Source organism: Eurosta solidaginis, chromosome 5 (genome assembly GCF_040869045.1).
Source record: "Eurosta solidaginis isolate ZX-2024a chromosome 5, ASM4086904v1, whole genome shotgun sequence".
Classification (NCBI taxonomy): Eukaryota; Metazoa; Arthropoda; class Insecta; order Diptera; family Tephritidae; genus Eurosta; species Eurosta solidaginis.
In genome coordinates this window covers 154913098-155057276 of record NC_090323.1, presented here as the reverse complement: position 1 = coordinate 155057276, position 144179 = coordinate 154913098, and the positions used below count along the sequence as shown (strand labels likewise).

The 144179-nt window shown below is 39.4% G+C and overlaps 1 protein-coding gene and 1 pseudogene across 1 annotated transcript; both read right to left on the bottom strand.

Moving 5' to 3' along the window:
* Window positions 1-1543: 1543 nt before the first annotated feature.
* On the bottom strand, window positions 1544-27682 carry LOC137252609 (L-lactate dehydrogenase). The gene is made up of 3 exons (XM_067788582.1): window positions 27524-27682; window positions 2121-2959; window positions 1544-2049 (listed from the first exon to the last, which is right to left on the bottom strand). The coding sequence occupies exons 2-3, from the start codon at window positions 2952-2954 to the stop codon at window positions 1885-1887; spliced, it is 999 nt and encodes a 332-aa protein (XP_067644683.1). The 5' UTR covers window positions 2955-2959; window positions 27524-27682; the 3' UTR covers window positions 1544-1884.
* Window positions 27683-55450: 27768 nt separating this feature from the next.
* Window positions 55451-105359, bottom strand: LOC137252917 (L-lactate dehydrogenase-like; annotated as a pseudogene).
* Between the last annotated feature and the right edge of the window lie 38820 nt (window positions 105360-144179).

Below are 144179 nucleotides of genomic sequence, written 5' to 3'. Positions count from 1 at the left end.
TTTTTTATTAAATACATTGTGGTTAATTTTCTGTTTTTTTTTTAAGAGAATAAATTTGTGTAGCCATTTCAACTAAAGAGAAACCGTTGATATCAAGTATCAAGTTAACAATATTCTATAAAAATTACGATTTCTTAATCAATCTAGCTGAATTTTTTGTAAGAAGGACTGCTTTCATTTGTCATTTCCACAGCGAACTACTGTAAATATTATGCTAATACATCAAAAAATTTTGAAGAGAAAAACACGCTAATGGCGCTCACTACTTTGTTTTTATGACCATGAAATCTCTCTCATATCAACAGCCGTCGCTGTTATTCTAATTTTGACAAAAATATGTTATTTTAACATTTTTCATTGGTATTATTCGTGTGACAGTAATGTTGAATCGGTGGAAAAAAAGATTTATCAAGAAACAGTCTTGTATATGCACGTTTAATTTTTCGAAGATAGTGCCCTTTTATCAAAATACGTGATGTGGCTTTAAAATTTGGAAGGGCTTTTTCAGGAAGGATTCTTGATAGATCGGTCATTATTGTAATCGCTCACCCGATGTACCTTTGCTGTATTGTTTTTCTTTTTCATCGAAAAAATTTGGTTCGGGCTATGAATTAGAATTTTCTCCATTAAGTGGACATAGTGTTTTCCATCACTCTTTCCAGAACTTCAGGCGACAGCTTATCAAGAGACTGTAGGGATGTCCTGTGAGAGTAAGTGCTGTGATCTGCCCGACCAATACAAATCACCAAAACGAGATACTAAGCTACTGGAGACGTTTCCTTCAGAATATTGCGCTTCTTGGGTTATAAACTGATTCATATCTTGTTGATTTCTTTTCTGTGTCTGTTACCTCAAAAAATTTTAAAATTAACATTGCCGTCTTTGCAATTGGTAAAGCGATTTCCAATAACTTCATTACTCTTGTCCCCTGCAAGTGCAGTAAAAAATAATATATTAGTACAGTTATATTTGCATATTTTAAATAAATCAATTTCGTGATTAGTCAAATAAGCAGACTATTAATCGGAACAGGAAATAAAATTTTATAAATTATTTTCTGAAACAAAGAAAAAAAATTACTCTATTGAATCATCAGCTTAGACAATTTGAAAAACTTCTGAAAATCGTCAAATGGTCTCAGAAGTTAAAGCATTATCTTAAGTTCATAAATTCTGGTTCAAATGAGTGTTTTACCTAACAAATTGAATTTTGAAAAGTTGACTTTCGGCCATATAATCAACTCGCCTGACTCATTATGCATCATTGAGCAGCATAAAAAGCGCGACGTACTCCGTTCGTTGCCCACACTGGCTCATATCCTTTACTGGCCTGTTGCGGGAGCATATGCAAACCATTTTTCGTTTTCATAAAAATTATGCTAATGAGGTAGCTGCGGCTGATTTATAGTATTCAATATTTAACAATGTTAAGAATTGCAAATATTTTTTTTGTACATTTTGTTTAATAATTTTGTGTTTAAGTTTTTGCACTAAAAAAAAACAAGCAAAAAGATATTCATCAAAAAAAAAATTAAAAACTCAAATTTTGTTTTACTAAAATAAAATGCTTATTTAAATTTATTGGCGTGCTTTTGTTTTGTTTTTTCTTCCTTATGCTAGGTACATTCAAATGAACAAATTAAAATAATATAAAAAATAAAATTAAAATAAATAATAAATTAATAACGTACAAATATGTAAGTATAACGTTTGAATAGAATTACATACTTTCACAATAATTTTCTTATTACACATATATATTCATACATTAATTAAATAAATACTTTTGTGTTAGCTCTTCAAGAAAGAGTGTTTAATTTAGAGTTATGCTAATAATTTACTCCAATTTCTTTTTCAAGGTCAACTTCAAAAATTCAAAGTCATCTTAAAACTTAATGTCAGCCTGCACTTGATCCATAATATTTGCGGATTTCTGCAACTGCTCCACTTCGGTGCGTGTTAGTATCTGTTTGACAATCGAAGTGATGCCATTAGCATTCAAAACACATGGCAACGACAAAAATACATCCTTATCAATACCGTGCTGACCCTAATTACACAAAGATTGAAAAAATTGTTATTTTCAAAAATAAATTCCGGATGCGCAATCCACAAACTCACCTGCACTGAAGTTGAGACCGCAACAATGCTGCTTGTATTATTCAAAATAGCAGCAGCTAACGCAGCTGAACTCAAACCAATAGCCCATGAGGTGTAACCCTTCAATTTGATTACTTCATAAGCAGAGTCCACTACCTTCTTGTGTACCTCCTCCCATTTTTCAGGATCTTCGGTTGTGCCAATATTTGGATTTAGCTCACGCAAACGTACACCAGCAATATTAACACCCGACCATACTGGCACCGAACTATCACCATGTTCACCAATAATCCAACCGTGACAAGATGTTGATGCTATACCCAAACGTTGTGACATCAAGAAACGGAAACGTGATGAATCTAAATTAGTACCGCTACCAATGACACGATTCTTTGGTAAACCAGATAGCTTCCACGCAACATAAGTCATAATATCTACAGGATTTGAGACCATTAACAATATAGTATCGGGCGAGTATTGCACCAATTTGGGTACGATATGTCGAAGTATATCAGTGTTGCGTTGCACCAAGGACAAACGTGATTCGCCCTCCTTTTGACGTACGCCAGCTGTTACAATGCAGAGGCGCGAACCAGCTGTGTGTTCATAATCAGTACTGGCAGTAATTTTTGGATTTTTAAGAAAATTTGAACCATGTTGTAGATCCATCATTTCACCTTGCAACTTATCCTTGCATACATCCACTAAGCAAATTTCGTTGGAAACATTTTGTGCGAGTATACTGAATGCACAAGCCATACCAACTTGTCCGATACCGACAATGGTTATCTTGCGTCCACTCGATGGTAACACATCGGCAACTTGTGACAAGAGATTTTCTGATACGGATGTCATTTTAACTGTAAAGAGATCAAGATCGAAAATTGTTGGGTTTTAATGTTTTGTACTGTTTTATAGTGTTAAATAATAAACATATTACTTTATAAACGAGAAAGAAAAAACATCATACTTATTGAAAGACTATCACTTATAGAAACTATGTTACTGTAGATGAAGCATTGAACCAGAGACCTTTACATAATTTTGAAGTAGAATGGATACTGTCTCATCTAACCAAAGCATTTATGGAAATTTGTATCAAAATGTCAATCCATATGTTGTATAAAGTATTTAATTCATATAATTTTAAGTTCGATTATCTAACGCACAACATCCATTAACATAAAAAAAATCTGTATGAGTTAATCGGGAATTGCCCGTATTGCTTTGAAATGTATGAAATCATTTATTTGAAGCAATTTTTAATTTTATAATTTAATTAAAAAATTGGGAAAAATTTAAACAACGTGACATCAGGACGGACAAGGCGACAGCTGTTTCGATTATACCTTGTAAATCTCTTCAAAACCTTTTCTCCCGGGAGTGGGATATGAACCCGCACTCCTACGGTGGTTGACGTGTTACAAACGCATTTAGCCACGTCATGCCTTAGCTGTTGTAAAGTTTTTCCCAATTACCTTCTTTGCATATTTTAATCTTTTATACACTACATACTTCGTATGTAATTATGTATTAAAGTTATGCTTGTTGCACTTGTTGGTAAGGCGGTTTTCAAAGAAACTTAGTACTGTTGCTGTTTTTGTTCTATTTATAGAACTACAACGAATCTATTTGTATGAGTTAATCGGGAATTGCCCGTATTGGTTTTAAATGTATGAAAACATTTATTTGAAGCAATTTTTAATTTTATAGTTTATTTAATAATTTGGAAAAAATTTAAACAACTTTACAACAACTAAGGCATGACGTGGCTGAATGCGTTTATAACACTTCAACCACCGTAGTAGTGCGGGTTCAAATCCCACTCCCGGGAGAAAAGGCTTTGAAAAGATTTAAAAGGTATAATCGAAACACCTGTCGCCTTGTCCGTCCTGATGTCACGTTTAAATTTTCCCAAATTATTAAATAAATTATACAAAAATATCTAATTTGGAATTCAATTGATAAGATCTGTGGCGACTGAGAGCTACATTATTTTAGTAATTTTAAAGCCTATCAAACCTTTTGCCATTGAAAATTTGTGTCGTAATACCACTTTATGAATTTGATTACAAAAGGTTTATCTAGTTCAGAGGTTGAATAAAAGTGGTGCAAAGTGACTGAAGCCAATGATGTTTTAGATGCTTTTCCGTACAACTGAAATTTCCAAAAAAATGCTTAAGTTATATTAATTTTAATGAAAAAATCTAAAGGGCAATATTCTAGGGATAATGTTTAACTAATTCAGAGGTGGAATAAAAGTGGTGTGGTGTTTTTAATACATTGCCAGACAACCAAAGTGTTTGTCATTGGAAAATGATACCTAAATGTCATACACATAGCTTTATGTAAAATTTTTAATTTATATAAATTTTGTCTGTATTTTATTAGCGAGCCATGCTTATATTACTTTATACAATTGTTTTTGTTATTTATATTAGAGAAAAATTGCAAAGTTTACAAACGGCAATGGTTACTAGGATATGTTTCTGAATTTCACTTCTTCATCAGCTAGGTTCTCGGGAGCTGAGTATTGAACTCGAATCTCCAACATTCATCGATTATACTAATGCAGATGCCTTTAACCACTCGGCCATATTTTTTCTCTAATATCAATGTATACATTTTAGATAAAAAAATCTGAAGGAAAATGCTCCAGGAAAGTGAAAAAAACTTATCGGGTAGTTACTGTAGATAAAGCAGCGACCTTGATAAACGGTTCAGAAGTGAAATTGCAGTGATGCAAATTATTCGGGCATTGAACAAAAGTAAATCACGTGTTTGATACATGCAGCACTTAAAACTTATTCGTCTTTAAATTTATTCATACATAATTGGTTAACAGTCCATGTGATGAAACTGTCTTTGTCACAACTCGAGGGGTTGTTGCAGACTGCGCTCTACGCTTTTGATTAAAATAAATAATAAAAGAACACTGTGACCTAAATAATGCGTTTTTTAAGTTTTATTTTATTTTGTTCAGCACATCCACACATATGTAGAGATATCCATTCTTATGCACATACCTATGTACCCTGCAAAAATTAGTGCAACTAATCCTCAAAGAGAGCAGTCCCCGATTAATCTCTTTTGTCTACATTGGGGCATAATTGATCCCCTCTAGTGCTTTTTGGGTACAGTTGGGATTAGTCAGGTTGAAATCTATGTAGCCTATTTTAAGAAACATAAAAAAGCAGCAACAAGTGAGTTAAATAAAAAAACATTGTTGGGGATTGATTCAAACTATTTAAGAAAAATGCGGAGCCCTATACCGAACTTAAATGACTTGGACCATATGTTCTATTATCGTCGACCCGTATCTCGTGGAATGTGTTGGTAACTTAATATTTTTTTATATGATTGAGTTGGGCCAAATTTTTGCTTAGTTATTTAATATGAATTTGGAGCTTTTAGGCCGATTTAATTAAATAAAACAAGTTTATTTTTTTATTTCCGACGCGTTTCGACACATTTTCGTGTCTTCCTCAGGGAATCTATTTATTAAATACGAAAAACATATATGTTACAAATACAATACTTGGTATTAATGTTGAATATTAAATCACTTACATTGTTTAAACCAGTGGTTTTTGTCACATTTCTTTAAAAATATAAGTACACATATTAATAACAAACAAATAAGAACAATAATTAAAAATCACCACCGACATTTACTACATTAAAATACCGTCTTGATAATATTAATAGTGCCTATGCGACGTCAATAACAAACAATGTCTGGAGGTGACAAGTGCAATATTGTTTTTAATGTTAATATACGGTATTTTAATGTAGTAAATGTCGGTGTGATTTTTAATTATTGTTCTTATTTGTTTGTTATTAATATGTGTACTTATATTTTTAAAGAAATGTGACAAAAACCATTGGTTTAAACAATGTAAGTGATTTAATATTCAACATTAATACCAATTATTGTATTTGTAACATATATGTTTTTCGTATTGTAACGAATTTGCTTGCAAATCCTCTTATTTGCAATCCTCTGCTAAGTTCGAATCACTAAACTGTTGAATAAATAACTCCAATTTGTAATAATGCAAAATGGCCTTTATTAAAGTACTTCACAATAACACTCAAACTGTGCAACGAATAGCTTGCTTAATAACCAAACTGATTGATAGCTCAAATCAAACTGAATTCCAGCGCCTCTGCATCTGCGGCCTTTTATACTCTCTGGTTTCCTCGTTCGCATCTTCTAGAATCTACTAGCATTGTCCATGAGCTCTCAAACTTCTCAGCTATAACTAAAATTGCACGATTTTATAGCTTTTCTCATACCCCATGCTTGTATGTGTGAGCGACACTTCCACAATTATAATATATAAGGAGCATCTCAAATAAGATGTCTGCATATGGTTGTGCCTTGCCTCTCAGCTGCGTGTACCTACATATGTGTGGACATAATGATTGAATTATTGATGTGAATGTTTGTAGTTTACAGTCTCTCGCGCACACATAGGCGTATAAGTAAATGCATCTGTGTGTGACATCTCTCGGCTGCCTTATATATGTGTATACATGATTTGATTATTGACGTAAATATCGTTTAGCATCGCCTTAGTGATGGTATAGCTTAGTGATGCTAATATCCGTGACACTGCCCTCCACCTAAGTCTGATCATCCCGATCAGACAAATCTCTCAATCTAAACGCTGCTAATCTCTCCAAATGAACCACTTTCATTTTAGTTCGTGGTTTGGTAGTGGTTTGTATGCGGTACACTACATCGTTGATCCGTTTTACAACTTTGTATGGGCCTTCCTAGTTACACTGCAATTTCGGGGACACACCTTTTTTTGTTGTGGGTTGTATAGCAGCACCAAATCTCCTTCCTGAAACCCTTCTGAATTAATTGCTTTATCGTACCTCGCTTTCATATTGTCACTCATAATCTTTGCTCGTTGCCTTACCAGATCGTGTATCTCTCTCAGTTCTTCTTCCAAGACACCAGTGGATTTCTTGACATTCCTCTCCGCATCGGCATCTATCCCATACTTCAAATCAGCTGGCAGTCGAAGGTCATTGCCAAAAATTACCTTTGCGGGAGTTTGGCCCGTTGTGTCATGTACTGCCGATCGGTAGGCCATCAAGAATAATGATATGTGTGTATCCCAGTCCTTATGGTACTTGTCTACTACTTTCCTTAAATGCTCCTCCAATGTTCTATTGAAACGTTCCACCATACCATCGGACTGAGGATGCAATGCAGTTGTCCGTGTTTTTCGAATGCCCAACTTCTCGCACATTCCTTGGAACACAGCTCATTCAAAATTCCTGCCTTGGTCAGAATGTAACTCCATTGGTACACCATACCTTGCAACCCATTCGTTTTTAACCACTTCTGCTACTGTTTCTACTTCTTGGTTTTTTTTTTACTGAAATAATCCATAACCACCAGTACGTATTTGTTTCCGCGGCTGCTAGTAGGAAATGGACCTGCGACATCCATGGCGATCCTTTCAAATGGTGCACCTGAAATATACTGCTTCATCTGGCCATGACTTCGGGTTTTGGGCCCTTTCGCTCTGTTGCATACCTCGCAATTGGCAATCCACTCGGTGACCGACTGACGGCAACCAACCCAATAGAATCTCTGCTTAATTTTCTCGAGTGTCTTTGTGATTCCAAGATAACCTGAGCACGTCAGGAATCCTCTTTCTGGGAACAACTATCAGTTTCTTCTTGCATTGACCATTCTCACTCTCCCATACTCGATGCAAGCAACCGGATATCAATTCTAAACTATTCCACTGTGCCCAATATGACTTCGCAATAGGACTCTCTGCTGACATCTCCTCTCTGCTTGGTCTTTCATTTCGTTCGAGCCCTTGCATAACATGTGACAGATCTGTATCTTCTAGCTGACACTTTCTTAGTTGTTCCTTGTCCCATTCATCCGTACACGTTATAGTCATGAGCCGGACATCTATAATGTCTTCTTTAGCCTCGGCCTTTGAACAGTGCTTGCATTCCAAACTACATGGCCTTCGTGACATTGCATCGGCATTTCCATGGGTACTACCTTTTCGATGCTCAATGGAAAAATCATAGCTTTGTAATCGCTCGATCCACCGTGCCAATTGTCCTTCCGGATTACGGAACTGCAGAAGCCATTTCAACGCTGCGTGATCTGTCCTGACACGGAATCGCTGGCCGTAGAGGTATTTGTGAAAATGTTTAATGCACTCTACCAATGCCAACAGCTCTCTCCGCGTAACACAGTAGTACCTCTCTGGTTTTCCAATCGAACGGCTGTAATATGCAACTACCTTCTCCTGTCCATCGACCAGTTGTGATAAAACGCCTCCTATAGCATATCCACTCACATCTGTATCTACAATAAATGTTGCTCCTGGAATCGGATATGCTAACATTGGGGCAGTGCACAAACGCTCCTTCAATGCTTGGAAAGCCACTTCTTGCTCCTTCCTCCATTCAAAAGCTTTATTTTTTCTTGTAAGCTCATGGAGGCTATGGGCTACGCTGGAAAAATTTGGTACAAATCGGCGGTAATATGTGCACAGCCCAAGGAAACTTCTTAATTCATGTAGGTTCTGTGGTCTTGGCCAATCCTTTACAGCCGTTATCTTTTCGTTCGCAGTGCAGATTCCCTCTGTCGTTACCTTGTGACCCAAATAATTTACTTCCTTTTTAAACAGCGCACACTGTTAGGGACTTAACTTCAAACCAGCGCCAGCTATTCTTTGGAAAACTTCCTCCAAGTTCCTAAGATGTTCATCAAAATTCTTGCCCAATACGATGATGTCGTCCAGGTACACCAAGCATGTTTTCCAATGTAGTCCTTTCAGTACCTGGTCCATGAGTCTCTCAAAAGTAGCTGGTGCATTACAAAGTCCAAAAGGCATCACTGTAAATTGCCAAAGACCATCACCGACACTGAAGGCTGTTTTCTCTTTATCTTCCTCCTTCACCTCCACTTGCCAGTAGCCGCTTTTCAAGTCCAGCGTGGAAAACCATTTCGTACCAGATAGCGAGTCCATAGTGTCGTCAATTCTTGGCAATGGGTAGCTATCCTTTGTCGTTGCGTCATTTAACTTCCGGTAGTCTACGCAAAACCAAATTTTTCCATCCTTCTTTTTTACAAGTACTACCGGTGAGCTCCATGGACTAGCTGATGGTTCGGTGACGCCGCTGTCGCTCATTTCTTGAATGATTTGACTCACAACTTCCCGTTTCGCCAGTGGAACACTACGTGGAGCTTGACGGATCGGCCTCGCATCCCCAGTGTCAATTTGATGTTTCACAACGTTGGTGCGGCCTGGTTTAGAATCATCCTGGTCAAATATGTTCGCGTACTTTAGGAGCAGTTGTTTTGCCTTACTCTGATATGCTTCTTCTAGCCCCTGCGCCCATGCCGTGATGTCATTTGAAAGATCAGTATTACTAGCTGAAACGTGTTCCTGGAGCTGTTCACAGTTAATAACTACTTCAACCTCTTGGTATCTTCCCAAAATAGCTCCTTTAGTCAGTTTGAGTGGTGACTTGAACTCATTGAGTACTCTTACCGGAATACGTCCATCTTGTTTTGTCATAGCCAGAGTTTTTCCTACAAGTATGTTTAGTGCTGATTTGTTTGCTGCTTCGACAACCCACAATTTGTTTGTCCCACAATCTCCATCAACCTTTGCCCAGATGACTGCTTCGGATTTTGGTGGTATTTGCTGACTCTCTTCCACCAGCAATCGTTTACTGCTGTAGCCTCCCTCGTAGCCGAAATTAAGTGGTACTTCCATGTTTTTATATCGCATCGTCTTGCTTTGCATGTCGATCTTGATGCCCTGGTCGATTAAGAAGTCCACTCCAATTATGATTTCATCAACAATTTCTGCCACTATAAGATTGTGTACTTCCGTGACGTTCCCAATTGGACTTCTCCAATTACTTGAGTGTCCTCTCCCGTGGCTGTACGTAATCTTGCTCCAAGAAATGGTCTTATCTTTTTGTTGACTAAATCTGCTCGAATGATGGAATGAGATGCACCCGTATGTACAGTCAGTAAACATTCCTTTCCGTCCACATGTCCTCCAACAGTAAGATTGCTCGATCTTCTTCCAATCTGCGAGATAGAGATTACGGGGCATTCAATTGCCGGAGCCAGCTGTCGCCCCTTGCTGCTGACTCGATTTAGTTTAACGATTGAGTGGTCTTGGAGATTTGCTCATCACCTTCTGCTCTGCGTTTACGACCACCCACATTGTTCGAGCTATTGGGACCGCTGCTGCAATGTCGTGCAATATGACCTGGGTTGCCGCACTTGAAACATTTAATAACTCCGACATTTTTCTGTTGTGATCCCTTCAGTGCTTCCAAAATTGTGTCTACCCAATCTGGTCTTTCCACTTCCACACGATGAGCTTTGTATGCTGGTTTACTCAATAGTGAGACCGTTTCCTGAGTCAATCCATGTGATACCGTTTCTGCAAATGTTGGCTTTGGGTTTACGTATGTGGCTCGCTTCGTTTCGACGTCCCGTATGCCATTTATAAAGCTCTGAATTTTTACCCTTTCGGTATATTCCACGGGTGCGTCGGCATTCGCCAAATGTGCAAGCCTTTCGACATCTGACGCAAACTCCTGCAAAGTCTCATTATCCTTTTGGTAGCGGTTTTGCAGCTCTATTTGGTGTATCTGCTTCCTGTGTTCGCTTCCGTATCGCCTCTCTAGAGCGCTCATCAATGTTTCGTAGTTGTTCCGCTCTCCCTCGGGAATAGTCTGTAGGATTTCAGCAGCAGATCCTTTCAATGCCACGAATAGTGCAGCAACTTTATCTTCAGCATTCCAGTTGTTCACTGCTGCGAGCTTTTCAAACTCAATCTTAAACACCTGAAAAGGAACAGAACCGTCAAAGTATTGTGTTTTTACCTTTGGATTGCTTGCTGAAACAGCTGGGGGATTTAGTTGTAACTGCTCCATACGACCTTTTAAATCATCTACTTCTGCCTGAAATTGGGCCATTTTTGCATCCTGCGCTTCCAGTTTTGATGATACCTGTTCCAAAATTTCTGCCGACATTTCAGATATACGTGCCTCTTGCGCTTCCAATTGAGATGCCATATATGTCTTTTGGTCTTCCAGTTGAGATGACACTTGCGACGTCATTTCTGAAATACGTACCTCCTGTGATTCCAGTTGGGATGCCATATATGTCTTCTGTTCTTCGAGCTGTGTTTCCATCTTGGATGTTATTCGTGTCTCTTGCGCTTCCATCTTGGATGTTACTGTCGATGTTTGAGCAGCTATTGCAGCCAATATCATGTTCAAGTCTGTGCTGGTAATTGTCTGCGATGTTTCGTTTTTCTCTTAAATTTTTGTTGTTGTCTCGTCCCCATCAGGATAAAAGACATACTCGTCCACCTCAATTCCTTCTGCTTCCATTGCCTCTCGTAGCCGTGCCTGAAGTTCGAGTTTAACGCCGCTTGTATTCAATCTACGGCTCTCCAACTCCTTCTTCAGTTGCTGGATCTTCAATACACTGAACTTTGCCATGTCCTTGTTGTCCTCCGGAATTTATTGAACAATTCCTCTTCTGGCACCAATTGTAACGAATTTGCTTGCAAATCCTCTTATTTGCAATCCTCTGCTAAGTTCGAATCACTAAACTGTTGGATAAATAACTCCAATTTGTAATAATGCAAAATGGCCTTTATTAAAGTACTTCACAATAACACTCAAACTGTGCAACGAATAGCTTGCTTAATAAACAAACTGATTGATAGCTCAAACCAAACTGAATTCCAGCGCCTCTACATCTACGGCCTTTTATACTCTCTGGTTTCCTCGTTCGCATCTTCAAGAATCTACTATCATTGTCCATGAGCTCTCAAACTTCTCAGCTATAACTAAAATTGCACGATTTTATAGCTTCTCTCATACCCCATGCTTGTATGTGTGAGCAACACTTCCACAATTATAATTGCCTACATTTAGGAGCATCTCAAATAAGATGTATGCATATGGTTGTGCCTTGCTTCTCAGCTGCGTGTACCTACATATGTGTGGACATATTGATTGAATTATTGATGTGAATGTTTGTAGTTTACAGTCTCTCGCGCACACATAGGCGTATAAGTAAATGCATCTGTGTGTGACATCTCTCGGCTGCCTTATATATGTGTATACATGATTTGATTATTGACGTAAATATCGCTTAGCATGGCCTTAGCATCGCCTTAGTGATGGTATAGCTTAGTGATGCTAATATCCGTGACAGTATTTAATAAATAGATTCCCTGAGGAAGACACGAAAATGTGTCGAAACGCGTCGGAAATAAAAAAATAAACTTGTTTTATTTAATGAAATCGGCCTAAAAGCTCCAAATTCATATTAAATAATTAATATTTTTTTTACATAGATGTATCTAAGAATTTTTTGCAAGTTTTAATATTGCGTTTAAAATGTACATAACCTCGCACCATACAAAAACTAACACTTTTTGATGAGAAAACAAAATTAGTCTTTATTCGTTCCCATATGGGTACAAATGGGATTGGTCCTATCGTTCCCGTTCGGGTATAAATGGGTACAATTAGTCACTTGATTGGACATGCTCAAACAAAAGGGAATAGTTGAACGCATACAAAGAGACCAAACTGGCATTAGCCGCATACTCCTTTGTGACTCATCCCGGACTCAACCTAAACTAATTGCATTTTTTGCAGGGTATGTATGTATATATATTAATTCATTTTAATGGTAAGAGAAATAAAACAACATTTAGGAATATCAAAATGTCTTTAGTTAATTCAACCTTCGTGACGGTCAATTTATTTATTTCAGATGCTCAGAACAATACGACCGCATCTAAAATTTTCCAAAATAAATATTATAGTATAACGAAATAAATTGCCAAAAACCGAAACCAATAATTTACGATGTCATCAGCTGTAGTATTCGCCTCTTTCATATCATTATTATAAAATTGCTGATGCGTGGCGGATGCCAAATGTGATCTTATTCTGCATTACTTTTGTACTGCAGGATTCACAAAATGGTTCCCATATTATCAAAAAAAAAATCCCGGCATGACCCGAAGATATTATCGAAATGATCCTGATACAACTCCGAAATTATACTAGCAAAAACCGAAACAAAACTCTCATAAATATCAGAAAATTGTAGCGAAAACGTCCTCGAAATGATGCAGAGATAGGCCCTGAAATACCCTGTTTGATGCATGTGCAAAATATCATTGTTCCACGTCCAATAGTCTCAGAGTTATGCCGATTTTGCAAAACTGTTCTCTGGCTAGTATCGAAATGTTGACATTGATTTATATGACTCCTAGACTTAATAGCATTGGTTATGGTTAATAAACATAATGTTATGACTAGGGCAACTGGAAACAAGCTGTAAAAAAGAATTGATTGCCTGTTATCGCGGAATATATTCTTAAACATAGAAAAGGACCTGTCCACATGTATGCTGGTAATAGGCGCGAACTTGAAGGCAGAGATTTCAGTGATGGTATATTTTTCAAGCGGTCGAATCGAATTACCAGATGCAATTTGTCTTACAATACTTTTTAAAACGGCAATCTCCTTGTTCTTGTTAAGAGCCAAATTAAGCTTCTCGCTAAAAGGTGAAAAATTTATCGCCTTGACTGCTTTTTTCATGTACGGTATCTGTTACCAGTAGCAAAACCTTGTTCATGTCGTAATGCACGCCCAAAATCTTTACAGAGTCGTCGAACAGCTTTGCTATAGAACTGTGGTCTGCCTTTTTCAAAAGCGCAATGTTTAGCAAAAAAGGTTTACTAGACAAATGTTCGTTACAATCTAACACTCCTATTATGACATTGGCAATGTACCTGCCTAAAGTATCAGTGGTCCCGTCAATTGACAACCAAATATAATGGTCTTTTACCATATTCTTTATATCATTTATTGTTGATGAAAGTAGGGACTAGTAGGAATAGTATAAGTAAATCCCAGTTCTAACTTAAACTTATTTGTTCCTTGTTAACTTCTAACAGCTGATTTAACTCTCAACCTCGATAGTAGATATTACTGTATAACCTTGCGCAGCGTTGCGCTAATACCGAGAGCGCTTCACTGGTGCTTGTACACTATTTTGCAACAACAGTCACGCCAGTAACCCTCATTAAACAAAAAGTTTCAACAAATTTTATAAATCTCGTAACGGGTTTTTGGCGTCGGCATTGTAGAATAAAGTTGAATTCGTTTTCTGTTGCAGCAGAAAAATTCGGTATGATGCAAATTCTTATACAGCTATATACATTAGACTGGGTCGATTTATTAACCGATATCGCGCCATCGATTTTTCGATAGGATTTGGGCTTAGAAAAAAAAGTTCCACTACGCATACCCAAAAAAATTATTTTCGAGCCTGGGAAAAATAAATGGGGAAAGGGTAAATTGTTCGACCAAAACACTCCCCAAAACCATACAATTTTTTTTTCAAAAAACTGTTATCGCCAACGTTTTTACAACAGTTTTTTGAAAAAAAAATATTTTTTGGGTTTTGGGGAGTGTTTTGGTCGAAAAATTTACCCTTCCGCCATTTTTTTTCGCAGATTCGAAGTTTATTTTTTTTTGGTATGCGTAGTGGAACTTTTTTTCCCTGAGACCAAATCCTATCGAAAAATCGATGGCGCGATATCGGTTAACTTTCGTCCATACAAATCGACCCAGGTTAATATACATGTATGCATGTATACCTACGCTTAAATATACATGTATATACAAATGCATATAAATATGTAAAAGGTGGTAAATTTGATTTTGAGAATTTGTTCATTTTAGTATGGGGGGCCGTATTTTTTTTTTGCCCCCGGGCCCGGATTTTCTCTCGGCGGCCCTGAATGAATTATATTACTTATGCCGCAAATAAGCATTTATTTTTAAAATATGCAAAAAAATGCTTTTATTGCAAAATATGCTGAAATATTATATAACAAATATGGCTTAAACACTTTCTTTTTTTTTTAAATAGCATTCCTACATTATATATTTTGTGATAGAGCATACGAAAATGAACATGCTTGAGCATATTTTTGGTTTCCTGGTTATGATGATTAAGAATAATTAAAAAGTTATTGTTCCTAATGGGTATGGCCTCTTGACTTTCCTCATCCCTATCAGAACTGTGTAAAAGACAAACCAAACGAATTCGAGTGACATAGCAATTTTGATTGAACCATACCCGATTGCAATAATTGCGAGATCTCAAATTATTCCTGGAAATTCCTTCAGAAATTTTGCTTATATCCTTAAAGAAATACAAATTAATTACACGTTTCTAAGAATTTACCAACAATAACCTCAGTGGCTTCATTCTTTTCGATGTTGATATTCTCGGAAACCCATTACCTTATACTTGAAGCTCATAAGCATGGGTCTTTTAGTAAAGAACAGCGTTCTTCGACAATTGTATTTCTTTTTTTATTTTTGATGCCGGTAAAACCAGTTTACTTCCAATCAGTTAGTCTGCCTAGACGCATTAACTTAATAGTAAGTATATTTATCGTTCACGTGTATGGACCTGTGCTATGCTAAAAATATACTACTCTATGTATGACAAAGCCAATGTTAAGATAACTTTGCCCAATATGATATTAGCAATAATATCATAAGTCGATGTGAACTTATTGTTTTGTTGTCTACGAACCTTGTCAGTGTAAGCTTAAATCTGGTGAGTCTACTATCATCCACATCTTTGCGATATGCTAAATTCTGAAGACAACGAGTGACAAGAGCATTGACATACATACATATTTCTGTGTTGATTTCAGAGCAGCTTTAGACAGCGTGAATAGGAACTGTCGAAACCAAAGAGGCTTTAGACAATACGATTTTCTATCGCGATCTAGTACCTTTGCGAGGCTCATAGTTAGTTTTGAGTTTAACTATGCGAGGAAAATAAGATAACCATATTTTGCGATGTCAGGCGGTTCGACTGCCTGTTGTCTGTGCAATAACAACGTCTAGCCTGGAAATACTATGAAAGACACAAAGTATTTTAAACATAATCTTGGATACTGGGTATCGTGAAATGAAAGAAAACGAGATAGGTGATAATCAGAGGTCAGATTAGTATGCAAATGTTTATTTTTGTTTCAGGTCGCAGAGATCTCAGACCAAGTTACAAACACGTTATGCATCAAAAGGATTATTATAGCCCTGATATGTTTTACATATTTACATATTTGGTGGATATTTTTCACATATTTCATGCAGGCGGCCGCCGTGGTGTAATGGTAGCGTTCTCCACCTACCACACCGAAGATCGTGGGCTCATGCCACGGGCAACATCAAAATTTTAGGAACAAGTTTTTCAAATAGAAGACAATTTTTCTGAGCGGGGTCGCCCCTCGGCAGTGTTTAGCATCACTCCGAGTGTATTTATGTTATGAAAAGCTCTCAGTGAAAACTCATCTGCTTTGCTTCGTGTCCCGCTATTAACTTTGTAAACTATTTTATAGTAGTAACGTAAAGTGTGCTTTTTGTTTTCATTCATTCATTAAGTCAATAATATATCGATAGCCCTTCGATAACATGCCGATGACTCGACAATAGCAATCGAATAAACAAACGGATAATCCTTCGATATCGGTCTCCTGAAGGTAGTCTCTAAAAGTCCAGAAATTTTACCAAAATGGTTCTAAACTACTGCCGACATGGTTTCGTAAAAAGTCCAAAGGTATTTCCGAAATAAATCCCAAATAGTCCCGAAGTAGAGGCGAAATGAGAAGGTTTCGAATTTGATACAGAATGATACCAAGGTCATTACGAAAAGATTACAAACGAGTACGAAATGTTTCCGAAGAGATTCCTAACTGATCCCATAAGGTGGACAACATTCTGAAAATACGAATGCCGTAGAATACATTAAAATAGTGCTGAAACCTTTTTGAAAATAGCTAGAAACTCGTGAAGTAATAGAGCATTAATTTTTAGGAAATTGTGTCGCATATGGTCTTAATCTTAGACGTACCTTTGTATGTTTAACTCGTACTTGGAATTCACGATTTGTTTACTGAACAAAGGTGGCAGAACGGTCTCAAACGTAAATAAAAATGCAATGTACTTAGTTTTTGTAAATCGATGGACTAATGTCAAAATCGTACTGCGCCGAAATTAAATTGTCAAATAATATTAAAAAAGTAATAATCAGCAGATTTCCGGCAGTCACCTATTCCTGGTTCCGCCATGCGGACACGGAACAAACTGAGAGTTAAACTTCTTGGAAATTGTTTAATTAGAACACTCTAATCATAACTTCAATGTACCACCCAAGTCTTGACCACAACACACAATGCCGAAAACATTTACTATAAAAGCTGTGTATTTATGTATGCATATGTGTATGCATTCATAAATCCTACAAAACATTTCAATGGAGACCAAGTAGCCAAAAAAGTTATGCCCTTCAACATTTATTTTCAAAGTCAAAATAACACCGACAAATAGCTGACAAATAGCATGTAAGGTTTTTAAAAGACGGAGGAAGGCAATTGTTGAGTTTACCGCCCGTTTCCAATGCAATGCTGCTTACATATTCTTTAAATTAGGGCTGTCCAATTTTGTACGGTTTGATGACCAAATATCGCTCTGTGGAAGACTAGCGTCCTTCAGTTGTGCTAGTATTCGATGCAAATAAGCAAACTGTGTTCGTATTCCACTCAATCAACAAACTGTGCTAGTTTTCATCAGGAATAATGAAACGTTTTAGCCTTCCATAAACAAAAAACACTTCCTCAGAAGATTGATTTTCCGCACAGTTATGAAATTTCTATATAAAAAAGTTATCGAATGGCGCTACTGAAACAGTTAAGAAATTATTTTCATGAAAAAATCCCAACACACTCTACAGCTATCACCGAAATTATCCTGAAATAGTCAATTGATCTCGAAGCAGTCCAGAATCCGGAAATGACCCCGCAGCAACTCTAAATCCAAATTGATTTGGAAATAATCTCGAATTGATCAAAAACTTTTGAAATTATACCTTATGTTAAGCTATCGATTACTTTCAAAAATTCAACATTTTCTTCGCTTTGTCAAAGTGAAGTCAATTGACTGTGTCACTATTGAAAATATTGTGCCCCCCTAATGTGCAAATTTAGGTAGCATGCCACTTGAAGCGTTCTCAACTTTTTCGCATTCTCTTTTCGTGTCATCTAAATCAGCTGTATGTTATGTATATATTCTCACCGGTCTCAGTGGTATTAGCCTTTAAACTGCGCATGTCCTCAAACGAAAGTAAAAGTGAGCTGGGGCATAAATACATACATACATATAAATACTTTAACAGTTGGCTTATTTGCCAAAAAAAATTAGAATTTTATCACAATTGTTTTGTTGCTTCGTGTAAAGGTGAATGTACCTTAAGAAGATGCATAGCAAAGTGTTGCAATGGTTTGTTGGCAGAATATGAACTTGGAAAAGTGCGAAAGTACATATCTATCTAGTAGGTACATATCCCTGTAGGCAGTCAAATCAACTAGTTGCAGACTGCATCACAAATACTAAGAATCACACTTCAACTAGTGCGCTAATTGTTGTTTTTCTTAACTGGTATTTTTAGCATTAAGAGGTCTCTTAAGCCATTTTAAGTGAAATTTTTCGGTAGGTCATATACGCCGGTAATCACTAAAACTATAACTGTGACTGTATTGGTAAGAGTATTATTAAAGTAGTCGTGGTGGTTATGTAGTTGATTAACAAGCAACGAGACAAGACATATGCACGTATGTTTAGTAAAATGTTCTAAAAATGTTGTTACAACGCTTAGTATTTGTGAAGTGAGCCTGAATAACTAATTTACGACCAATGACATACATACATACCTACGCCCTGCTCTGCAGCATTTCCAGCATAAATATTGAATCTTTAATTCGCCGTGTTCATACTTAATTAGCGTCTGATGAACATTTAAGTTCCATACGCTAGATCGGCATTTGATAACATTTAACCCTTTTAAAGACCTTCAATGCTGACTTAACAATTGCTATGGTAGAAAAAAAAATTTTTTCAAAGAAAATATGTAAGCATCTTTTTTGTAATTAGTGAACTTTATTAGCACTTAAATTTTAGTCTTCTACTAACTTTTCACATACTGGGTTCATGCTACTGGGGCCCTCAAATTAAGATAGGCGTTGGCCATAGCTCTAAATGGATTATCGGTGCTAAAAGAAGTGGCGGCCGTACCCCTTCTCTACTTATCCACGGAAAAAATTCACAACGAAGTTGCCTGTGTAAATTACAGCAAAATAATTTGTGCTAAAATTCACTTATTATTGCTTTATTTTAGCGTTTCCATAAAAAGGCTATTATTCAATTAAAATTTCACAATAAAACTAAATATTGGACACTGAAATCACCATTTTTAGTAGGAATTGGAACAAACATTTTTAACATTTTTTATTTTGTTATATCGATATTAATGTACATGTCATGCATTAGGGTGTCTTATGTTGACTATTTTTATCAAGTTCTTGGTGTTTTAGAGGTTTAGTTCATGTGCTATTTACATTTGTGTATATTCGAATTTCAAGGTCTCGGAAACTGCTTCTATACACATTTTTTTTTTGTTGCATATACATATGTACTAATGGTTTTTTTTTTTTTTTTTAACAATTGTTTATAAACCAAGAGCACTTGGCAATGTCAGACAAAGTAATTGAAATAAACAAATCCAGCATTATCGGTGATTTTCAACAGATGGCGCAACGCTGATTTAATATAGTTATTAAAGAGGAATAGATGTAGCAATTTTTCAGTCAAACAAACCACCGCTGTACAGCTAAATGGTTGGCGCAGCGTGCCTAATACAATGTTCAAACAGAAAAATAAATTGAGGCAATTTCGATTTAAATTGAGTGGTGTTCATACGACTCAATTTAGCTTACACAATAGTAATTTGATATCTGGTTGGCTCATCTCTACAGCAACAAAATACCTTTGTTCAGACTGTCAAAATATGCGTGTTGATATTAGGCGAATGGAATGGAATGAAAACATAAAATTTTGATATTTTTGTGTGTTGTAACAAAATGTGTTCAATGTTTTTGTTTCATTTCGAGTTTGCCATCCACTTTTGACAATCCCTCCTCCAGTGAAATTAAAAAAATAAAATCAGCTGATGAGATGAGCCCACCATATAGTTGAGCCATGCGTAACGGACGTTTAAGCATTAAGAGGTCCTTTAAGCCATTTTAAGTGAAATTTTTCGGTAGGTCATATACGCCGGTATCCCTAAAACTATAAATGTGACTGTATTGGTAAGAGTATTATTAAAGTAGTCGTGGTGGTTATGTAGTTGATTAACAAGCAACGAGACAAGACATATGCACGTATGTTTAGCAAAATGTTCTAAAAATGTTGTTACAACGCTTAGTATTTGTGAAGTGAGCCTGAATAACTAATTTACTAGGCTGACGACCAATGACATACATACATACCTACGCCCTGCTCTGCAGCATTTCCAGCATAAATATTGAATCTTTAAATCGCCGTGTTCATACTTAATTAGCGTCTGATGAACATTTAAGTTCCATACGCTAGATCGGCATTTGATAACATTTAACCCTTTTAAAGACCTTCAATGCTGACTTAACAATTGCTATGGTAGAAAAAAAAATTATTTCAAAGAAAATATGTAAGCATCTTTTTTGTAATTAGTGAACTTTATTAGCACTTAAATTTTAGTCTTCTACTAACTTTTCACATACTGGGTTCATGCTACTGGGGCCCTCAAATTAAGATAGGCGTTGGCCATAGCTCTAAATGGATTATCGGTACTAAAAGAAGTGGCGGCCGTACCCCTTCTCTAGTTATCCACGGAAAAAATTCACAACGAAGTTGCCTGTGTAAATTACAGCAAAATAATTTTGCTAAAATTCACTTATTATTGCTTTATTTTAGCGTTTCCATAAAAAGGCTATTATTCAATTAAAATTTCACAATAAAACTAAATATTGGACACTGAAATCACCATTTTTAGTAGGAATTGGAACAAACATTTTTAACATTTTTTATTTTGTTATATCGATATTAATGTACATGTCATGCATTAGGGTGTCTTATGTTGACTATTTTTATCAAGTTCTTGGTGTTTTAGAGGTTTAGTTCATGTGCTATTTACATTTGTGTATATTCGAATTTCAAGGTCTCGGAAACTGCTTCTATACACATTTTTTTTTTGTTGCATATACATATGTACTAATGGTTTTTTTTTTTTTTTAAACAATTGTTAATAAACCAAGAGCACTTGGCAATGTCATACAAAGTAATTGAAATAAACAAATCCAGCATTATCAGTGATTTTCTACAGATGGCGCAACGCTGATTTAATATAGTTATTAAAGAGGAATAGATGTAGCAATTTTTCAGTCAAACAAACCACCGCTGTACAGCTAAATGGTTGGCGCAGCGTGCCTAATACAATGTTCAAACAGAAAAATAAATTGAGGCAATTTCGATTTAAATTGAGTGGTGTTCATACGACTCAATTTAGCTTACACAATAGTAATTTGATATCTGGTTGGCTCATCTCTACAGCAACAAAATACCTTTGTTCAGACTGTCAAAATATGCGTGTTGGTATTAGGCGAATGGAATGGAATGAAAACATAAAATTTTGATATTTTTGTGTGTTGTAACAAAATGTGTTCAATGTTTTTGTTTCATTTTGAGTTTGCCATCCATTTTTGACAATCCCTCCTCCAGTGAAATTAAAAAAATAAAATCAGCTGATGAGATGAGCCCACCATATAGTTGAGCCATGCGTAACGGACGTTTAAATCTACTCAATAAACACACTTTACAAGGTTGCATTTGCAAATTTATTATTACAATTTATTATATGATAAATTGCGTAATAAATTGCCCAAATGGTATAAATTGCCAATTTGGTGTGTGTTTGTACATAGTATAAAGCGTACTGACGATGAAGGCTTAGTACCCTTCTAAATGGATCTATCTGCGCAGCTATGAAAGGTTGTCTGAAAAATTGTCTACTTACAATTCCAAAAAAAAAACCAACAATATCATTTGAAAAATTATTGTTCTGGTCTTGAGCTCGAACACTGAATACATAAGTAATTTTATTATTACTACTTGGTTATTTGACTAATAATTTTTAAAATGCATATGCCAGTAATTCGGTCTAGAGGAGTGATATATTTCCCTTTACTATCGCATTGAGTTGTGAACTCATCTTCATACAGTTTTGTCTGCTTAACGAGTTGTTGCCTCTTTTAGTATGCTTCTCGTCTCAACTAAGAAAAAACGAATATTTGAAAACGGCTTGCAATAAAAAGGCAATATCGTTTGTATTTGCAATGATAATAGAAGTAAATATACATTTTTTTGGACTTCTATTTTTTTTATTTTATTTCGTATTCGAACCCACACATTTTTTCATCCAAGTCAAATCAAGTCTTATCAATGAAAGGAGTTAACCGTTGATGAGCTTTGCTTTAAGATGTTATTATTAAACTGCTAGTTTTTTTACCTTTGCATATTTTATTAGGCACAACATGTCTAAACGTGTTCTTATTATTTGGTTCTTATCGTCTCGAAACCCGCCAATGGAAGCAAAGGAAGAGGGTGCCCCCACCCCCTGGAAGGACCAGGTGGAAAACGATTTAAACTCCCTTGGTGGGACTAATTCGCGCCAGTTGGCAGAACGAAGAATTGACTGGCGCGCCTTGTTGGACGGCCATAATAATTTAAACGGTTAAGCGTCAATTAAAAAAGTAAGTATCTTTCTTGGCCGTCCATTTTAAAAGTTATCACGAAGAGTAGACAAAAAAGGTTTTCTCAAAGATATCATAAATTCTAATTATTGTAAAGCTAAACTGACCACCCGTTCGGGCTTTTAAGAGACCGTTCTGTACACGAGCTACATCGATGGCGATGGTGCCATCGAGCTGTACTGCTTTTTCTCAGGGATCCTATATTTATCTCCCGTCGCAGTTAGCCATCCATTCTTTGGCCGAGTGATGGCAACCAACCTAGTAGAATATCTGATTTATTTTCGCATACCTCCTCGTATACCGTTACGAACATAAGAGATCCACTTCCTTGGAACAACTATCAGTTTGCGGAACCGAGTACCTATTGTAAGCTATTCCACTATGCCTAATATGAATTGCAAGATGACTCTCTTTTAAAATTTGGCTTCTATTTGGTCGCCCATTTTGATCGACCCACTACATATTACGTGCCAGATCGTTAATAACTTTTAGCCGATATACATACTTAGAGGAAAATGTACAACTTCTTTGTAAAACATTCAGTTCCACCAAGAATGTCGAATGATTTTACACAAATTAGAAGATGTAAAACCAAATTGACTCTATAATCTATATATATAAAAAGAAATATACATTTTGATTGCCACTCCATAACTCGAGAACGGATAGAAAGATTGCCATGAAATTTTTAGTATAACTTAATAGGAACCCGGAGAGTGTTTGTGAAAAGTTTTTTTTTTTCGGGAAGTGGACCATGGACCGATTTATGCTAAACTGTCGTATATATGGCTCGATTTACCTGAAATTTGGTATGTAGGTTATATCTAGAATAAAATTTCGGATAATTTTTCTTCCGGGAAGTGGACCAGGATACATATTGGTGAATAGGGTCTCGAGAAATAGGACAAAAAGTGGACCCGGGCGCCCTTAGAATGTGTTTATACAATATGGATATCAAATGAAAGCTGCTGATGAGTTCTTTAGTACAGGGTAGTTTTCATACCTATTGGTGACTAGGGTTCCGAGATATAGGCCAAAACGTGGACCCGGGCACCCCTAGAATGTGTTTATACAATATGGATATCAAATGAAAGCTGTTGAGGCATTCGAAGCCGAAATAAAGACATGAATTAATAATACCTACATACCTATTTACATACGTCCTATTCGATTTGTCTGAATTTGGTATATAAATTTGCCTATATTAGTGTTTCCGATGCTTTTTTCCGGGAAGTAGACCAGAGACCACGTGGTAAATTTTTAACTGATCACAAAGATTTTTCTATACACCATAGGTCATGATATTGGGTACGTTTATATGTTATTAACTCAAAAATCGTGTTTTTTTGAGTTATGACACTATTGAAGCTAATGAGCGATGTGATACTACATGTTGCATACTTTAAAGCAGAGCCGGCCAAAAGTTGCACATTGTGCAATTTGAGTTCGTATTTTCACACAGACACTAACGATGTGCGATCATGATCGTTTCCTTTCGCTGCTCACTCACTAAAATCAACAGTGAATGCATAAGGAAAAGTCCATGCTACTTTTTGGGCACATAATAAAAACCAGGCATCTTAACCAACGAAACGATATCATTTCGTTACGATAATCAAGAAATGACTTCGTTTCGTTTATTAACGTTAAGATCGTCAAATTAACGAAATGATTTCGTTTCGTTTTCTGCCATATCAAAACGAAATCAAATCGTTTATGTTGATTATTAATTTCAAACTATGCTGGCAAAGCTGATTGATGGCGGAGTCATTAAAGGTGAAAGCATTATCCAAGCTGATTGCAACTTTTCTCATGAATTTTGACAGTACTAACATTTCTCAGAGTATTTTTTACATTACCACCAACGAATTACACAAACAAATTACATAGAGTTTGTGTGTGTATGTGCGCTCGTTGTTGCCACCTTACGGCTTCACCATGGCTATAGCATTGCCAGCACAATTCAAACATAAAGTATCACGTTTTCGTTAACGTTTTTAACGTTAACGAAAGCTTTTCGTTTCGGTTAAAAACGAGATACAATTTATCTTGATAATTTCTTTATCGATAATATTTCGAAGTGTTTCAACGGAAACGGTGGAAATTTTTTGATAAACGATTAGCTTAACGTTAAGGTGCATCCCTGATAAAAACAATATGCTGCAATGTTAAAGTGACTTTTAATACGTTTTAGTTATTATTATTAAGTTCCTTTGAACATACATATTAATATTGACAATTTAAATTTTAATAATTAATAATAATTAATTAATTATTAATAAATATTGACAATTTAATATAAGTAACTTTTTATACGTTCTACTTAGTTTTATTAATTTTTATACATTTTTTTTTATTGAATAACTTTATGTTTTGAAAATATGTATTTCTATCTTTATATTTACTTTGTTTTATAGTTTATTCTTGATGAAAAAGTGATTTTTTAAGTAAATTTTGCATTGAAGAAACACCATACCTTCTTTTATAAAAAAGTTTTATCTGGCTAGCTCGAACTCCGCGTACTTAGTTATATGAATATAAGTAAGTATTGTTAGGATTAGCTTGAAATCAAATAACCAAGGTCCTTTTTAATTTCGAACTTTACAATCCACATTTTCTTTTAGCACACTGTGGGGAGTTGTCACTCAATTTTTACACACACTTATGCATTTGTTTTAGCATTTGTGTTGCCGGCCACACAAATACTAAAACAATTGCATAAGTGTGTGTAAAAATTGAGTGACAACTCCCCACAGTGTGCTAAAAGAAAATGTGGACTGTGAAGTTCGAAATTAAAAAGGAATCTGGTTATTTGATTTCAAGCTAACCCTAACAATATTTACTTATATTCATATAACTAAGAACGTGGAGGTCGAGCTAGCCAGATAAATCTTTTTTATAAAAGAAGGTATGGTGTTTCTTCAATGCAAACTTTACTTAAAAAAATCACTTTTTCATTAAGAAAGAACTATAAAACAAAGTAAATGTAAAGATAGAAATATATATTTTCAAAACATAAAGTTATTCAATAAAAAAAAAAAAAATGTATAAAAATTAATAAAACTAAGTAGAACGTATAAAAAGTTACTTATTTTAAATTGTCAATATTTATTAATAATTAATTAATTATTATTAATTATTAATATTTAAATTGTCAATATTGATATGTATGTTCAAAGGAACTTAATAATACTAACTAAAACGTATTAAAAGTCACTTTAACCTTGCAGCATATTGTTTTTATTACGTGCCCAAAAAGTAGCATGGACTTTTCCTTTTGCATTCACTGTTGATTTTAGTGAGTGACAAGCGAAAACAAACGATCGTGATCGCACATCGTTAGTGTCTGTGTGAAAATACGAACTCAAATTGCACAATGTGCAACTTTTGGCCGGCTCTGCTTTAGTTTGCTTGAGATAACGCCTCTTTATTATATATTTTCTATCAGGAATCACATTTTCTAACTCAGAAAAAAACGTGTCTAAAATGGGGAAAACATTCGCAAATAATTTGTCTTACAATTGAGAAAAATTGTAATTTAACGAGTTATGAGTTTATTTTTGTATAAAACTTTTCATTAATTTGATAGAAAATTTTTCTTAAAATTTTCATTGAGAATACTTGATTGAACATTTTTCACAATATTTACATGTACGAGTTAGCTCAGTGAATAAGAGCACTCCACTGTTAATAAAAAAAAAATGTAAGGCGCGATAACCTCCGAAGAGATCTAAGGCCGAGCTTCTCTTCCAATTTACATCGTGCTCCTCTTGATTTTCCCTACAAATTGGCCGGATGGGACCTACATGTTTTATGCCGCCTCCGAACGGCATCTGCAAGGCAGCTTTTGATGGCAGAAATACACCCGGAGCGCTTGCCAAATACTGCCGAGGGGCGACCCCGCTTAGAAAAATTTTCTTCTAATTTAAAAACCTTATTTCTAAACTTTTGGATGTTGCTTTTCCCGGGGTGTGAACCCAGGGCATAAGGTGTCGTAGGCGGAGCACGCTACCATCACACCACGCCGGCCGCAACTCCACTGTTAATACCCTGCAAAAATTGTTGGATCATGCGGTCCACTTGTGTCATACTGGAGTACTCCATTGATTACTCTGATATAATGCTGAGCTGGAGTATATGGTCCAGTCCTAGGACATCGCAATGTTAATTGGACCATATTTTGTTTATGAATTGTGGTTAATGTTGGAGCACTCGCTTGGTCCATAGCGAGTACTCCATACATGCATGCATGAAAAAAAAGTTTTAATTTTTAAGAAAATTACTTGTTTAGATTAAGGAGGGATTTCTATGGCCAAATATCATAAACAATGTTTCCTCATTTTATTTGCTATTTTCCTCGCTGGTAGGAATTTTTTTGTGTTTTTCAGTGCAAATAAGGCTAACAAAAAATAGCGCTTAAAAATATGCATCACCCTAATATTCATTCATATGTATTTCTATGATGTATATATGTACATATGCAATAAACACCCTTATGTACAGATATTTACACAAGTAAATCACCGCTCACATTGTATATCTGTTAGATACATAAGCAATGCTAAACTTCCAATAATGCGAAACTTCATTAACAAAAAATGTTCACTAAAAAAATTCGCATATCATTTAAAAAAAATCTATTTTTTTTCCAAATTTGCTTACATTTTCACTCAATGCAAATTTTTGTTAAATTTAATTTGGTTGTTAATAACGGATAGCGGTTTCAGACACACACAAAATTTTGTTCACTTGGCGGAAATTGAAGTCGCGTTAAACGTCTACTCACATCGACAGCGTCTGACTGTTTGATTTTGACTGGATTTCACTACGAAACAACTACGTGAGGAACACAATATATTGCTGCTTATAATTCGCTGCTATGTATGTACCTTCCTTACTGCATTGCTATAGGTACATACATATACATACGTACATATATGTATGACTCAATCAAAGGCAATTGGAGTGCGGCTACCCCAGCTTGGTTTTCTTATGAGGGGGGTCATGAAGAGCCTCTACATACATCGGGGGGTCAAAAGCAGCTAGACCCGCAGCAGCAGCAGCAATAGCGACGCCAGTCAAAGCACGCACGCAATGTTGCTGGCCTGCTTTTAAGAAGGAGGCGCTGTTGGGGGTTGCGAGGTGGGTTTCATGAATGATGAAATTTTGGATAAAAGACATGAAAAGAGAGTCGCTGCGCTGTGGAATCGTTAGCGTTTTATTTGTTTGCTTTTACTTGTTCATATGTACATATTTTGCGGGTTGGTGTGTCGGCGTATTGTTTATTTGAGTTTGTGTTGTTGGTGTTTTATGTATGCCGGCATATTTCTACATAAGCGTCAAGGTGACCTTTGGAGCGAGAAAAACGAAAAGGAAAAAGAGCTTTCAGAGTTGAGAGGCAATTCAGCTGGCTTTATATTTTTGAATTTTCTTTGTTGCTGGTAATAAACATTGCTTTTTCGTTTAATTGTCCAAATATACCATGCGGCAAATGACTAAACTAATCGAAGAGAGATATTAACCCACAACTGGAGCCAAACTAGTTCGACAAGGACAAGACCTTTACCACGTAGCAAAGCTTGGCCTTTTAACAACAATTGACGCATCTTCGTCTTCTCCTTGAAGCGATAACCTGACTCCCGGAAATTTTTTGGGAGGTTTCTCGATGTTCATGGTCTTTTGTCGGATATTGAGCCGGAACGTTCTGCTGGCTGCCAACGGCACAAAAAATGCTGCTGGTAACCATAGCAACGGGTGGTTGTGTGCATATCGGGTGATTGTCGCTTGCCCAGCCACCACACAAGCAGAAAGCATCAAGCGCCATTTGCATTGTGAATGAAACTAAGTGTGATATCTTCTGCATAGACGTCAAAATTCCAAAGTGATTGGATTACCAGATTTGTAGTGTTGGGAACTATCGAATGAATTCAACTATCGATAGTTAGTTACTGAATGATTTTAACTATCGAATGATTTTTTTCATTCATTCGTTTGATCTGCTCTTTAGCTAGCTAGAGGCCAGTGCCTATGTTTTTTGTAGTATATTTACAAAAGAATAATTTCTGGACTGTTTTGGTTACCCCCTGTGGTAACTAAAGAACAAAATATAAGACAAAATGTTGAATGTGGCTAAAATAGTGTAAATTTTGCTTCAAGTAAATAATGCAAATATTCAATTTAAATGCCTTTGTTACATGTTATGCAAAGCGCAAGCATGATATGCAAATGGTTTTGGTTCGCAACCCACTGAGTTTTTTGGTCTTTCAGCAATTCATGCAGTTTCTCTTTTACTTCATTGTACTTGTTTGGTAAGGAATATAATGGCTGAAACTTTTTTTATATTCTAGAAATCCTTCATTTTCAAAGATGGAAAGCGGCTACAAGTCTTTTGTAATCATCTTTAAAAGAGGTTCATCTATGTTATTTTTTTCTTGCTCTGAGAGCTCAGAACGTGTGCTGGTAACAAATAATTTTGTTTGAACAGTCCTTCTCAAATATCCACTATTTGAAATGTCTTCGACAGGTACTGTTAAGGAACTACTCGCTGTACTTACTACAGTAGTTGAAGAAAGAGAAGTAGAACTAAGTTCTCTTCAGAAATTACAGGCGCTATTTCTCCTGAAGTTACATTCCTTTGTTCTGAGGAAGACGAATGTTTAAGGAGTAGATTGTCATTTAAATTTGATGTGTTTCCAGAAAGTTAAAACCTTTTTTGCATATATGGCATTTAACTTCATTGCCATATCTCTTCAATCCAGGCCGCATTATAAATATCTCTACACAAATTAAATAGTTAAAGGCATTTCCTCAGATAAAAATTTTAAATAATTATCACGCTTAAAACGTTTGTCGATTAGGTTGAAGTATGCTAAGCGTTAAAATTTTTGTTTAATACCTTTTTAATTGAGATCACTGATATATGCACAGTAAAAATTTAAGTAGAACGAACGATTCGAAGAAATAGTAATGAGCGAATCATTCATACCAAAAACTAGTAATTCGAAAATATAGTAGTGAACGAATCATTCATACCTAAAACTAGTAATTCGAAAAAATAGTAATGAACGAATTTCAAATGACTATCGAATGAATGAAAATTAGTGAACTATCGAATAACTCCATAGTTTTCATTCGATAGTTCCCAACACTACTGATTTGTAATTGACTGTCGCTGTCTCATTCTGTATCTCTTTCTATCACCCGCTGAAGATAGGCGCCGCCATATTGAACACTCTGTCAAAATTCTAAAAAGTAGCCATATTGAACATCCTGTCAGGCAGTTGACAGATAAAATAGCACATTTAGTTTGATTCACAATGGCCATTTGTATTGAAAATTCGTAGCGTGCAGACGTAAACAAGTCATCGGATGACGACTTTTTATTGCTTGTAAATTTTTCGAATTTTCATAAATATTTTTGAACTTTTTTCTAGAATTTTTAGAAACTTGCTCATTTCACGTTCTCACAAAACTAACACACTAATGCTTGTCAATCACGTTGGCCACGATCAAATAGACCAGCTGTCAAGCGAAAAAATCTAAAAATTTTGATTTTCATCAACGCGAAGCCGACAACAAGTACGTGTGAGCACGACTACCGCCGACCGCGCCGGTTGCTATGGTAACTACCCGTTGCTATTGTTACCAGCATTATTTTTTGTCCGTTGCCAGCCAGCATTCCGACCAACTTGGGAACACTTTAATATGACCACGTTAAAACTTCTGGGTCTTCAAAACATCTTCTTCTATGTGGATCTTGGGATTACCAGAGCCACGCCTGCTAAATAAACAGGATCCGTAGATGAGATTGAAAATTGAATTGGAGAAGCTGTAACTTGGGCTGACAACCCTTTAAGTCACATAATTTACGCATGTAACCTCCCGGTAGACTTGATGTTCTCACACTTTTCACCTCGGTGACACAAATAATGGACATCCACGTCGATGTTTCGCGTTACCAACTGCCAGGTAATAAAAAATATTAACGCAATTGTCTAAGCTCCCATTCTCTTTTCGCCGCCATTTCATTTAAGTACATTTTAGTACATAGCCGCAGCAAATTGTACAAGTCCCTTGCAGGCAGCACTTGGAGGAAAATATGAAAAAACTTTTCCTTCAATATAAAAAGCAATTATCCATCCACTTTTATACTAAGCGTAACAAGTATTGTCGCCCGACTTAATGGATTCAGGACACTGGACACTCCAACGAGATATCTCCTTAGGAAGCGTTATCTTCTTTTGCAAAGAAAAAATTGCCTAGAAAGTAGGGCATCTAAGCAGACAACTGCTGGTTGCAGTACCAGCAGCACAGCCACAGCTTGGCATGCCGTTAGTGTCTAGTTCATAGTAGACTTACAGGGTCTGCCTCCCTTATTGGAAATTGCTTGGCCTTAAAACCCTTCGCCAAGATTTCTGATAGATATTGGTACCTCAGTCAGCTTTTTGTATACGAAATTGAAGCTTATCTGTATGTCGGCTATTGACACGTATTTTGATACCATAAGGTAGCGATACTCTTATTGTTCGGTACCAATATTTTTTGCTTGACACATTTTTCTGGAATCTGGGTAATACTAAATATGTTTAATCCCTAAAACGCTGATACTTTCGGGTATCGAAATTTATAAAGCCGTACTTTGCATTCGATATCGTGTCCCTAATTCCGCATCGTCGTAACAGTTGTTCTACATGTAGTTTCACTAATTGCTACAGGAAATTGTACAAAGCGACCACATGAAGAGATCGACTTTTACCTAAAATAATATTTAACTTTAGTAAGTTCTCCAGAATGGGAAAAGTTTATAGCTCGAACTTCCTATACAACACTTCGCTCAACATCGAAGCACGATAAAAGAGGCACTTGCGACCTATACCTGAGATGTGTCATCAAAGCAGAAGTACCCGCTTTAGAAAAATTGTCTGAGTTATTTTGATGTTAGTTGTGCCGTCACTTGATCGGCAACGTTCGGTTAGATAGGCCAGCCCAGTACCTACACCTCAGTGGTCGCAGGCAGGTTTCAGAGGGTATCCCTTCAAAAGACGACGACGATAGTCCTTCAGTTAGAGCAGGTGAGGCTGCAAGACCTCGGTCAGTGTATGAAGAATTCCCTCCTTCGACGAAACCAAAATACATAAACATTTGGCAAGATAGGAGACTTACCTTTAATAGGATATTCCCTCAGTGTCACTTCCCGAATTCCGCACTATACTGCCGTTATAGAGAGGCACCTTTGAAATGTTTTGATGTTCATCAATTCAGAGAATACGTTGATCTTGCTCTTATTCCGGTTTCATTCGATGACTATGTAGGTATGTACACACATACATACATATGTATGCATGCACGCATGTGTAAAAATATGTTCGTATTCGTTGGTACCTGTACTACACTGCCCTCCGTTTTGTTAGGACACCAACAGCAAGTTAATTTCTAAATGCTCCCCTAACGGTTTTCAAATATATACTGTTAACTAGATAAATAATATTTTGCATAAAGACGACAAAAAACTATACATTTTTCATAGACTTGCTGATTGTACTAAGGCATGTACCTATACAAACAAATGTTTAGCGAAGTTATAAATATCAACTCGGTAATCAATATGACGTTTATTAATCCTTTGTCAAATTTATTAATCGGCTTTGAGTTATGGGGCAATTACGAAATAAAAGTGAGCTTTGCTAACTGCGAAAAAATTAGTAAAATTTTATTTGCACGAATTTATATGACACGAATTCTAAAGTACTATTTATCAATAGATGATTGATAAAATTGAATCATTAATAAATTCAAATCATCTTCTGATAATGCATGGTGAGTGATTTGGTAGTTACACTAACCGCCATAAACTAAATTATCATAAGTCTTTTTAAATAGAAGTATCCGGTTCTTCATTTCCCATTCCACACCCACAGACTGGTCAGAAAATGAGCTAGAACGCGTAGAGTTGCCAGATGTACCCGTTTTGTACTTGTTATTCCTTTCGCAACAGAGGATTGTGTAAGTACGCTATTCTTGGTATATTTGTAATACAAAAGGGTATATTTAATTAAGTATGTCAAGAAAGAATTGTTTGACCTTATATGTTTCTAAAAAGCTGTGAAGAAAATATTGAAAGCTTACAAGAATCTCAAAAGCTCTCTTAACTGATTAATTTTCTGATTATTTCTGCCCTCCGCTAAAAATATTTCTTTCACTCTTATATTTGATGAAATCAGAATTTCCAAAATGTTAGGCTAGTAATGATTCTCAAATTGATAAAATTCATCTAGAGTGCAAATAATGTATTTTGTTAATTGATATTTATAATATGAATGATATTAAATTAATATTTTATTTAAATTAGCCCAGACGTGCTCCCTAGTAGTTAAAGAAATTTCTTAAAAGAAAAGGCAATTTCATTACCTTTGTATTTAGGTGAGGGCATATTTTTGTGGCGGAGTGTAATACTTTTATTTTATATTCAAATATTTAATTCTCATTGTGTTCATGTTTTTTTTTTTTTTCATATCTGAATGCATAAAGTTATTTTTAAACGGTTTTATTTAGCTTGACTTGACAGGCTGTTTGGTTGGATGGCTGGTTGGCTGGTTGGCTGGCTGGCTGGCTGGCACGAATTTTGTAATTGAAATTTAAGTAACTTCCCGATAAGCTAGAAGGTTGAAACTTGGAATATAGTTCAGAACACGATGACAATGCAATAATAAGAAAAAAATCGGTGGCGCAAGGATAGAGATATTCACAAAACTTGTATTTGTGGTCCGATTTGGCTCATATTTGGAACACATAATACACACATGAATAGACAGCAACATATGAAAAAAAAAATCGACGCTAGGTGGCTCAAAGATCGAGATATTCAAAAAAATCGTATTTGTGGTCCGATTTGGTTCATATGTGTAACACATAATACATACATGAATAGATGCCAGATTGGGCTCATATTTGGAACAAATATTACATACAGTCCGGTAGAAGTGACATCAAAATATTTTGATGTTGGAGGAGGGCCAAGCATACGTGGCGCAGAGTCGAGTAAAGTCTTTGGAAGGATTATCTATTGGGGACTTATATTGTAAAAAATTTTCAGGGAAGAGTCCTTGTAATAATGAGTCATTATATGAAATAAATAGAATGAAAAATAATTAAATAAAGACTAAAAACTTGAAAATAAAATAATTAAACAAATTTTTTAAGTTAAACGGTTTTATTGAAAACAATACTTACATGAAGTAATAATAATACTAAAAGCTAGAAAATAATTAGGTAGGTCCTAAGTACTAGTCATCACACTCCTCATCAATTTAGGGCGTTGATCAGACAATTAAATAAAAGCGTTGGACGCGTAAAATTTCTATTGATAGTCATATATAATACCAACTGAACCCTAAGCAGGTTATGCTACGCCTCACATTTTTAGAAATTCCACGCGCCCAACGCTTTTATTTAATTGTCTGATCAACGCCCTAAATTGATGAGGAGTGTGATGACTAGTACCTAGGACCTACCTAATTATTTTCTAGCTTTTAGTATTATTATTACTTCATGTAAGTATTGTTTTCAATAAAACCGTTTAACTTAAACATTTTTTTTAATTATTTTATTTTCAAGTTTTTACTTTTTATTTAATTGCCTATTATTTCTTATTCTATTTAGTTCATTTAGTGACTCATTATTACAAGGCCTCTTTCCTGACAATTTTTTACAATATAATTATATATATACAATTATATATAATTTTTTTTTTAATTATTTTATCGTTTCATTTATTTTGTTTCGATTGCCCTCAAGGTATACCTAAAACGCCGATACGCGCTGCCTGATCGATTTTAACATGATTCGATGCAAATTCGGCGTTGACATGTGGAAGGGACTGATGATTATTAATAGCATGACAACTTATTAGCAATATTTTTTACATGTACATGTATATGTACATCTACATTCGCGACTAAACAAACGCTCATCGACAATTGCGCATAAACCCAAAAAACATTTGGCAGCACTTCTACGTAATTATCAAAACCTTATAGTCCATTACTAAATTTCCTCTGTTAATATTTCGTTTTTTAGTTAGGGATGGTTAAACAATAAAAATGTCGATAAAGGCTACATGATGAAACTTGGAAGTACTAATTTTATAAAAAACCTATTTCATAAGTGTGGAGAACGTTAGGCACCTAGCAATCCATACAAAGTTTGAGTGCAGATGTACATACATATATGTGGGTTTTAATTAAAACACAACCGATTTATTAATTAATTTAACTGTTTAATTGAATTCATTTTCTTTAAAACTGTACATTGTCATTTATTTTAAACTTATTACTACGCGGCCATATTAGCGTACGGTCGATTCGGTGGTTACATTAAAACTGAAACTTGACTTAATCGCCGGTATTTTTTGAACCTGCCAACCGACGCTTCGACATTTCTTCGACCAGTAACAAGGTTACCGCTTGTCTTCATTTTCGGCACCTTTTAAGAAGGTTGCCGACTTTAAGTATTTTACTCTCTTCAATTAATCCTATTCTTATTCCTATTCCTACAATCGGCCATCCTGATCTATGATTCGACCTCGAATCCCGCCTTATGCCCATTTTTCATATTTTCCGCTACGGTCGTGGTTCTACGCGGTCCCTCTTGATCTCCTACCTTTTCGACCTCGTATCTGTCATGGCTAAGTTTGGCGACTATTTTATATGGCCCCAGATACTTCGGCCTTAGCCTCATTGCTATCCCGAATTGTGTTCTTTTAATAGTTACGAGATCATTTATCTCGTATTTAGTCCCTTCTGTTTACCTTTATCAAAGATTTTCTTGTTCTCCTCCTGTATTTTCTCTATGTTTTCCCGAACACTCTGCCTGACTGTGTCACGCACAATGTTCAACTCTTCCACTTCTATTTCATCTAAAATTTTCTGTAAATCTGGGTAATCCGAAGTTCGCATATCCAATCCCGTTAGGATTTTAAAGGGTGTCACCTTCGTGCTACGAGGTGCGGTATTATTTAAAATTTGTTGCACTTTGCGACTTGATTGTACCACTGGGTTGGGTTACTTTGACATTTCTTAGCTAACATTGGAACAACCGTCCTGTGAACGCGCTCTACCTGGCCATTTCCCCGAGGTACGCCAGTAGCGATCCACAAGTGTTGAACATCTTCTTTCACGCAGTAGTCCCTAAACGCATTTGCCGTAAACGCAGCCCCTCTATCCGTAATAATCCTTTTTGGGTTCCCAAAAATTGCTGATTGCTTTTCCAGCCTGTCTATGTCTTCTTCTGCCCCAGTTGAATTTTTGTTTTTATCGGCCTATTGATAAATGATTAAAGGTTCGATTCGAGCTCAAGGCCAGAACAATAATTTTTTTCTAATGATAATTATTGTTATTTTTTAATTTTTCTAAATTTGAAAAATTTTATTTTGTTTTTGGAATAGTAAGTAGAAAATTTTTCAGACAACCTGCCATAGCTGCGCAGATAGATCCATTTCGAAGGGTGCTAAGCCTTCATCATCAGTTCGCTTTCGGCACGTTGCGCTAACCATTTAGCTATACAGCGGTGGTTTGTTTGACTGGTAAATTTGCTACTTCTATTCCTTTTACCAACTATATTTATTTCAATAGGCTGATAAAAACAAAAACAATTGTTAATAAACCATGAGCACTTGGGAATGTCAAACAAAGTAATTGACAATAAACAAAAATCCAGCATTATCAATGATTTGCACGAGATGTCGCAACACTGAATGAATATAGTTGGTAAAAGGAATAGAAGTAGCAAATTTGCCAGTCAAACAAACCAACCAGCTAAATGGTTAGCGCAGCGTGCCTAAAACGTACTGATGATGAAGGCTTAGCACCCTTCGAAATGGATCTATCTGCGTAGCTATGGCAGGTTGTCTAAAAAATTTTGTACTTACTATTCCAAAAACAAAATACAATTTTTCAAATTTAGAAAAATAAAAAAAAAACAAGTAAGGAAGGCTAAGTTCGGGTGTAACCGAACATTACATACTCAGTTGAGAGCTGTGGAGACAAAGTAAGGGAAATCACCATGTTGTAAAAGGAACCTATGGTAACCCTGGAATGTGTTTGTATGACATGTGTATCACATGGAAGGTATTAAAGAGTATTTTAAGAGGAAGTGGGCCATAGATCTATAGATGGACGCCATTTAGGGATATCGCCATAAAGGTGGACCAAGCCTGACTCGAGAATTTGTTTGTACGATATGGGTATCAAATGAAATGTGTTAATGATAATTTTAAAAGGGAGTGGGCCTAAGTTCTATAGGTGGACGTATTTTCGAGATATCGCCATAAAGGTGGACCAGGGGTGACTCTAGAATTTATTTTGTACGATATGGGTATCAAATAAAAGGTATTAGAGAGTATTTTAAAAGAGCGTGGGCCTAAGTACTATAGATGGACGCCTTTTCGAGATATCGCCAAAAAGATGGACCAGGAGTGACTCTAGAATTTGTTTGTACGATATGAGTATCAAATGAAAGGTGTTAATGAGTATTTTAAGAGGGCGTGGGCATTAGTTCTATATGTGGACGCCTTTTCGTGATATCGCCATAAACAAGACCAGGGGTGACTCTAGAATTTGTTTGTACTATAAGGGTATCAAATGAAAGGTGTTAATGAGTATTTTAAAAGGGAGTGGGCTTAGTTCTATAGGTGGACGCCTTTTCGGAATATCGTTATAAAAGTGGACCTGGGTTGACTCTAGAATGCGTTTGTACAATATGGGTGTCAAACGAAAAGTGTAATAAGTTTTTTAAAAGGGAGTGGGCCTTTGTTCTATGGGTGGACGCCTTTTCGGGATATCGCCATAAACGTGGACCAGGGGTGACTCTAGAATGCGTTTGTACAATATGGGTATCAAATGAAAGGTGCTAATGAGTATTTTAAAAGGGTGTGGGCCTTAGTTCTATAGGTGGACGCCTTTTCGAGATATGGCCATAAAGGTGGACCAGGGGTGACTCCAGAATTTGTTTGTACGATATGGGTATCAAATGAAAGGTGTTAATGACTATTTTAAAAGGGCGTGGGTCTTAGTTCTATAGGTGGACGCCTTTTCGAGATATCTCCATAAAGGTAGACCAGGGGTGACTCTAGAATTTGTTTGTACGATATGGGTATCAAATGAAAGGTGTTAATGAGTATTTTAAAAGGGAGTGGGCCTTAGTTCTATAGGTGGATGCCTTTTCGAGATATCGCCACAAAGGTGGGCCAGGGGTGACTCTAGAACTTTTGTGTACGATATGGGTACCAAATGAAAGGTGTTAATGAGTATTTTAAAAGGGTGTCGGCCTTAGTTCTATAGGTGGACGCCTTTTCGAGATATCGCCATAAAGGTGGACCAGGGGTGACTCTAGAATTTGTTTGTACGATATGGGTATCAAATGAAAGGTTTTAATGAGTGTTTTAAAAGGGAGTGGGCCTTAGTTCTATAGGTGGATGCCTTTTCGAGATATCGCCATAAAGGTGGGCCAGGGGTGACTCTAGAATTTTTTTGTACGATATGAGTATCAAATCAAAGGTGTTCCTTAGTATTTTAAAAAGGCGTGGGCCTTAGTTCTATAGGTGGACGCCTTTTCGAGATATCGACATAAAGGTGGACCAGGGGTGACTTTAGAATTTGTTTGTACGATATGGGTATCAAATGAAAGGTGTTAATGATTATTTTAAAAAGGAGTGGGCCTTAGTTATATATGTGAACGCCTTTTCGAGATATCGCCATAAACTTGGACCAGGGGTGACTCTAGAATGTGTTTGTACTATATGGGTATCAAATTAAAGGTATTAATGAGGGTTTTAAAAGGGAGTGGCCCTTAGTTGTATATGTGAAGGCGTTTTCGAGATATCTACCAAAATGTGGACCAGGGTGGTCCAGAACATCATCTGTCGGGTACCGCTAGTTTATTTATATATGTAATACCACGTACAGTATTCCTTCCAAGATTCCAAGGGCTTTTGATTTCGTCCTGCAAAACTTTTTCATTTTCTTCTACTTAATATGGTAGGTGTCACACCCATTTTACCAAGTTTTTTTCTAAAGTTATATTTTGCGTCAATAGACCAATACAATTACCATGTTTCATCAATTTTTTGGTATTTAATATATAATTATGGCATTTTTTTCATTTTTCGTAGTTTTCGATATCGAAAAAGTCGGATTCGGCCATTTTTTATACCAATACAAAGTGAGTTCAGATAAGTACGTGAACTGAGTTTAGTAAAGATATATCGATTTTTGCTCAAGTTATCGTGTTAACGGCCGAGCGGAAGGACAGACGGTCGACTGTGTATAAAAACTGGGCGTGGCTTCAACCGATTTCGCCCTTTTTCACATAAAACAGTTATCGTCCTAGAAGCTAAGCCTCTATCAAATTTCACAAGGATTGGTTAATTGTTGTTCGACTTATGGCATTACAAGCATCCTAGACAAATTAAATGAAAAAGGGCGAAGCCACGCCCATTTTGAAATTTTCTTTTATTTTTGTATTTTTTTTGCACCATATTATTACTGGAGTTGAATGTTGACATAATTTACTTATAAGCTGTAAAGATATTAACTTTTCTTTTAAAATTTGAATTTAAAAAAAAATTTTTTTTAAAAGTGGGCGTGGTCGTTCTCCGAGTTTGCTAATTTTTATTAAGCAGACATAAAGTAATAAGAGTAACGTTCCTGCCAAATTTCATCATGATATCTTCAACGACTGCCAAATTACAGCTTGCAAAACTTCTAAATTACCTTCATTTAAAAGTGGGCGGTGCCACGCCCATTGTCCAAAATTTTACTAGTTTTCTATTCTGCGTCATAAGCTCAACTCACCTACCAAGTTTCATTGCTTAATGCGTATTTGGTAATGAATTATCGCACTTTTTCGATTTTTCGTAATTTTCGATATCGAAAAAGTGGGCGTGGTTATAGTTCGATATCGTTCATTTTAAATGGCGATCTGAGATGAGTGCTCAGGAACCTACATACCAAATTTCATCAAGATATCTCAAAATTTACTCAAGTTATCGTGTTAACGGACGGACGGACGGACATGGCTCAATCAAATTTTTTTTCGATCCTGATTATTTTGATATATGGAAGTCTATATCTATCTCGATTCCTTTATATATGTACAACCAACCGTTATCCAATCAAACTTAATATACTCTGTGAGCTCTGCTCAACTGAGTATAAAAATAACAATAATTATCATTAGAAAAAAAATTATTGTTCTGCCTTTGAGCTCGAATCGAACCTTGAATCATTTATCAATAGGCCGATAAAAACAAAAACAATTGTTAATAAACCATGAGCACTTGGGAATGTCAAACAAAGTAATTGAAAAATTCAGCATTATCAGTGATTTGCACCAGATGGCGCAACACTGTATAAATATAGCTGGTAAAAGGAATAGAAGTAGCAAATTTGCCAGTAAAACAAACCACCGTTGTATAGCTAAATGGTTAGCGCAGCGTGCCGAAAGCGAACTGGTGATGAAGTCTTAGCGCCCTTCGAAATGGATCTATCTGCGCAGCTATTGCAGGTTGTCTGAAAAATGTTCTACTTACTATTCCAAAAACAAAATAAAATTTTTCAAAATTAGAAAAATTAAAAAATAACAATTATTATCATTAGAAAAAATTATTGTTCTGGCCTTGAGCTCGAATCGAACCTTGAAAAAAATTTAAGTTAAACGGTTTTATTGAAAACAATACTTACATGAAGTAATAATAATACTAAAAGCTAGAAAATAATTAGGTAAGTCCTAGGTACTAGTCATCACACTTCTCATCAATCTAGCGCGTTGATCAGACAATTAAATAAAAGCGTTGGGCGCGTGAAATTTATAAAAATGTGAGTTGTAGCATAACTTTATTAAGGTTCAGTTGGGCTTATACATATATGACTATCAATAGAAATTTGACGCGTCCAACGCTTTTATTTAATTGTCTGATCAACGCCCTAGATTGATGAGGAGTGTGATGACTATTACCTAGGACCTACCTGATTATTTTCTAGCTTTTAGTATTATTATTATTTCATGTAAGTATTGTTTTCAATAAAACCGTTTAACTTAAAAAATTTGTTTAATTATTTTATTTTCAAGTTTTTAGTCTTTATTTAATTATTTTTCATTCTATTTATTTCATATAATGACTCATTATTACAAGGACTCTTCCCTGAAAATTTGTTACAATCTCAGTCCTCAATACATAATCCTTCCAAAGAAATTACTCGACTCTGCGCCAGGTATGCTTGTCTCTCCTCGAACTCCAAAATATTTTCATGTCACTTCTATCGGACTGTATGTAATATTTGTTCCAGATATGGACCAAATCGGACCACAAATACGATTGTTTTGAATATCTCGATCTTTGCGCCATCTAGCGGCGATTTTTCCATAGGTCGCTTTCTATTCTTGTATGTATTATATGTTCCAAATATGAGCCAAATCGGACCACAAATACGATTTTTTTGAATTCTCGATCCTTGCGCCACCTAGAGGCGATTTTTACATAGGTCGCTTTCTATTCTTGTAAGTATTATGTGTTCCAAATATGAGCCAAATCGGACCACAAATACGATTTTTCTGAATATCTCGATCCTTGCGCCACCTAGAAGCGATTTTTTTCATAGGTCGCTTTCTATTCTTGTATGTATTATGGGTTCCAAATATGAGCCAAATCGGACCACATATACAATTTTTGTGAATATCTCGATCCTTGCGACACCTAGCGGCGATTTTTTCATAGGTTGCTTTCTATTCTTGTATGTATTATGTGTTCCAAATATGAACCAAATCGGACCACAAATACGATTTCTCTGAATATCTCTATCCTTGCGCCACCTAGAGGCGATTTTTTTCATAGGTCGCTTTCTATTCTTGTATGTATTATGGGTTCCAAATATGAGGCAAATCGGACCACAAATACGATTTTTCTGAATATATCGATCCTTGCGCCACCTAGCGGCGATTTTTTTCTTATTATTGGATTATCATTGGGTTCTGAACTATATTCCAAGCTTCAAGCTTGTATGTTATCGGGAAGTTACTTAAATTTCAATTACAAAAAAGTGCTGCTTGTCCAACCAGCCTGGCAAGTCAACCTAAATAAAACCATTTAAAAATATGTTTAAGAAAATTTAGAAATATAAATTGTCCGAGCGAATTTTGGTTTACAATTATGTTCGACTGAAATAAGTTTATTAAAAAACAGAAAAGTTATTGGAAAACAATTTGAATAACGAAAACAGCACCTACCTCAAAAATTGGAGGGAAATGTGGTACACAAACGTTGCTAATGGTGTATACATTTCAAACTTACTGATTAACCTCTGTTTTTTATATAAATGGCCCTTGAAACTTGCAAATATCAGTTTTACTCATATTACTAGTACAATGTGTTGTAAAATGAACTCGAAATCCCAATTACTCGACACAAGGATTTATGTAGATTTTCCTTCGAAAACAAAGAAGTCCCATTGTAATTTATAGGTTTCAATAAAAGTAAACGTCAGCAAAAAATTGTGTTCGACGGGCACACCACATTACCCGACCCCGGTCATACCACATTACTCGACCTCGAAAGCTTTACGGTAAATGCTTGGCTTCCTCAGAAAGCTGTGCTGCTATATTATTGCCACAACATTTCCAACGCCATGCTGTTGTTGTTGTTGTAGCAATGCTCGCCCCACCCAATAGGCTCGACCGATCACAAATTGTCATCAATATCCTCTAACGGGAGTCCAAGGAAACTTGCCGTTTCAACAGGGGTGGACCATAAGGAAAGGGGTGTTAGAGGCGTTGGTTCCACATTACAATTAAAGAGATGGTTGGTGTCATGTGGGGACACATTGCAAGCAGGGCATACATTTTGTATGTCGGGGTTGATTCTGGATAGGTAAGAGTTTAACCTGTTACAGTATCCAGAACGAAGTTGAGCAAGAGTAACACGCGTTTCCCTGGGGAGTATGCGTTCCTCTTCTGCGAGTTCTGGATATTTTTCTTCAAGTACTGGATTCACCGGGCAATTCCCGACATAAAGGTCCGACGCCTGTCTATGGAGTTCACCAAGGACCTGCTTGTGTTTTTCCGCTTCATACGGCTGGGTTCTCAGGTGCCGTATTTCCTCAAAATGCTTACGGAGATGACTCCTTAGGCCCCTAGGCGGTGCTGGTTCGTCAATCAGATGTCTGTTGGGATGCCCAGGTTTCTGGGTATTCAACAGAAACTGTTTAGTCAGCATCTCATTTCTCTCCCTGATGGGGAGTATTCTCGCCTCATTATGCAGATGGTGTTCTGGGGACATAAGAAGACAGCCCGTGGCGATTCTGAGAGCAGTATTTTGGCAGGCCTGTAGTTTCTTCCAGTGGGTGGTTTTTAGGCTTGGCGACCATATTGGTGACGCGTAGCACGTAATCGGCTGGCTAATTGCTTTGTATGTGGTCAAGAGCGTTTCTTTATCTTTTCCCCAGGTACTGCCAGCAAGGGATTTGAGGATTTTATTACGGCTCTGAATTCTTGGAACAATTGCGGTTGCGTGCGCACCAAAATGTAGATCCTGATCAAACGTCACACCCAAGATTTTGGGGTGTAGGACAGTCGGTAGCGTAGTGCCATCGACGTGGATGTTCAATATGGTCGACATTTGGGGCGTCCATGTTGTAAATAAGGTCGCGGAAGATTTAGTCGGTGACAATGCCAGGTTTCGCGAGGCGAAAAAACTGGAGAGATCAGGGAGATAGCCGTTTATTTTTTTGCATAGCTCATCGATCTTTGGGCCTGGGCCTGTGGCCATTATTGTGCAGTCATCGGCGTAGGAAACGATTGTGACTCCTTCCGGTGGTGAAGGTAGCTTAGATATGTAGAAATTAAACAAAAGCGGGGATAGGACACCACCCTGTGGCACCCCTTGTTTAATTCTCCTTTGTTTTGATGTTTCGTTTCTGAATTGCACCGATGCCTGCCGACCACCCAGATAATTTGCGGTCCACCTTTTAAGACATGGGGGAAGGGTGGACCCTTCCAGGTCTTGCAGTAACGAGCCATGGTTGACCGTATCAAAAGCTTTTGATAGGTCTAACGCTACGAGTACTGTTCTATGGTGGGGATATTGATTCAAACCGCAATTTATCTGGGTGCTAATGACATTTAGCGCGGAGGTAGTGCTATGGAGTTTTCTGAAGCCATGCTGATGAGGGGCTAGCTGCAAATGTGCTTGGAAATAAGGGAGCAAAATGGCTTCAAGCGTCTTTGCCACTGGCGATAGGAGAGATATCTGACGATATGACTCACCTACGTTAGCTGGTTTCCCAGGCTTTAGTAGCGGGACCACCTTGGCCATTTTCCATTTCTCGGGTATGACAAAGGTGGAAAGAGACAGGTTGAAGACATGCGCTAAGTATTTGAAACCCTCTTTCCCTAGGTTTTTAAGCATCGGCATGGCTATGCCGTCTGGGCCCACTGCTTTGGATGGTTTAGCGCGACCAATGGCGTCCTCAACCTCTCTAGCGGTGATGGTAATTGGTGACGCGCTGAGTTTGTGTTTATGTGCGTGTCTATTGGCTCTCCGTCTATCTTTGCCGACCGTAGGATGCATTATATATTGTCGGCAGAAAGCGCTCGCGCATTTTTTCGCATCCGACAGCACCTTATCGCCAAAGGCGATGGAAACTTTGTCTTTGTGCTTAGTCGGATTCGATAGGGACTTTACGGTGGACCAAAGTTTACCTACACCGGTAGAGAGGTTACAACCTCTTAGGTGCTCTTCCCATTTCGCCCGCTTGTGTTCGTCCACAAGCAATCTGATGCGTTGGTTTATATCCCTTATTTGGGGGTCGCCTGGATCAAGCTGTCTTATAAGGTCGCGTTCCCTCGCTAAGCTCGCGGCCTCCGCCGGGAAGTGGGGCCGGATTTCGGGAATTCTCCCGGCGGGAATGAAATGTGCCGAGGCGGATTCAATGACCTTACGGAAGGCACGCTCCCCTTGGCGGGCATCAGTCGGGATAGGGAGGGCAGCAAAGCTGCTGTCTGTTGCAGATTTATATTCTTCCCACTTTCCTTTTTTGAAGTTTATGAAAGTGCGTTTTTCGGTGACGATGAAGTCGGCAGTACGCTCGAACGAAATAAGTATGGGCAGGTGGTCGGATGCCAATGTTACCATCGGCTGCCAGTTGACGCAGTTTACGAGTTCTGCGCTCACGATTGAGATATCTGGCGAGCTATGACAGCTTCCTACCATACGTGTGGGGGCGTCTCCGTTTATTGTGCAGAACGTCGTTTCGTCTATTTGATCCGCCAACATCTCACCCCTACTGTCCGCCCGCAAGTTAGAATGCCATAGGTCGTGATGGGCATTGAAATCGCCTAAGATAATGCGATTGTTGCCAGTGAGTAAGGCCTCGATATTAGGGCGGTATCCACTGGGGCAACAGGTGACAGGAGGGATGTAGATGTTGATGATTTCTAGATTTGCATCGCCTGACCGGACAGATAGGCCTTGACGTTCTAAGACATTGTCTCTGCGGTCGATGCCAGGATCAAATATATGATATTGCACAGAGTGGTGTATAATAAACGCGAGGCCGCCTCCATTTCCGCTCTCGCGGTCTTTCCTGTGGACATTATAACCAGAGCAGGTCTGCAATGCAGATCTTGCTGTGAGTTTAGTCTCTTGAAGCGCAGCAATGCGGATGTTGTGCCGCTTCATGAAATCGACTATCTCCGTAATCTTCCTAGTTAGTCCATTACAGTTGAACTGCAGAATTCTGAAGTGCATGAGGGGTGACGCCGCCACTCTAGGGGTAAGTGAGGGGTGACTACGCCTAGGTTGTGGAAGGCCAGGACGCAATTGCTGTTGTGGCCTTGGGACTGGGCGCCCTTGGGCAAGCATTGGGGTACCCGGATGATTTGGGTTTGCGACCTGGCAACATGGCGCGATGAAACCCGTCGGGGGGTTGCCGTCGCGGAGACCAGAACATCTAGGAAACTGGCACCACCCAAGGCAGGAGCTGCATTGAGCGGATGTCGCAAACCTATATATTCTGTGCTGGCAGACGGTGCAAACGGAGGCAGGGACTAAGAGTCTGTTTCCCTGACCTGCACGATTGCTGCCAGAAAAGAGGAGGGGGAGAAGAAGACGGGGGCAGGGGCTGATGCTCAGCATTGCTACCAGCTCTACTACGAAGGTAGTAGTCATGAGAGGTATCAGCTGTTTGAGTTGTTGGCGCCGTGGGGCGCGAGCAGCAGCGGGTACTTGTTGTGGCTTGCTGAGCAGCGAAGCTGCTGGAAGGTAGTGGGGATACGCTTAGGCGTAGACTACGGGACGCCCTTGGGCGTGAGCAGCAAGGAGCCACAAAAGATTTATAAAAGTTACGTGGACGTCGGGTTTTGGGATCAAGCCCAGAACAACCTGTCCGATGCAACCATCCCTTGCACGAGACACACTGAACAGAGTATGACCGTCCTAAAAAGATTCTTTTCTGGCAAATGCAGCAAAACCATTTCTCATGACCGGGGTCAGGAGACGGACCCGGATTGGGTTCGATACCTTCCCGGAGTAAGAGAATATGTAGCAGTCCTGCTGCAAGGAGCTGCTGGGAGGATGACAATTTGTGGGACGGACGAAACAAATTAAATGGGGTCACACTGAAATGACAGTCCTTGGTCGGGAAAAATCCCGAGTCGCTCCGGTACATAGAACCGACTGCCTTGGGAAGCGCATGCTCCAACGCCATGCTCATTGTCATTAACGTCACCGCTTTGTTGTAAAGTTGATCCAACGTAGGTCAGCGATTCGAAATAACTTTTTTTAAATAATTTTCACGTTTATATTTGTTTTTTTTTGTATTCTTTTGTTACTTTCCCAATGCTCATACATTTTATGAAAATGTTCACCGTTTTGAGTAAAACGGTGGGAAAAAACGTTGATGAGCGAGTTTGCATCGTCATAACCGCCCCACTATTTTTTGCCCTGCCACTATATTACGTGAAGCATAACAGAAAAAGTCAGAAAAGTCGAGAAAACCAGTCTTTACGTTTATGAAGTGTTTGTCAAAAGTTGCAAACTTTGATGACTTTTTCCTTTATTTTATCATAACGTGGGTTGCCAAAGTTAAAATATATTTTTTTAATTTGTTCAGCCATTACCAGGTTCTAGAAGTAAAATGGCATTGATATTATCATTACATGATACCGTCATGAGGACAAAATTAATATATGTACCTACTCTGTCTCTGGCAAACAAGGAAGTGATCTCATACATTGTTATTACTGATTGAAAAGGTTATAAATTTATGTCCACCAGTGTGTTAATGCATTTGCAAACATAAATATGTACATATATATGTAGAACGTAGCATATACGAAAAACTTTGAACTTGACTTGACTACAAATACGTCATTATCAACGGGGCTTAACTGGCTATGCATTGCAGTACTGCTAGCTAATTACAGTTTTACGTGAACGAGGACGCCACATGCAACGACGACGACAGCGTCACCACCCAACCACAAGCGAGTGCACATATTTACATATTTGTTGTCATGCGTTTATTTGTATGTACATAATTCTAAGCCGATGAGCAATGGGCCTTAGGGTATTTCACCAAAAATTCGTCCATACATGCATACATACTTACTGTCTAGCGCAACATGTTGCTGGACTTGTGCAATTAAAGCTTTGACAACAGCAGTCAAGTATGTGTATACATACTTACACATACGAGAAATACCAATCTTTGAAGCATTGTTGTGAAATAGCGTAAATGAGTTTGAAATACTTATAATGCCGTTAGATTGATTGGGTATACTTATATGTATACGATGGAATAGGGGATATGGTTCTCCGGTCGCATACAATAGCTCCTCAGTTGAAAGAAGGGGGCATGCACAAAACTGCTTATCTACTAAGATGCGATACTCGAGCCTTGGAAAGTGGATCCTCTAAAATTTTCCACTCCACGTTATGATCACAATTTTCGAATCTGTGATCATAGTATTACTTCAGGCTCGAAGACGACCTATCGGGTTCTTTGAACTAACCTACAATTCTGCGGGGATTTTGTCGTCGAACTCCAAAGCACTCGAGTATATGTGAAAGTGGCTTAATTAGTTCCATCTGTGTACGTTTTTTCGCGACAAATAAGTTCATCGGAAGATCGGTGACCAAGAACTGTTAACCTCCTATTCCATGTTATTATGCGGACCGCGCTCATTAGATTCCTTGCAGCCGGTCGGACTTTTCTCTGTGTTCCTCTGTCCTGTGTCGCCTCTGGAAGCAGCAGTGGCCTTACTTCCCCACATTCAACACTAGACCGCTTAGCCCGTACGGACACGCAGGTGGTCGTACGATAAATATGAATTACTCTGAAGTTTACAGCGAAGATAAACACTACAAGTGATGAGCCAGGAATGGAAAAGAAAATCAGTTAGCTGGGTGAAGAAGGGGCATGCGAGTCTGAACTGGATGAAGATTGAAGAAGGTTATGAAACAGAGAAGTTAAACGTCCTCTCAATGTTCCGGGAAGCATTAAGGAAGAGCGACGGCTTAGCATGGGTCCACGCGGTCTTAGAAAATACAGCGATCGGTCCAAAGCTATAAGTCTGATTTGAAAAGACGGAAAGAACCTGGTCCAAGGCCTTGAAGCAAGGAAGCCTCAGCGCTAAGACCTCCAAAGCTGAAGAACGATGGAGTCCCAATAGGGAGAAAGCAACTACTTCAGAAGCTGCAAGTCTGAATGAGAAGGGAAATAGTGCTGATATGCTAACAACAGAGAGGACCGATAAGGCGAGTGATGAGTAATATGGAGGTAACATCAAGACTTCAGCTTTTTCGGATAGACCAAATGGAGGTAACACTGTGCATCCGGCTATCCTCCGAGATAATTAATGACCTGATAAAGTAGGGTCTTACTTGATCGAGGCAATCTCTATAGAAAGGCAGCTGGCAGCCTTTGATTCAGTATGGTGACGTTGGTGGTTAAGCTATTAGGGTGTAACAGTATCGGGACTTTCAAAAGCAAGGTTCAAGCGGTTTATCGACCACAGATGCCCACTATTCTAAGGTCCTATGTATAGATTCCATGTGTGATGAAATCGTGCAAATTTATTGTTCCTTCTGCAGCGTCAGTGCTTGAATATAGCGACAATACAACATCCTCCAAATAATAAAGCAGGAAGAGGAGAAGAAGATAGTATTTTTTTAAGGACAAAAATATACATGCGCGTAGTCATAGTCAAAATAAAACAGGTTTTAAATCTAGTTGCAGCTTTTTTGACAGATGGCTCAGATGACTATGCGCCACAGTCTTTAAGCGGGCAAGTTAAAAGAATCAAGCAAGAATAAGATGTAGGCGTAATGACCAAGGTACTAAAAGTGACATAGTCTTCTGGGCCCAGCGCATGCGAGCACTTTTCAACGTTTACTACGTGCAATCGGAACCATGATACAAATAAAATAATTTAAAAAAAGTTTTTAAGTTAAACGGTGAAATGAATGAAAGAAAGAGAGAAAAAACAAGAGCTAAAAGAAAATTACGTAAAAATTGCTCATAAAAAACAGCTGAACTAATGTTAACATGCGCAATGCGCCACCTCTTATAATTCCATCATGGATTGACAGGGTATTCAATATGGCAGCGCATGGGGCCGGCTATGTTTAGCGGATGATAGAAAGAGACAGAGATATTCAACAAACAATCAGGTGATCCATGCTATTTGTAATTTTGACGTCTATACAGAATTTATCACACTTGTCTTATCCACAATGGAGTACCTAAATAGCTGGAAAGCTTTATGACTCCTGAAAAGGGGGGTTTTGGTTCTTAAGCCCATGTTTTAAGGGCATATTGGAAATTCCAAGAATACAGATTCTATATAATCGACTAGACCTAAAACTTGAGGTAGGTCTCGCAAAATATTTATTTTTAATGTCATATAGTGCTATTCATTGAAAACAAATTATCACGTCCGTAATGTCGCTTCCGTTAGCGTACTTTATATTATATCCAACGTGTCAAAAAGATATTTCATATTTCGTAAATCTACGAAGTAAGGGTCTTCTTTCACATTTTCTCATTTAAGGAATGTAAAGTTTCCCCTAAACTTCGCCAAGTGTTGCATACTTTCACAAGCATTGAAAAATTACTCCTATTTCTTGTCGCGTCCGAACCGCATTAAATATGATCGTATACACATAATACATATTGTTACGAATATTAGCAACACTAAGGGGTACTGTCATCTCTAAGCCGATGCTAAGCAGTGACGTGTATGCACATGAATAATTCAATCATTATGTCTACACATATGTACGTACACGCAGCGGAGAAGCAACGCACAAACACACGCGCATGAGCTTTGAGAGAAGCCATAAAAATTGTGCATCTATATTTATAGCTGAGAAACTTATAGCAGATAACCAACTAGTAGATTCTAGAACAGAACCGCCTAGAAATAACAACGAGGAAACCAAACACTATAAAAGGCAGCAACAGTATAGGCGCGACAATCAGTTGGATTTAAGACGCTATCTAGCGAGCAATAGCAGTATTATCAGTTTCATTTAAGCAAGCTATTAGTTGCGAGTTATAAGTGTTATTGTGAAGTACTTTAATAAAGACCATTTTGCATTATTAAATATTGGAGTTATTTATTCAACAGTTTAGCGATACGAACGTTAGTAGAAGGTTGCAAATAAGAGGATTTGCAGTAAATTCGTCACAATTGGTGTCAGAAGTGGAATTGTTTAATAAATTCCAGAGGACAACAAGGACATGGCAAAGTTCAGTGAATTGAAGATCCAGCAACTGAAGGAGTTCGAGAGCCGTGGATTGAATACAACCGGCATTAAACTCGAACTTCAGGCAGGACTACGAGAGGAAATGGAAGCAGAGGGAATTAACGTGGAAGAGTATGTCTTTCATCTTGTCGACGAAACAACAAAAATTGAAGAGAAAAACGAAACATCGCAGGCAGTTACGAGCACAGACTTGAACATGATATTGGCTGCAATAACAGCTCAAATATCGACAGTGGCATCTCAGCTGGAATCGCAAGAGAAACGCATAACATCCAAGATGGAAAAACAACTAGAATCGCAGGAGAACCGTATAACGGCGAAGATTGAAGCACAGGAAACACAAATTTTATCACAGCTGGAAGAACAAAAGACATATGAATATGGCAGCTCAATTGAAAGAACAAGAGACACGCATAAAAGTACAACTAGAAGCACAAGAGGCGCGTACATCATCAAAACTCAAAGCGCGCATGGACGAAAAAATAAGGCAGTTTGAAGAAAAATTCGAGTCAAAGGTGGATGCTTTGAGAGTTCGTATGGAGGAGTTGCATTAAATCGCCCAGCTGTTTCAGCAAGCAATCCAAAAGTAAAAACACCATCCTTTGACGGTTCTGTTCCTTTCCAGGTCTTTAAGCTAAAGTTTGAGAAGACCGCAGCAGTGGACAACTGGAATGCTGAATATAAAGTTGCTGCAATGTTCATGGCATTGAAAAGGCCTGCAGCTGAGATTTTACAAACCATTCCAGAGGGCGAACGGAATTGTTATGAAGCATTGATGGTTGCTCTAGAGAGACGATACGGAACTGAGCATAGGAGACAGATATACCAAATGGAGTTACTGAACCGCCTCCAGAAGCCTCGTGAGATATTGCAAGAATTTGCGTCGGATGTGGAAAAGCTGGCACATTGGTGTGAGGTATTAATTTGAAAGGTCATGGTTCTACACAAATTCATTGTGGTGGAGATTGTTGATGAAGTCATGAGCGGGTTGTGCGCTGGGCTTGGGACCCGCCACGTAAAACCATACTCCAATGAAATATAACAACAAGCCTCGGATAAATACACTCTCTATTGATGACGACCATGGCAACATTTGAAGGACAATGAATTGAGGGCATGTACCTGGAACATCCGCTCCCTGAATGGGATTGGTGCAGATGCCCGGCTGGTTGATGTCCTCGTCAAAGCAAAATATGACATCACAGCCATCCAAGAAATGCGTTGGACGAAGCAAGCAAGAAAGAAGATCAAAAATTGTGACATATATTGGAGTGGCCATACGAATAAGCGCAGTTTCGGCGTCGGATTCGTGGTGGGAGAGAGACTTTGTCGCCAAGAGTTGGCGTTCACGCCTGTGGACGAGCGACTCGCCGCTATCCGAATAAGAGCAAAATTTTTTAATATATCATTCATCTGCGCTCATGCGCCGACAGAGGAGAAAGACGATGAGGTGAAAGACACTTTTTATGAACAATTAGAACGCACATACGAGCGCTGCCCCCGTCATGAGATAAAAGTCGTGCTTCGCGACTTTAACGTCAGGGTGGGAAAGAAGGTCTTTTTGGCCCTACAGTCGGAAAGTTCAGCCTACACAATGAAACTTCTCCTAACGGACTGAGGCTGATTGACTTTGCCGGTGCTCGAAACATGGTCATATCAAGCACGAGGTTCATGCATAAAAAGATACATCAAGCTACATGGCTGTCTCCTGATCGAAATACTCGCAATCAGATCGATTACGTTGTGATAGACGGACGGCATGCCTCCAGTGTTTTAGATGTGCGCACGATCCGAGGACCTAACATCGACTCGGAACATTATCTCGTTGCAGCCAAAATACGCACCCGCCTTAACGCGGCTAAAAACAAGGAACAAAAAACACAAGGAAAGCTACACGTCGAAAAGCTTCAATCACAACAGACTGCCAATGATTTCGCAACTCGACTCTCACACCTGCTCTCTGAGAGCACAACTCATCCTGAAGGAATACAGGAGCAGTGGGAGCATATCTCTAAAGCACTTCGTACTGCCGCCGAGGAAAAAATTGATTACCGGCGGCCACGAAAAAACAACTGGTACGATGAACAATGCCGCGTTGCAACCGAAAGAAAAGACGCTGCCTACAGGGCTACGTTAAAAGCGAGCGCGACAAGAGGAGTGTGTGAACGCTATCGTGAGTTGAAAAGGGAAGCGAGGCGCCTTTTCAGGAAGAAAAAAGCAGAAGCAGAAAGGCGTGAGTGTGAGGAGCTTGAGCTGCTAGCGACCAGGAATAATGCCCGAAAATTCTACCAAAAAATACGACGACAGACGGAAGGTTTTAAGACCGGGGCAAACTCCTGTAGGAACGAAAACGGCGACCTTGTAACTGATTTCCAGAGATTATGGAGGGAACACTTCTCTGTTCTCCTAAATGGAGGCAGCAATTCACCGCGCAGATATGAAGAACACGATCCCGCAATCAATGATGATGGAATATATGTCCCCCCCGACCGATTATGACGAAGTTAGAATAGCAATAACCAGATTGAAAAACAACAAGGCCGTGGGCGCTGATGGATTTCCTGCGGAGCTATTCAAGTACGGCGGCGAGGAGTTGGTAAGGCGCATGCAACAGCTTCTTAGCAAAATATGGGCGGACGAGTGCATGCCCGACGGTTGGAATCTAAGTGTTCTTTGCCCAGTCCACAAGAAGGGGGATACTGCAAAATGCACCAACTATAGTGGAATCAGCCTTCTTAATATCGCATATAAGGTCCTTTCAAATGTATTGTGAGAAAGATTGAAGCCCACCGTGAACCGGCTGATTGGACCTTATCAGTGCGGCTTCAGACCTGGTAAATCCACTATCGACGTTCGAAACTAAACGAGGTTTCAGACAGGGTGACCCCCTATCGTGCGATTTCTTTAATTTGATGCTGGAGAAAATTATACTAGCTGCAGAACTTAACCGCACTGGAACAATATACTATATAAGCGTGCAATTACTGGCATATGCTGATGACATTGATATCATCGGCCTAAACACCCACGCTGTTAGTTCTGCTTACTCCTAACTGGAAAAAGAAGCGGTGAAGATGGGTTTGATGGTGAATGAGGACAAAAGGAAGTACCTGCTGTAGAACTTAACCGCACTGGAACAATATACTATAAAAGCGTGCAATTACTGGCATATTCTGATGACATTGATATCATCGGCCTAAACACCCGCGCTGTTAGTTCTGCTTACTCCAAACTGGAAAAAGAAGCGGTAAAGATGGGTTTGATGGTGAATGAGGACAAAAGGAAGTACCTGCTGTCATATGCGCCTTGGCAACCACGCTACTGTTGGCAGCCATAATTTCGAAATAGGAAAAGACTTCGTTTATTTGGGAACCAGCATCAACACTAGCAACAACATCACCACTGAAATCCAGCGAAGAATCAATCTTTCCAATAAATGCTACTTTGGACTAGGTAGGCAATTGAAAAGTAAAGTCCTCTCTCGGCGAACGAAAATCATACTCTACAAGTCACTTATCGTACCCGTCCTGCTATATGGGGCAGAAGCATGGACCATGACAACAGCAGATGAAGCGCCTTTGGGAGTGTTCGAGAGAAAAGTTCTTCGAAAGATTTATGGACCTCTACGCGTTGGCGATGGCGAGTAACGAAGAAGATTTAATGATGAGCTGTACGAGCTATACGCAGACATCAACATAGTCCAGCGAATTAAAACGCAGCGGCTGCGCTGGCTAGGCCATGTTATGCGAATGAAAGATGATGCTCCGGCCAAGAAAGTGTTTCTATAGGAACTCGACTATGGAAGCAGAGGTAGAGGGCGGCCCCCACTCCGTTGGAAGGACCAGGTGGAAAACGATTTAGACTCCCTTGGTGTGACCAATTGGCGCCGGTTGGCGGATCGAAGGAGCGACTGGCGCGCCTTGTTGGACGGCCATAACCGTTTAGACGGTTAAGCGCCAATTAAGTAAGTAAGTAATTTACTTTCCGTTTATTTAACGACACAGCTGATCGTCGACAGACAAATATCGATACAAAATAGTTACTGAATAACGAAATCGTTATAGTTATCGATTCGCAAATAAAGCGATGGCAAATGTGGTTAACAAATTTAGTGATTTCCACTACTGGTCTGTATGAGATGTTTGGGTACAATGCCCTCTTATGCCCTTTTTCTAAGTTAAGGCAGTATTTTGACGAAATTTTATTGCAATCGGACTCACTGCCTATAAGTTACGTCAAAGAAAATATTAATTTATAAACATACATATCTACTGCTGTCTGGAATATCACCCTATACCGACTAACAGTTTAAAAACAGCCCATCTCATAGCACTTTTCAAAAACGCCCTATTTTAGTATTGGTTTCAAAAGCACACTATTACAAAATTAAGTTGACGAACGCCCAAAAAAAGTTCTCACGTCAAAATTTATTAAGTCTATGCTTAGACAAGATGCTATTAAAAAATATTGAGAAAGGACGTTTTTCAATAAAATTCGTCTTGTAACTAATTGTTAAATAGGACTTTCTTTGAACTGACAGCCGAGATAGTCAATATATTATAACATTTAAATTTATCTTTTTTGTATTGAAGGTCGAATCTTATGTTTTCTCCATAACGGTTACAGCAAATTTGAACCAAAATCGGCTAATACATAGTGACTACCAACGTTTCTTCATATCTACTATCTTTTTGGACAATGGTTACGCTATAACAAATTTTTCTTATATCATTTTCTTTCATTTTCCTTCTCCTTTCTTTGGTAGTTTATTATCAATAGATCTTGTTTGTAATATCTGCAGATTTACATAAATTCTCTTGTTCTCTTTCGCTTAGATTTAGTTGTACAAACGATGATGTGTCATTTGCCCCGATAATAACTGGTAATTGATAGGGAAACATCATGTTCGAGACCTTGCTGTCCCTTGCAAGCAAAATAAATAAGAATAATAGAGCCTCTCTGTCATTTTAATAATGTATAAGGCTACTCACTTTTGCCAATGTAGAAACAGTTGCCACTTTTTGTTGGTTATCCAAAATCATCGTTAAAACAGATGCTGTTGTGAGTACAATAGCCCAATTGGTATAACCTTTACCAGCAATTATATCGTATGCTGCTTTTTCTACATGCTTACCAACTTCACCCCACTTTTCGGTATCACCAGTAGTGTCAATGCATTTAGTACACCATCCACATTAACTATTGTAACGAATTTGCTGCAAATCCCCTTATTTGCCCTTTTGCTAGGTTCGTATCGCTAAACTGTTGAATAAATAACTCCAATATTGAATAATGGAAAAATGGCTTTTATTAAAATACTTCACAATAACACTCAAACTGTGCAACGAATAGCTTAATAACCAAACTGATAGCTTAAATGAAACTGACTTTCAAAATAATACTGCTATTGCTCGCTAGATATCGTCTTAGTCGTAACTGCTTGACAACTCAAATCAAACTGAATTCCAGCGCCTCTACATTTTCCTCGTTCGCATCTTCTAGAATCTACTAGCATTGTCCATGAGCTCTCAAACTTCTCGATTTTATAGCTTCTCTCATATCCCATGCTTGTATGTGTGAGCGACACTTCCACAATTATAATTGCCTACATTTAGGAGCATCTCAAATAAGATGTCTGCATATGGTTGTGCCTTGCTTCTCAGCTGCGTATACCTAAATATGTGTGGACATAATGATTGAATGATTGATGTGAATGTTTGTAGTTTACAGTCTCTCGCGCAAACATAGGCGTATAAGTAAATGCATCTGTGTGTGACATCTCTCGGCTGCCTTATATATGTGTATACATGATTTGATTATTGACGTAAATATCGCTTAGCATGGCCTTAGCATCGCCTTAGTGATGCAAATATCCGTGACACTGCCCTCCACCTAAGTCGGATCGGCCCGATCAGACAAATCTCTCGATCTAAACGCTGCTAATCTCTCCAAATGAACCACTTTCATTTTAGTTCGTGGTTTGGTAGTGGTTTGTATGCGGTACACTACATCGTTGATCCGGTTTACAACTTTGTATGGGCCTTCCCAGTTACACTGCAATTTTGGGGACAAACCTTTTTTTCGTTGTGGGTTGTATAGCAGCACCAAATTTCCTTCCTGAAACCCTTCTGAATTAATTGCTTTATCGTACCTCGCTTTCAGCTTGTCACTCATAATCTTTGCTCGTTGCCTTACCAGATCTTGTATCTCTCTCAGCTCTTCTTCCAAGACATCAGTGGATTTCTTGACATTCCTCTACGCATCGGCATCTATCCCATACTTCAAATCAGCTGGCAGTCGAAGATCATTGCCAAAAATTACCTTTGCGGGAGTTTGGCCCGTTGTGTCATGTACTGCCGATCGGTAGGCCATCAAGAATAATGATATGTGTGTATCCCAGTCCTTATGGTACTTGCCTACTACTTTCCTTAAATGCTCCTCCAATGTTCTATTGAAACGTTCCACCATACCATCGGACTGAGGATGCAATGCAGTTGTCCGTGTTTTTCGAATGCCCAACTTCTTGCACATTTCTTGGAACACAGCTGATTCAAAATTCCTGCTTTGGTCAGAATGTAACTCCATTGGTACACCATACCTTGCAACCCATTCGTTTTTAACCACTTCTGCTACTGTTTCTGCTTCTTGGTTTGGGATTGGGTATACCTCTGGCCATTTACTGAAATAATCCATAACCACCAGTACGTATTTGTTTCCGCGGTTGATAGTAGGAAATGGAAATGGATCTGCGACATCCATGGCGATCCTTTCAAATGGTGCACCTGAAATATACTGCTTCATCTGGCCATGACTTCGGGTTTTGGGCCCTTTCGCTCTGTTGCATACCTCGCAATTGGCAATCCACTCGGTGACCGACTGACGGCAACCAACCCAATAGAATCTCTGCTTAATTTTCTCGAGTGTCTTCGTGATTCCAAGATGACCTCCACTTGGACCATTGTGCAGCTCGCTGAGCACGTCAGGAATCCTCTTTCTGGGAACAACTATCAGTTTCTTCTTGCATTCACCATCCTCACTCTCCCATACTCGATGCAAACAACCGGATATCAATTCTAAACTGTTCCAATGTGCCCAATATGACTTCGCAATGGGACTCTCTGCTGACATCTCCTCTCTGCTTGGTTTTTCGCTTCGTTCGAGCCCTTGCATAACATGTGACATATCTGTATCTTCTAGCTGACACTTTCTTATTTGTTCCTTGTCCCATTCATCCGTACACGTTATAGTTATTAGCCGGACATCTATAATGTCTTCTTTAGCCTCGGCCTTTGAACAGTGCTTGCATTCCAAACTACATGGCCTTCGTGACATTGCATCGGCATTTCCATGGGTACTACCTTTTCGATGCCCAATGGAAAAGTCATAGCTTTGTAGTCGCTCGCTCCACCGTGCCAATTGTCCTTCCGGATTACGGAACTGCAGAAGCCATTTCAACGCTGCGTGATCTGTCCTGACACGGAATTAGTGATGGCTCGATATTTCGCTATTGGTGATTGCATCGCCGCTATTGACAAATCGCTAATAGCTATGGCTATTGCAATCCAAATATATCAGTGATTGGCTATTTTCCTTCATTCGATTCTTTTGAATGACAATCACCTCTGGCAGAATAGCGATTGGCGATTTTCCTTCAGCATGGAATTCTAATACTAATAGCATCGATGCAATCATCGATAGTGAGATATCGTTCATCATTGCTCATCTGTGTGCTTTACTTTCCGAAACAGCGAACGGAACAAAGCAAACTTGTGCAACAACTAGAACGACGACATTGTGAAGTCGGCTAGAAAAGCAGCGACGTGGTTTGGGTAATTTTTACAAACAAGCGAAAGATCGAACTCAAAAATAATCAACGCAAAGATCAAAGAGACCGCAAGGCACAACTCATTCAAGAGCAATTATCGAAGTGCAGAGGTATATAGAAGAAACTGTAATTGCACGAAAAGCTGATCCTTTTTTATGGTGGCAGAAAAACAATTACAAGTATCCCAATCTATCTCCTATAGCTCGCGAAAAGTTGGGGTGTTTAGGAACGTCGGTTCCCTGTGAAAGACTTTTTTCTCAAGCCGGCCTTATTTTAAGCGAGAGAAGAATGCGCTTAGATGATGAAAAGGCTAAAATGTTTATCTTTTTAAACGCCAATCATAAAATATAAAATTCGTTATATTTTGATTTTATATTTAAGTATTTATAATAAAATAATTAATATTTGTCAAAATATTAAACAAGCAATATAAGTTAATTTTAAAACTTTAATTTCATGAAATGTATAAAAGAAATGGAATGACTGAATTTTTTTTGTTTTTAATTACACTATGTGACGCCAAATAGACATGGGTCTTTAGACTTGGCTTAAGATTGATTGCCTGTGTTATTCATAAGTTCATACTTCTAGGCAGTAGCCGTTAACAGTTTTATAAAATTTGTGTTTTTGATGGTAAAATAAAATAATTATAGAGACATATATCACTCGTCTTATTGTAAACAGATTAACTCAAAATTTAAGGTTTTTGGGAGAATGCAATTCAAGATTTGTCATATGGTTTGTATATGGTTGAATTCTCCGGCTAATTTCTAGGGCACTGCAGTGGGTGGCTAATTTTCTGCTAAAGAATATTTTTGTAATAGTTTGAAGAATTTGCTATATTTTTCCTCTGTATTTTTCATTAAAAATTGATTCACTTTACTGTACAAATTTATGCAGCCAAATACAACTTTCAGAATAAATTCATACGGAGTATTTCTGAATACATCGGTGTAGTATAATATAGTAAATAAATCATGTTTTTATGGTGTTATATATACAGATTTATTTCGGGTTGATTCATCTTACATTTAAAAATCAAAGCATTTTCAATTAACAAAATTTATAAAACAAAGATGCATATACATTTATTTCAGCTAGTTTCATCTCATTGAGTGTAATACGAGTCTGAACATATTGTCGTCAGCCAGTTAATAATATATATCATAACATCTCAGAAAATTAGAATTTCACATTACATTAGTTTACAATTAAAGGTACATACTTTTTTCTTTTTATTCCAATTTTGGTTCATATATTCTAATAAAATTTAATTTAGTGTAAATTAATGCATAACATTCAATCTACTCTGGTAAAAAGACTTAAACATTCATTTTTTATATACAAGTATACAAATAATTGCAGATTCGCTTATTAAAGATAAATTAAAGCGATCGCCATAGCTGTAAAAAATAGCCATAGCTGTAAAAAATAGCCATACCTATATTCACTGATAGCTCAAAATCGCTCTTCTGTATGGAATCGCTTGTTGAAATAAAGCGATCGCTATAGCTATAAAAAATAGCCGATATTCAAAAATAGCCATATCTATTTTCACTGATAGCTCAAAATCGCCATATCGTCCATCACTACACGGAATCGTTGGCCGTAGAGGTATTTTTGAAAATGTTTAATGCACTCTATCAATGCCAACAGCTCTCTCTGCGTAACACAGTAGTTCCTCTCTGGTTTTCCAATCGAACGGCTGTAATATACAACTACCTTCTCCTGTCCATCGACCAGTTGTAATAAAACGCCTCCTATAGCATATCCACTCGCATCTGTATCTAGAATAAATGTTGCTCCTGGAATTGGATATGCTAACATTGGGGCAGTGCACAAACGCTCCTTCAATGTTTGGAAAGCCACTTCTTGCTCCTTCTTCCATTCAAAAGCTTTATTTTTTCTTGTAAGCTCATGGAGGCTATGGGCTACGCTGGAAAAATTTGGTACAAATCGGCGGTAATATGTGCACAGCCCAAGGAAACTTCTTAATTCATGTAGGGTCTGTGGTCTTGGCCAATCCTTTACAGCCTCTATCTTTTAGTTCGCAGTGCAGATGCCCTCTGTCGTTACCTTGTGACCCAAATAATTTACTTCCTTTTTAAACAGCGCACACTTTTTGGGACTTAACTTCAGACCAGCGCCAGCTATTCTTTGGAAAAATTCCTCCAAGTTCCTAAGATGTTCATCAAAATTCTTGCCCAATACGATGATGTCGTCCAGGTACACCAAGCATGTTTTCCAATGTAGTCCTTTCAGTACCTGGTCCATGAGTCTCTCAAAAGTATCTGGTGCATTACATAGTCCAAAATGGGTAGCTATCCTTTTTCGTTACGTCATTCAACTTCCGGTAGTCCACGCAAAACCTCATTTTTCCATCCTTCTTTTTTACAAGTACTACCGGTGGGCTCCGTGGACTAGCTGATGGTTCGATGACGCCGCTGTCGCTAATTTCTTGAATGATTTGACTCACAACTTCCCGCTTCGCCAGTGCAACACTACGTGGAGCTTGACGGATCGGCCTCGCATCTCCAGTGTCAATTTGATGTTTCACAACGTTGGTGCGGCCTGGTTTAGAATCATCCTGGTCAAATATGTTCGCGTACTTTAGGAGCAGTTGTTTTGCCTTACTCTGATATGCTTCCTCTAGCCCCTGCGTCCATGCCGTGATGTCATTTGAAAGATCAGTATTACTAGCTGAAACGTGTTCCTGGAGCTTTTCACAGTTAATAACTACTTCAGCCTCTTGGCATCTTCCCAAAATAGCTCCTTTAGTCAGTTTGAGTGGTGACTTGAACTCATTGAGTACTCTTACCGGAATACGTCCATCTTGTTTTGTCATAGCCAGGGTTTTTCCTACAAGTATGTTTAGTGCTGATTTGTTTGCTGCTTCGACAACCCACAATTTGTTTGTCCCACAATCTCCATCAATCTTTGCCCAAATGACTGCTTCGGATTTTGGTGGTATTTGCCGACTCTCTTCCACCAGCACTCGTTTACTGCTGTAGCCTCTCTCGTAGCCGAATTTAAGTGGTACATCCATGTTTTTATATCGCATCGTCCACTCCACTCGCAAGTCCACTCCAATTATGATTTCATTAACAATTTCTGCCACTATAAAATTGTGTACTACCGTGACGTTCCCAATTGCGACTTCACATTCTACTTCTCCAATTACCTGGGTGTCCTCTCCCGTGGCTGTACGTAATCTTGCTCCAAGCAATGGTCTTATCTTTTTGTTGACTAAATCTGCTCGAATGATGGAATGAAATGCACCCGTATCTACAGTCAGTAAACGTTCCTTTCCGTCCACATGTCCTCCAACAGTAAGATTACTCGATCTTCTTCCAATATGCGAGATAGAGATTATGGGGCATTCAATTGCGGGAGCCAGCTGTCGCCCCTTGCGGCTGACTCGATTTAGTTTAACGATTGAGTGGTCTTGGAGATTTGCTCATCACCTTCTGCTCTGCGTTTACGACCACCCACATTGTTGGAGCTATTGGGACCGCTGCTGCAATGTCGTGCAATATGACCTGGGTTGCCGCACTTGAAACATTTAATAACTCCGGCATTTTTCTGTTGTGATCCCTTCATTGCTTCCAAAATTGTGCCTACCCAATCTGGTCTTTCCACTTCCACACGATGAGCTTTGTATGCTAGTTTACTCAATAGTGAGGCCGTTTCCTGAGTCAATGCATGTGATACCGTTTCAGCAAATGTCAGCTTTGGGTTTGCGTATGTAGCTCGCTTCGTTTCCACGTCCCGTATGCCATTTATGAAACTCTGGATTTTTACCCTTTCAGTGTATTCCACGAGTGCGTCCGCATTTGCAAGATGAGCCAATCTTTCAATATCTGAAGCAAACTCCTGCAATGTCTCATTTGCTTTTTGGTAGCGGTTTTGCAACTCAATTTGGAATATCATTTTTCTATGCTCGCTTCCATAACGTCGTTCTACAGCAGCCATCAATGCTTCATAGTTGTTCCGCTCTCCTTCGGGAATCGTCTGTAGGATTTCCGCTGCTGGCCCCTTCAATGCCACGAACAGTGCAGCAACTTTATCTTCCGCATTCCAGTTGTTCACTGCTGCGGTCTTCTCAAACTGAACCGTCAAAAGATGGAGTTTTTACCTTCGTATTACTCGCTGAAGCAGCCGGCCGATTAAGTTGCAATTTCTGTATACGACCTCTCAACGCATCCACCTCTGCCTCGAATTTTTCTTCAAACTGCATTATTTTTTCGTCCACGCGCGCTTCGAGTTTTGATGATATACGCGCCTCTTGTGCTTCTAGTTGTACTGTTATGCGTGTCTCTTGTTCTTTCAGTTGGGTTGCCATATATGTCTTTTGTTCTTCCAGCTGTGATGACATATTTGTGGATATTTGTGATGACATTTCTGTTATACGTGCCTCTTGTGCTTCAATCTTCGCTGTTATACGGTTCTCCTGCGATTCCAGCTGATTTTCCATTTTGGATGTAATCTGCGTCGACATTTCTGACATACGCGTTTCTTGTGCTTCACTCTTCGATGTTATGCGTGTCTCCTGCGATTCCAATTGTGATGACATGTTGGTAGATATTTGTGATGACATTTCGGACATTTGTGCCGATATTGCAGCCAATATCATGTTCAGGTCTGTGTTCACCATTGTCTGCGGTGTTTCTTCCATTTTTGTTATTTCCTGGCCGTCAAGATGAAAGTCATACTCTTCCACATCAATTCCTTCTGCTTCCATTGCCTCTCGTAGCCGTGCCTGAAGTTCAAGTTTAACACCGCTTGTATTCAATCCACGGCTCTCCAACTCCTTCTTTAGTTGCTGGATCTTCAATTCACTGAACTTTGCCATGTCCTTGTTGTCCTCTGGAATTTATTCAACAATTCCTCTTCTGACACCAATTGTAACGAATTTGCTGCAAATCCTCTTATTTGCCTTTTTGCTAGGTTCGTATCACTAAACTGTTGAATAAATAACTCCAATATTGAATAATGGAAAAATAGCCTTTATTAAAATACTTCACAATAACACTCAAACTATGCAACGAATAGCTTAATAACCAAACTTAAATGAAACTGACTTTCAAAATAATACTGCTATTGCTCGCTAGATATCGTCTTAGTCGTAACTGCTTGACAACTCAAATCAAACTGAATTCCAGCGCCTCTACATCTGCGGCCTTTTATACTCTCTGGTTTCCTCGTTCGCATCTTCTAGAATCTACTAGCATTGTCCATGAGCTCTCAAACTTCTCAGCTATAACTAAAATTGCACGATTTTATAGCTTATCTCATACCCCATGCTTGTATGTTTGAGCGAGACTTCTACAATTATAATTGCCTACATTTAGGAGCATCTCAAATAAGATGTCTGCATATGGTTGTGCCTTGCTTCTCAGCTGCGTGTACCTAAATATGTGTGGACATAATGATTGAATTATTGATGTGAATGTTTGTAGTTTACAGTCTCTCGCGCACACATAGGCGTAGAAGTAAATGCATCTGTGTGTGACATCTCTCGGCTGCCTTATATATGTGTATACATGATTTGATTATTGACGTAAATATCGCTTAGCATGGCCTTAGCATCGCCTTAGTGATGGTATAGCTTAGAGATGCTAATATCCTTGACACTATTATATAACCATGTACAGAACTGGGCGCTACGCCAAGACGTTGTGATATGAAATAGCGAAATCTTGCTGTATCCAAATATGTGCCAGTGTTGAAAACACGTTCTTTTGGTAAGCCAAACAGTTTCCAGGCAGCGTAAGTTAGAACATCACATGGGTTGATCACAATAACTATTATAGCTTCGGGTGAATGTTTCACCAGGTCTGGTGTGATTTTTCGAAATATATCAATGTTTGTTTTGAGTAGATCCAAACGAGTTTGACTCTCCTTTTGACGTGCACCAGCTGTAACAACACAAACACTTGATTTCTCCGACGCTGTGAAGTAGCTGGAACCATACACTTTAGCAACACTGAGAAATATTGAGCCATGTTGCATATCTTTGGCTTCGGCTTGGACGAGCTTTTCATTGGCATCAATTATACAAACTTCACTTGCAATAGCTTGCGAAAGTGTGGCCATTACAACCGCGATCCCCACTTGACCGGAACCCACAACACTCAAGGGCCCATTACTGATACTTAGCATAGACTTGACTTGGCGTGAGAACTGTCACTTACAGTTCTGTTAAATGAACATTGCATGTTACTGATTACTCAAAACTTAGCAACACTTAACTTGACTTAGAAGTCTGTTGAATTTTGATTTGCTGTGTAAGTTCTAAGTGACGTTTACATTTTGAGATGCCTTTGTTTGTTTCCATTTCATTTTGAAATTTTGTCATACAAATTGACATTTATTTAAAAATAAATTTCAACGCTGATTATGATGCCAGGTTGTATGCGCCAAGTGGAGTATAATCGTGCCTAAGTTGCCAAGTTTACGCCAAGTCTATGCTAAGTATCAGTAATGGGGGCTTCACTCTCCGTTTGTTGCGTTTTGCTGGCTTTGAAACCTCTATAAAGAGTTTTTCGCGTATAGTTGTCGAATATTTTGTGTAAAGGAACAGGAATTCATATAGATAAGCCATTTGATAGATATTGAGAGATGAGAAAGGATATGTTAAACAAATTAAACTTACAATTTTTCTCTAATATCAATTACAAAAACCATTGTAAGCAATATGAGCAAAGCTCGCTAATTAAATACATATGATCAAATTAACTTAATATAAATATTCAAGTTCGAATTAAATGCTCTTCAGCGTTACTAATACAAATGCAGTATTGAGCTATCCATTATTATAGTAACTAACTTAAAGAATTTTAAGTAGAAAAAATACAAAATAAGGTTTTATAATTATACTCAGTTGAGCAGAGCTCACAGATTATATTAAGTTTGATTAGATAACGGTTGGTTGTACATATATAAAGGAATCGAGATAGATATAGACTTCCATATATCAAAATAATCAGGATCGAAAAAAAATTTGATTGAGCCATGTCCGTCCGTCCGTCCGTTAACACGATCCCTTGAGTAAATTTTGAGGTATCTTGATGAAATTTGGTATGTAGGTTCCTGAGTACTCATCTCAGATCGCTATTTAAAATGAACGATATCGGACTATAACCACGCCCACTTTTTCGATATCGAAAATTTCGAAAAACCGAAAAACTTCGATAATTCATTACAAAAGAGAGATAAAGCAACGAAACTTGGTAGATAAGTGGAATTTATGACGCAGAATAGAAAATTAGTAAAATTTTGGACAATGGGCGTGGCACCGCCCACTTTTAAAATAAGGTAATTTAAAATTTTGCAAGCTGTAATTTGGGAGTCGTTGAAGATATCTTGATGAAATTTGGCAGGAACGTTACTCCTATTACTTTATGTACGCTTAATAAAAATTAGCAAAATCGGAGAAGGACCACGCCCACTTAAAAAAAAAAATTTTTAGTAAAATTTTAACAAAAAATTTAATATCTTTACAGTATATAAGTAAATTATGTCAACATTCAACTCCAGTAATGATATAGTGCAACAAAATACAAAAATAAAAGAAAATTTCAAAATGGGCGTGGCTCCGCCCTTTTTCATTTAATTTGTCTAGGATACTTTTAACGCCATAAGTCGAACAAAAATTAACCAATCCTTTTGAAATTTGGCAGGGGCATAGATTTTACGACGCTAACTCTTTTCTGTGAAAATGGGCGAAATCGGTTGATGCCACGTACAGTTTTTATACACAGTCGTCGGTATGTCCTTCCGCATGGCCGTTAACACGATAAATTGAGCAAAAATCGACATATCTTTAATGAACTTAGTTCACGTACTTACTTGAACTCACTTTATCTTAGTATGAAAAATGAACGAAATCCGACAACGACCACGCCCACTTTTTCGTTATCGAAAATTACGAAAAATGAAAAAAAACCACAATTCTATACCAAATACGAAAAAAGGGATGAAACATGGTAAGGTAATTGGATTGTTTTATTGAAGCGAAATATAACTTTAGAAAAAACTTTATAATATGGTTGTGACACCTACCATATTAAGTAGAAGAAAATGAAAAAGTTCTGCAGGGCGAAATAAAAAACCCTTAAAATCTTGGCAGGTATTACATATATAAATAAATTAGCGGTATCCAACAGATGATGTTCTGGGTCACCCTGTTCCACATTTGGGTCGATATATGGAAAACGCCTTCACATATACAACTACAACCACTCCCTTTTAAAACTCTCATTAATACCTTTAATTTGATACCCATATCGTACAAACTCATCCTAGAGTCACCCCTGGACCACCTTTATGGCGATATCTCGAACAGGCGTCCACCTATAGAACTAAGGCCCACTCCCATTTAAAATACTCATTAACTCCTTTCGTTTGATACCCATATTGCACAAACGAATTCTAGAGTCACCCCTGGCCCACCTTTATGGCGTTATCTCGAAACGGCGTCCACCTATGGAACTAAGGAGTACTCCCTTTTAAAATACTCATTAACACCTTTCTTTTGATACCCATATTGTACAAACAAATTCTAGAGTCACCCCTAAATAAAAAAATAAATGTAAGGCGCGATAACCTCCGAAGAGATCTAAGGCCGAGCTTCTCTTCCAATTTGCGTCGTGCTCCTCTTGATTTTCCCTACAAATTGGCCGGAGGGGACCTACATGTTTTATGCCGACTCCGAACGGCATCTGCAAGGCAGATGAGTTTTCACTGAGAGCTTTTCATGGCAGAAATACACCCGGAGCGCTTGCCAAACACTGCCGAGGGGCGACCCCGCTTAGAAAAATTTTCTTCTAATTGAAAAACCTTATTTCTAAAATTTTGATGTTGCTTTGCCCGTAGAGTCACCCCTGGTCCACCTTTATGGCGATATTTCGAAAATGCGACCACCTATACAACAACCACCACTCCCTTTTAAAACCCTCATTAATACCTTTAATTTGATACCCATATCGTACAAACACATTCTAGAGTGACCCCTGGTCCTGGTCCACCTTTTTGGCGATATTTCGAAACGGCGTCCACCTATAGAACTAAGGCCCACTCCCTTTTAAAATACTCATTAACACCTTTCCTTTGATGCCCATATTGTACAAACAAATTCTAGGGTCACCCCTGGTCCACCTTTATGGCGATATCTCGAAACGGCGTCCACCTATGGGACTAAGGATTACTCCCTTTCAAAATACTTATTAACACCTTTCTTTTGATACCCATATTGAAAAAGCAAATTCTAGGGTCACCCCTGGTCCACATTTATGGCGATATCTCGAAACGGCGTCAACCTATGGAACTAAGGATTACTCCTTTTTAAAATACTCATTAACACCTTTCATTTGATACCCATATCGTACAAACGCATTCTAGAGTCACCCCTGTTCCACCTTTATGGCGATATCTCGAAAAGGCGACTACCTATACAACAACCACCACTCCCTTTTAAAACCCTCATTAATACCTTTAATTTGATACCCATATCGCACAAACACATTCTAGAGTCAAACCTGTTCCACCTTTATGACGATATTTCCAAACGGCATCCACCTATAGAACTAAGGCCCACTCCCTTTTAAAATACTCATTAACACCATTCGTTTGATGTCCATATTGTACAAACAACTTCTAGGGTCACCCCTGTTCCACCTTTGTGGCGATATCTCGAAACGGCGTCCACCTATGGAACTAAGGATTACTCCCTTTTAAAATACTCATTAACACCTTTAATTTGATGCCCATATTGTACAAACGCATTCTAGGATCAACCCTGATCCACCTTTATGGCTATGTCCCTAAATAGCGTCCACCTATAGAACTATGGCCCACTCCCTCATAAAATACTCTTTAATGCCTTTCATATAATACACATGTCATACAAACACATTCCAGGGTTTCCCTCGGTTAATTTTCCTACATGGTTATTTTCCCTTATGTTGTCACCATAGCTCTCAACTGAGTATGTAATGTTCGGTTACACCCGACCTTAACCTTCCTTACTTGTTTTAGTTTTTGTTGTTGTTGTAGCAGTGTATAATTTTAGTCGTAGACAACTGTAACGGGTTGAACACTTTAATTCTTTTTCTGGCAGTCACCGGGGTGACTGCGTCGGCCAAAAATAGTTGTAAAAATCGTCGGCCGAACTAGGGGTAAAAGAAATTTTATACGGCCAGCGGCATGGCTCCGAATTCTTTCCCAAAACGTTTAGTGAAAATTTCCTCAAGATCAGTTGAGTATTTTGGACACTTATAAATTATAAGTCCTTGCATAGACTGATGGAGTTTATATTATGAGAATTTTGCTCAACGAGCAAACTAAAAAAGCCTTATCAAAAATCAGGATCTATGTCACAAAATAACTTCGTCCTCTTGGCATACAGTAGAAGCTTTCTAGGACCTATGCTACTTTCTGCTTCTAGATATGAAAGATGTGCTACTCCCAATAGCTAGCGTCTTGCGAGCGCAAAGCGGAGCACAAAACGAGTTCGAAAGTTTTCTCGCTTGGTCGATCATTGCACATGATCTTACCTTATTTTAATCTCGCCCAATCTGATTGGGAAGTGTACCGTACATGCTTCGAGGGATGCTCTATTTTTACATAGCTAATCCCCTTTTTCATTTCCATCTATTCCCACGTCCCCTGGAACCTAATATACATACACGTTTACTTCTCCCTATCCCGAATCTCTTCAGGGACTACTTATACTTCTTCCATCGTTCACTTACCTTTTCTTCCACTTCCTATTTCAATCCCTTGAAGAAGTTTGAGAGACACTAATATATCAAAGAAAGCAGAGGAATTTAACAGAATTCTTGTGTTTGGTGTTTGGCAGAGAACTGAACAGAATTCTTGTGTTTGGCAGAGGAATTTAACAGTTAACAGAATTCTTTTTAGGGGCACTGGATTATCAGCTTTAAAAGTGCATTGCCCATACAAGGGTTAAGTAAGTTTAGGCGACATCTTTCGGATATAAGCACAAGAATTGTATGTGTTAGTGCAAAACATCGCTAAACCTCATTGTACCTATTCGACACAAGGTGCCGCAGCAAGCAGATAGCAGTGCGCTGCCCAGTCCAGTGTGAATTGTTTTTGTTAAAAATAAAAAATAAGATGACTCTGAATGAATTAATATGATTATGATATTAAAATATAACAAGTAAGGAAGATTAAGTTCGGGTGTAACCGAACATTACATACTCAGTTGAGAGCTATGGTGACAAAATAAGGGAAAATAACCAGGTAGGAGAATGAACCGAGGGTAATCCTGGAATGTGTTTGTATGACATGTGTATCAAAAGAAAGGTGTTAATTAGTATTTTAAAAGGGAGTGATCCTTAGTTCCATAGGTGGACGCCGTTTCGAGATATCGCCATAAAGGTGGACCAGAGGTGACCCTAGAATTTGTTTGTACGATATGGGTATCAAATTAAAGGGGTTAATGAACATTTTAAAAGGGAGTGGGCCTTAGTTCTATAGGTGGACGCCTTTTCGAGATACCGCCATAAAGGTGGACCAGGGGTGACTCTAGAAAGCGTTTGTACAATATGGGTATCAAACGAAAGGTGTTAATGAGTATTTCAAAAGGGCGGGGGGCTTAGTTCTATAGGTGGACGCCTTTTCGAGATATCACCATAAAGGTGGACCAGGGGTGACTCTAGAATGTGTTTGTACGATATGGGTATCAAATTAAAGGTATTAATAAGGGTTTTAAAACAGAGTGGTGGTAGTTGTATAGGTGGTCGCCTTTTCTAGATATCGGCATAAAGGTGGACCAGGGGTGACTCTAGAACGCGCTTGTACAATATGGGTATCAAACGAAAGGTGCTAATGAGTATTTTAAAAGGGAGTGGGGCTTAGTTATATAGGTGGACGCCTTTTCGAGATATCGCCATAAAGGTGGATCAGGGGTGACTCTAGAATGTGTTTGTACGATATGGGTATCAAATTAAAGGTATTAATGAGGGTTCTAAAAGGGAGTGGTGGTAGTTGTAAAGGTGGTCGCCTTTTCGGGATATCGGCATAAAGGTGGACCAGGGGTGACTCTATAATGCGTTTGTACAATATAGCTATCAAACGAAAGGTGTTAATGAGTATTTTAAAGGGAGTGGGCCTTAGTTCTATAGGTGGACGCCTTTTCGAGATATCGCCATAAAGGTGGACCATGGGTGAATCTAGAATGTGTTTGTACGATATGGGTATCAAATTAAAGGTATCAATGAGGGTTTTAAAAGGGAGTGTTGGTAGTTGTATAGGTGGTCACCTTTTCGAGATATCGGCATAAAGGTGGACCAGGGGTGACTCTATAATTTGTTTGTACGATATGGGTATCAAATAAAAGGTGTTAATGAGTATTTTAAAAGGGAGTGATCCTTAGTTCCATAGGTGGACACCGTTTCGATATATCGCCATAAAGGTGCACCAGGTGTGACCCTAGAATTTGTTTGTAAGATATGGGTATCAAATGAAAGGGATTAATGAGCATTTTAAAAGGGAGTGGGCCTTAGTTCTATAGGTGGATGCCTTTTCGAGATATCGCCATAAAGGTGGACCCGGGGTGACTCTAGAATGCGTTTGTACAATATGGGTATCAAACGAAAGGTGTTAATGAGTATATCAAAAGGGCGTGGGGCTTAGTTCTATAGGTGGGCGCCTTTTCGAGATATCGCCATAAAGGTGGACCAGGGGTGACTCTAGAATATTGTAACGAATTTGCTGCAAATCTTCTTATTTGCCCTTTTGCTAGGTTCGTATCGCTAAACTGTTGAATAAATAACTCCAATATTGAATAATGGAAAAAAATGGCCTTTATTAAAATACTTCACAATAACACTCAAACTGTGCAACGAATAGCTTAATAACCAAACTGTTAGCTTAAATGAAACTGACTTTCAAAATAATACTGCTATTGCTCGCTAGATATCGTCTTAGTCGTAACTGCTTGACAACTCAAATCAAACTGAATTACTTCTTACTCGCCTGCCCCGCTTTTATAGTTTACGCTGCATACTTCTAGGCTCTTCGATTTCCAGAACTTACTAGTTATTTCGGCTACAAAATCGCCAGCCACAACTACGTGCAAAAATTATTGCCCTCTCTTGTGACAACTGAGATAAGATATATGCATGTGTTTGTGCATTGCCGCTCCGCTGCTCGTATACGTACATATGTGTAGACGCAATTATTTATTCGTTTATGTAGATACATAATGTTTGAATTATTGATGTGAATGTTTGTAGTTTACAGTCTCTCGCGCATACATAGGCGCATAAGTAAATGCATCTGTGTGTGACATCTCTTTCGGCTGCCTTATATATCTGTATACATGATTTGATTATTGACGTAAATACTGCTTGGCATGGCCTTAGCATCGCCTTAGTGATGGTACAGCTCAGCGATGCCAATATCCGTGACACTGCCCTCCCCCTAAGTCTGATCGTCCCGATCAGACAAATTTCTCGATCTAAACGCTGCTAATCTCTCCAAATGAACCACTTTCATTTTGGTTCGTGGTTTGGTAGTGGTTTGTATGCGGTACACTACATCGTTGATCCGTTTTACAACTTTGTATGGGCCTTCCCAGTTACACTGCAATTTCGGGGACAAACCTTTTTTTCGTTGTGGGTTGTATAGCAGCACCAAATCTCCTTCCTGAAACCCTTCCGAATTAATTGCTTTATCGTACCTCGCTTTCATCTTGTCACTCATAATCTTTGCTCGTTGCCTTACCAGATCGTGTATCTCTCTCAGCTCTTCTTCTAAGACATCAGTGGATTTCTTGACATTCCTCTCCGCATCGGCATCTATTCCATACTTCAAATCAGCTGGCAGTCGAAGATCATTGCCAAAAATTACCTTTGCGGGAGTTTGGCCCGTTGTGTCATGTACTGCCGATCGGTAGGCCATCAAGAATAATGATATGTGTGTATCCCAGTCCTTATGGTACTTGCCTACTACTTTCCTTAAATGCTCCTCCAATGTTCTATTGAAACGTTCCACCATACCATCGGACTGAGGATGCAATGCAGTTGTCCGTGTTTTTCGAATGCCCAACTTCTTGCACATTTCTTGGAACACAGCTGATTCAAAATTCAGCATTTCCATGGGTACTACCTTTTCGATGCTCAATGGAAAAGTCATAGCTTTGTAGTCGCTCGATCCACCGTGCCAATTGTCCTTCCGGATTACGGAACTGCAGAAGCCATTTCAACGCTGCGTGATCTGTCCTGACACGGAATCGCTGGCCGTAGAGGTATTTGTGAAAATGTTTAATGCACTCTACCAATGCCAACAGCTCTCTCCGCGTAACACAGTAGTTCCTCTCTGGTTTTCCAATCGAACGGCTGTAATATGCAACTATCTTCTCCTGTCCATCGACCAGTTGTGATAAAACGCCTCCTATAGCATATCCACTTGCATCTGTATCTAGAATAAATGTTGCTCCTGGAATCGGATATGCTAACATTGGGGCAGTGCATAAACGCTCCTTCAATGTTTGGAAAGCCACTTCTTGCTCCTTCTTCCATTCAAAAGCTTTGTTTTTTCTTGTAAGCTCATGGAGGCTATGGGCTACGCTGGAAAAATTTGGTACAAATCGGCGGTAATATGTGCACAGCCCAAGAAAACTTCTCAATTCATGTAGGTTCCTTGCCCTCTGTCGTTACCTTGTGACCCAAATAATTGACTTCCTTTTTCAACAGCGCACACTTGTTGGGACTTAACTTCAGACCAGCGCCAGCTATTCTCTGGAAAACATCCTCTAAGTTCTTAAGATGTTCATCAAAGTTCTTGCCCAATACGATGATGTCGTCCAGGTACACCAAGCATGTTTTCTAATGTAGTCCTTTCAGTACCTGGTCTATGAGTCTCTCAAAAGTAGCTGGTGCATTACAAAGTCCAAAAGGCATCACTGTAAATTGCCAAAGACCATCACCGACACTGAAGGCTGTTTTCTCTTTATCTTCCTCCTTCACCTCCACTTGCCAGTAGCCGCTTTTCAAGTCCAGCGTGGAAAACCATTTCGTACCAGATAGCGAGTCCAGAGTGTCATCAATTCTTGGCAATGGGTAGCTATCCTTTTTCGTTACGTCATTCAACTTCCGGTAGTCCACGCAAAACCTCATTTTTCCATCCTTCTTTTTTACAAGTACTACCGGTGAGCTCCATGGACTAGCTGATGGTTCGATGACGCCGCTGTCGCTCATTTCTTGAATGATTTGACTCACAACTTCCCGCTTCGCCAGTGGAACACTACGTGGAGCTTGACGGATCGGCCTCGCATCTCCAGTGTCAATTTGATGCTTCACAACGTTGGTGCGGCTCTGAAATGCTTCCTCTAGCCCCTGTGTCCATGCCGTGATGTCATTTGAAAGATCAGTATTACTAGCTGAAACGTGTTCCTGGAGCTGTTCACAGTTAATAACTACTTCAGCCTCTTGGCATCTTCCCAAAATAGCTCCTTTAGTCAGTTTGAGTGGTGACTTGAACTCATTGAGTACTCTTGCCGGAATACGTCCATCTTGTTTTGTCATAGCCAGGGTTTTTCCTACAAGTATGTTTAGTGCTGATTTGTTTGCTGCTTCGACAACCCACAATTTGTTTGTCCCACAATCTCCATCAACCTTTGCCCAGATGACTGCTTCGGATTTTGGTGGTATTCGCTGACTCTCTTCCACCAGCACTCGTTTACTGCTGTAGCCTCTCTCGTAGCCGAAATTAAGTGGCACATCGATGTTCTTATATCGCATCGTCTTGCTTTGCATATCGATCTTGATGCCTTGGTTGATTAAGAAGTCCCCTCCAATTATGATTTCATCAACAATACCTGCCACTATAAAATTGTGAAGTACCGAGACGTTCCCAATTGCTACTTCACATTCTACTTCTCCAATTACCTGGGTTTTCTCTCCCGTGGCTGTACGTAATCTTGCTCCAAGCAATGGTCTTATCTTCTTGTTGACTAATTCTGATCGAATGATGGAATGGGATGCACCCGCATCTACAGTCAGTAAACGTTCCTTTCCATCCACATGTCCTCCGACAGTAAGATTGCTTGACCTTCTTCCAATTTGCGAGATAGAGATTATGGGGCATTCAATTGAGGGAGCCAGCTGTCGCCCCTTGCGGCTGACTCGCTTTAGTTTAACGATTGAGTGATTTGGAGATTTGCTCGTCTCCTTCAGCTCTGCGTTTACGGCCACCCACATTGTTGGAACTATTGGAATTGCTACTGCAATTACGTGCAATGTGACCTGGGTTACCGCACTTGAAACATTTCATAACTCCGGCATTTTTCTGTTGTGATCCCTTCAGAGCTTCCAAAATTGTATCTACCCACTCTGGCCTTTCTACTTCCACACGATGAGCTTTGTATGCTGGTTTACTCAATAATGACGCCGTTTCCTGAGTCAATGCATGGGATACCGTTTCAGAAAATGTTTGCTTTGGGTTCGCGTATGTGGCTCGCTTCGTTTCGATGTCACTTATGCCATTTATAAAGCTCTGAATCTTCACTCTTTCCGTGTATTCCACGGGTGCATCCGCATTTGCAAGATGAGCCAATCTTTCAATGTCCGAAGCAAACTCCTGCAAAGTCTCGTTAGCTTTTTGGTAGCGGTTTTGCAATTCTATTTGAAATATCTGTTTCCTGTGTTCGCTTTCGTATCGCCGTTCTACAGCAGCCATCAATGCGTCATAACTGTTCCGTTCGTACTCTGGAATAGTCTGTAAGATTTCGGCAGCTGGTCCTTTCAATGCTACGAAGAGTGCGGCAACTTTATCTTCCACATTCCAGTTGTTCACTGCTGCGGTCTTCTCAAACTGTAGCTTAAAGACCTGGAAAGGAACAGAACCGTCAAAGGATGGTGTTTTTACCTTTGAATTACTAGTTGAGACTGCTGGGCGCTTCAGTTGCAACTGCTCGATACGTCCTCTCAAAGCATCCACCTCGGCCTCGATTTTTTTTTCAAACTGTAAAATTTTTGTATCTTGCGCCTCCAACTTCGAGGAAATACGTCCTTCTTGCTCTTCCAGTTGAGCAGAGATTTGCGATGATATCTGTGCTGAAATTTGAGCCGACATTTCGGATATCCGTGCCTCTTGTGCTTCAATCTTCGCTGTTATACGGTTCTCCTGCGATTCCAGCTGAGATGACATTTGCGACGACATTTCGGATATACGCGTTTCTTGTGCTTCCATCTTCGATGTAATCTGTGTCGACATTTCTGACATACGCGTTTCTTGTGATTCCATCTGGGATACCATATATGTCTTCTGTTCTTCTAGTTGAGATGACATATACGTTTTCTGTTCTTCTAGTTGTGATGACATATTTGTGGATATTTGTGATGACATTTCTGTTATACGTGCCTCTTGCGCTTCCAGTTGTGATGCCAATTGCGACGACATTGATGCTACTGTCGATGTTTGTGCAGATATTGCAGCCAATATCATGTTCAAGTCTGTGCTCGTAACTGTCTGCGATGTTTCGTTTTTCTCTTCAATTTTTGTTGTTGTTTCGTCCCCATCAGGATAAAAGACAAACTCGTCCACATCAATTCCTTGCGACTCCATTACCTCTCGTAGCCGTGCTTGAAGTTCGATCTTATTGCCGGTTGTATTTAATCCACGGTTCTCCAACTCCTTTTTCAGTTGCTGGATCTTCAATTCACCGAACTTTGCCATGTCCTTGTTGTCCTCTGGAATTTATTCAACAATTCCTCTTCTGACACCAATTGTAACGAATTTGCTGCAAATCTTCTTATTTGCCCTTTTGCTAAGTTCGTATCGCTAAACTGTTGAATAAATAACTCCAATATTGAATAATGGAAAAAAATGGCCTTTATTAAAATACTTCACAATAACACTCAAACTGTGCAACGAATAGCTTAATAACCAAACTGATAGCTTAAATGAAACTGACTTTCAAAATAATACTGCTATTGCTCGCTAGATGTCGTCTTAGTCGTAACTGCTTGACAACTCAAATCAAACTGAATTACTTCTTACTCGCCTGCCCCGCTTTTATAGTTTACGCTGCATACTTCTAGGCTCTTCGATTTCCAGAACTTACTAGTTATTTCGGCTACAAAATCGCCAGCCACAACTACGTGCAAAAATTATTGCCCTCTCTTGTGACAACTGAGATAAGATATATGCATGTGTTTGTGCATTGCCGCTCCGCTGCTCGTATACGTACATATGTGTATACGCAATTATTTATTCGTTTATGTAGATACATAATGATTGAATTATTGATGTGAATGTTTGTAGTTTACAGTCTCTCGCGCATACATAGGCGCATAAGTAAATGCATATGTGTGTGACATCTCTTTCGGCTGCCTTATATATGTGTATACATGATTTGATTATTGACGTAAATACTGCTTGGCATGGCCTTAGCATCGCCTTAGTGATGGTACAGCTCAGCGATGCCAATATCCGTGACAATATGTTTGTACGATATGGGTATCAAATGAAAGGTGGTAATGAGTATTTTAAAAGGGCGTGGGGTTTAGTTCTATAGGTGGATGCCTTTTCGAGATATCGCCATTAAGGTGGACCAGGGGTGACTTTAGAATGTGTTTGATCGATATGGGTATCAAATTAAAGGCATTAATGAGGGTTTTGAAAGGGAGTGGTGGTAGTTGTATAGGTGATCGCCTATTCGAGACATCGCCATAAAGGTGGACCAGGGGTGACTCTAGAATTAATTTGTACGATATGGGTATCAAATGAAAGGTTTTAATGAGTATTTTAAAAGTGGGTGGGCCTTAGTTCTATGGGTGGACGCCTTTTCGAGATATCGCCATAAAGGTGGACCAGGGATGACTCTAGAATTTGTTTGTACGATATGGGTATCAAATGAAAGGTGTTAATGAGTATTTTAAAAGGGAGTGGGCCTTAGTTCTATAGGTGGACGCCTTTTCGAGATACCGCCATAAAGGTGGACCAGGGGTGACTTTAGAATTTTTTTACGATATGGGTATCAAATGAAAGGTGTTAACGAGTTTTTTAAAAGGGAGTGGGCCTTAATTCTATAGGTGGACGCCTTTTCGGGATATCGTTATAAAGGTGGACCAGGGTTGACTCTAGAATTTGTTTGTACATTATGGGTATCAAACGAAAGGTGATAATGAGTATTTTAAAAGGGAGTGGGCCTTAGTTCTATAGGTGGACGCCTTTTCGATATATCGCCATAAAGGTGGACCAGGGGTGGCTCTATAATGTGTTTGTACAATATGGGTGTCAAATTAAAGGTATTAATAAGAATTTTAAAAGGGGGTGGTGGTAGTTTTATATGTGAAGGCGTTTTCGAGATATCGACCAAAATGTGAACCAGGGTGACCCAGAACATCATCTGTCGGGTACCGCTAATTTATTTATATATGTAATACCACGAACAGTATTCCTGTCATGATTCCAAGGGCTTTTGATTTCGGCCTGCAGAACTTTTTCATTTTCTTTTACTTAATATGGTAGGTGTCACACCCATTTTACAAAGTTTTTTTCTAAAGTTATATTTTGCGTCAATAAACCAATCCAATTACCATGTTTCAACCTTTTTTTCGTATTTGGTATAGAATTATGGCACTTTTTCCATTTTTCGTAATTTTCGATATCGAAAAAGTGGGCGTGGTCATAGCCACATTTCGGCCATTTTTTATGCCAATAGAAAGTGAATACAGATAATTATGTGAACTGAGTTTAGTAAAGATATATCGATTTTTGCTCAAGTTATCGTGTTAATGGCCGAGCGGAAGGACAGACGGTCGACTGTGTATAAAAACTGGGCGTGGCTTCAAACCGATTTCGCCCTTTTTCACAGAAAACATTTATCGTCCTAGAATCTAAGCCGCTACCAAATTTTACAAGGATTGGTAAATTTTTGTTCGACTTATGGGATTAAATGTATCCTAGACAAATCAAATGAAAAAGGGCGGAGCCACGCCCATTTTGAAATTTTCTTTTATTTTTGCATTTTGTTGCACCATATCATTACTGGAGTTGAATGTTGACATAATTTACTTATATACTGTAAAGATATTAAATTTTTTGTAAAAATTTCACTAAAAAAAAAAAATTTTTTTAAAAGTGGGCGTGGTCGTTCTCCGATTTTGCTAATTTTTGTTAAGCATACATATAGTAATAGAAGTAACGTTCCTGCCAAATTCCATCATGATATCTTCAACGACTGCCAAATTACAGCTTGCAAAACTTCTAAATTACCTTCTTTTAAAAGTGGGCGGTGCCACGCCCATTGTCCAAAATTTTACTTATTTTCTATTCTGCGTCATAATTTCAACGCACCTACCAAGTTTCATCGCTTTATCCCTCTTTGGTAATGAATTATCGCAATTTTTCGATTTTTCGAAATTTTCGATATCGAAAAAGTGGGCGTGGTTATAGTCCGATATCGTTCATTTTAAATAGCGATCTGAGATGAGCGCGCAGGAATCTACATACCAAATTTCGTCAAGATATCTCAAAATTTACTCAAGTTATCGTGTTAACGGGCAGACGGACGGACGGACATGGCTTAATCAAATTTTTTTCGATACTGATGATTTTGATATATGGAAGTCTATATCTATCTCGATTCCTTTATACCTGTACAACCAACCGTTATCCAATCAAAGTTAATATACTCTGTGAGCTCTGCTCAACTGAGTATAAAAACAAGTAAGGAAGGCTAAGTTCGGGTGTAACCGAACATTACATACTCAGTTGAGAGCCATGGAGACAAAATAAGGAAAATCACCATGTAGGAAAATGAACCTAGGGTAACCCTGGAATGTGGTTGTATGACATGTGTATCAAATGGAAGGTATTAAAGAGTATTTTAAGAGAGAGTAGGCCATAGTTCTATGGATGGACGCCATTTAGGGATATCGCCATAAAGGTGGACCAGGGGTGACTCTAGAATGTGTTTGTACGATATGGGTATCAAATGAAAGGTGGTAATGAGTATTTTAAAAGGGAATGGGCTTTAGTTCTATAGGTGAACGCCTTTTCGAGAAATCGTCATAAAGGTGGACCAGGGGTGACTATAGAATATGTTTGTACGATATGGGTATCAAATGAAAGCTGTTAATGAGTATTTTGAAAAGGAGTGATACTTAGTTCCATAGGTGGACGCCGTTTCGAGATATCGCCATAAAGGTGGACCAGGGGTGTCTCTAGAATGTGTTTGTACGATATGGGAATCAAATGAAAGGTGTTACTGAGCATTTTAAGAGGGAGTGGGCATTAGGTCTATAGGTGGACGCCTTTTCGAGATATTGCCATTAGGGTGGGCCAGGGGTGACTCTAGAATGTTTGTACGATATGGGTATCAAACGAAAGGTGTTATTGAGCATTTTAAAAGGGAGTGGGCATTAGGTCTATAAGTGGACGCCTTTTCGAGATATCGTCATTAGGGTGGGCCAGGGGTGACTCTAGAATGTGTTTGTACGATATGGGTATCAAACGAAAGGTGTTACTGAGCATTTTAAGAGGGAGTGGGCATTAGGTCTATAGGTGGACGTCTTTTCGGGATATCGCCATTAGTGTGGGCCAGGGGTGACCCTATAATGTTTGTACGATATGGGTATCAAACGAAAGGTGTTACTGAGCATTTTAAGAGGGAGTGGGCATTAGGTCTATAGGTGGACGCCTTTTCGAGATATCGCCATTAGGGTGGGCCAGGGGTGACTCTAGAATGTGTTTGTACGATATGGGTATCAAATGAAAGGTGGTAATGAGTATTTTAAAAGGGAGTAATCCTTAGTTCTATAGGTGGACGCCTTTTCGAGATATCGCCATTAGGGTGGGCCAGGGTGACGCTAGAATGTGTTTGTACGATATGGGTATCAAACGAAAGGTGTTACTGAGCATTTTAAGAGGGTGTGGGCACTAGGTCTATAGGTGGACGCCTTTTCGAGATATCGCCATTAGGATGGGCCAGGGGTGACTCTAGAATGCGTTTGTACGATATGGGTATCAAAAGAAAGGTGGTAATGAGTATTTTAAAAGGGAGTAATCCTTAGTTCTATAGGTGGACGCCTTTTCGAGATATCGCCATTAGGGTGGGCCAGGGTGACGCTAGAATGTGTTTGTACGATATGGGTATCAAACGGAAGGTGTTACTGAGCATTTTAAGAGGGAGTGGGCATTAGGTCTATAGGTGGACGCCTTTTCGAGATATCGCCATTAGGGTGGGCCAAAGGTGACGCTAGAATGTGTTTGTACGATATGGGTATCAAACGAAAGGTGTTACTGAGCATTTTAAGAGGGAGTGGGCATTAGGTCTATAGGTGGACGCCTTTTCGAGATATTGCCATTAGGGTGGGCCAGGGATGATTCTAGAATGTTTGTACGATATGGGTATCAAACGAAAGGTGTTACTGAGCATTTTAAGAGGGAGTGGGCATTAGGTTTATAGGTGGAGGCCTTTTCGAGACATCGCCAATAGGGTGGGCCAGGGGTGACTCTAGAATGTTTGTACGATATGGGTATCAAACGAAAGGTGTTACTGAGCATTTTAAGAGGGAGTGGGCATTAGGTCTATAGGTGGACGCCTTTTCGAGATATCGCCATTAGGGTGGGCCAGGGGTGACTCTAGAATGTGTTTGTACGTTATGGATATCAAATTAAAGGTATTAATGAGGCCTTTAAAAGCGAGTGGCCCTTAGATGTATATGTGAAGGTGTTCTCGCGATATCGACCAAAATGTGGACCAGGTGATCCAGAAAATCATCTGTCGGGTACTGCTAATTTATTTATATATGCAATACCACTAACAGTATTCCTGCCAAGATTCCAAGGGCTGTTGATTTCGCCTTGTAGAACTTTTTCATTTTCTTCTACTTAATATGGTAGGTGTCACACCCATTTTACAAAGTTTTTTCCAAAGTTATATTTTGCGTCAATAAACCAATCCAGTTACCATGTTTCATCCCTTTTTTCGTATTTGGTATAGAATTATGGAATTTTTTTCATTTTTCGTAATTTTCGATATCGATAAAGTGGGCGTGGTTATGGTCGGATTTCGGCCATTTTTTATACCAAGATAAAGTGAGTTCAGATAAGTAGGTGGGCTAAGTTTAGTAAAGATATATCGGGTTTTGCTCAAGTTATTGTGTTAACGGCCGAGCGGAAGGACAGATGGTGGACTGTGTATAAAAACTGGGCGTGGCTTCCACCGATTTCGCCCATTTTCACAGAGAACAGTTACCGTCATAGAATCTATGTCACTACCAAATTTGAGAAGGATTGGTAAATTTTTGTGCGACTTATGGCATTAAAAGTATTCTAGACAAACTAAATGAAAATGGGCGGAGCCACGCCCGTTTTGAAATTTTCTTTTACTTTTGTATTTTGTTGCATCATATCATAACAGGAGTTGAATTTTGACTTAATTTACTTATATACAGTAAAGATATTAAATTTTTTGTTAAAATTTGAATTTAAAAAAAATTTTTTTTAAAAAGTGGGCGTGTTCTTCATCCAATTTTGCTAATTTTTATTTGGCACATATATAGTAATAATAGTAGCGTTCTTGCCAAATTTCATCATGATATCTTCAACGACTGCCAAATTACAGCTTGCAAAACTTTTAAATTACCTTCTTGTAAAAGTGGGCGGTGCCACGCCCATTGTACAAAATCTTACTAATTTTCTATTCTGCGTCATAACTTCAACCCATCTGCCAAGTTTCATCGCTTTAACCGCCTTTGGCAATGAATTATCGCATTTTTTCGGTTTTTCGAAATTTTCGATATCGAAACAGTGGGCGTGGTTATAGTGCGATATCGTTCATTTTAAATAGCGATCTGAGATGAGTTCCCAGGAATCTACGTACCAAATTTCATCAAGATACCTCAAAATTTACTCAAGTTATCGTGTTAACGGACGGACGGACGGACGGACGGACGGACATGGCTCAATCAAATTTTTTTTCGATCCTGATTATTTTGATATATGGAAGTCTATATCTATCTCGATTCCTTTATATATGTACAACCAACCGTTATCCAATCAAACTTAATATACTCTGTGAGCTCTGCTCAACTGAGTATAATAAAACGAATAAAATAAATAAAAAAAAACTGAGAATAACAAAGTGGAAATAGTTCTCTGATATGTATTTGTTTCTCAGTACTCCGGTAAAACATATCAGGTTGACGAAAAATAGTGAGATTACCCACCATATGGAAACTTGTACATATGGCTATTTGATAATATAATGACTCTCAAAATTCCTTGAAATTCAGTAAAAAGGTGCTTCATGGATCAGACATCTATACATTTGAAGAAGTCATATTTAGAGTTCCAGGTGCTCATTATTTAGTGTAACCGTGTATTAACCTATAAATACAATTATTTTTTCGAGAGGTGGACAAAGTACTGGTCTTATCAAACACATCATATAAGTAAAAGGAGATGCCAGCAGTGAGGGATTGATTTAGTTGGAATGAGGGAAATAAGAAGTGGAAGAAAGAGGGTAAGTGAACGATGGAAGAAGTGTAAGTAGTCCCTGAAGAGATTCGGGATAGGGCGAAGTAAACTGTATGTATATTAGGTTCCAGGGAACATGGGAATAGATGGAAATGAAAAAGGGGATTAGCTAGCTAAAAATAGAGCATCCCTCGAAGCATGTACGGTACACTTCCCAATCAGATTGAGCGAGATTAAAATAAGGTAAGACTTGCACATGATCGACCAAGCGAGAAAACTTTCGAACACGTTTTGTGCTCCCGCTTTCCGCTCGCAAGACGCTAGATATTGGGAGTGGCACAGCTTTCATATCTAGAAGCAGAAAGTAGCATAGGTCCTAGAAAGCTTCTACTGTATGCCAAGAGGACGAAGTTATTTTGTGATATAGGTCCTGATTTTTGATAAGGCTTTTTTAGTTTGCTCGTTGAGCAAAATTCTCATAATATAAACTCCATCAGTCTATGCAAGGACTTATATTTTATAAGCGTCCAAAATGCTCAACTGATCTTGAAGAAATTTTCACTAAACGTTTTGGGAAAGAATTCGGAGCCATGCCGCTGGCCGTATAAAATTTCTTTTACCCCTAGTTCGGCCGACGATCTTTACAACTATTTTTGGCCGACGCAGTCACCCCGGTGATTGCCAGAAAAAGGATAAAAGTGTTCAACCCGTTACAGTTGTCTACGACTAAAATTATACACTCCTACAACAACAACAACAACTAAAATCATAAAACCTTATTTTGTATTTTTTCTACTTAAAATTCATTAAGTTAGTTACTACAATAATGGCTTCTTTTTTAAAAAATCTTCAAAATTTTTCTGCTCGCTTGAAAACAAATTTCAATTGAAAATCAAAAGCAAATTCAACAACTTGTTTTAGGCTGACGACAGAGTGCTCGCTATAAGCTAAGTTCGGCGAGAAGAAATTTTTATATTCATATATTTTAAAAGCTTCAAACGATTCTATTACTCTGACATCTTTTAGAATAAGATATCATTTTCATAGCTTTCTATCTTTTTATTATAGCAACGCTTCTCGCATCCACTCTGTCGTTAGCCTTAGAAAAAAACAAGTGAGGAAGGCTAAGTTCGGGTGTAACGGAACATTACATACTCAGCTGCCAAATTACAGCTTGCAAAAACTGTTAAATTACCTTCTTTTAAAAGTGGGCGGTACCGCGCCCATTGTCCAAAATTTTGCAAATTTTCTATTCTGCATCATAATGTCAACCCACCTACCAAGTTTCAAAGCTTTATCCGTCTTTGGTAATCAATTATCGCACTTTTTCGGTTTTTCGAAATTTTCGATATCGAGAAAGTGGGCGGGGTTATAGTCCGATTTCGTTCATTTTAAATAGCGATCTGAGATGAGTGCCCGGGAACTTACGTAACAAATTTCATTAAGATACCTCAAAATTTACTCAAGTTATCGTGTTTAAGGACAGACGGACGGACGGACATGGCTAAATGAATTTCTTTATTCGCCCAGATATCTTTGATATATAGAAGTCTATATCTCGATTAGTTTATGTCGTTACGGGGTGCCGTTATGCGAACAAAATTAATATACTCTGTGAGCTCTACTCAGCTGAGTATAAAAAAACGACCAATATTTGAGTATATCAACTGCTGAGGAGAATATCTTCGAAAAAGCCATGTTTCAAAACTTATTTCAGAATTTGTTTCATGGCCATATCTAAACATAAATTTGTACATTCTGACATAAAGTAGGGCGTTTATAGAAAATATTCCTGAGAAAAGTCGTTCTTCAACCAAAGACAGGTCGTTTTGGAAACAAATCCATTGACAAATCCTATGATACTCCACTCAACAGTCGATATGTTTCCAATATATTTATCTGTGCAGATTATTAATAAAGTGGGCGGAGGCCCACCTCTTATGGGGAACAATTTAAATTCGCTACATTTCCCCCGCAATGGGAAAAATGTACTCAATATTTGGTGAAAAAATATTATATGTGAGCGAAACCTGATGGGAGAAATTGAGAGATCGGGAATGCGAGTTATATTACATTAAAATTACGTCATAAACTCTAGTTTATGAACCGTTTTCAAAAGGTCTGCAAAAGAGCAGCAGTTGCCATTTCATAGGAGATCACAATATTAAGAGTGTCAGTTGAAAGACCTCCGCGGCGCCAAGGGAGTTCAATGCTTCTCCCACCAGCACCTTCCAACTCAATAAGGTCTGAAACTTCATCTAACCAGTGCGTCTTGTTTCATTATCATGATCTAGCTAGTGAAGTCCTTGGGATTTTATTCATTGCAACTTACACTCCGCTGTTATCACGTACAGCATCAAAAAAACCTTCCGTAAGAGCTTAATTTCGGTTACTCCTAAGGGCTTTTCATCTTCTCATGACATTGTCCTTGATTTCGAGTCATATGCACATCACGACAGTTATGATTGGGGACTTATATAGCATGATTTTTGTTTTTCTATTGCTCAGCACAAAGCAACACTTTTTAGTAAATGTGCTTCACAGTTTGATTTCGAAGCTGACATTATTTTCGCTTTGAATGCTGATTCCCAGAAACACCAAATCCTTCATAGTTACGAATTTGGCTGCCAAAACGCGCGACCATGCCGATTATACCGTTGATCACAGCAAGTACTTCGTCTTGGCCTCATTCACAGCAAGACATACTTTTTTCGCGTCTTCAGCCAAACCTGAGTGGGCAGAACTTGCGGCCTGTTTGTTAAGGCCATCAATATCAACAGCATTCGTCTGCAATTGTAAGCTCTTATTAAAAATAAGAAATAGGCAGCAAATAATTTTCCCACATAGGGTTGAAATTAAATTTGTACGTTTAGATTTTCCATTTTCAAGTATACATTTTATATAATTCACAGCACATTATTTCCGTTGCATTATTACGATGCCCAAAAACAACGACGACAGGAACACACTTACATTATCTGTAAAGAAGCTTTTGACCAAGCAAAGTTGGAGCTGCGTCGTACATCAAACAGAAGCGTCGATTAATGCTAATTTGCATAAACATTCATTCAACATTTTTTTTTTCCAAAATTATCAGCGCAAGTCAAACATTGAATGGGTATTTGTTGTTTTTTCTTCGTTATTTTAATGCTTTTTTAAATTCATTGAATTAAGAATTGTTGTTAAAAAATGGTTTGAGTCGCTAAGCTTTTGTTATTTTGTTCCAACTTTTGGTTGGACAGCGCACAATGGGCGAGAAGAACTGCCCTAGTGACTAAAAGTCAATAAACAATAACAACTAATTCACAACCATTTCAAAATGTAGTGATACGTCTGTTTAAAGCGCATCGTTCGGGGATTAATCGGGCAGTAGTCGCCAGGTTGTATAAGCAACCTGAGTCACACTTTATTTTAAAATACTTAGTCTCGAAATGATTTTGAAGTTTTTCCGAAATAATACCTTAAATAACCCCGAAATGATCCTGAAAGTGTTCGAAATGGTCACGATATAACACCAAAATGATCCTGGAACAGGCCTTAAATGGTTTCTAAATAGTCTCGAAATGATTCTAAAGTTTTCCTGAAATGATACCTAAAATAATCCCGAAGTGATCCTGAAACTGTTCCAAATTGGACCCGTGAGAATCTCTTAGTTATTCTGGAAATATCCAGAAATGATCCTGTAACAATCATAAAATGGTTTCCAAGTAGTATCCACAAATAACACCGAAGCGATCTTGAAATTGTTCCTGACTAGCCAGATATTGTCTCGAAATTATTCTGAAAATAATACCGAGGGAATCCTGTAAGAGTCTCAAAATGGTTTCGTAATAGTCTGGAAATAATCCAGAAGCTGTCCCGAAATGTAACCTTAACCAACCCAGAAGTGATCCTGATATTGATCCAAATTGCTGCTTATAAAGCCTCGAAATGACTCCGACAGCAATCTAATACTAAAATTGCTCCAAAATAGTTTGGAAATGGTGCTTATAAGTAGTCTTCCCGACGTCTTCCTGAGATAAAGTCCCGAAACAGTCCCAAATTGGTCCAATATACGATACCATTCCCTTCAAAACTTGATTAAATTAGATCCTTACCGTAAGATAGTAGTTGCATATGTTCTATCAAGCAGAAAAGACGTGAACAGAAGCGTGGGCTGCTAAATTTCTATGTTCATGTGCAAATCCTTCGACGTTAGACTCACAAAGTTGCTCATATCTCTAAAGAGACAAGACATAAGGCTCACGATGGGCATACTAACTGGACACTGCCTTCTGGCGCACATGCTTATAAGTTAGGCCTGGTGATGTAACAGGTGATGCAGGAAGTGCGAGCTGCAGGAAGAAGCGGTTGAGTACGTTCTGTATTCGTGTCCTGCGCTTACGGGGTTAAGGCTCTAGCTACAAGGAACGGTAGACTTTACAGACCTCGAGCTTTTAGCTCCATTTTAGTTGATATGCACACAAGTTTTGGCGAATGCCGAAAGTACCGAAGGGCCCTCTACGGCGAATTGCTAAAGCTAACTGTTTGGTTTTTCTTTGGATCATGGCACCCGATTGTAAAGCAATTTAACACTCGAGTAAAACAGCTCTTCCACATTTGCATATCAACCACAGTCACGACGATGCTCCCGAAAAACATATCCCAACTGAGCAGCAACGGAGCAAGCTCTATGGTATTGGAGACGCTAATTTCTAATTTATTCTAAGGATGTACTGTGTATGTATATATGCAGGCTTATTTTCAGCATTTTCCCTTTTCTATTTATTTTTTTACGGCGGTTGCCGTGGTGTGATGGTAGCGTGCTCCGCCTACCGCACCGATGATTCCGGGATCACGCCCCGGGAAAAGCAACATCAAAATTTTAGAAACAAGGTTTTTCAATGTGAAGAAAATTTTTCTAAGCTGGGTTGCCCCTCGGCAGTGTTTGGTATTTCTGCCATGAAAAGCTCTCAGTGAAAACTCATCTGCCTTGCAGATGCCGTTCGGAGTCGGCATAAAACAAGTAGGTCGCGGTCGGTAGGAAAAATTAAATTATTATTTATTTATTTATTAATTTTCAATCTAATGAGCAATTGAACGACTTACAGTAAAATAATATCTGTGTTTTTCTTTACATGTACATATATAAATACATATGCCCTTAAACTCTATATGTGACCATAAATAATGAAACGACCCTATTGTGCGAAAACAAGTTTTCGAGAAAAACGCGTTTAAAATTTTTGTTTAGCTTGACTCTCTGTAGTGGCTGTCTGTTGTGAATGAATTTTTTAATTAAAATTTTAGTAACTTCCCGATAAGCTACAAGTTTGAAACTTGGAATATAGTTCAGAACCCGATGACAATGCAATAATAAGAAAAAACTCCGATAGGTAGCACATGGATCGAAATATTTCAGAAAATCGTATTTGTGGTCCGATTTGGCTTTAAATGTGATTTGTGAAAAAACTAAGAAAGATAGAAAACTGCGGTTTATTCCATTGGAAAGAGCGTTAAATTTCCTATAAGAGTCACTCAAAAAGTGAAGAAAGGTATTTTCGCACAATAGGGTCGTTTCATGATTCCAGGTCACGGTTGCCACTTTGCGTCCATTTGGATCAAATTTGGTCCGCTCCAACCCTGTTTGGTCCGCTGGTCCTTTTTTAATTTTGGTCCTTTTTGGGCGATCCGTCACGTTTTTGGTACTTTGATTTCAATTTTTTTACTTTCATAACAATACTAAACACTGATAAAAACAAGTAAGGAAGGTTAAGTTCGGGTGTAACCGAACATTACATACTCAGTTGAGAGCTATGGTGACAACATAAGGGAAAATAACCATGTAGGAATATGAACCGAGGGAAACCCTGGAATGTGTTTGTATGACATGTGTATCAAATGAAAGGAATTAAAGAGTATTTTATGAGGGAATGGGCCATACATAGTTCTATAGGTGGATGCCATTTAGGGATATAGCCATAAAGGTGGATCAGGGTTGACTCTAGAATGCGTTTGTACGATATGGGTATCAAATGAAAGGTATTAATGAGGGTTTTAAAAGGGAGTGGTGGTTGTTGTATAGGTGGTCGCATTTTCGAGATATCGCCATAAAGGTGGACCAGAGGTGACCCTAGAATTTGTTTGTACAATATGGGCATCAAACGAATGGTGTTAATGAGTATTTTAAAAGGGAGTGGGCCTTAGTTCTATAGGTGGATGCCGTTTCGAAATATCGCCATATAGGTGGACCAGGGGTGACTCTAGAATGTGTTTGTACGATATGGGTATCAAATTAAAGGTATTAATGAGGGTTTTAAAAGGGAGTGGTGGTTGTTGTATAGGTGGTCGCATTTTCGAGATATCGCCATAAAGGTGGACCAGGGGTGACCCTAGAATTTGTTTGTACAATATGGGTATCAAATGAAAGGTGTTAATGAGAGTTTTAAAAGGGAGTGGTGTGAAGGCGTTTTCCAGATATCGACCAAAATGTGGACCAGGGTGACCCAGAACATCATCTGTTGGATACCGCTAATTTATTTATATATGTAATACCTGTCAAGATTTTAAAGGTTTTTTATTTCGCCCTGCAGAACTTTTTCATTTTCTTCTACTTAATATGGTAGGTGTCACAACCATTTTATAAAGTTTTTTCTAAAGTTATATTTCGCATCAATAAAACAATCCAATTACCTTACCATGTTTCATCCCTCTTTTCGTATTTGGTATAGAATTATGGAATTTTTTTAATTTTTCGTAATTTTCAATATCGAAAAAGTGGGCGTGGTCATAGTCGGATTTCGTTCATTTTTCATACCAAGATAAAGTGAGTTCAAGTAAGCACGTGAACTAAGTTCAATAAAGCTATGTCGATTTTTGCTCAAGTTATCGTGTTAACGGCCATGCGGAAGGACAGACGGACGACTGTGTATAAAAACTGGGCGGCATTTTCACACAAAACAGTTAACGTCATAAAATCTATGCCCCTACCAAATTTCAAAAGGATTGGTTAATTTCTCATCGACTTATGGCGTTAAAAGTATCCTAGACAAATTAAATGAAAAAGGGCGGAGCCACGCCCATTTTGAAATTTTCTTTTATTTTTGTATTTTGTTGCACCATATCATTATTGGAAATGAATGTTGACATAATTTACTTATATACTGTAAAGATATAAAATTTTTTGTTAAAATTTTACTTTAAAAAAATTTTTACTAATTTTCTATTCTGCGTCATAAGTTCAACTCATCTACCAAGTTTCGTCGCTTTAGCTGTCTTCTGTAATGAATTATCGCACTTTTTCGGTTTTTCGAAATTTTCGATATCGAAAAAGTGGGCGTGGTTATAGTCCGATATCGTTCATTTTAAATAGCGATCTGAGATGAGTGCTCAGGAACCTACATACCAAATTTCATCAAGATACCTCAAAATTTACTCAAGTTATCGTGTTAACGGACGGACGGACGGACGGACGGACGGACGGACATGGCTCAATCAAATTTTTTTTCGATCCTGATTATATATATGGAAGTTTATATCTATCTCGATTCCTTTATATATGTACAACCAACCGTTATCCAATCAAACTTAATATACTCTGTGAGCTCTGCACAACTGAGTATAAAAAATGTGCTTGTTTGAACACCCTGTGAATGGCAATCGATTTTCAGTAACTCTCACCAGCAGGGCCGATAGCTAATGGCCAGTTTTAAGCTGCAGACATTGGTGGTTTATCGGTAACCTTATAACAGCTGATTCTACCAACCTTATGGGAATCAATGAAATCGATTATTGGTGCCGCTAAGATCGTAACCGTATCGTAGCCAACCAATTGGTTTTTGGTTTTCCGTCATAACGATAAACAGCTGATTACGTTAGGGATACTACTACAGCGATACGACAAATGGCACCAATGACTCCGCTTTTACGTATGTAGAACGCTTTGTCGTGTAACATTGTGCGTGTCTCGAAGTAAGTGGAGTTAGTGCAATACAATAAGCAAAATTAATGTCAGATCCCGAAATAAAAGCGTATATGTGGTTTCCCGCCTATATTCTTAAAATTATAAATACCTTAAATAAGATTTCCAACCATCACCATGGTGTGATGGTAGCGTGCTCCGCCTACCACACCGTATGCCCTGGGTTCACACCCCGGGCAAAGCAACATAAAAATTTTAGAAATAAGGTTTTTCAATTAGAAGAAAATTTTTCTAAGAGGGGTCGCCCCTCGGCACTGTTTGGCAAGCGCTCCGGGTGTATTTCTGCCATAAAAAGCTCTCAGTGAAAACTCATCTGCCTTGCAGATGCCGTTCGGAGTCGGCATAAAACATGTAGGTCCCGTCCGGCCAATTTGTAGGGAAAATCAAGAGGAAAAAATATTTCGTTGTTTTATAGCTTTTAAACGTTTAAACGGTTAAGCATTCCAAAAGCAAAATAGATATTTAGCATTGCATTCTCCAAAAAATTATATACGGCTTTGCATTTGCTACGTCATGGCAAATACGCAACCGCAAAACCGTAGTTTATTTTTGTTGATGCGTTGCAAACGTGTGATATAAGTTATATGTATGACCGATCTCTACGATTTTTTTAGACAACATTTTTTGTAATATATGTAAGCATTGTTTGAAATTCGAAGCTTCTATCTATTAAAATGGGGCAGAAATTACGAAAAGTACCAAAAAGTACCCTTACACTCTTATACTTAGGAGTTCAGAATATTGTGTATTTGGTGTTGGAAACGCTGCTACAACAATTGAAAGCTACGAACCCTGAACAACTTTTTTCGTTTAAAATTTTTTTTGCATATTTTGTTTTGTTTTGACAGTTGTTAATTTGCTATTCAAAGTTGAAGACAAAAGCTACGGGTTTTTGTATTGCGTATTTGCCATGACGTAGCAAATGCATAGCCGAATTATTTTTTGATATTTTGTGTAAAACAACTACTACACTCCCCTATTGCATGCTTAAAAAAATCTGATTTAAGTGATAAAACTTTCTACCTTGAATTAAAAAATATTTTTGTTGCTAGTAAAGCTGACGTATTTCTTGAAAGCGATAACCTTACTGATGAAGACGTTTTAGGTTTTTGGGAAAAAGTAAGCTTTTATAGAAATGGTATGAACGAAAAGTGTTTTGAAGAATTGCTTGGTTTTGTAAATGATTTACTGAGTCTGCCACATAGTTCGGCGGCCGCAGACCGAAAATTTTTTGAATTGTCTCTTATTAAAACCAAATTACGCAATAAATTGGAGTTTATTTCAATCAACCACATAATGTTAGCCAAAGAACTTTGTACGCAAAACCTAGGTCCTCATTACGTTTGGTCGGTGAAAGACATAGGCTGGTCCTAGAAAAGTTATACAATGAACGATATAAAACTGATTTTATTATACGTTTTTTCGATGTAGCCCAGAATATATTATAAACATATATGGTTTAAGGTTTTAAATATATACACATACATATGTATATTAATAAGACTGAAAAATATGCCCATATGTGACAAAATATATTTAATTATCATCACCAATAATTATCATCAATTTTAGTTGAAGCGCTTTTTGTTTGTTTGTAACATTGTGTTGTTTTGTACTTTTTAAGTTGTTGATTATTACATTGTTTGTATACCAATAAATGAAAACAAATTTTGGTCCTTATTTTGAAATTTGGTCCTTTTTTCGACGAATTTTGGTCCCAAATGAAAACAGGCTGTTGCAACCGTGTTCCAGGTTACATATAGACTGTCAAGTGCATTCCTTTATCAACACTTATGAAATTGTTGCACAGAAAATTTGTAATGCTAAATTTCAGCAGTTGCAACAGAAATGTGTCTCTCCATATTATCCCAACACTATTCTTCACTTATACAAAAATAACACGTCTAATATTTTGTTTCAAAGTCTCTTTTTTACCTTTCAAAAGCGTCTACTGGCCCATTGTGCCGCTGCACAGTTTCCAACTGCAAAGTCGTTTGCATATTTTGTTACTGTTATTTATGCAGTTGCTGTTGTGCATCTAATTTTGGAGAGATCTACCATAAGGGTTTTTGCGACGCAGATCCTTAAAATAAACATAACAACAATGATAAGAGCAACAAAAAAAATTGCTTTTTTGTTGCAATTGCGGTGGAGGCGGTGTTGGTGTCTCGGATGGTAGCTGCGGCGGCAACGACGAATTATCGACAATGAGATGTGTTTTTGTCCAAAATAAAGTTCTTAGTATTTTGGTTTTGTGGTTGGTGGCACAACTAGTGACGTCGGCGCCATGTCATTCTCTGGCACATAAGCTGGGATTTAGTGGATTGTCTTTGCTGTGAGTGTTCTTTCCTTTGTCTTAAAATTTTTTTCGGTGGTTTTTCGTTTACGATTTTGGTGTTTTAGTTTTTGTAATTTTTTTTTTTCTTCTTCCTCTTCTACATCGACACCAAACAATGGATGATGCAGCTTAACAGCCTTGCAACTTAACAACTTAATAATCCAACAAAGATGCTGTTTTTGGGGAAAAACGTTCTACGTAAACTTTACACTACATTTTTGGCGTTTGAATGCAAGGTACGAGGGGTTTGCGGGTGTTGTGGCTGCAGTTAAGACATTTCGAATTCCACCCTTTTTGGATGTTTAATGGTGGAAAAAAATTTTTCTCTGTAAAAAACTGTTGAAAACGTGCGCATCCGAAGCTAAGACATCGCAATTGCAAAGGTTCAAAGGGAATACAATTGATGCAATTGGCGTGGGGAGGCGGTGGTAGGCAAAGACCTGCAATTTGTTTACATTACTTTTCATCTATCGGATTTACAAACAGATCAGAGGAAGAACTTAACGCAGTAAGTCAAATCCCTAATCATACCTGTCCTGAGGTATGGCTCGGAATCATGGGCGGTATCGAGGGAAGATGAGATGGCTTAGACGATTTAGCGCCAACTAGTGATGATGATGTCAGAGTGTAAAGATTATGTCAGAGTGGCCTAAGGAGTGGACCAGGTGGAAAACGCTTTAAATTCCCTTGGTGTGACCAATTGGCGCCGGTTGGCAGAGAGAAGGAGCGACTGGCGCGCCTTGTTGGACGGCCATAACCGTTTAAACGGTTAAGCGCCAATTAAGTAAGTAAGTAATGATGATGATGGGTTTAACGGAAAATATGCTAGTGGTAGCATTCGGCGTAACCATATATCTCTTTTCTAATAACGCTGAGGAATAAACATAAAGGTTTATTATTTCATTATTCTAACGAACATTGAACAATGTACAAAAATTTACTCAGAGTGAAATTTAGAAGGGAGTATTATCAGAGTACACTTTAGACAACTAAGAGTTGCGAAAATTTCAGTTTTCCATAATAGTAGAGAGGGGAAGTAAAATTTAAATGGCTTATCGATATTCTACAAATAGAGATGTTGAGATCGGATACCACGGCAGCCACATGACCGAGCTAACTCACTAGCAGTGAAACTCAAACTCAACCAAAACCCTTTTCACCTCGTTAGTAACACCTATTTTGGAATATGCTTCAGTCGTGTGGAGCCCAAGGTATCAGGTTAATTGTGATAAGTTAGGGTGTGTTCAACAGCACTTCATGATCTTTGCGGTGAAGGGCTTGGCATGGCGTCTAGGACGGAATAATCCATCCTATTCTAACCATACGAAACTTACATATATACGTACCTACTTACAAAGTCGCAGGGAAATGCATGGTGTATATATAATTCATTGCGAAATTAACCAGGGGGAATTTGGAGGGACCGCTTTGCTTAGTGAGATCATGTCCGATGTGTTGATGAAATTTGTAAATGAATGAACCTTAACGTTCGTCAACGCGTCAAGAATTTACGGCTAGGAGAAAGGTGAGTAGGGAAATCACCCAGGGGGTTGTTTTTTTCCGTTGCTAGGTATTGGCAATGAACAACCTGCTCCAGGGCTTTCATCGTAGGGGCTGACAAATAGTGGCTTATGCCGATGGCCTGACAATTCTTGTCTGGGATAAACTTCCGAATTCACATAGGGACGTTTTGTTTACGCGGAGGTAAAAGATTCCTGAACTTAGACCACCCTCTATTGTGAGAGTATCGCTATTACTGTATAACAGGGTTATGAACCTTGGGACTATGTTTGACGGCAAAGCTGGCTTGGAAGCTTTTTGTGAAGGATGGGGCTTGGATTGCCTTATACTGTTGTCAACGGGCAATTGGCAAAGGTTATGGGCTCTCTCCAAGGATAGTAAATTGGCTGTATGATGGTAATCAAGCAGTAGAAACTTGGTCCAAGGTCAAAAGAGCGGAAGTGGTGCAGCCATTGGAGTTGCTTGAAGTATGCGGAGCTCGTCGTACAATACCTACACTGACACTTAACGCAATGCTGAATCTGAACCCAGTTGACATCATGGGCAAAATGCCCGTAGACCGGTTTCGTGGCGCGGGACATAAGCATGTGAATTATGGGCACTCCAGCATTCTGACCGACTTCGACTTCATCCTTGGCAGTACAGACAACTGTGTGCCGTATTTCGCCGCTGCATTCATCATTCATTTTCCCTCAAGGGATGAATAGAGTGGGGAATTAAAGTGAGACGGGAGTCTGGGGAACTTGTTCACGGGTGTATGCAAGCTGGACGGGACCATTGGGGGTGGAGTGTTCTGTGAGAAAAATTATTTGCATGCCAGACCATAAAGATATACCTAGCAACTGTCAGGCCGATTTCTTGGCCTGGGAAGTAACGGGCGAATTGAACGCGTCTATCAGGGGAGACTTTGGAATTCCGCTAGACACTTGCTCTCTGCTTCTTGACAGGTGAGTGAAAGTTTTCCTGGGCCGTTTTGGACTTCAACGCCCGTAGGAGCTACTTGTGTCTACAAAAGCTCATCTATCCATTGTAATTTATATGTTAATAGGGCGTGGACAATAGGAACCCATGCGAAACGTTTTTGAATACAGGACAGTCCCAGCTGTGTTAGCTCTATGGAGGACGACGAGCTGAATCATCCACCAACTTTATGCTCAGCTATACAGGACGTATTGGAAATTCCGACTTTCCAAGATGGATGCATGCCTTATTCGTAGCTATATTGTTGTCACTCAGCCATTCGAATAGGCAACGGACCAACATAAAAGTGTCTAAAGGAGCTGTTAACTGAATAGCTGCCACTAACCCGTTTAGTTGGCAAGTAATGCAGAAGTAACCACCTTCGACTATCTTTCACCCATTGCCATACAAAAGTTGTAAACATTTTTCAAAAAAAAAAAAAAAAAAAAAATTCAAAGAGAGTACTGCACGTTAGTTTTTTAGTTTTTTGGAAACCATCTTCCAGTAGTTTGTAGTTAGCTTCTATCCCTGCTGGGTTCAATGAAGATCAACGCCAACCCTTTGCTCATCAAACCCGTACAAATATGTAAAAACAAAATAACGAAACGAAAAATCACTAAACGTACGCTGTGAGCCTGCACGTATTAACATTTATTACTGTGACTGGAATTTTATGTTTATTTTCAGCCCATTTTCATGTGAATTAGCAAGAAATAATTTATAAACCACACAAAATACCACATTTTGCATTCATGAAAATATAATACTTGCAAAAGTGTGGGTGCAGTCCATGCAAAAATGGGTAAAAACAAGTAAGGAAGGCTAAGTTCGGTTGTAACCGAACATTACATACTCAGTGGAGAGCTGTGGAGACAAAGTACGGGAAAATAACCATGTAGGAAAATGAACCGAGGGAAACCCTGGAATGTGTTTGTATGACATATGTATCAAATGAAAGGCATTAAAGAGTATTTTATGAGGGAGTAGCCATATTTCTATAGATGGATGCCATTTAGGGATATCGCCATAAAGGTGGACCAGGCCTGACTCTAGAATTTGTTTGTACGATATGGGTATCAAATGAAAGGTGTTAATGAGTATTTTAAAAGGGAGTGGACCTTAGTTCTATAGGTGGATGCCTTTTCGAGATATCGCCATAAAGGTGGGCCAGGGGTGACTCTAGAATTTTTTTGTACGATATGGGTATCAAATGAAAGGTGTTAATGAGTATCTTAAAAGGGCGTGGGCCTTAGTTCTATAGGTGGACGGCTTTTCAGAATATCGTTATAAAGGTGGAGCAGGGTTGACTCTAGAATGCGTTTGTACAATATGGGTATCAAACGAAAGGTGTTAATAAGTATTTTAAAATGGAGTAGGTCTTAGTTCTATAGGTGGACGCCTTTTCAGAATATCGTTATAAAGGTGGAGCAGGGTTGACTTTAGAATGCGTTTGTACAATATGGGTATCAAACGAAAGGTGTTAATAAGTATTTTAAAATGGAGTAGGCCTTAGTTCTATAGGTGGACGCCTTTTCGATATATCGCCATACACGTGGACCAGGGGTCACTCTAGAATGCGTTTGTACAATATGGGCATCAATGAAAGGTGTTAATGAGTATTTTAAAAGGGCGTGGGCCTAAGTTCTATAGGTGGACGCCTTTTCGATATATCACCAAAAAGGTGAACCAGTGGTGACTCTAGAATTTGTTTGTACTATATGCGTATCAAATAAAAGGTGTTAATGAGTATTTTAAAAGGGCGTGGGCCTTAGTTCTATAGGTGGACGCCTTTTCGGAATATCGTTATAAAGGTGGAGCAGGGTTGACTCTAGAATGCGTTTGTACAATATGGGTATCAAACGAAAGGTGTTAATAAGTATTTTAAAAGGGAGTAGGCCTTAGTTCTATAGGTGGACGCCTTTTCGGAATATCGTTATAAAGGTGGAGCAGGGTTCACTCTAGAATGCGTTTGTACGATATGGGTATCAAATGAAAGGTGTTAATGAGTATTTTAAAAGGGAGCGGGCCTTAGTTCTATATGTGGACGCCTTTTCGAGATATCGCCATAAACGTGGACCAGGGGTGACTCTAGAATGTGTTTGTACGATATGTGTACCAAATTAAAGGTATTATTGACGGTTTTAAAAGGGAGTGGCCCTTAGTTGTATATGTGAAAGCGTTTTCGAGATATCGACCAAAATGTGGACCAGGGTGATCCAGAACATCATCTGTCGGGTACCGCTAATTTATATATATATCTAATACCACGAACAGTATTCCTTCCAAGATTCCAATGGCTTTTGATTTCGCCCTGCAAAACTTTTTCATTTTCTTCTACTTAATATGGTAGGTGGCACACCCATTTTACCAAGTTTTTTCTAAAGTTATATTTTGCGTCAATAGACCAATACAATTACCATGTTTCATCCCTTTTTTCGTATTTGGTATATAATTATGACATTTTTTTCATTTTTCGTAATTTTCGATATGGAAAAAGTGGGCGTGGTCATAGTAGGATTTCGGCCATTTTTTACACCAATATATAAAGATAAGTACGTGAACTGAGTTTAGTAAAGATATATCGATTTTTGCTCAAGTTATCGTCTTAACGGCCGAGCGGAAGGACAGACGGTCGACTGTGTATAAAAACTGGGCGCGGCTTAGACCGATTTCGTCCTTTTTCACAGAAAAAAATTATCGTCCTAGAATCTAAGCCCCTACCAAATTTCACAAGGATTGGTAAATTTTTGTTCGACTTAAAAGTATCCTAGACAAATTAAATGAATAAGGGCGGAGCCACGCCCTTTTTGAAATTTTCTTTTATTTTTGTATTTTGTTGCACCATATCATTACTGGAGTTGAATGTTGACATAATTTACTTATATACCGTAAAGATATTAACTTTTCTTTTAAAATTTTACTTAAAAAAATTTTTTTTTTTTAAATTGGGCGCGGTCGTTCTCTGATTTTGCTACTTTTTATTAAGCATACATATAGTAATAAGAGTAACGTTCCTGCCAAATTTCATCATGATATCTTCAACAACTGCCAAATTACAGCTTGCAAAACTTCTAAATTACCTTCTTTTAAAAGTGGGTGGTGCCACGCCCATTGTCCAAACTTTTACTATTTTCCGATTCTGCGTCATAAGTTCAACTCACCTACCAAGTTTCATTGCTTTTTCCGTATTTGGTAATGAATTATTGCACTTTTTCGATTTTTCGAAATTTTCGATATCGAAAAAGTGGGCGTGGTTATAGTCCGATATCGTTCATTTTAAATAGCGATCTGAGATGAGTGCCCAGGAACCTACATACCAAATTTCATCAAGATACCTCAAAATTTACTCAAGTTATCGTGTTAACGGAAAGACGGACGGACGGACGGACGGACATGGCTCAATCGAGTTTTTTTTCGATACTGATGATTTTGATATATGGAACTCTATAACTATCTCGATTCCTTTATACCTGTACAACCAACCGTTATCCAATCAAAGTTAATATACTCTGTGAGCTCTGCTCAACTGAGTATAATAATAATAATGTGGCGAATATTAGCAGTTTCGATTAGTCACTATGCCGCTAGTAAAAAATAATGGGTAACAACAACAACAAGGCAAGCAGACGAAATAGAAAACAGCCACACATACATGTACACGGCAATAAAGAGCGCATATTACTCACGTATATACACACATATACATACGTAGGAGGCAACAGTGAATATGAGATGCAGAGCTATGAGAGAAGTAACTTAGCAACTTATCGATAAGGCTGTTCGCAACAATTCTAGGTTTGGGAGAAATAGGCGAACGAGACAACTGAGGGTATAAGAGCAACGCAAGCTAAGAAATAGTCAACCAGTTAAGTCAAGCACGTGAGTAATTTAATTGTGAATAGTAATTAAATTGTGTAGTCGTAAATAAAGCATATTTGGCTATACTAAATATTTGAGTTATTTATTTGAAAGTTCAGCGCATCGAACGATAACACAAGGTGCATCATAATTGATAATTTCTTTAAATTCACAACAGTAATAATAATTACCTAGGAGGATAGATAGATAGATAGATAATTAATTGAGGATCGCACTGCGACCATTGGTCTATTGTGCCCTCAACTGCTTCACAACACCTCATCCAAGCCGACATCTCTGATGAACCCTAGCAGTTCACCTGGCTTGAGGGATTTGATGTGAGAATGCTCCGGCCATGGTGAGCCCATAAACTTAGCTCTACGTCTTGAGATTGCATCGCACTCCAAGAGGATATGGTCCGCCGTCTCCGCTGATCGATCACAAAATCGGCATGTGTTGTTCGATATTATACCCAGCTTTTGCATGTGACTGTTCAGTCTACAGTGTCCTGTAAGAATAGCTGTTAGGATTCTTAGGTTATTTTTCGAGAGGTCTATAAATGCCCTGTATCGAGTTGTGCAGTAACCCCCTAACAGTAGCTTAGATTGTCTCAGGCCTGGCATATTACGCCAGTGTTTTTCCCTGTTTTCCTTTTCTTCTGCTAATAGATGCCCCCTAATTTCCTGCGGGCCTACTGGAACGAACGGCTCAGGACCAATAGGTCGTATCGTTGCTGCCTCTCTGGCCAGGCTGTCCGCCTGCTCGTTTCCCTCGACTCCCCTGTGCCCAGGAACCCAGACCAACAGTAGTTCATTGTGTGCTCCTAGTTGATTCAGCCTTTCCACGCACTCAAGGACTAGTGCTGTTTTTATTTCAAATGCCGAGATGGCCTTGAGGGCGGCCTGGCTGTCACTGAGTATGGCAATTTTCTCATTGGAGTATTTTCGCTGAAGGTTCAGGTCCGCGCACTGGCTTATGGCGAATACCTCCGCTTGAAAAATGCTCGGGTATGCTCCCAGGGGTATTGATATCTTGGCTCTGGGTCCAACGACTCCAGATCCAATCCCCTCTGGGGTATTCGAGCCATCGGTATACCATACTATACTGTTTAGCTGCTGAATGCTCTCAATTCTGTTTTCTTCCCACGTACCCTTGTCTCCCAGTTCTACTTTATATCTTTTCTCATATACTATCTGCCTGAGGATATCATCCCTCGGGAGTTGAGAGATTGGGATCTTCTCTCAATTCCTCCATGTTCCGAGACGATATGACTCTACCTTTGCCCGAGCCCTCCTTGACGATATTAAGGAGGGCTCGCTTGGCTGACTGCTCTATCGATAAATGCAGCGGGGTTAGATCGAGGATAGCTTCCAGCGCTGTTGTGGGGCATGTGCGCATAGCTCCCGTGATGCACACGCATGCCAGTCGCTGAAGTTTCGACAGTGCTTGCCTCGTCGTCGCCCGAGTTGTTCTTGATGCCCAGGCTATTGAGCCATATGTTATCATAGGTTTTACTATCATGGTATACATCCATCTTAGCACGTGTGGGCTGCAGCCCCATGATTTGCTGCTAGACGTTTGCATACCATGATGGACCTCGTAGCCCTAGTCTTCATGGAGTCGAAGTGTTGTTTCCATAAGAGCTTGGTGTCAAACATGATCCCCAAGTATTTCACTGCGGTTCCATATTCTAGTTCCACGCCATCTATTGTTATTGCTCTCAGGGCTGGTAGGACCCTTCTTCTGGTGAAGGGGATGATGGTTGTCTTAGATGGGTTGATGTTAAGACCCACATTGGCGCACCATTCCCTTGTAATGTTCAATGCTCTTTGTATTATATCACAGAGCGTACTCTCGAATTTACCCCTTGCAATTATGACGATGTCGTCAGCATATCCTTGGCATCTTATGCCACTGTCTGATAGCTTTTGCAGGAGTTCATCCACTACTAGGCTCCACAAAAGGGGTGACAGGACACCTCCCTGGGGGCACCCTCTCGCGGTAATAACCTTAACTGCGCTGCTGCCTACTTGAGCTTCATCGATTCTTGTACGGAGTAGATTGTCAATCCATCTCTGGATAGGCAACTGAACTCCTCTTCTCTGCAGTGCTATGTTTACGCTTTCGTGAGATGTGTTGTCAAAGGCACCCTCGATATCAAGGAAAGCGCAAAGCACTGTTTCCCCTGTTTCGAACGCCCTCTGTATTTCAGATGATAACTGGTACAGAGCTGTATCCGTGGACCTACCCGCTCTGTAGGCATGCTGGCTATAATGTAGGGGCCAGCTCTTGAGGGCATTCGACCTGATTTCTTGGTCTATTATCTTTTCCATTGCCTTCAAGACAAAGGAGGTTAGACTTATTGGTCTGAAGGACTTCGCTTGTGAATAGTCCTTTTTACCTACTTTTGGTATGAATACTACTCTTGCTCTTCTCCACATCGTGGGTATATATCCCAGTGCCAGGCTATCTCTCATGATCCTGGCGAGATGTGAGATGATCTGTGTCCCTTGCTGCATTAGCGCCGGGTAGATGCCATCCACCCCCGGAGATTTGTATTTCTCAAAAGATTCCACTGCCCATCTGACTCTGGCCTCACAAAAGAGGGAGTTTGCTAGTTGCCAGTCTGATGGGGTTGGTCTAACTCTGGGGAACACAGGTTCCGGTACTTGCGGTGAGGCCTCAGGAAAATGCGCTTGCAGCAAGGCCTTTGCTCGCTCTTTCCCCGTTTCGGTATAGTTACCGTCTGGGAGTCTGATTGCTAGGTTTGTCTGTCTCTGCTCTTTGGCTAGGGCCTTGTGTAGCCTTGCCGCTGCAGGCGTGCTGGAAATTCCCTCACAGAAATTCCTAAAACTTTCCCTTTTTGCTTTTCTGATCTCCGTATTGTACTTAGTCAGATTCTGGGTGTATTCCTCCCAGTTGCCGGTTCTCCTTGCCTCGTTAAAGAGTTTCCTGACTTTCCTCCTTAGCAACGTCAGGTCATAAGACCACCAGGGGGTTGCCTTCTTACCTTTAATCAAGGAGACCCGGCAACTGGAGTTATAGGCATCTATCATTATTTGATTTGCCCTTTCCACCCTGCTCTCTAACTCGGTACAATTGGTACTTCTGCCTTTACTCTTAAGGCTATCTATGTTAGCTTCTATAATACTTTTATAGCTGTCCCAGTCTGTTTTCCTGGGATTTCTTCTAGGGTTGGTTTGCCCCGACATAGCGCCCAGCTCAAACCTTATGATTCTATGGTCCGAAAGGGAGGGTTTTTCTGAGACCCTCCATCTCGAGATCATATTCTCAGTTAGGTTGTTGCCGAGCGTTATATCAAGGACTTCTGCCCTAGCTCTCGTAACAAACGTCGGTTTACTCCCGACGTTGTATATGCTTAAATCATTACTGGCTATATATTTTAGCAAACACTCACCCCTTTGGTTGGTATCACTGCTGCCCCATTCCGTATTGTGGGAGTTAGCATCGCTTCCTATGATTAGAGGAAGTTTCGCTCTTCTGCAGTGAGCTACCAGCTTCTGTACGTTATCTGGGGGGACCATGTTGTCGTCCCCCGGGAAGTAGGCTGCGGCTAGCACAATGCTGGAGTCTTCACCATTGACTTCCGCATCTATTTGTACCGCCACCAGATCTCGACTTAAAAACTCTGTAATGCAAAAATAGTTAATATCTGCTTTAAGCATTACACATGCTCTAGGTCTCTGCTGGGAGAGATCCCAAATTACTCTACTGTTACTTACATTAAGGCCCCTCACCTGTCCCTTGTATGCCCAAGGTTCCTGTATGAGGGCTATGCCCAGATCATCCGAGGCAAACCTCCTCGCCAGTACAGCCGAAGCTGCAATGGCGTGGTGGAGGTTGATCTGGGCTATCTGTATGCTTAAGCCGGTCATTTTGGCCCGGCCGGCCTCATCGGGTCGTCGTAATCCGACAGCCCGCTTTCGCTGTCCTCCCGCTTGTCCAGTGCCAGCTCTTGGAGGTCCAAGCCCTCAATGAGCTCCTGTGTGGTGGGTATTTGTTGTTCCGTTTTTTCGCGGCCTCATCGCTATTACTCGCTGCGGTACGAGAGTTTGTAGTCACACGAGCCTTGATGGTGTCGGTGCTCGCATCTGACATGTCCTCGTCCGACATCTTGCCTATGTCGGCGTCTTCGACCGCCTTGTCTTCCTGCCGCTCACTATTCCCTGGTAGCTTCTGCCTCCAGGGTCTTACTTGGATCAAGCCGTACCTGTAGTGCAGCTTGAATCCATTCCTACGTGTGAGCTGGTAGGATTCTTCATCAATGCCCACGTTGAGACGTAGGCCCGTTTCTTCCGCGCTGCTATTTATAACGCGCCACCTCTGCGTCTTAAGGCCCTCGTTCTGGTTAGCGAGGAGCCGGATCGCAAATTCTCTGGGGCGGTCCGCACTCCTGGGGAGGAACATTGTCACGTTATGCGTGGGCGGTATGTCATCCCCGCGCCTTGTGCATAATTGTGCCCCTGTCCACCCCTCGAGTGTTGGCACTACTTCCTCGAGCCACTTTGCGGTTTTCTCGTCCTCGCAGTCAACGAGGAGGAGCCCTGCTCGGAAGTACACCCCGCAAAATACTAGAGCATGCCCACACCCCCTGAACACTCCATCCATAATTAGCTCCTGGAGATTTGTCAGGTCCTCCTGACTTAGGGCATCCGCCGGGTAGTTCCTGGGCAGCACAGCCACTCGGGTACCCCTGAGGGCATCCGAGTAGCTCTGCTGTCTTGGTGCTACTTCAGCGGGTCTCCCAGTCGCCCTGTTCAAATTCTCCCGGCGCATGGTTGCCGTGTTCTGCGGAGCATGGGCCCGTTGCCTCTTTGAGCTGGGAGTTTCCTCCGGTGTGATCTGCCCGATCCTACGCTTACCAGCGGGAGCGGGTGTATGCTGGCCAGCTGCCGCTGGCTGTTCTTTACTTCCGACTCTGTTTCTCCGTTCGGCGGTCGCTGTACTGTTCTCGTGGGCTGGTTTATGCCTGTGCTCGTCTGCCCTGGCTCTTGCTTCCCTGGGCGACAGGCCCTCCTCAAGGTATCGGAGATACCATTTTGTACCAGACCCACTTAGTCCCAGGCGCCATTTATCTGTAAGCGATCCTGGTCTGCCCGGTGGTGGTAGTGCAGGTTGCCTGCCCCTGTTATGCCTTCTGTTGGGCCGCTTCCACTCTTCCCGGTTTCGCTCGGTGTCGCTCCCTTTCTGGGACCTGTCGCAGCTGCCTTGTGAGCTGCTTCCAGAATCCTGCCTCGACGGTGAGCGTCCATGTTTACGCCTAGTTGGTGTACCTCTTTCCTCGGGGGGCCCCCGCTGCTCTATGGTGGTACTGGGCCCTCCATGGTTCGCGGGTTTTTTCCTGGACGCCTGCCCCTCCTGCTCCCCTTTTTTGATGTGCCCGCGCTGCTCACCAGTGGCCGAGATGCCTCTGGGGATCGCGGGTTTCGTCGCATTTTGCTTACTATGCTCTTCTGGCCCGCGTTGCTTTCCTTGGGTTTCTGTATTGCCCTTAGGGTTTGCGGGTTTAAGAGCCGGTTCTCTGCGCACTCCAGCGCTGGTGGAGGGATATTCATCGTCCCTCATATGCTCTAAAAAGAGCATTGCCTCCTCTCTAGAGAGCCTGTCCAGGAATTTCCTGGAGTATCTGCGTGGCCTGCTACTGCTTTGCCCGCTGCTCTTATTGGAGCCCGGTTTCTTTATTGCGTTGCTGTTGTTGTTTGTTTTTATGTTCTTTTTATTTGTTTGTTTATCCATTCTTGTCGTACGACAACATGCTTGACGTGGCAAGCGTAGTTGTCAATTATTTAAGTGAGGAACTGGGTTGGTCCGCCGCGGCAGAGCCCCTTGACGCGGTAAGGCCATGGTTACTCCCCAAGGTGGCCCGGTGTTGGGGAGGCGCCGTTATAATACAGCCGGTGTTGTGAACCTCCTGGCTGCAAACCAGTCCAATGGGCACGGTGACGCATGTCACCCTGGATTAGGAGGTGACAGTTCCTGGTTACCGATAGCATTCTACCATATCTGTCAGGTGAGCGCGGTTGCGCCGCTCCCATCTGACCAATTAGTATCAAATGCGATCGGCATAAGCCCCTGCACCGCTACAAGGTGACTGTCTTCGCAGAGGAGATACCTCCGGGGATATTTTGGCCGAGTTTCTTTCCAATTTCGGGCGTGCTACTTTCGAATTCTCCTCAAAAATTGTTGAGAACTAAATGTTCTATGCCGACTCTTACCAGCATCTGCTAAGGCGGATGAGGATCGAGTCCTCGGCCTTACAGACGAAAAATCCATTGTTGAAGACCCAAGATGGTAGAAAATTCATTGACTTCACCGCTGCTCGGTATACGGTAAAATCTAATAACAGGTTCCAGCATAAAAACATCCACGGTGCCATCGGGCTCTATCCCGACCAAGTGAGGGCGGTAGCTCAATTTTTTTTTTTGGTGTTTAGATGTAACAATACTACATGCACACACTTAGAAAATATAAATTCAATTCCTTAACAGTAAAAAAAAAACAAAAGGCATGGGGAAAGAGATTTATTTGACATTTTTCGGCAAATCATTTGTGAATTTCCATTTCATTCCAATTTTGCATAAAAACGTAGTTTTCATCGATTTATTGCTTAAGGCAACAATTACAAAATTACAACTACAAAAGTGCATAGAAAATTTGCAATGAGAATTATCAAATAAATAGCTGACAATGGATATATGTAGTATGCAAGCTTTGAATGTACAAGCTGCACCCTATTTTCGTTTTTATATTTTTTCTCAAACAACTGCCTCCCTACTATCATACCAGGGGCTTAGTAAAGCGTTGACTAAAGAAGGGGTGGAAGTTTACACAAAATGTATATGAAGATATAGTAAAATGCATAATAATCTTTTATTCATATATATATGCTCAGGCAAGGTTTCACGAAAAAAGGGCGACTTCGTTCACATTCTCAGGACACTATGACTTAAAATAAAGTTTGAAACTATGCTGAGTTTGGCTAGCTTAAGTTAGGTTGAACTTGCCGGTCAATAAAGACCTCACATAGATTGAATTCGCCCATAGCATTACCAGAATTTGTTTGACGATCAAACTAAAAAAAAAACACATTAGGTAACAGGATCTAAATAAATAAATAAATGTAAGCCGCGATAACCTCCGAACAGATTTTAGGCCGAGCTTCTCTTACAATTTGCGCGTGCTCCTTTTAATTTTTCTTCCAAATTGGCCTGACAGGACCTACTTGTTTTATGCCGACTCCGAACGGAATCCGCAAACCAGATGAGTTTTCACTGAGAGCTTTTCATGGCAGAAATACTCTCGAAGTGCTTGCCAAACACTGCTGAGGGGCGACTCCGCTTAGAAAAATTTGATTTTCATTGAAATAACTTGTTTCTAAGATTTCGATGTTGCTTTGCTCGGGGTGTGAAACTAGCGTCGTCGGTGTGGTAAGCGGAGCACGCTACCATCACCCCACGGCGGCCGCCAGGTACCAGGACTTATGTTATGTAATAAACCCGTCCTCTTGGCAAATACCAGTAGTTTGCAAGCACCTTGCTTAATTTCCGCCTTGAGGTCTGCCAACTCTGCCGCCATAGTAGCTGTAGCATCGACATCGCGACTGCAGGACAAGAGCACAGAACGTGCTCAACCATTTCTTCCTGCAGCACGCCTACATCTGCTGTTTCTGACTAGGTCATGAGCATGTAACACCAAAAGGCGGTGTCCAGTTAGTATGTCCCTAATTCTCTCTTTAGGGATATCAGCGGCTTTGTAAGTCTAATATCGTAGGATTAGGCCATGATCTAAGAAATTTTTGAGCTCCACGCTATTTTATCGACGCCTTTCCTGCTTAATGGATCATAAGCAACTCGTGTCCCCTTTTTATTTCTACGAAGCGCATTGGGACGTCGACCGTCCATTCATCGAGGGCTGAACTTTAATTTCCAACTTATCAGTCTTTTCGTTGCCTTCTATACTTTTATGACAGCTTATAGGATCTACTTATTTCTGGATCGTCACAGTAAACAGCAAACCGACCACTACCGTTAATTTGGCATCATCGGCATTGGCGTTATGGCGAATTTCTTATATATATTTTAACGCTGTTGTTGTTGTCTAAATTGTTCATATTTTAACGCCTGTCTCGTTTTTACGAAATTTAACTATAAGTGTTGTTAGAAGGTTAGGGGTTTACTGTCGCCTTGGTTGCTTCTCCCAGGGGTCAGTCGCCCATAACGAGACTAATTTGACTCATTTTAAAGGGCTGTTTCTCTCCCTGAAAACACAGCTTCTACATTTGAATGCTACTGGGTCATAAGAGTTGTATAAGATGGAATTCGTCATCTTCTGCGGAGTGAGCCAAAAGACCTTTGAGGTCCTCTTGGAATATTGACCCTCCGCTGGTCATCTCTGCCCCCTATGAACAACAAGGGCTATGGCCCTCCAGCTCTTGAAGGACGTACCAAGGAGTCGTATTATTGTAACGCAACGTGACTTTTTGGTCCTCCTAATTGGTCTAAGTTATATCTGATCTCAGTAATGATAATCTCAATGCCATGTTTTATATGCAGTGCAAAAATTTTTTAAATCAAGCGTGGGTCATCGGACTCTCATGCTCCCCGGCCGCCGCTCACAAGAGACACACTTCGAGCATGCAAATATTGATAGGCTACTATGTAAATAGAATTATTGTTGCATGCATGTAAAATTTTTTAGTCTTTATTCTATCAAACGTCATGTGTGTGAGTGTGTATACGTTATGTTGCAAGTTACAAGTACACAATATTCATATCCAGGAATACTTGCTTATATTCATATTTCATATGCTATGCCGCGTAACAAATTCGTACTAGCCTAGCCATATCCTATTTATGCTTGGACAAAAGTATGTACATACATATGGAATATTTGTTTGCATGTATGGTTGTGGGTATGAAATTTTGCAATTCCGTTGTATGTTAATTTCCTATTGAATTTCCAATTAATTGTTGGTAGTTGGCATTTTCTATTACACTCGTATCGCACAAATCACCAACATCAAATCATAGTACATATATGCAACCACCAGTTGTAGCAACAACAACAAATCACTCGTTTTTGACATTAGAAACAAGCAACTGTCGAGGATTAATTTATGGCAACCATGCAATATGATGGTGCTTTTTGCCTAAGCGTGCTCTGCTGGTGTCACAGCACGAATATCACACAGAAAGTGAATGGGTGAGTACTAGGGCGGGTCGATATAAAAATCGCTCATTGCTCTGTGAAAATCGTATTCTAGGGATCAAAATAAGAAACCTTGCCGGAGGAACCATACCTCCAAAACGAATTCTGATGTCCTCCCCTTTGGGTCGAACTCTTGGGTAGGGGCAATTTCAATTCTACCTGCTGTGTCTTGTGGTGGCTTAAAAAAAACAACACAAGCAATTTTACGATCTGCAATTGTGTCACAGTGATACCTTCATTTTTTAAAACGGTTGAATAAAAAGCCCACACAACTATGTTTACGACATGCAAATGTATTACAGTGATGCCTTGGTTTTAAAAGGGGGTTGTAAAAACGCTAATTTCTAATAATTTTTTTTAATTTCTTTTCTATTACTAAGTTAAATTCATTTTTTCATTTACATATGTTCTGACTAAATAAATTTCTAAAGAGAAAAATAAACTCCAAAAAGAAAAAAACATTGGCATTTCAAAGTGGGATTTTTCAAAATTTGCCCCTACGACCCAAAGGGGGGGGGGGGGGGGGGGGGGACATCAGAATTCGTTTTAGAGGTATGGTTCCTTCGGCAAAGTTTCTTATTTTGATCCCTAGAATATGATTTTCACAGAGCAATGGACGATTTTTTTGCCTCCCCACAAATCGACCCGGCCTAGTGAGTACTTACTTCATACACTCGGAAAAAAACGCCGACCTTAAATGAGAAAAGATTAGTTTAGGTTGAACTGGCCGGTCAAAAATGACCTCACATAGAGTGAATGTATCCATATTAGGTTACTGGACTTACATATAATATAAAATAGCCCGACCTCTTGGCTAATACTAAACGTTTTTAGGTCCTGGCTTAATATCTGCCTCCAAATCTGTAAGCTCTGCCGCTTCTATTGAATTCTTACGAATTTCGTATAAAACTTTCATTAATTTGACGAAACATTTTTCTTAAATTTTTTCAATCGTTTTTATTTAATCCCATTAGAATTTAGGGCTATTTTGTGAATAGTCTTAAAGTAACCCCTTGCGAGTAGGGGACTACTTCGCTCCACTCCAACCACTTCTTAGAACAGGTATGCCAGTATATGACCTTCCTCCCGAATCTAAAACTATGTTCTAGGAGGGAGAGAAATAAAAACAACTTCCTAATAATAAGGGCGGTTTTGTTCATAACTTTGAACTCTTTCCAAGTCCCCTTTTACACCATACAATTCTTAAATTCAAGTCTGCTGCAACATGGGCGAATACGGTGAGAGGAAAGGGAAAGAGTACAACAGCATCCGTACCGTCAAGTCATTTAAATTTTTCTCTTCCTTCATCTCCTCTCTTTGCTTGTATGCCATTTTTTGTTTCACATTCTTGCTTTCAAGGAAATTCGGTAAAAGTAAACGCGAATAGAAAGCGCGAAAGGGAATGCCAACAGAGTTGAATTCAAGAATTGTTTGGTGTAAAACGGGACTAACAATTAATACCGACAAGTTATTGTTTTGTTGTCGGCTAATTATCGAGAGCGCATTATTTTCGACTTATTTTCGATTTAACGGCTAGTTATCGGCTTCTTATTAATTTCTTATAGGTTTATTATAGCCGAATACCATATGTGTCATCAATTTTATAGTGAAGTCGGTACTTTTTTCAAAACAAGATTAGCTGTCGATATTAAATCGTCCCCTTTTACACCATACAATTCTTAAATTCAAGTCTGCTGCAACATGGGCGAATACGGTGAGAGGAAAGGGAAAGAGTACAACAGCATCCGTACCGTCAAGTCATTTAAATTTTTTCTCTTCCTTCATCTCCTCTCTTTGCTTGTATGCCATTTTTTGTTTCACATTCTTGCTTTCAAGGAAATTCGGTAAAAGTAAACGCGAATAGAAAGCGCGAAAGGGAATGCCAACAGAGTTGAATTCAAGAATTGTTTGGTGTAAAACGGGACTAACAATTAATACCGACAAGTTATTGTTTTGTTGTCGGCTAATTATCGAGAGCGCATTATTTTCGACTTATTTTCGATTTAACGGCTAGTTATCGGCTTCTTATTAATTTCTTATAGGTTTATTATAGCCGAATACCATATGTGTCATCAATTTTATAGTGAAGTCGGTACTTTTTTCAAAACAAGATTAGCTGTCGATATTAAATCGGGAATACGCCGATAACACATTGGTAACACCCCGATAGTAAATAATAAATCTATAATTTTTCAATTAAAAATCATAAACTTTTCGATGATAAACCGATGGCTCTTTGATAACACACCAATAACTTATTACTAAAAAAATCGATAGCTTGTTGATAATTTTTTGCTAACATATCGATAACTTTTTGATATACATTCGATAATTCTTAATTAATGAATCGATAACTTTTCGATAGTAAATCGATAAAATATAGGTAACATCGAAAACCTTTTGATATCAATACGATACCTTTTTGGTAACTATCGATAAATTTTTGATACAAGATCAATAATTAAAAGGTAACAAACCGATAAATTTTCGACAAAAAATCGATAAATTTTGATAACGTTACGATAAATTTTTGGAAATTATCGAAACTTTTGGATATGTTAGGTTGAACTGGCCGGTCCATGAGGACCTCATATAGGCTGAATAAGTCCGTAGTGTTACCAGAAGTTTGTTTTAACGACCAAACTGAAAAACCCTATCAAAAACCAGGACCAATGTTATAAAATAACTCCGTCCTCTTGGCAAATACTAGAAGCTTCCTAGGATTTAGTCCACTTGCTGCTTCTAGATCTGACAGCTGTATCACTCCTTATAGCTGGAATCTTAGCCTGGCAAGCGCAGGGCAAAAGCACAGAACTTGCTCGATGGTTTCCTCCTCCAGCCCGCATTTCCTACATCTGCTATCACTGACCGAGACTAATTTAAAGGCATGTGACGCCAGTGTCCAGTCAATATACCCGTCATGAGTCTACAGTCCTCTCTTTTTAATGATAGAAGCAACTTTGTTAGTCTAAGGTTGTAAGACCTGGACATAATCTTCGACACTTTACAGCCCCGCGCTTGAACCCACGCCTTTCCTGCTTGGTCGATCATGTGCACCTGTCGCCTTCGCTTAATTTCGCCCAGTCTAATTGGGATATCTACGGAGCAAGCTTCAAGGGATGCGCCCTTTTTAGCTAGTTCATCCGCGTTTTCCTTCCCATCTATTCCCATATGCCCTGGGACTAACTTTTTGATAACAAATCGATAATTATTCGAGAACAACTCGAATTATTTTAGACAATCAATCGATAAACTCTCCATTACATACCGATAACTCTTTGATTACAATTTCTTTTGGAAAATCGATATTTTTTGATGATAAATCGATAACTTTTCGATTATAAATCGATTAGATATCGACAAATCTTTGAAAATAAATCGATAGTTATTGGATAAATTATCAACAATTTTTCGAAAAAGGTTCGACAACAAACCGATAACACATTGTTAAAAATCAGAAAGACTTTAATAACCTATACTATTGGAAGCAAGTTTGTAACACTTCAACAGCAAATCTAAAACTTGTATATACCTCGTCGATAACACAGCTATAACAAATTGATATCTAATCGATAACAAGCGGTTAACACATACACTTTCTTACGCTTACAGTTACTTTCCTCGTTTTTAGAAAAATTTTTTTGAGTGTACATAACGACATACCTACACAAATAGATGCATAGGCACATAAACATTTTATTTGTTTTCGATTTCGTTCATAAACTTGCCATATGTTTAATTTGAGTCATGCCATTAGAATTTAGTTAAAAAATGTTCCTATTGCAACAATATCGATACATGCATACACATGCACATCCAATCATATATATAAATACACACATTCATACACACATTAAAAGGCTTCGTCCTTTTTCAGAATCAAATCGTGATTGACCTTAATTATGATTTTTGGTTTATCTATTATTGTTTTATGATCGCCGTACGCCACATAAATTAAGTACTTAGTTTATTTGGTTTTGTATGTTTTTTGTTGTTGATTTCGCAAAAAAAAGAAAACATTATAATAAAGAAAAATTTAGCTATTTGGCTTTCTAAGGGTTGATATTTGTCGCATTAATGTCTCTAATATCAACGAATAAAAAAAAACAGATGCAGGGATTGTGCAATTCACTATAAAAGTTGGCGAAATCCATTATGCCTACACACTGTCAGCTTGTAACTACCATCTGGTATATTCAGGGTGTAAATGCTATTTTCATGTAAGATATCCGTTAGGCATATTCCCATTGCTCAATTTTTACTAAGTAGGCTACAGGAGTATATCTGTGGCCAGAAGCTCTATTCACCGTAATAGGAGTGGCATGCAACTCGATAGCTGATCTGGGGATATAGGTTAAGTTGGGTAGCAGCTGACCAGTAAAGGAACAGCTCACTTGCATACTTTTATGTTGGTCCATTGCGTTACCATGGTGAGACCGGCTTGCAGTTATTTAGCGAAAGGCTTAGTGACAATGATATACTACAAATATGCACACCTCGTTCTTGGTAATTTCATTCGGAGAGTCGAATTGACTCCAATTGTACGGTGCCCTGTTAGAACTTCAATAACTATGGATACATGAACTTTTGTAAACTTTAATAACTCCCCCGAGCCCTTAGAGTCAAAGGCGAGCAAAGAAAGACCTCGAAACACAGCAAGAGGTGGTGTCAGTCCAGAGTTTACTAAGCTGACTCGAGCTCAACTTTACAGGAGCAGAGAACAACAACCAACGAAATCCCAAAGCCTCCAATAACAGACACATTTAATTCGCCCATGCAAAAGATCAGCCTGGAACTTGCCAGGGATGTCCTTATGTTCAGGCACCCAGATAACATATATCAAAAAGTAGTTAGATGACACCTGAGGTCAAACAATCTCTCACATACAATCCCTGACTATCTGAGTGAATGTTAAATTCCCTAATAGATACAGCGGTGAATAGCATCCCACCAACCGCTGGCAGACGTTGCGGTAATAGGGCAACCTGAATTTCGGGCTAATACAGGGGTCATGGCAGAATAATCCAACCCCAAAACTCCCTTGCAACCTGGATCCCGTCCCATATTAACTCCATAATCCATTCATTTATAGAGGGAATATGGGGTAGTGAATGTGGCAACAGGAGCGGAAGCCGGCATACAATAGGTTGTCCCACCACGGATGAAGGCGATTTAGTCGCTACTACTTCGTATGCGCATTTGTCTGCGCTCCCCATCAGCATGCATCAATTTCGTTTTTTCAAAAATTAGCAAAAATAAAAAAAAGAATATTTAGGCTGGCTTTCACCTGAATTTAAGGTACCTAAACTGATATTCCCCTTGAAAATTTCAGCACTGCTACAATTTAGACAACAAGCTTTTGAAACTGTTTGAGTTAATTTAACAGCTAAATAATGTTTTTTTATACCCAGTTGTACTTGTACACAAGGTATTATAACTTTGATTGGATAACGGTTGGTTGTACAGGTATAAAGGGATCGAGATAAATATAGACTGCCATATATCAAAATCATAAGTATCGAAAAAAATTAGATTGAGAAATGTCCGCCCGTCCGTCTGTCCTTGTCTGTCTTGAGTAAATATTGAGATATCTTCACCAAATTTGGTACACGAGCTTATCTGGACCCAGAATAGATCGGTATTCAGAATGAGCGAAATCGGATGATAACCACGCCCACTTTTTATATATATAACATTTCGGAAAACACAAAAAACCTGATTATTTAGTAAATAATACACCTAGAATGTTTAAATTTGACGTGTAGACTGATTTTAAGACTTTTCATAAAAATTTGAAATTTTTTTTTTTAAATGGGCGTGGCACCAACCCATTTGTGATAAAATCAATTTTACAGATATTATTAATCATAAATCAAAAAGCGTTAAACGTATCGTAACAAAATTCGGCAGAGAGGTTGCTTTTACTATAAGGAATGCCTTGAAGAAAAATTAACGAAATCGGTTAAGGACCACGCCCACTTTTATATAAAAGATTTTTAAAAGGGTCGTGGACGAATAAGATAAGCTATATCTTTGAAAAAAAGACCTTTATATCAATGGTATTTCATTTCCCAAGTGGATTTATAACAATAAATAGGAAAAACTTCAAATTTAAAAAAATGGGCGTGGCACCGCCCCTTTTATGATTAAGCAATTTTCTATGTTTCGGAAGCCATAACTCGAAGAAAAATTAGTTCAGAATAGGACCATATGTATATGTATTATTGCGCAGCCTTGTAACACTATTAAGCAAAAAAAAAAACAAAAAAAAAAAAAAAACAACAGCATTTCAAATGTACAGCTGGGTATGTAATGTTCCGTTTCACCCGAACTTAGACTTCCTTACCTGTTTTTTTATGCAAATTATACAAAATCGCGATGTACTCGTATATGCATGCTTCAATAGGGCAGGGGTTAAGAGAGGGAAAACATCCCTAAATAGAAGTACAGGAAAATGTAGTGACATTAACTGGGCCCAAATAGCTTATTTTGCGGCAGCGGTGGGGTGCTGAGGAGTGTGATCCGATTGCGATGCGCATTTCATGATCGAGGATTGCATTCTTATTCCGCCAGTATTAAAGCGAAGCTATTTGGAACAAACAATACACTATTCAAGAATCAATTAGACACAATCTGCTGCACAAATTCTAGCCCTCTGGTCTATATGGTACCCCTTGTGAATGCACAGGTTCATTTTGTTGGCATTTACAAATTAAAAAAAAATGTGTTTTTAAAATTTGACATTTATATTTAGGTTGAAAACTATGCTCAAACAAGTAAGGAAGGTTAAGTTCGGGTGTAACCGAACATTACATACTCAGTTGAGAGCTATGGTGACAACATAAGGGAAAATAACCATGTAGGAAAATGAACCGAGGGAAACCCTGGAATTTGTTTGTATGACATGTGTATCAAACGAAAGGCATTAAAGAGTATTTTATGAGGGAGTGGGCCATAGTTCTATAGGTGGACGCCATTTAGGGATATAGTCATGAAGGTGGATCAGGGTTGACTCTAGAATGCGTTTGTACGATAGGGGTATCAAATTAAAGGTGTTAATGAGTATTTTAAAAGGGAGTAATCCTTAGTTCCATAGGTGGACGCCGTTTCGAGATATCGCCACAAAGGTGGAACAGGGGTTACCCTAGAATTTGTTTGTACAATATGGGCATCAAACGAATGGTGTTAATGAGTATTTTAAAAGGGAGTGGGCCTTAGTTCTATAGGTGGATGCCGTTTCGAAATATCGCCATAAAGGTGGACCAGGGTTGACTCTAGAATGTGTTTGTACGATAGGGGTATCAAACGAAAGGTGTTAATGAGCATTTTAAAAGGGAGTGGGCCTTAGTTCTATAGGTGGACGCCGTTTCGAAATATCGCCATAAAGGTGGACCAGGGGTGACTCTAGAATGTGTTTTTACGATAAAAGGTATTAATGAGGGTTTTAAAAGGGAGTGGTGGTTGTTGAATAGGTGGTCGCATTTTCGAAATATTGCCATAAAGGTTGACCAGGGGTGACTCTAAAATGTGTTTTTACGATAAAAGGTATTAATGAGGGTTTTAAAAGGGAGTGGTGGTTGTTGTATAGGTGGTCGCATTTTCGAAATATCGCCATAAAGGTGGACCAGGGGTGACTCTAGAATTTGTTTGTACAATATGGGTATCAAAAGAAAGGTGCTAATGAGTATTTTAAAAGGGAGTAATCCTTAGTTCCATAGGTGGACGCCGTTTCGAGATATCGCCATAAAGGTGGGCCAGGGGTGACTCTAGAATTCGTTTGTGCATTATGGGTATCAAACGAAAGGAGTTAATGAGTATTTTAAAAGGGAGTGGACCTTAGTTCTATTGGTGGACGCCTTTTCGAGGTATCGCAATAAAGGTGGACCAGGGGTGACTCTAGACTTTGTTAGTGCGATATGGGTATTAAATGAAAGGTGTTAATGAGTATTTTTAAAAGGGAGTGGGCCTTCGTTATATAGGTGTTCGCCTTTTCGAGATATCGCCATAAAGGTGGACCAGGGGTGACTTTAGAATATGTTTGTACTATATGGGTATCAAACGAAAGGAGTTAATGAGTATTTTAAAAGGGAGTGGGCCTTAGTTCTATAGGTGGACGCCTTTTCGGGATATCGCCATAAAGGTGGACCAGGGTTGACTCTAGAATGAGTTTGTACGATATGGGTATCAAATTAAAGGTATTAATGAGAGTTTTAAAAGGGAGTGGTGGTAGTTGTATATGTGAAGGCGTTTTCCAGATATCGACCAAAATGTGGACCAGGGTGACCCAGAACATCATCTGTTGGATACCGCTAATTTATTTATATATGTAATACCTGCCAAGATTTTAGGGGTTTTTTATTCCGCCCTGCAGAACTTTTTCATTTTCTTCTACTTAATATGGTTGGTGTCACAACCATTTTATAAAGTTTTTCTAAAGTTATATTTCGCTTCAATAAAACAATCCAATTACCTTACCATGTTTCATCCCTTTTTTCGTATTTGGTATAGAATTATGGCATTTTTTTTTCATTTTTCGTAATTTTCGATATCGAAAAAGTGGGCGTGGTCATAATCGGATTTCTTTCATTTTTCATACCAAGATAAAGTGAGTTCAAGTAAGCACGTGAACTAAGTTCATTAAAGATATGTCGATTTTTGCTCAAGTTATCGTGTTAACGGCCATGCGGAAGGACAGACGGACGACTGTGTATAAAAACTGGGCGTGGCATCAACCGATTTCGCCCATTTTCACAGAAAAGAGCTAACGTCATAAAATCTATGCCCCTACCAAATTTCAAAAGGATTGGTTAATTTTTTTCGACTTATGGCGTTAAAAGTATCCTAGACAAATTAAATGAAAAAGGGCGGAGCCACGCCCATTTTGAAATTTTCTTTTATTTTTGTATTTTGTTGCACTATATCATTACTGGAGTTGAATGTTGACATAATTTACTTATATACTGTAAAGATATTAAATTTTTTGTTAAAATTTTACTTTAAAAAAATTTTTTTTTAAAAGTGGGTGTGGTCCTTCTCCGATTATGCTAATTTTTATTGAGCGTACATATAGTAATAGGAGTAACGTTCCTGCCAAATTTTATCATGATATCTTCAACAACTGCCAAATTGCAGCTTGCAAAATTTTAAATTACCTTCTTTTAAAAGTGGGCGGCGCCACGCCCATTATCCAAAATTTTACCAATTTTCTATTCTGCGCCATAAGTTCAACTCATCTACCAAGTTTCATCGCTTTATCTCTCTTTTGTAATGAATTATCGCAATTTTTCGGTTTTTCGAAATTTTCGATATCAAAAAAGTGGGCGTGGTTATAGTCCGATATCGTTCATTTTAAATAGCGATCAGAGATGGGTCCTCAGGAACCTACATACCAAATTTTATCAAGATACCTCAAAATTTACTCAAGTTATCGTGTTAAGGGGCGGACGGACGGACGGACGGACGGACATGGCTCAATCAAATTTTTTTTCGATCCTGATTATTTTGATATATGGAAGTCTATATCTATCTCGATTCCTTTATATATGTACAACCAACCGTTATCCAATCAAACTTAATATACTCTGTGAGCTCTGCTCAACTGAGTATAAAAAATTCAAAATTTTCTGTTTTGTACTGCTTTACCGACAGTTTCCAGTGATATAGATTTTTCTCAATTTAGGTAGCAATTTAGCACCCAGCCTTAATTTCGAAGCCGTATATTAGCACATTTGTGAATTAAATTTGATTATAAATGTATTCATTAAAATAAATGACCAGAAATATGATATGATTTTTCAATTTGCATAATTATTAACATATTAAAGAATCGATTGCGTTTTATAAACAACTAAATGTTTATTATAAAATTTTGAAAGAAAAAAACGTTTTAAAAATTCACACACACACAAATATTTAATAGCAATTCATGAATGAGTAATTTGAAATTTAATGTTGTAACAAAAATTGGTGTTAAAGTCACTGTTGTTGTTTTTGTTGCTGTTGCAAAATACCAAATGGCAACTGCAACTCTTTAAGTTGACTGTGATTGCAGAGGTGCTCGCATACAGACATACAGCTACAGAGAAGCCCCTCCTAACGGACACCTATGTATATTAGGTGTACAGTTTTCCATGCACCAAGATTTAGGTACAATTTTTCAATCAAATTTCCCTCCGTTAGGCGGACACTCTCTAGGCTGGAGTTCATCCGACTATGCCCATATAGCCGGGCCCCTTTAATGATTGTAAGCTTCTCTTTGTTCGAATTCTTCCAAATGCTTATTTGCACTCTAACACACTTTTAATTGTTTTGATATGCGAGATTATCGCCCCAATGGCGAACTGGTTGTCAATACAAAAGTTTACGCGATTGCAGTTTGCGCAGTTTTTTTCCTGCATCTCTACCAGTTTTTATGCTCAGTTGAGCAGAGCTCACAGAGTATATTAAGTTTGATTGGATAACGGTTGGTTGTACATATATAAAGGAATCGAGATAGATATAGACTTCCATATATCAAAATAATCAGGATCGAAAAAAAATTTGATTGAGCCATGTCCGTCCGTCCGTCCGTCCGTCCGTCCGTCCGTTAACACGATAACTTGAGTAAATTTTGAGGTATCTTGATGAAATTTGGTATGTAGGTTCCTGAGCACTCATCTCAGATCGCTATTTAAAATGAACGATATCGGACTATAACCACGCCCACTTTTTCGATATCGAAAATTTCGAAGTGCGATAATTCATTACAAAATACAGATAAAGCGACGAAACTTGGTAGATGGGTTGACGTTATGACGCAGAATAGAAAACTAGTAAGATTTTGGACAATGGGCGTGGCACCGCCCACTTTTACAAGAAGGTAATTTAAAAGTTTTGCAAGCTGTAATTTGGCAGTCGTTGAAGATATCATGATGGAATTTGGCAGGAACGTTACTACTATTACTATATATGTGCTAAATAAAAATTAGCAAAATTGGATGAAGAACACGCCCACTTTTTAAAAAAAAATTTTTTTAAATTCAAATTTTAACAAAAAATTTAAAATCTTTACTGTATATAAGTAAATTAAGTCAAGATTCAACTCCCGTAATGATATGATGCAACAAAATACAAAAAAAAAAGAAAATTTCAAAATGGGCGTGGCTCCGCCCATTTTCATTTAGTTTGTCTAGAATACTTTTATTGCCATAATTCGAACAAAAATTTACCAACCCTTCTCAAATTTTGTAGGAGCATAGATTCTATGACGGTAACTGTTCTGTGTGAAAATGGGCGAAATCGGTGGAAGCCACGCCCAGTTTTTATACACAGTCCACCGTCTGTCCTTCCGCTCGGCCGTTAACACAATAACTTGAGCAAAATCCGATATATCTTTACTAAACTAAGCCCACTTACTTATCTGAACTCACTTTATCTTGGTATAAAAAATTGCCGAAATCTGACCATAACCACGCTCACTTTATCGATATCGAAAATTACGAAAAATGAAAAAATGCCATAATTCTATACCAAATACGAAAAAAGGGACGAAACATGGTAACTGGATTGGTTTATTGACGCAAAATATAACTTTGGAAAAAACTTTGTAAAATGGGTGTGACACCTACCATATTAGGTAGAAGAAAATGAAAAAGTTCTACAAGGCGAAATCAACAGCCCTTGGAATCTTGGCAGGAATACTGTTAGTGGTATTGCATATATAAATAAATTAGCAGTACCCGACAGATGATTTTCTGGATCACCTGGTCCACATTTTGGTCGATATCGCGATAACGCCTTCACATATACATCTAAGGGCCACTCGCTTTTAAAACCCTCATTAATACCTTTAATTTGATATCCATATCGTACAAACACATACTAAAGTCACCCCTGTCCCACCCTAATGGCGATATCTCGAAAAGGCGTCCACCTATAGACCTAATGCCTACTCCCTCTTAAAATGCTCAGTAACACCTTTCGTTTGATACCCATATCGTACAAACATTCTAGAGTCACACCTGACCCACCCTAATGGCGATATCGCGAAAAGGCGTCCACCTATAGACCTAATTCCCACTCCCTCTTAAAATGCTCAGTAACACCTTTCGTTTGATACCCATATCGTACAAACATTATAGAATCACCCTTGGTCCACCTTTATGGCGATATCTCGAAAAGGCGTCCACCTATAGAACTAAGGATTACTCCCTTTTAAAACACTCATTACCACCTTTCATTTGATACCCATATCGTACAAACACATTCTAGAGTCACCCTGGCCCACCCTAATGGCGATATCTCGAAAAGGCGTCCACCTATAGACCTATTGCCCACTCCCTCTTAAAATGCTCAGTAACACCTTTCGTTTGATACCCATATCGTACAAACATTCTAGAGTCACCCCTGGCCCACCCTAATGGCGATATCTCGAAAGGGCGTCCACCTATAGACCTAATGACCACTCCCTCTTAAAATGCTCAGTAACACCTTTCATTTGATACCCATATCGTACAAACACATTCTAGAGTCACCCTTGGCCCACCCTAATGGCGATATCTCGAAAAGGCGTCCACCTATAGACCTAATGCCCACTCCCTCTTAAAATGCTCAGTAACACCTTTCGTTTGATACCCATATCGTACAAACATTCTAGAGTCACCCCTGGCCCACCCTAATGGCGATATCTCGAAAGGGCGTCCACCTATAGACCTAGTGCCCACTCCCTCTTAAAATGCTCAGTAACACCTTTCGTTTGATGCCCATATCGTACAAACACATTCTAGAGTCACCCCTGGCCCACCCTAATGACGATATCTCAAAAAGGCGTCCACCTATAGACCTCATGCCCACTCCCTCTTAAAATGCTCAGTAACACCTTTCGTTTGATACCCATATCGTACAAACATTCTAGAGTCGCCCTTGGTCCACCTTTATGGCGATATCTCGAAAAGGCGTCCACCTATAGAACTAAGGATTACTCCCTTTTAAAATACTCATTGCCATCTTTCATTTGATACCCATATCATACAAACACATTCTAGAGTCACCCCTGGCCCACCCTAATGGCGACATTTCGAAAAGGCGTCCACCTATAGACCTAATGCCCACTCCCTCTTAAAATGCTCAGTAACACTTTTCGTTTGATACCCATATCGTACAAACATTCTAGAGTCACCCCAGGCCCACCCTAATGGCGATATCTCGAAAAGGCGTCCACCTATATTCCTAATTCCCACTCCCTCTTAAAATGCTCAGTAACACCTTTCGTTTGATACCCATATCGTACAAACATTCTAGAGTCACCCTTGGTCCACCTTTATGGCGATATCTGGAAAAGGCGTCCACCTATAGACCTAATGCCCACTCCCTCTTAAAATGCTCAGTAACACCTTTCGTTTGATACCCATATCGTACAAACATTCTAGAGTCACCCCTGACCCACCCTAATGGCGATATCTCGAAAGGGCGTCCTCCTATAGACCTAGTGCCCACTCCCTCTTAAAATGCTCAGTAACACCTTTCGTTTGATGCCCATATCGTACAAACACATTCTAGAGTCACCCCTGGCCCACCCTAATGACGATATCTCGAAAAGGCGTCCACCTATAGACCTCATGCCCACTCCCTCTTAAAATGCTCAGTAACACCTTTCGATTGATACCCATATCGTACAAACATTCTAGAGTCACCCTTGGTCCACCTTTATGGCGATATCTCGAAAAGGCGTCCACCTATAGAACTAAAGATTACTCCCTTTTAAAATACTCATTACCATCTTTCATTTGATACCCATATCATACAAACACATTCTAGAGTCACCCCTGGCCTACCCTAAATGCTCAGTAACACCTTTCATTTGATTCCCATATCGTACAAACACATTTTAGAGACACCCCTGGTCCACCTTTATGGCGATATTTCGAAACGGCGTGCACATATGGAACTAAGGATCACTCCTTTTCAAAATACTCATTAACAGCTTTCATTTGATACCCATATCGTACAAACATATTCTAGAGTCACCCCTGGTCCACCTTTATGGCGATTTCTCGAAAAGGCGTTCACCTATAGAACTAAAGCCCATTCCCTTTTAAAATACTCATTACCACCTTTCATTTGATACCCATATCGTACAATCACATTCTAGATTCACCCCTGGTCCACCTTAATGGGGACATCTCGAAAAGGCGTCCACCGATAGACCTAAGGCCCACTCCCTCTTAAAATGCTCAGTAACACCTTTCATTTGATACCCATATCGTACAAACAAATTCTAGAGTCAGCCCTGGTCCACCTTTATGGCGATATCCCTAAATGGCGTCCATCCATAGAACTATGCCCTCCCCTGCGAGGACAGGCACCTTGTAGTGGTGCAGGGGCTTACGCCGATCACAAGTTGTCGCGAGTCGGCCGGATGGGAGCAGCCTCACTACTCACATCCGACTGATTCGTCGCGCATGCGAGCGGTAACTAGGTACTGTCACCTCCTAATCCAGGGTGTTATGCGACACCGTGCCCATTGGACTGGTTTGCAGCCAGGAGGTTTACAACACCGGCTGTATTATAACGGCGCCTCCCTGACACCGGGCCACCTTGGGGAGTAACTATGGCCTTACCGCGTCAAGGGGCTCTGCCGCGGTGGACGAACCGAGTTCCCCTTTTATACCGAATAGATCACTACGCTTGCCACGGCAGGCATGTGATCGTACGAACAAGATGATGAATACAAACACAAATAAAACCAACAACAACAACAAAAATCAACAAAACCAAATTGAAGGGAGGGATAGCAAGTTGACAGCAAAGAGTGGCGGTAACAACAAACGCCGAAGGGAAAAGCATGGCGAGAGAACCTACTCCCTAAGCCACCTAAACCTGACTGCAGAAGAACTTGCCCTTTTTGAGGAGCATGCCAGGGACGACGATGACCAAACGTCCGGAAGCGAGACGGTCAACAAGGTCAAAAAAGACACGGCAGGCAAGAACCAGCACCAGAGTGGGCAGAGCACCACCAAGACGAGTAGCGAAGGCAAACATCACAGTGGGTTAATCACCACCGTGAAGACTAACACAGCCAGCAGAAATCAGCAGCACAGTGGGCAGAGCACCACGAAAGTGGAGAGCAGCGTCAAACCAAAGCATGGTGGGTTAATCACCACCAGTGGGCCAAGCCGGGCAGAGGCAAAAATTGCAGCCAGCAACAGCCTTTGCGAAACCCGGCAAAGGAGACCCCGAGAGGAGACGCAAGAGAAGCGCGAAAGTCGAAACCGCAAACGCTCACCCTCAAGGGAGAGACATTGCCATAGCAGCCGGGAGTCAGCAGCTAAGAGACATCTGGGTGAAGTGCATGATCGCCAGTATCCATGGGAAAGAAGACGGTCCAAGTCAAGGGACGACAAAGCCGAACGTGACGGAAGAAGGGGTCGAGTTTAGATCGCGGAAGACGATCGCGAAAGGAAAGTGCGAATGCCAGAGCAAGGTCATCGTCGTTCGAGGACTCTGGCACAGAGCATCGCCATGGTGCGAGCTGGCCCGAACTGGGGGAGCCAGGTGGCTTCGACGACCCAAGAAGAATCGGGCTAAGTGGCGCAGGAAAGAAGTGGTACCTTCGATACCTGAAGCAGGGAAGGACCCCGGACAGTGCACGCGAGAAGGCACTGCAACACATGAGGCCGAGCAAGAAGAACCCATCCGCCTGGAAATCAAGGCGGGGTGAGAGGGAAACGGCAAGAGGCGAGCACGCATCGCATCACCGCGGGTCACATAACCGCGGGAATCAACAAAAAAGCCGTAATGAAAAGCAAAGCGCTCCCGCTGACAACCGAAGAAGAGGTCAGGCACGACGGGAGGACGCAACGCAGACCAGGGGACAGAGAGCTTACCCCATACCGTCTACTTCAAGAAGAGCGAATGCGCCGCTGCCAGCACCTGGTACATCAACTGCGCAGGGGAGGCCAAAAATGCAGGGCTACTCGGATGCCTTAAAGGGCATACGGATGGCGGTGCTTCCAAAGCAATACCCGGCGGAGGTCTTGAGCCAGGAAGAGCTGACGCGGCTGCAAGACACGATAATGATCGAGGTATCGAAGGGATGGGGAAAGCAATCTCTGGCTTTCTGCGGCGTGTACTTTAGGCCAGGATTACTCCTTGTAGACTGCAAGGATGAGGAAACAGCCGAATGGCTGACCAGAGTCACACCAACTCTGCATAGTTGGGAGGGCCCTGCCCTTATTACGAGGAAAGGGGATGATATACCGCCGACGCACACCGTCACTATGTATCTCCCCAGAAGTAGCGACAAAGAATTCGCACTTAAACTGCTGAAGGCACAGAACACCTTCTTAAATGTTGGGATGTGGCGTATAATCAGCAGCAGTGCTGAGGAGGGGGGCTTGCGGGTAAACATGGCAATTGACGATGCATCGTTCATTTAAATAAAGGAAGCTAGCTTCAAGGTGAACTACCGGTTCAGCTTCGTCCCGGTCAGACCTTGGAAGCAAAAAGCCCCAGCCAGTGTGGAAGAACCCCACCTTCCAGGACAAGTCCAGAGCACTGGGGAGCAAAGCAACGAGGTAGCAACAACATCCAGGGCAGCAACATCCAACCAGTGCCCAACCAGTGTCTCTTCAGCCACAGGGTCAACAACCGGGTTAATCACCGGTAAAGAGCACACGCAAGCTCCATCAACAGAGGAGCTCCTGGAAGGTCTAAACTTAGAAGACCTAGGTTTGGAGGACAGAAGAGAGGAAAACCCGCGGCTGTCCGATGAGGACGAGCCGGTAAGGCTTCAGCACTGACCGGCCCATACACAAAGGTTGCCCAGATCAACCTGCACCATGCTAAAGCTGCTTCGGCAGTAATAGCACGCAGGTTTGCCTCGGAAGATCTGGGCATAGCACTCATCCAAGAACCTTGGGTGTACAAAGGTCAGGTGAGAGGCTTAAAAGAGAGAAATAATAAGGTAATTTGGGATCTTTTTCAAGAAAGGCCAAGAGCGTGTGTAGTGCTTAACAACTCCATTAACTATTTTTGCATTACTGAGTTTATGAGTCAAGACCTCGTAGCAGTTCAGGCGACGATGGTAATACAAGGAGAGTCAACAGACATCGTCTTCGCAGCGGCCTACTTTGCGGGAGACAACTACGAGGTCCCTCCAGAGGGTGTGAAGAAACTGACGGAATACTGCAGATGGGCAAAAATACCTTTGATCATGGGATGCGACGCGAATGCGCACCACGAGGTATGGAACAGTACAGACACCAATTCGAGGGGTGAGTCCGTTCTTGAATTTATTATTAGTAATGACCTAAGCATATACAACGTTGGGAATTCACCAACCTTCATCACTAGGTCCAGAGAAGAAGTCCTGGACATAACCCTGGGTAACGATCTGGCTGATGAGATGGTCTCTGGATGGGGGGTTTCCTCTGAACCCTCAATGTCGGACCATCTTATTATCCAGTTCGTCATCGGGGCTATGCCCATAGAAGGACCACCAAGGCGAAACCCCAGGAACACAAACTGGGACATGTTCAGGAACATAATACAGGGAAATCTTCCTATCATAGATAGTAGGAACAGAGGAACAAGTTATATGGAATTGGAGACAAGAGTTAATAACTTCAACCGTGTCATTATTGAAGCGTTTAACTCTAGCTGTCGAGAATCCAAAGGCCCAGGAAATAAAACCCCTGGTGGTCGAGGAAACTCTCGGAAATGAGGAAAACCGTGCGCAAACTCTTTAACCAAGCGAGGCGCACGGGAAACTGGGAGCAATACACAGCGAATCTAACAGCATATAACAAAGAGATTAGAAAAGCTAAAAGAAAGAGCTTCAGGAAATTTTGTGAGGGTATTTCGGAGGTTCCAGAGGCGGCAAGGCTCCACAAAGCCCTAGCCAAGGGCCAAAGGGAGACACGACTATCAATTAAGCTCCCTGATGGAACCTACTCAAGGACTGAGGAAGAAAGAGCACGTGCCCTGCTTGCAGCTCATTTCCCGGACGCATCCTCGGATACCTCAACGGAGGAGGCTCGAGAAGGGAGACCAACACCCACAAATTGGAACCTCGCTAAAGAACTCTTCAACGATGGCACTGTTAAGTGGGCAGTAAAGTCTTTCCAGAGCTACAAGTCTCCGGTAGTGGATGGTATATATCCAGCCTTTCTGCAGCAGGGCGAGGAATTGATCCCACACCTGGTCAGGATTATGAGGGATAGCCTCGCACTGGCATACATCCCGACGGTGTAGAGAAGAGCAAAAGTGGTCTTTATACCTAAGGTGGCTAAAAAGGACTACTCCAGTCCTAAGTCCTTTAGGCCTATAAGCCTGACATCCTTTGCTCTCAAAGCAATGGAGAAGATTGTAGACCATGAGATTAGATCAAAGGCTCTCGTTAGAGTACCACTACATAAAGATCAGCATGCATACAGAACAGGCAGGTCGACAGAAACTGCACTGTATCAGCTGTCCACAGAAATCCAAACTGCGCTCGAGTGCGGGGAGATAACTCTATGCGCATTTTTGGACATAGAGGGGGCTTTCGACAACACGACACACGAAAGTGTGAATCGGGTACTCGAGAGAAGAGAGATACAGCGTCCAATCCGTATGTGGATAAACGCCTTATTGCGCACGAGGATTGCCGAAACCTCAAGTGGGGACGGTACAGTAGAGATTAAAACAACGAAAGGATGTCCACAAGGGGGCGTCCTGTCACCCCTGCTGTGGAGCCTGGTAGTAGATGAACTTCTACAGAGGCTCTCAGACAACGGAATCCGATGTAAGGGGCAAATTTGAGAGCACCCTTTGCGACATAATGCAAAGGGCATTGAGGTTAACGAAAGAATGGTGTACTGAGGTAGGGCTAAGCATCAACCCTAACAAGACATCCATTGTGCCCTTTACCAGGAAAAGGAAACTGGAAGGGATTAGGCAAATAGGATTAGGATGGAGTACAGATGGAGTACACGTCTGAGGTGAAATACTTGGGAGTCACGTTTGACTCTAAGCTCTTATGGAAGAAACACGTCGACAACACCATATCAAAGGCTACAAGAGCAATAATGGTGTGCAGACGTATTGCAGGAAGATCCTGGGGATGCAGCCCAAAGATCCTAAGATGGATGTACACTATGATAGTGAGACCTATCATAGTGTACGGAGCAGTTGCGTGGGCATCAAGAACAACCATGGTGACCGTACAAAAATCGCTCACGAAGCTTCAACGCTTAGCGTGTGTCTGCATTACGGGAGCCATGCGAACATGCCCGACGGCAGCAATAGAAGTGCTGCTTGAGTTAACGCCTCTACACATAATAATTGAGCAGGCAGCCAGGAGTACTTTAGTAAACATAGCTAAAGAGGGATGTGGAAGAGGCAAAGTGATACAGTCACGGAGCATGGCGAAGCTGCAGGAGCAGATTCCACTTATCCAACTTCCCAGAGATGATACGAGGAAGATAATTAAGTTTGAGAAGCGCTTCAAAATAGAGCTGGGGAACAAATGTAGGTGGGACACCTCCAGGATTGAAGCGCTTCACCAGAAACACACTATAATATGGTACACCGATGGCTCGAAGACACCGGAGGGCATAGGAGCGGGGATCTTCGGCCCCGAACCAAAATATCCCTACCACTCGGAAAATATCCGAGCATCTTCCAGGCCGAAGTTGTTGCCATAAGCCGGTGTGCAGAGATAAATTTACAGCGGGGATGTACCAACGAGAAAATCGTTATACTCAGCGACAGTCAGGCTGCACTCAAGGCATTAGCTTCGGTTGAGATCAAATCATCAACAGTCCTTGGTTAAACAATCTAGGAGTCAACAACACCATCCGTCTGGCATGGGTACCTGGACACAGAGGAGTGGATGGTAACGAGCGAGCCGACGAGCTTGCCAAGTTGGCAGCGACCGGAAAGCCAATAGGACCCGAGCCTATGGTGCCAATAGGGTCACATACAATAAGGGAGGACTTTATACAAAAGGAGGCGTGCCTCAGAGAACAACACTGGCGTGAGAGTCCAGGACTTCGGCAGGCAAAGGCACTAATAGGAGGGTACAACTCGAAGCGATATAAGGCTATGATTAACCTCCCAAAATGTAGCCTTAGGATTGTAACAGGTATACTCACAGGTCACTGTAGGCTAAAGAGCCACATGCATAAATTGGGCATATCAGCTAGTAGCCTCTGTCGCTTCTGTGATGTCGAAGATGAGTCTGCAGAACACATCCTGAAGGAATGTGAGGCAGTCGCGAGACGAAGACTTAGAATCCTAGGATCATCCAAACTAGGAAATAGTCACATACACTCTCTGAAGCCGGGAACCATTTTGGATTTTCTCAGGGAACTCGGCTTGGATGAAGTGTTGTAAAGAGAATTGAGGGCACAATAGACCAATAGGTCGCAGTGCTTAACCTCACAACATCTATCTATCTATCTAGAACTATGGCCTACTCTCTCTTAAAATACTCTTTAATACCTTTCATTTGATACACATGTCATACAACCACATTCCAGGGTTACCCCAGGTTCATTTTCCTTATTTGGTCTCCATAGCTCTCAACTGAGTATGTAATGTTCGGTTACACCCGAACTTAGCCTTCCTTACTTGTTACTATATTGTTATAACCGGATCAGCACAGCATACCATAAACCTTATTGGTTTCACTAGTTTAGCTCCATTTTTGTATCGTGTAGCATATCTTTCGATACTTCGGTGCCTTTGCCCACCATTTCAACTCTATTCAGGGTCTAAGATATCAGCCGAAGCACAGGCTTACATAATTTTTAGAGCAGAAAAAATAAAACTTTGTGTTCAAAATGGAAGGTTGTGAGTGTTAAATCTACAAGTGATACAACAAAAATTCAAAATAGCTGCCCAATCCGTTGAGCGAACACCTAACTTCGGCGGACAACCATCGTCAGCCCAAGGGACGTTTCACTTTATATGTGGACTTTTTGTAGCTGAAAAAAAAGATAAATCGCAGCAGTTCTTTTTTATTACCTACTTACCTCTTTTTTGAATTCTCTATTTTTAGTTTTAGTCACAACAGTCGCAGTCGTCGCGTCGACAACTGCAACCGAGAAATTTGAATTTTGTCGTTGTCGTGGTCAATTAGTCGCTTGGTGAATGCAACCGCACACTTGTTGCTTGTTGCTCGTTTATTGTTGCTTGCTGGCTTTTGCGAGCGACCGAAAACTTGCCAAAGCCAGGGGTAAACAAACCAGCAAAAACGTCGACTTAGAAAGAAAGGCGTGGCACAGTGGCTATTGTCAAAATCACAACAACAAAGGCCAATGACAACAAAACGTCTAGTCGCGTCGGTTTGTCGCAGCAATCACATTAATGCCAAAAGCAATTGAATTAGGCTTCACATAAATCTCATGTACTCGCAAATTTGTTGCTATTGTTGGTGGCCAATAAATGACTTGAATAAAAAATAAAATAAAGCAAGAAAGGAAGGCTAAGTTCGGGTGTAACCGAACATTACATACTCAGCTAACAGCTTTGGAGACAAAATAAGGGAAAATCATCATGTGGGAAAAAGAAACTTAGGGTAGCCCTGGAATGTGTTTCTATGCCATGGGTATCAAATGAAAAGTATTAAAGAGTGTTTTAAAAGGGAGTGGGCCTTAGTTCTATAGGTGGACGTCTTTTAGAGATATCGCCATAAAGGTGGACCAGGGGTGACTCTAGAATGTGTTTGTACGATATGGGTATCAAATTAAAGGTATTGAGGGTTTTAAAAGGGAGTGGCCTTTAGTTGTATATGTGAAGGCGTTTTCGAGATATAGACCAAAATGTGGATCAGGGTAACCCAGAACATCATCTGTCGGGTACCGCTAATTTATTTATATATGTAATACCTCGAACAGTATTCCTGCCATTATTCCAAGGGCTTTTGATTTCTCTATGCAGAACTTTTTCATTTTCTTCTACTTAATATGGTAGGTGTCACACCCATCTTACAAAGGTCCAATCCAATCACAATGTTTCATCCCTTTCTTCGTATTTGGCATAGAGTTATGACATTTTTTAAATTTTTCGAAAATTTCGATATCGAAAAAGTGGGCGTGGTCATAGTAGGATTTCGCCCATTTTCAATACCAAGATAAACTGAGTTTATATAAGTAAGTGAACTAAGTTTAGTGAAGATATATCGGTGTTTGCTCAAGTTATCGTGTTAACGGCCGAGTGGAAGGATAGAAGTTCGACTGTGTATAAAAACTGGGCGAGGCTTCAAAGCGATTTCGCACATTTTCACAGAAAACTTTTATCGTCATAGAAGCTATGCCCTTGCCAAATTTCACAAGGATTTGTAAATTTTTGTTGAACTTATGGCGTTAAAAGTATTCTAGAAAAATTAAATGAAAAAGGGCGAAGGCACGCCCATTTTGGAATTTTCTTTTATATTTGTATTTTGTTGAACCATATCATTACTGGAGTTGAATGTTGACATAATTTACTTATATACTCTAAAGATATTAAATTTTTTGTTAAAATTTGACTTAAAATTTTTTTTTAAAAGTTGGGCGTGTTTATCATCCGATTTTGCTAATTTTTATACTCAGTTGAGCAGAGCTCACAGAGTATATTAAGTTTGATTGGATAACGGTTGGTTGTACATATATAAAGGAATCGAGATAGATATAGACTTCCATATATCAAAATAATCAGGATCGAAAAAAAATTTGATTGAGCCATGTCCGTCCGTCCGTCCGTCCGTCCGTCCGTCCTTTAACACGATAACTTGAGTAAATTTTGAGGTATCTTGATGAAATTTGGTATGTAGGTTCCTGAGCACTCATCTCAGATCGCTATTTAAAATGAACGATATCGGACTATAACCACGCCCACTTTTTCGATATCGAAAATTTCGAAAAACCGAAAAAGTGCGATAACTCATTACAAAAGACAGATAAAGCGACGAAACTTGGTAGATGGGTTGACGTTATGACGCAGAATAGAAAATTAATAAGATTTTGGACAATGGGCGTGGCCTCGCCCACTTTTACAAGAAGGAAATTTAAAAGTTTTGCAAGCTGTAATTTGGCAGTCGTTGAAGATATCATGATGAAATTTGGCAGGAACGTTACTACTATTACTCTATATGTGCTAAATAAAAATTAGCAAAATTGGATTAAGAACACGCCCACTTTTTAAAAAAAAATTTTTTTAAATTAAAATTTTAACAAAAAATTTAATATCTTTACTGTATATAAGTAAATTAAGTCAAAATTCAACTCCAGTAATGATATGATGCAACAAAATACAAAAATAAAAGAAAATTTCAAAATGGGCTTGGCTCCGCCCATTTTCATTTAGTATGTCTAGAATACTTTTATTGCCATAAGTCGAACAAAAATTTACCAATCCTTCTCAAATTTGGTAGGAGCATAGATTCTATGACGGTAACTGTTCTCTGTGAAAATGGGCGAAATTGGTGGAAGCCACGCCCAGTTTTTATACACAGTCCACCGTCTGTCCTTCCGCTCGGCCATTAACACAATAACTTGAGCAAAATCCGATATATCTTTACTAAACTTAGCCCACGTACTTACCTGAGCTCACTTTTTCTTGGTATAAAAAATGGGCGAAATCTGACCATAACCACGCCCACTTTATCGATATCGAAAATTACGAAAAATGAAAAAAATGCCATAATTCTATACCAAATACGAAAAAAGGGATGAAACATGGTAACTGGATTGGTTTGTTGACGCAAAATATAACTTTGGAAAAATCTTTGTAAAATCGGTGTGACACCTACCATATTAAGTAGAAGAAAATGAAAAAGTTCTACAAGGCGAAATCAACAGCCCTTGGAATCTTGGCAGGAATACTGTTAGTGGTATTGCATATATAAATAAATTTGCAGTACCCGACAGATGATTTTCTGGATCACCTGGTCCACATTTTGGTGGATATCACGAGAACGCCTTCACATATACATCTAAGGGCCACTCGCTTTTAAAACCCTCATTAATACCTTTAATTTGATATCCATATCGTACAAAAACATACCAGAGTCACCCCTGTCCCACCCTAATGGCGATATCTCGAAAAGGCGTCCACCTATAGAACTAATGCCCCCTCTCTCTTAAAATGCTAGTAACACCTTTCGTTTGATACCCATATCGTACAAACATTCTAGAGAAACCCCTGGCCCACCCTAATGGCGATATCTCGAAAAGGCGTCCACCTATAGACCTAGTGTCCACTCCCTCTTAAAATGCTCAGTAACACCTTTCGTTTGATACCCATATCGTACAAACATTCTAGAGTCACCCCTGGCCCACCCTAATGGCAATATCTCGAAAAGGCGTCCACCTATAGACCTAATGCCCACTCCCTCTTAAAATGCTCAGTAACAGCTTTCGTTTGATACCCATATCGTACAAACATTCTAGAGTCACACCTGGCCCACCCTAATGGCGATATTTCGAAAAGGCGTCCACCTATAGAACTAAGGATTATTCCCTTTTAAAATACTCATTACCACCTTTCATTTGATACCCATATCGTACAAACACATTCTAGAGTCACCCTGGCCCACCCTAATGGCGATATCTCGAAAAGGCGTCCACCTATAGACCTAATGTCCACTCCCTCTTAAAATGCTCAGTAACACCTTTCGTTTGATACCCATATCGTACAAACATTCTAGAGTCACCCCTGGCCCACCCTAATGGCGATATCTCGAAAAGGCGTCCACCTATAGACCTAATGTACACTCCCTCTTAAAATGCTCAGTAACACCTTTCGTTTGATACCCATATCGTACAAACATTCTAGAGTCACCCCTGTCCCACCCTAATGGCGATATCTCGAAAAGGCGTCCACCTATAGACCTAATGCCCACTCCCTCTTAAAATGCTCAGTAACACCTTTCGTTTGATACCCATATCGTACAAACATTCTAGAGTCACACCTGGCCCACCCTAATGGCGATATCTCGAAAAGGCGTCCACCTATAGAACTAAGGATTACTCCCTTTTAAAATACTCATTACCACCTTTCATTTGATACCCATATCGTACAAACACATACTAGAGTCACCCTGGCCCACCCTAATGGCGATATCTCGAAAAGGCGTCCACCTATAGACCTAATGCCCACTCCCTCTTAAAATGCTCAGTAACAACTTTCGTTTGATACCCATACCGTACAAACATTCTAGAGTCACCCTTGGTCCAGCTTTATGGCGACATCTCGAAAAGGCGTCCACCTATAGAACTAAGGATTACTCCCTTTTAAAATACTCATTACCACCTTTCATTTGATACCCATATCGTACAAACACATTCTAGAGTCACCCTGGCCCACCCTAATGGCGATATCTCGAAAAGGCGTCCACCTATAGACCTAATGCCCACTCCCTCTTAAAATGCTCAGTAACACCTTTCGTTTGATACCCATATCGTACAAACATTCTAGAGTCACCCTTGGTCCACCTTTATGGCGATATCTCGAAAAGGCGTCCACCTATAGAACTAAGGATTACTCCCTTTTAAAATACTCCTTACCACCTTTCATTTGATACCCATATCGTACAAACACATTCTAGAGTCACCCCTGGCCCACCCTAATGGCGATATCTCGAAAAGGCGTCCACCTATAGACCTAATGCCCACTCCCTCTTAAAATGCTCAGTAACACCTTTCGTTTGATACCCATATCGTACAAACATTCTAGAGTCACCCCTGGCCCACCCTAATGGCGATATCTCGAAAGGGCGTCCACCTATAGACCTAATGCCCACTCCCTCTTAAAATGCTCAGTAACACCTTTCGTTTGATGCACATATCGTACAAACACATTCTAGAGTCACCCCTGGCCCACCCTAATGACGATATCTCGAAAAGGCGTCCACCTATAGACCTCATGCCCACTCCCTCTTAAAATGCTCAGTAACACCTTTCGTTTGATACCCATACCGTACAAACATTCTAGAGTCACCCCTGGCCCACCCTAATGGCGATATCTCGAAAAGGCGTCCACCTATAGACCTAATGCCCACTCCCTCTTAAAATGCTCAGTAACACCTTTCATTTGATTCCCATATCGTACAAACACATTCTAGAGACACCCCTGGTCCACCTTTATGGCGATATCTCGAAACGGCGTCCACCTATGGAACTAAGGATCACTCCTTTTCAAAATACTCATTAACAGCTTTCATTTGATACCCATATCGTACAAACACATTATAGAATCACCCCTGGTCCACCTTAATGGGGACATCTCGAAAAGGCGTCCACCGATAGACCTAAGGCCCACTCCCTCTTAAAATGCTCAGTAACACCTTTCATTTGATACCCATATCGTACAAACAAATTCTAGAGTCAGCCCTGGTCTACCTTTATGGCGATATCCCTAAATGGCGTTCATCCATAGAACTATGGCCTATTCTCTCTTAAAATACTCTTTAATACCTTTCATTTGATACACATGTTATACAACCACATTCCAGGGTTACCCCAGATTGATTTTCCTTATTTTGTCTCCATAGCTCTCAACTGAGTATGTTATGTTCGGTTACACCCGAACTTAGCCTTCCTTACTTGTTTTATTTAGGACGCATGTAGTAATAGGAGTAACGTGCCAACCAAATTTCATCATGATATCTTCAACGATTGCCAAATTACAACTTGCAAAACTTTTAAATTACCTTCTTTTAAAAGTGGGCGGTGCCACGCCCATTATCCAAAATTATACTAATTTTCTATTCTGCGTCCTAAGTTCAACGCACATACCAAGTTTCATCGCTTTATCCGTCCTTGGTAATGAATTATCGCAGTTTTTCGAAATTTTCGATATCGAAAAAGTGGGCGTGGTTATGGTCCCATTTCGCTCATTTTAAATAGCGATATGAAATGAGCGCCCAGGAACGTACATACCAAATTTCATCAAGATACCTCAAAATTTATTCAAGTTATCGTGTTTACGGACGGACGGACGGACTAAATGAATTTATTTTTTCGCCCAGATCATTTTGATATATAGAAGTCTATATCTATCTCGATTAGTTTATGCCATTACAGTGTACCGTTATGCGAACAAAATTAATATACTCTGTGAGCTCTGCCCAGCTGAGTATAAAAATAAACTAACTACAAAAATGAGCAATGTGTATACTTAAGTATACATCTAAGTAATATGATTATATTCTATTTGCCACAGAACGTTGCACGTAAAATGAGAGTCATAATTATTATGACACAATTGTACTATGTCGACGATATGAGTACAACGACCACAACAACAAATAGTGGATTGAGTAGCAGAAGCGAGAGTTTAAATACCCTGTAAGCAAAGAGTAATTTTGATCTGTTGGTATGGCTACTAATTTCGAAACTCCCAATATGCGCCACACTTTCGAATACTGTAAGGTGTAAATATGGTGTCGTAGGGTAAATAAGCTGCTGACGGTACTGAACGGCTCCGCACTGCGAGCAAACACACTTCGTAAGAAAAATCGTTGTAAGCTTCTAACAGCTGTGCAGCGAACAACCGCTCTCGGCTTATCGCACTGCATCGGGGGTCATTCCCCTTAACAACTCTTTTCCTATATGTTATTTTTCCAAGCTCGACGGGTAGAACGTCGTTACGCGATGCGCGTTGTTATTATTTATACGAGTTATTACCAATCTCGATTCGCTAAAGTCGGTTGGCTTGTATATAACGTTATCAGGGATTGAGGTAACAAGCAATGTGGAGAAAACCTCCTTTCAAAACTTAGCACACTCTGTACTCGGTTGCAGTCATGCCAGTTGGGAGCACCAAGGGAGGTCAAGCCTTCCTCCACCTGCCTCTCGCAACTCATTGCAGGTCTTCCCCTCCCTCTGCTTCCAAACTGCAATGTTGAATGTAATACTTCCATTGCCTAAGCATCTTCGTTCATTCGTATAACACTACCTAAACAGCAAAGCTTTTGTGCTTTTTTATATTCAGCTGAGCAGAGCTCACAGAGTATATTAACTTTGCTCGCATAACGGTAATCCGTAACGGCATAAACTAATCGAGATAGATATACTTCTATATATCAAAATGATCTGGGTGCAAAAAAGAAAATCATTTAGCCATGTCCGTCCGTCCGTCCGTCTGTCCGTCCCTCTTTAAACACGATAAGTTGAGTAAATTTTGAGGTATCTTGATGCAATTTGGTATTTAGGTTCCTGGGCGCTCATCTCAGATCGCTATTTAAAATGAACGAAACGGGACCCCAACCACGCCCACTTTTTCGATATCGAAAATTTCGAAAAACCGAAAAATTGCGATAATTCATAACCAAAGACGGATAAAACGATGAAACTTGGGAGGTTCGTTAACCTTAGGACGCAAAATAGAAAATTAGATACATTTTGGACAATGGGCGTGGCACCGCCAACTTTTAAAAGAAGGTAATTTAAAAGTTTCGCAAGCTGTAATTTGGCAATCGTTGAAGATATCATGATGAAATTTGGTTGGCACGTTACTCCTATTAATATATGTGTGATAAATAAAAACTAGCGAAATCGGATGACGAGCACACCCACTTTTAAAAAAAAATTTTTTTAAAGTCAAATTTTAACAAAACAAGTAAGGAAGGTTAAGTTCGGGTGTAACCGAACATTACATACTCAGTTGAGAGCTATGGTGACAACATAAGGGAAAACAACCATGTAGGAAAATGAACCGAGGGAAACCCTGGAATATGTTTGTATGACATGTGTATCAAATGAAAGGCATTAAAGAGTATTTTATGAGGGAGTGGGCCATAGTTCTATAGGTGGACGCCATTTAGGGATATAGCCATAAAGGTGGATCAGGGTTGACTCTAGAATGCGTTTGTACGATATGGGTATCAAATGAAAGGTGTTAATGAGTATTTTAAAAGGGAGTAATCCTTAGTTCCATAGGTGGACGCCGTTTCGAGATATCGCCACAAAGGTGGACCAGGGGTGACCCTAGAATGTGTTTGTACGATATGGGTATCAAATTATAGGTATTAATGAGGGTTTTAAAAGGGAGCGGTGGTTGTTGTATAGGTGGTCGCCTTTTCGAGATATCGCCATAAAGGTGGACCAAGGGTGACTCTAGAATGCGTTTGTACGATATGGGTATCAAAAGAAAGGTGTTAATGAGTATTTTAAAAGGGAGTAATCCTTAGTTCCATACGTGTACGCCTTTTCGAAGTATCGCAATAAAGGTGGACCAGGGGTGACTCTAGACTTTGTTTGTACGATATGGGTATCAAATGAAAGGTGTTAATGAGTATTTTTAAAAGGGAGTGGGCCTTCGTTCTATAGGTGTTCGCCTTTTCGAGATATCGCCATAAAGGTGGACCAGGGGTGACTTTAGAATATATCTGTACGATATGGGTATCAAATGAAAGGTGTTAATGAGTATTTTAAAAGGGCGTGGGACTTAGTTCTATAGGTGGACGCCTTTTCGAGATATCGCCATAAAGGTGGACCAGGGGTGACTCTAGAATAAGTTTGTACGATATGGGTATCAAATTAAAGGTATTAATGAGAGTTTTAAAAGGGAGTGGTGGTAGTTGTATATGTGAAGGCTTTTTCCAGATATCGACCAAAATCTGGACCAGGGTGACCCAGAACATCATCTGTTGGATACCGCTAAATTATTTATATATGTAGTACCTGCCAAGATTTTAAGGGTTTTTTATTTCGCCCTGCAGAACTTTTTCATTTTCTTCTACTTAATATGGTAGGTGTCACAATCATTTTATAAAGTTTTTTCTAAAGTTATATTTCGCGTCAATAAAAAAATCCAATTACCTTACCATGTTTCATCCCTTTTTTCGTATTTGGTATAGAATTATGGCATTTTTTTCATTTTTCGTAATTTTCGATATCGAAAAAGTGGGCGTGGTCATAGTCGGATTTCGTTCATTTTTCATACCAAAATAAAGTGAGTTCAAGTAAGCACGTGAACTAAGTTCATTAAAGATATGCCGATTTTTGCTCAAGTTATCGTGTTAACGGCCATGCGGAAGGACAGACGGACAGACAGAAAACAGTTAACGTCATAAAATCTATGCCCCTGCCAAATTTCAAAAGGATTGGTTAATTTTTGTTCGAATTATGGCGTTAAAAGTATCCTAGACAAATTAAATGAAAAAGGGCGGAGCCACGCCCATTTTGAAATTTTCTTTTATTTTTGTATTTTGTTGCACCATATCATTACTGGAGTTGAATCTTGACATAATTTACTTATATACTGTAAAGATATTAAATTTTTTGTTAAAATTTTACTTTAAAAATATTTTTTTTTAAAAGTAGTCGTGGTCCTTATCCGATTGTGCTAATTTTTATTAAGCGTACATATAGTAATAGCAGTAACGTTCCTGCCAAAGTTCATCATGATATCTTCAACGACTGCCAAATTACAGCTTGCAAAATTTTAAATTACGTTCTTTTAAAAGTGGGCGGTGCCACGCCCATTGTCCAAAATTTTACTAATTTTCTATTCTGCGTCATAAGTTCAACTCATCTACCAAGTTTCGTCGCTTTATCTGTCTTTTGTAATGAATTATTGCACTTTTTCGGTTTTTCGAAATTTTCGATATCGAAAAAGTAGGCGTGGTTATAGTCCGATATCGTTCATTTTAAATAGCGATCTGAGATGAGTGCTCAGGAATCTACATACCAAATTTCATCAAGATACCTCAAAATTTACTCAAGTTATCGTGTTAACGGACTGACATGGCTCAATCAAATTTTTTTTCGATCCTGATTATTTTGATATATGGAAGTCTATATCTATCTCGATTCCTTTATATATGTACAACCAACCGTTATCCAATCAAACTTAATATACTCTGTGAGCTCTGCTCAACTGAGTATAAAAATTAATATCTTTACAGTATAAAAGTAAATTATGTCAACATTCGACTCCAGTAATGATATGGTGCAACAAAAAACTAAGATAAAAGAAAATTTCAAAGTGGGCGTAACTCCGCCCTTTTTCATTTAATTCGTCTAGAATACTTTTAATGCCATAAGTCGAACAAAAATTTACCAATCCTTGTGAAATTTGGTATGACATAGATTCTATGACGATAAGTGTTTTCTGTGAAAATGGGCGAAATCCGTTGAAGCTACGCCCAGTTTTTATACACAGTCCACCGTCTGTCCTTCCGCTTGGCCGTTAACACGATAACTTGCGCAAAAAACGATATATCTTAATTAAACTTAGTTCACGTTCTTACTTGAACTCACTTTATCTTGGTATAAAATATGGCCGAAATCCAACTATGACCACGCCCACTTTTCCGATATCGAAAATTACAAAAAATGTAAAAAATGCCATAATTCTGTACCAAATATGAAAAAGGGATGAAATATGGTAAGGTAATTGGATTGTTTTATTGACGCGAAATATAACTTTAGAAAAAACTTTGTAAAATGGATGTGACACTTACCATATTAAGTAGAAGAAAATGAAAAAGTTCTGCAGGGAGAAATCAAAAGCCCTTGGAATCTTGGCAGTAATACTGTTCGTGGTACTATATATATAAATAAATTAGCGGTACCCGACAGAAGATGTTCTGGGTCACCCTGGTCCACATTTTGGTCGATATCTCGAAAACGCCTTCACATGTACAACTAAGGGCTACTCCCTTTTAAAACTCTCATTAATACCTTTAATTTGATACCCATATCGTACAAACTTATTCTAGAGTCACCCCTGGTCCACCTTTATGGCGATATCTCGAAAAGGCGTCCACCTATAGAACTAAGGCCCACTAAGTTTTAAATAATTGTTAACACCTTTCATTTGATACATATGTCATACAAACACATTCCAGGGTTACCCTAGGTTCATTTTGCTAAATGGTGATTTTCCCTTATTTTGTCTCCAAAGCTCTCAGCTGGGTATGTAATGTTCGGTTACACCCGAACTTAGCCTTCCTTACTTGTTTTTGTTGCACTATTTTCATATCTGCGAAAAGCTCATGCAGCTCATCATTATACCTCCCTCGATACTTGGCGCCGGCACCACGAGAAGGACCATAAATCTTTCAGAGAACTTTTCTCTCTAATACTCCAAAAGCCATTTCGACACCGTCCATGATTCCGAGCCATACATCAGGACAGGTATTATAGCTTGGTGCTATTAGCACCGTCGTTGTTTTCCGAGGCAGTGCGGTATTCCTCATAGTACCAGCTATTTTTCCGGGCTCTGTAGAAAACTGAGGGTTTCGAAGCGATCATACATAGTGTGAAATATGCGTGAGAGGGGAGTTATTATCAGCTATCTCTTTACTGAGCAGCTTTTTAACGAAACAATTTCTTTATCTTACTGTGTGAACTTTCTTCGCTGCAGAAAGGCGTGTGTGATACTTAAAATAAATAAATGTAAGGCGCGATAACCTCCGAAGAGATCTAAGGCCGAGCTTCTCTTCCAATTTGCGTCGTGCTCCTCTTGATTTTTCCCTACAAATTGGCCGGACGGGACCTACATGTTTTATGCCGACTCCGAACGGCATCTGCAAGGCAGATGAGTTTTCATTGAGAGCTTTTCATGGCAGAAATACAATCGGAGCGCTTGCCAGACACTGCCGAGGGGCGACCCCGCTTAGAAAAATTTTCTTCTAATTGAAAAATCTTATTTCTAAAATTTTGATGTTGCTTTGCCCGGGAGTTGAACCCAGGGCATACGGTGTGATAGGCGGAGCACGCTACCATCACACCACGGTGGCCGCGGTGTGTGATACTTAGTTATCAAAATATAGTGTTCCAAATCGATATTTGGACCTCGTAGAGTGCGCTCATCTAGTAAACTGATTCTCATACGGGTTGCGGTTATTCTACGATTGGCTTGTTTGCCATCAGAGAAAAGAGATCTCGTCTTCTTTTCGTTTTTAGGGGCTTTAACGCATTGTGTCCTTAGCCCAGCGCATTAGTCGGGTACGGGTTCTGGATTTTAATCACTGAAGAAACAGCAAAACGGTAAAGATTTTCAGTTGTAAGATTTATTTGTTCCTCACCCTGAAGTCGCCAGGAAGCGCTATAATTGAAGAATAGCTTAATCGTAACTGTGCCTTCTCATTCGTAGGGATTTGTAAACGAGACAGTGACTGAACAGAGATCATAGAGTAATACGATATAAACTGTAGATATCAGCTGCGAGCGGGGGCATTTGGGTAGCCGTGTACGTAACAGCTTACTGGTAGATCTACAGTTATTTAGTTGCCGGACAAATCAAAGGTTAATTGGTTCATATTCGCGCAGACAATTGTTCCTGCGAGGAGAGCTGTGATTATGTGATGGCTCCTGTGACCGATATTACGAGCAATCGTACGTGCGAATGATATGTCTACGCATTCAGTTATTCACGGTGATTTCTTCGAAGTTTTGCGTAATGTTTATTCGCTGTGACAAAATTGTTGATATATGAACATTTCCCAAATCTATCTTACACAATGCTTTCTACTGTAGACATTTAAATGTGGCCTCAGTTGCGGCTCTTGTGGCCATGAGTCTAGGGAAGGTAGCCTCCTTGAGGATGCATTCTGTACCTAGTACTCTCTACTGGGTGTACAATAGCACCACGAGTGTTGCCACGCGGCAACCTAAGCCCTACTGTCTTCAAAATTGCTAATCTTATTGTTGTTTTTTAAAACTTTAAGATTTGCAGTCTCTGTAATAAGTGAGTTACAAACTGCATTAAACAAAACCAAGTAAGTATATAATCATAAGTATGTGCATATGTAACTTAAATCGCAGCAAAATATGTTAGAAAATATGCTGACACCCATTCAACTTATACGGGCAGTGGGTTTGTAGCACATTAACCTTGCACTGGGGCAAACCAAGTGCACTGCGCCCTAAACAGAATTACATATGACTTTATGTAAGAGGGAGTACATATATGTATGTAAGTACATACACACATAAGTATGAGTGAATATAAATGTCAAGATGCGGGTAACACTTATCATTGATTTTATTGTCTTACTTTGCACGTTGTGTATGTCTTATGCTCTTTTATTAATGGCTGTGGTTATACAGCTTTTGTTGATCTTAGCTAAACGTGGGTAAATTTAAGTTAATAATGTTGCAATTACTTAGATATTGCTTTTGTTAGAAGAAATACTCCTTTCAAGTATATATTCGTTAAATTTTATTAATACTTTGGGTCAAAAGTGGAATATTAAATATGAGTCAACATTTTTCTGTGTGTGCTGTGGCTTTTGCTGTTATGGGCACAGCATGAGAAGGAAAGGAAAAAAAGGTATGGAGAGGAAAGGTAAATAAAGGAAAGGAAAGGGAAGGAAATAAAAGGGAATGTTTATTAACGATGTGTTATCGAAGAGATATAAACAAGCTATCGATATGTTATCGAACTCTTATTAATTTTCTAGCGATAACTGTGGTGGAAGAGTTATTGACGTGTCACCCAATCGTAGCTGACGTTCGAGGCACAATAAGCTGCGATAATATGAATCAATGATGTTGTGATCTGTGGTCATATTGCTCTGTAAGTACTTCTAATTTGTTCACTAATCTCATTTAACCCTGATGATGAGTTGTTGTAACGATATGGAACCTCCCGGAAGCCTTGGGGAGTGCTATCGCTGTTGATGGTCACTTTGCCGGATGCAGATCCGGTACGTTCCCGTAACAAGCACCATTAAGCTACTAGCCCGACCATATCGGGAACGATTTAGTATGACCACATGAAACCTTCTAGGCCATACCGCCCTCCCACGCCCTAGATCCATGAGGACCTTGGGATTGCCAGGGTCCCGGCTGTTAAAAAAACTGGATTCGCACGAGTAGGTGAAGTTGACAATTGGGTTGGAGAAGCTTTATATTGCGCTGGCGACCTCTTCAAAAGGTTGCGCTACACAACCCCTTGAATCAATTTGATATTTTAGTCGCCTCTTACAACAGGCATACCTGCCGTGGGTATATTCTAAGCCCTCTAACCCGCTGGGGTTCCTGATGATAGGTGTTTTTACATGGCATTTTAAGCACGCTTATATTAGTTTCATTTGTATGTATGTAACTCTTTCATGCCTAATAGTAAAACAATAATGACATTATCGGGAGATAATCCTGAAAATATCTACATAATAATCCCGAATCTATTATGATATTATCACAAATGATCTATCGCTAATCTAAGAAAAGGTTCGAAAACGTTCTTTAAAATAGTTTTCAAACGATTTTTAAACAATCCTTGAACAGTCCCGAAGAGACTCCACACAAAATTCTGAAACGGTTGCCAAAAGGCATCGAAACTACGCATAATCAGAAAATAGTTCCGAAATTATCCTTTCAAAGTACATAAAAGATCACAAAACAGTATCAAGGGGATCGCGAGGACTTTCACTAAATGATCTTGAAA

Bases quoted from the DNA above. Each gene is read 5' to 3' on its own strand.
- LOC137252609 (XM_067788582.1), bottom strand. From the start codon at position 2,954: ATGACATCCGTATCAGAAAATCTCTTGTCACAAGTTGCCGATGTGTTA. The intron at 2,050-2,120 runs GTGAGTTTGTGG...TTGTGTAATTAG, and splicing joins CGGTCTCAACTTCAGTGCAG to GGTCAGCACGGTATTGATAA.